Below are 121,896 nucleotides of genomic sequence, written 5' to 3'. Positions count from 1 at the left end.
TGTTTGGTCCATGTAATTTTTAAGAATCTGTGCCAACACCATAACTCAAAGGCAAGTATTTTTGATGAGTCTTGTTTTTTCAGTGTCCAACTTTCACATCCATAAATTGCTATTAGGAATATTAAAGTGTCTATCATTTTGATCTTGGTGCTTAGAAGAATGTGGTTGCTCTTGAGCATATTATTCAGTTTAATCAGCTATGCTCTGGCCATTGTTAATCATATTTTCATATATTTCACTGCCTAGGAACAGAGCGACTGCACTACTTCTTTGTTTTCTTGATCCAACTTGAACTCTCTAATTGTTTCTGTTGTCATTATCTTGTTATTTTTTTTTTTTACATTTGAGTATCGGCGCGCCTTAGCACTTTCATTCTTGATTTGAGCTAACAGCATATCTCAATCACAAGATCAAGGTGGTGTCATCTGTGTATCGTATATATATGTTTGTCAGAAGAACCCCAACCCTTTTGTATTTCTGTTGTTTATTTACATTTTGATGATGATCACTGTTTCTTTGCACACTTCATTTAAACATTACAATTTAACCAACAGAGATTACGTAAAAAAAAAAAAATCTAAAAAAATACAAACACAATGACAAGTTTCTTTGTAATACTTCAAAAAAGTGTTTATTAGGAAAGCAAGTATTTTATATGCAGCACCGAATGCACATTTCCGAACTCCTGAGTGTTATCAAAAAATCCCCAAGTACTCTTAAAAATATTTTGTGACTATAAATTGAAATAAAAATTAATCTGTGAGAAAAAAAAAAAAAAAAAAGAGTATAACTCCTGACAGATGGATGTCACTTCCAATGGCTTAAAGTGACTTCTGTTCTTGAAGGCCTCTTTGGGTCAGCTCCTCTGCTGTGTCCCCGAACCCGTGATAATGTCCATAATTTAGAAAGTCGCTGCAGTCCGCTTCCGACAGGCCGGGCAACATCGGCCGATGGGACACACAGTTGCTGGGACTTCCTGTCCGATGCAGGGAGCCGCACATGTCCTCTGATCTGTGCTGACAGTGTGGACCACCAACCAGCTGCTGGGACAGTGGAGTGGAATCCTCATCCTGGTTGGGAAGCATGGGTTCACCATTCAATTGGTCAAGAGGAGACAATGGCAGCAGTGGATGAGAGCGGTTTGTGATGGTGCTGGAATCTGCAGGTTGGAAGAAAAGTTTGAATCTCTAGGCATGTAAAGAATTTTATCCGGAATTTAATTATGTGTACAGTCACAGAACCCAGTGTCTATGCAGGTTTGAACATGTCAAATTTAAGACTTTTTTTTTTCAAACCATGATGGAAAAAAAAATCTAACAAGTCGATCTCTGTACAGTTGTGCAGGTGTTTGTGCCATTTGACACAGACACAGTTTATATTTTCAACTTTTTGACTCCAAAGGCTGAAGTGAAAATGTGTCAATGGTCCACGTGCCGGACAGAGCATATTTTTCATGTACAACAGCACCATGAGTTTAACAACATACCGACATATAAAAAGGTACTGTAGTGGAGATAGTCACATTTTATAGATGGCAACTAGTTAGCCTTCAAGCGATTTCATCAATGTATGATAAAAATGTGTTAGACTTGGGATGCTCACTTCGGCCACTCCCTGCTCAATACTTTTTCATCTCCGCCTTTAATCACGCATTTATTTGTTTGGGAGTCACAAATGGTTGAACTTGCACTCACTGTATCAAACTTACACAAATGACACAGGTTTATGGGGCTTTGGTAATATCCACTGTCAGCTAAGTGCCACTGTTGTGTTTGATCAATTCTGACTGGACTGGAAGGTACTTAAATCTTCAGTTCTGAGTTTATGAACAGCACCCTCAAAAATCAAAACATTTATAAGCGAGACTGAAGTTTATGTTTTTGTTTTGAACATAACCTTAATATATTTTTAGACCTTTCATAGAGATTTTGATAGAATTTGAGATTTTAGGCCTTAAAATTTTAATTATTGGATTTTAGACCTTTTAAGAACCCGCAGGTCCCCTGTGTACCACACATTTCTTGACCTGTATTATTTTTCAAGTGATCATATTTTTCAAAGCATCACTAGCAACTGTGATAGACAGATTACTACCACTCAGCTGTGTTACCCACCCCCAATGGCCATACAGCAGTAACAAAAATCAAACGTTTAAATCACTTTGTGCGTTATAAATGCCAGTCAAAAACCGAATCATCTGAAAAGTGGAGCATACAAAACCAAGGTAACACTGTATTCTGGAATGTAACACGTATCAAAAAAAGTCCTGCCTGGCAGATCCAAACTCTTCTCATCTCTTTCCTATGTTATCTGATGTACTACACACTTCCTTGACTCGTCCCATTACTGACCATTAAGCACTTTTACGTGGCAGAGGTGTTAGTGCGTCTGCCTCACAATACGAAGGTCCTGAGTAGTCAGGGTTCAATCCCGGGCTTGGGATCATTCTGTGTGGAGTTTGCATGTCCTCCCCCTGAATGCGTGGGTTCCCTCTGGGTACTCCGGCTTCCTCCCACTTCCAAAGACATGCACCTGGGGATAGGTTGATTGGCAACACTAAATTGGCCCTAGTGTGTGAATGTGAGTGCGAATGTTGTCTGTCTATCTGTGTTGGCCCTGCGATGAGGTGGCGACTTGTCCAGGGTGTACGCCGCCTTCCGCTTGATTGTAGCTGAGATAAGCACCAGCGCCCTCCGCTACCCCAAAGGGAATAAGCGGTAGGAAATGGATGGATGGATGGACCCCCATTCCACTGCATTACAAATGAGTCAATAGCTCTACTCTCTATTGACAAGCTTGCACAACAAGGTATTATGCTGCTTGTAGTATTTGGTAGCAGCTGGTTCCAAGCTTGTTGATATGATAAAATATGGGGGGGTATCACTGTTCATTAATCACTCATTGCTTGACCATCATTGTAACCTGTGGATGACAGTAGAAATTACAAAAACAAACTACTCCTCTGCTGTTGTGTTCACACTAATGTGCTTTTGAAGACTCCCATTATGCTATAAAACAGGCAAGTACTCTGCATTGAAAAGAAGCATCAATACTGTGCGTGTTAAACATCTGCAAAATGCATTGCACACGTGTCCGTACCTACAACATGTAATTGCTGATGTGGTCAACTCACCTGAAGGGTTGGAATCCATGCAGTCATCAACTTCAGCATTATTTATCTGCAGAAACTCATCTGCAATACAAGAGACCAGCATCCAGACATTTGAATTATTGATCAAGGAATACTGCTATCAAATATAAATTAATTACCTCTCTTTGCCTTTTTTATGTGACCATTCTCAAAAGCAGAATGCAGCCTTTTCCTACCCAGCAGACCAGGACCACAGATATGGCGGTCCATGGGATTTTCATTGAGCTGCAGAAGGTTGGAGATGAGGCGAAGGCAGTCATCTAAGCCGTGACTGCCTGCCAGGTCAGCCGCAGTCTGCCCGCTGGCGTTCCTTAAACTGCAAGCGAGTGAACACAATTGAGTGGAATGTCACACGGTAACTGAATCTGTATGTGTAATTTTGGAAAACTTCCATTCATCCATCCATCCGTGTTCTTCCGCTTATCCAAGGTCGGGTCAGGGGGTAGCAGCCTAAGCAGGGAAGCCCAGACTTTCCTCTCTACAACCACTTCGTCCAGCTCTTCCCGGGGGATCCCGAGGCGTTCCCAGGCCAGCCGGGAGACATAGTCTACCCAATGTGTCCTGGGTCTTCCCCGTGGCCTCCTACCGGTCGGACGTGCCCTAAACACCTCCCTAGGGAGGTGTTCGGGTGGCATCCTGACCAGATGCCCGAACCACCTTATCTGGCTCCTCTCGAAGTGGAGGAGCAGCGGCTTTACTTTGAGCTCCCCCTGGATGGCAGAGCTTCTCACCTTATCTCTAAGGGAGAGCCCCGCCATCTAGCGGAGGAAACTCATTTCGGCCGCTTGTACCCGTGATCTTGTTCTTTCGGTCATAACCCAAAGCTCATGACCATAGGTGAGGATGGGAATATAAATCAACCGGAAAATTGAGAGCTTTCTGTTCCAGCTCAGTTATGAACAGAATCGGTGACAAAGGGCAGCCTTGGCGGAATCCAAGCCTCACTAGAAAAGTGTCTGACTTACTGCAGGCAATGCGGACCAAGCTCTGAAACTGATCGAACAGGGAGCGGACCGCCACAATCAGACAGTCCGATACCTCATACTCTCTGAGCACTCCCCACAGGACTTCCTGAGGGACACGGTGGAATGCCTTTTCCAAGTCCACAAAACACATGTAGACCTGTTGGGCAAACTCTCTGCCGAGAGTACAGCACTGGTCCACAATTCCACAACCAGGACCAAAACCACACTGTTCCTTATAAATCCCAGATTTGACTATATGGCGTAGCCTCCTCTCCAGTACACCTGAATAGACCTTACCGGGAAGGCTGAGGAATGTGATCCCACGATGGTTGGAACACACCCTCCGGTTCCGCTTCTTAAAGAGAGGAACCACCACCCCAGTACATCCAGAGGTACCACTCCCGATTTCCACACGATGCTGCAGAGTCTTGTCAACCAAGACAGCCCCACAGCATCTACAGCCTTAAGGAACTCCGGGCGGATCTCATCCACACCCGAGGCCTCTCCGCCGAGGAGCATTTTAACTACCTCAGCAACCTCAACCCCAGAAACAGGAGAGCCCATCACAGATTCCCCAGGCACTGCTTCCTTGTACTGTAGGTGGGATTGAGGAGGTCTTCGAAGTATTCCCTCCACCGATCCACAACATATTCCCTCCACCGATCCACAACATCCATAGTCGAGGTCAGCAGAACATCATCCCCACCATTGATAGTGCAGTGCTTCCCCTTCATGAGGCGGCGGTTGGTGATCCAGAATCGCTTTGAACCCATCCGGAAGTCGTTTTCCATGGCTTCCCCGAACTCCTCCCATGTCCAAGTTTTTGCCTCCGCGACCGCTGAAGCCGCAAAACGCTTGGCCTGTCGGTACCTGTCCGCTGCCTCCGCAGTCCTATGAGCCAAAAGAACTCGATAGGCCGCTTTCTTCAGCTTGACGGCATCCCTCACTGCCGGTGTCCACCAACGGGTTCTAGGATTACCGCCACGACAGGCACTAACTACCTTGTGGCCACAGCTCCAATCAGCCGCCCCGACAAAAGATGTGCGGAACATGGTCCATTCGGACTCAACGCCCAGCACCTCCCTTGTGACATGTTCAAAGTTCTTCCGGAAGTGGGAATTGAAACGCTCTCTGACAGGAGAGTCTGCTAGACGTTTCCAGGAGACCCTCACACTGCGTTTGGGCCTGCCACGTCTGATCGGCATCCTCCCCCACCATCACAGCCAACGCACCACCAGGTGGTGATCGGTAGAAAGCTCGGCCCCTCTCTTCACTAGTGTCCAACACATGAGGCTGCAAATCCGATGACACAACTACAAAGTCAATCATGGAACTGCAGCCTAGGATGTCCTGGTGCCAAGTGCACATATGGAAACTCTTATGTTTGCACATGGTGTTTGTTTTGGACAACATACATCCTCGTAAATGTATACAAGTGAGGTAAAAATAAAATAAGAGGTATTAAAAAATATCAGCTGGCGGTCACAGAGGCCCTTTAGGGGATTCAGAAGGCAGATTTGTTGAATTTTTAAGGCGCTTTAGAAAGCATCTCCTTCATAGAAATTTGGTTAATGTTAGGGCTGCGAATCTTTGGGTATCCCACGATTCGATTCAATATCAATTTTTGGGGTCGCGATTCGATTATAAATCGATTTTTTAGATTCAACGCAATTCTCGATTCAAAAACGATATTTTTCTGATTCAAAACAATTCTGTATTCATTCAATACATGGAATTTCAGCAAGATCTACCCCAGTCTGCTGAAATGCTAGCAGAGTAGTAGATTTAAAAAAAACAAAAAAAAACAAAAACTTTTTTAATTGTAAAGGACAATATTTATCAACTGATTGCAATAATGTAAATTTGTTTTAATTATTAAATGAACCAAAAATATGACTTATTTTATCTTTGTGAAAACATTGGACACAGTGTGTTGTCAAGCTTATGAGATGCGATGCAAGTGTAAGCCACTGTGACACTATTGTTCTTTTTTTTATTTTTATAAATGTCTAATGATAATTTCAATGAGGGATTTTTGATCACTGCTATGCTGAAACTATAACTAATATTGATACTGTGTTGATAATATTAATTTTTGTTTCACTACTTTTGGTTTGTTCTGTGTTGTGTTTGTGTCTCCTTTCAATTGCTCTGTTTATTGCAGTTCTGAGTGTTGCTGGGTCAGGTTTGGATTTGGAATTGGATTGCATTGTTATGGTAATGCTGTGTATTGTTTTGTTAGATTGATAAAAAAAACATATAAAAAAAATAAATAAATAAAAATCGATTATTTTAAAAATTACAATCGCACAACGTGAAAATCGCGATTCGTATTTGAATCGATTTTTCCCACAGCCCTAGTTAATATGTATCAAAACTTACCAATGGTTTCTATCTATTACATCAGGGGTTGGCAACCCGCGGCTCCGGAGCCGCATGCTGCTTTTTAATCACTCTGATGTGGCTCAGCTGCTTAATTGCCCCAACGACTATTTCGGGGGGTTTCCAGATTTTAGTGCCTCTCTAAGAAATCACCCAGGGATATCATTCTCCAATTTACACTTGAACTCCATTATTGAGGGTGTGCAGTGATGGCAATGCCTTTAACCTCCTCTACAATGTGTCGTCGCAACCGCTTTTGCACCACGCGATCTGCGTGCCGACTGATCACATAATACATCTAGTCTCAGTTAACACACGAAAGTGACTGCAACGCATACTTAGTCAACAGCCATACAGGTTACACTAAGGGTTGTAATAAACAACTTTTACACTCTTACGAATATGCGCCACACTGCGAACCCACACCAAACAAGAATGACAAACACATTTCGGGAGAACATCGGCAGTGTAACACAACATAAACACAAAAGAACAAATACCCAGAATCCCATGTATCCCTACTCTTCCAGGCTACATCATACACCCCCCCGACCTCAACCGATGCTCGATGCTTTGTCGCGTGAAGAAGCCTACAATTTTTGGTTGTGTTTTCCGCGCCGTATGCTGAATGGCAATATACGATATATATCTCAATATTTTTTCCCTAAAGTAAAAACAAAACACAAAACAGTCCTAGTCATTATTTTGACCTAGTAAATATTGACTTACTAAGACAAAATAATGACTAAGTTAAATTAATGACTTACTGTAAATAAGCGTTTGCAAACAGTGTTTGAAAAAAAGAGTTAAAAGTGGTGCCACATGCTGACATATGCTCAACTCATGAGGCTTAATTTATTACAACATTTGGGAAGCCTGTAGTAGATTTTTGTTATGTAAATGTTATTGTTAATGTTATAATTGAGTTTTATATTGATATCAAAAAGTAAACACCATGTTTTTTTTTTTTCCTAAGTTATTACTTTAAAAACCATTTATGTGTCATTGCATTTTGTTAATGTTTTATTGTGTATAGTTAATTCCGACTTCCGGACGGCTTCGAAGCGATTCTGGACCACCATACGCCGCCTCAGGAAGGGGGAGCAGTGCACTATCAACACCGTGTATGGTGCGGATGGTGTTCTGCTGACTTCGACTGCGGATGTTGTGGATCGGTGGAGGGAATACTTCAAAGACCTCCTCAATCCCACCAACACGTCTTCCTTTGAGGAAGCGGTGCCTGGGGAATCTGTGGTGGACTCTCCTATTTCTGGGGCTGAGGTTGCTGAGGTAGTTAAAAAGCTCCTCGGCGGCAAGGCCCTGGGGGTGGATGAGATCCGCCCGGAGTTCCTTAAGGCTCTGGATGCTGTGGGGCTGTCTTGGTTGACAAGACTCTGCAGCATCGCGTGGACATCGGGGGCGGTACCTCTGGAATGGCAGACCGGGGTGGTGGTCCTTCTCTTTAAGAAGGGGGACCGGAGGGTGTGTTCCAACTATCGTGGGATCACACTCCTCAGTCTTCCCGGTAAGGTTTATTCAGGTGTACTGGAGAGGAGGCTTCGCCGGATAGTCGAACCTCGGATTCAGGAGGAACAGTGTGGTTTTCGTCCTGGTCGTGGAACGGTGGACCAGCTCTATACTCTCGGCAGGGTTTTTGAGGGTGCATGGGAGTTTGCCCAACCAGTCTACATGTGCTTTGTGGACTTGGAGAAGGCATTCGACCGTGTCCCTCGGGAAGTCCTGTGGGGAGTGCTCAGAGAGTATTGTGGCAGTCTGCTCCCTGTATGATCAGTGCCAGAGCTTGGTCCGCATTGCTGGCAGTAAGTCGGACTACGTTTCCAGTGAGGGTTGGACTCCGCCAAGGTTGTCCTTTGTCACCGATTCTGTTCATAACTTTTATGGACAGAATTTCTAGGCGCAGCCAAGGCGTTGAGGGGATCCGGTTTGGTGGCCACGGGATTAGGTCTCTGCTTTTTGCAGATGATGTAGTCCTGATGGCTTCATCTGGCCGGGATCTTCAGCTCTCGCTGGATCGGTTCGCAGCTGAGTGTGAAGCGACCGGAATGAGAATCAGCACCTCCAAGTCCGAGTCCATGGTTCTCGCCCGGAAAAGGGTGGAGTGCCATCTCCGGGTTGGGGAGGAGACCCTGCCCCAAGTGGAGGAGTTCAAGTACCTAGGAATCTTGTTCACGAGTGGGGGAAGAGTGGATCGTGAGATCGACAGGCGGATCGGTGTGGCGTCTTCAGTAATGCGGATTTGTATCGATCCGTTGTGGTGAAGAAGGAGCTGAGCCTGAAGGCAAAGCTCTCAATTTACCGGTCGATCTACGTTCCCATCCTCACCTATGGTCATGAGCTTTGGGTCATGACCGAAAGGATAAGATCACGGGTACAAGCGGCCGAAATGAGTTTCCTCCGCCGGGTGGCGGGGTTCTCCCTTAGAGATAGGGTGAGAAGCTCTGCCATCCGGGATGAGCTCAACGTAAAGCCGCTGCTCCTCCACATCGAGAGGAGCCAGATGAGGTGGTTCGGGCATCTGGTCAGGATGCCACCCGAACGCCTCCCTAGGGATGTGTTTAGGGCACGTCCAGCTGGTAGGAGGCCACGGGGAAGACCCAGGACACGTTGGGAAGACTATGTCTCCCGGCTGGCCTGGGAACGCCTCGGGATCCCCCGGGAAGAGCTAGACGAAGTGGCTGGAGATAGGGAAGTCTGGGCTTCCCTGCTTAGGCTGCTGCCCCCGCGACCCGACCTCGGATAAGCGGAAGATGATGGATCGATGGATAGTTAATTCCTGTTCAAACTCTTAGTGGAGCTGTCCTGATACAGCATCTACATGTACATATAAATGTACATAGTTTAAAAAAATACCTCCTTTTATCAAAATGTAAAAATAGAGATAATGGCATCGTGTAATGAGAAAAAGTTGACCCGTTAATAATATTATTGAACAAAAAACTAACATTTGTCTTTAAATATATGGATAACGTTTATCTATAGCCTATAGAAATTACAAATTACATGATGGTGTCGCCTTCACAACCTGTTTCAGCTAACATAATCAATAATCATGACAAATAATAATCTTCATGATTATTTTGGCTATAATCATGCAATCCTATGTATAAGGGATCTCATACATGAACACTATTATCTATATGGACAAAAAGTGCAGTTACGTCTTATGGCCATCAGGTGCCATCATTCAAAATGTTTACATTTGTTTATATTTTTGTATCTCTTATTTCCATAAAGTGTTATCTTGCACAATTTTAACCATTTATGTTATTATTTTTTCTGCCACATTATAATGCTTTAATTGCTTTCATATACACATTCAATTTCTACTTGAGGTCCATGTTTTTATCTACAATAATGTTTCTTCTAAAAAGGAAATCATCTTCAATGTGTTGTTTGTGTTTTTTTAAATATAACTTGTTGAAAAGATTTCAGTAAAAGTAATATTTGAAAAATTTGAGCACATTTAAAAACAAAACGCGGTAATAATAACCGTGATAATTTTGCTAACAATAACAGTGATAAGAAATGTTTATACCGTGACATCCCTAATAAATATAAATATATGTATATACATTGGGGATGGGCGATTATATGATCTTGATTAATTTGAGTTTGATCATGGTGATCAGCTGGTAGCATATTTCTTTGATCAAATGTGGTGGATTTGTCAGTTAGAAGTTACCACCCCAGTAAACACTAGGGAAGCAATGATGCTTGGTATATTCCTGCACAGAACAATATGCCTTTATTGACCGTGATACTGTGTGTGTCTGTGAATGTGTGTCTTTTTGTACGTTTGTGTGTGCATGTGTGACCTCCCGTTCCACCATTGCGAAAGTGAGACTCAACACGACAAAATTAATGTTCATTCAGCGTTGGGCCTCTTCCCCTTACACACCTGGAAGTGCAACCCAGAAGAACAAAATAAAGAAATATGACTAACACTAGCATATAAGTTGAAATAACATTGAGAAGGACCAGTGACTTTATTCACACACTTGATTTGCACTATCTGCTGCAGCTCACCAGTAATCCTGCCCTGAATGGGGACTTGCAGGCACTCAGAACGTCTATGTGACTGTATTGGTCCCGACAGGGAGAATCAACACACCCACTAATTCAATCAGAAAATGCATTTTTATATCCAAATATTTTTGACATCAGACTTTTTATGTCTGCAAAGATTTCACTTCTCTGACATAACATGTTCGAAAAAAAAACCCCTCTGTTGACAGATACTTTGTGTTCATTTTGATTGTTTGTGGATTAAAACAAAACAATTTGTTCCTGAAATAATCAACTTTATTTTATGTTATATAAAACAACACACTTGCTTAATGTGTTGGTTTTGTATTATTTTACAGTACCTCACATTCAAACAGGACTGTAATGTATTTTCCTCCAACATAAGATACAGCATTTGGGTTTTAAAAACTCCACAATCTGGGTCACCGCTTTTTGTTTACCAAAGCAATGTTGAAAAGCACTAAAGTGTACAAGTTTTTAAAGAGTACAAATAATAATCTACCATTTGAAAGGATTGTTTAGTAAATGTTAAATTGAAATAAAAGTCTTATCGTATTCACTACACGAATTATAATTTGTTTACTGCAGAATGCAAGTGATGATAAGCCAAAAACAAATTAATTTAGAGAGACAAAAAAGTTGTTCTCTTTACCCCCACAAAAAATTACCAAAAAAGAAGAAACACCGGGTCTCTGAGATCAGGTACGGACCGTAGTGATGTCAGCTCACTGTTTGTCGCAGACGTCGAGCAACGGAAGAAAAGGGTTTTTAAATACGAGTACTGTCTCCAATAACACCCAAAAAAGCTGCTGGATTTGTTGAAGGCCTACTGAAATGAGATTTTCATATTTAAACGGGGATAGCAGGTCAATTCCATGTGTCATAGTTGATAATTTCGCGATATTGCCATATTTTTGCTGAAAGGATTTAGTAGAGAACATCCACGATAAAGTTTGCAACTTTCAGTGCTAAGAGAAATACCCTGCCTCTACCGGAAGTCGCAGACGATGACGTCACCCGTGTGATGGCTCCTCACATATTCACATTGTTTTTAATGGGAGCCTCCAACAAAAAGTGCTATTCGGACTGAGAAAACGACAATTTCCCCATTAATTTGAGTGAGGATGAAAGAATTGTGTGAGGATATTGATAGCGACTGACTAGAAAAAAAAAAGTAAAAAAACCAAACAAACCGCGATTGCATTGGGACGCATTCCGATGTTTTTAGACACATTTAGTAGGTTAATTCTGGGAAATCCCTTATCTTTCTATTGTGTTGCTAGTGTTTTAGTGCGTTTAACAGTACCTGATAGTCGGAAGGGTGTCTCCACGGGTGTCTTGACGCGCAGTGTCTCAGGGGAGTCGACGACAGCTATGGACGGCACAAGCTCAGCTTTTCTCCGGTAAGAACTGACTTTTTAACCACAATTTTCTCACCGAAACCTGCTGGTTGACATGTGGTCGGGATCCATGTTGGCTTGACCACGCTCTGATCCATAGGAAAGTTTCACCTCCAGGAATTTTAAACAAGGAATCACCGTGTGTTTGTGTGGCTAAAGGCTAAAGCTTCACAACTCCATCTTTCTACTGTGACTCCTCCAATGTTAATTAAACAAATTGCAAAAGATTCAGCAACACAGATGTCCAAAAAACTGTATAATTGTGCGATTAAAGCAGATGACATTTAGCTGTGTGTGTGCGCAGCGCTCATACTTCCTAAAAACCAGTGACGTCTTGCGTACACGTCATCATTACACGACATTTCGAAGACGAAACTCCCGGGAAATTTAAAATTGTAATTTACTAAACTAAAAAGGCCGCATTGGCATGTGTTGCAATGTTAATATTTCATCATTGATGTATAAACTATCAGGCTGCGTGGTGGGTAGTAGTGGGTTTCAGTAGGCCTTTAATAGACGTTTAAAAAAAAAAAGGCACTAAAATTAATGTCTTTAGAAACTTGAAAAATAACCAAAACAAAGCACATTGTACAATAAGCAGCAACAGTTGAAAAATTGAGCAAAACAATATAATATAAAAAGTTTTTAATACTAATTCATATTTACATTTTTTTATGTATGTATAACTTTTTTTGACCTTTTTAAAGAAAATATGTGCATCATAGAAGATTATGCAAATTATATGATGTCATTTTTGACTACGCCCCCATTGCCACAGGTATGTTGGCACTTTTGGGGGAAACAATGTACTTACTGTGTTTTTGCGCCTGCTATCACAAGCACCTGGATGCACTCCAAGCTTCCGGCCCTGGCAGCCTTGTGAATGGGAGCCTCACCCGTCAAATCCTGAAACCAGAAATGCAAACTCGGGAAATACAATTACTGAACTAACAAGGTAGTAGGTAGTGGTGTCACCATACCCTTTTTATTAGGTGCACACGCACCAGTATAAATGAGCGGTCTCCCACAATCAACAACGACAACAAAAAAATGCCCAATTGTTTATGTGTCATCATCACCTCCTCGTTTTCCATATACTCATTTATTTAAAAGCTGCTGCTCGGAATGAACGGGAAACACCACCTACGACCTCTGTGAATAAGTGAAGGGTATAATATATATATATATATATATATATATATATATATATATATATATATATATATATATATATATATATATAAACGCTTTTTCTCTCGAGACTCAAAGCGCGTGAAACCTATTATCTACATCTTTAAGCTGCATTTGAACCAGTGTGGGGGGCACTGGGAGCAAGGAGGGTGAAGTGTCTTGCTTAAGGACACAATGGCAGTGACTTGGATGGGGGAAGCTGGCATGGAACCTGGAACCTTGCCGCTTTGCCGACCCCCTCCATAATCTTGTTCTTAGATCATCATTGTGTTTCGAGCAGCAATTAAACACAACACATCATGAAATCAAATGACGTTCTGAAACATTATTACATGACTTCTGTAGATGGGTACCAAAAAATGTTTCCTCTGAAACAGAGACTGTGCAGCAGTAAGAGGAGATGAGAAAGAGGGAGATAAAGTCTAGAGCAGGTTAGAGTAGCTCAAAACTTTACGAAGTTATTAACAAGTCTGTTAAGCCAAACTAAAAAATGCCCTTATTACTATACATTTGTGTGATGCATTTTTAATTTTATTGAGGGGCCACAGAGTGAGACTTCTGTATTGAGTTTGAAAGCCAGAAACAAAGAAATAAATGTATGAACATAGCACTTTATCGATGGCGGAAAAGTTCTTAAGTTAATTTGTATTTTCATTCCATGAATTACCTTATTGACTATCAGTCCTGGACGATAATTGTATGATTTTTTTTTTTAAAGCCACTGGACATTGAATTTTAATGCTTTTAATACAGTTTAAGGCCTTAATTTTCGCAAAATCCATTTAATAACTTTTAATGCTTTTTAATGACTTGTGGAAACCCTGATTATCAACTTACTATTTCATAATAATATAGAATTGATAATCATAGATGTATAAATAATTGATTTATAATTAAATTGTAACCTCTAAATCTTAATTGAATTGTGATGTGCCGAAAGATTCCTACCTCTAATTTACACATGTACTGTAATATTGCTGACCTGATGGTTGATGTCTGCACCTGCCCGTGATAACCACAACACACAGTGAGGATGCCCGCCAAATGCCGCTGTGTGTGTTGGGGTCTGGTTGAAGCGACTTGAAACCGTGTTCACATCGCAACCCATCTGCACCAGGCGAATGACACACTCCAACTGTATGCAAAATACATTGTTAGCATTGGATAAAAGGACAGATGGGCGAGCGAACAATCAATTATATACATTCTAAAAAAATTTATTTTTGTAATGTATAAACACAGTAATACAGTATAATGTAAAATCGCAATGTAATTTACAGCATACATTTATTTCCAAAATAATCTCCTGCTGAAACAGATAACTAAAAGTGTAATATTTTCCAATTTGTATGTTAGATTATGTTAATAAAAATTGCAGATTTTAATTTCAATTTCAATTTGTTCATGTACAAATTAACCCAAAAATGTAATTTGCACACTGGTTTGGAAGTTTGTGGGCTCCTCCCAAACACATCAGATCAAAGTAGGTTAGATCTAAATATCGATACCAAGGACAGTGTCAGTATTTGATCAACATGAGATTGGTATTTTACTGTTGTTGTATAATAATAATAATATCCACCAAAATATGTGTTGTTTTGGGTTATTCATATTGTTACACTGCTAGTATTAGAGGTGGGGGAAATCATCCATTTTTAGATACATCGCAATTCGAACATGGACGATTATAGAATCGATTAGTAGTAATCAATAATAGATTTCCATCCATCCATTTTCGACAGCTTGTCCCTTTCGGGTCGTGAAGGGTGCTGGAGCTTATCTCAGCTACATTCGGGCGAAAGGCGGGTTACACCATGGACAAGTCACCACCTCATCGCAGGGCCAACACAGACAGTCAGACAACATTCACACTCACATTCACACAATAGGGCCAATTTAGTGTTGCCAATCAACTAATCCCCAGGTGCATGTCTTTGGAGGTGGGAAGAAGCCGGAGATCCCGGAGGTAACCCACGCAGTCACGGGGAGAACATGCAAACTCCACACAGAAATATCCCCAGCCCGGGATTGAACTCAGGACCTTCGTATTGTGAGGCACATGCACTAACCCCTGACGCACTGCGATGCCTCAATAATAGATGTATTTATTGTAAATAAAGTAATGCAGATAGTTCTAAAATGTGGCTGTTGTGAGCCACCTCAGCGAAAGATCCGGCCACCTCTTTTATTTTATGGTCCAGTTTTGCACACATATTCATTAATTTGATAAATGTGTGAATTCATTTAAATGTTTTTTATTCCAAATGAATTGTTTTGTTTTGTTTAAGATGCAAATGATAAACGCTTAATTAGTGAAACGAAAATAAATAAAACTGCATCAATATACATAAAGATGTATCAATAGTTGATTTTTAATCGAATCGTGGCTCCTGAATCACAATTGTAATCGAATCATGAGGTCCCCAAAAATTACTACCACAAGTTGATATATTTATGAGCCCTTAGACACAGGAACTATGCTAGCCGGTGGTGTTGTTTTAGGTTAAAAAATATATAATTTTAAGTGACATACTTTAGCTTTTATATTTTTAAACATTTCACATATAGTATGATGATATAAATATTGATTGGTTTGCCTAAACTACTGTCTTATGTTCCTGATTATGATCACAATCAATTTATCTGTCAATAATCTTGAACATTCTTAAAGAGAAACTGCACTTTTTTTGGGGGTAATTTTTCCCATCGTTCACAATCATTATTACGATGGATGTTTTTTTTTTTGCATTTTAAATATTAAATAAATGTGATCAAAAGTCTGCTTGCATTGGACCCTATGTGAGCCGCTCTATTCTGCATATAAAGACTAAAAAAACATCCAAACACCTCCACTGAGGTTTTATATACATGACATGAGTATATATATATATATATATATATATATAAAATGTAGTACCGGGCACATTTTTACTAATATTTTTATGTTTACATAGTTTGATCATTTAAGGCATACGCAGTGCAGTAATTTAAAAGAACGCATTACCCTGCGCTGAGGTAGTGACTTGTTCAGGGTGTACACCGCCTTCCGCCCGATTGTAGCTGAGGTAGGCTCAAGCGCCCCCCGCGACCCAGAAGGGAATAAGCGGTAGAAAATGGATGGATGGATAACAACTTTACTTGTTTCCTTCATCATTGATTATTACTCACTGCAGACTTCATGACAGGCAACAAACATAATAAACATCACTTACTGTGCAATGTCTGCAGTTATTAGGATGCCAACTGCTAAGACGTTCATATATTCTCATTTGGATTAAGAATTACCATAATATTTGTGAAGAAACGTGGTGGGGGGACCAAGCATCTTTATGTGTCGTGCTTGCCATTTCTGGATCCTTAATGGCTGTCGAAGTGTACCAACTTGTCGAAATATGTCCTCAGACTTTTTCTGTCCAGGTGAGATGATCACAGCGCCATTATAAATAGTTTGTCTGCATAAGCGTCTATATTTGATTGATTGATTGAAACTTTTATTAGTAGATTGCACAGTATAGTACATATTTCGTAGAATTGACCACTAAAAGGAAACACCCAAATAAGTTTTTTAACTTATCTGGGGTCCACGTTAATCAGTTCATGGTACAAATGTATACTTTCAGCATAATACAGTCATGACAGAAGGTAATCATCAGAATATATACATTGAATTATTTACAATCTGTGGCATGGGATGTGGAGGGGGTTGGGACGGGAGCGGGGGTTAGGTTGGGTTGCTATCAGAATACTTCAGTCATCAACAACTGTATCATCTGAGAAATGGACATTGTAGGTCTCACTTGGTAGAATAGTGAGCTCAGAAAGCATAAGAACAAGTATATACTGTACAATCCGGGGAGGTGGGATGTGGTGGGGGAGGGGTTAGGCTAGGGTTGTAGCTGCCTGGAGGTGTTCTTTTAGTGCGGTTTTGAAGGAGGATCGAGATGCACTTTCTTTTACACCTGTTGGGAGTGCATTCCATATTGATGTGGCATAGAAGGAGAATGAGTTAACACCTTTGTTATATAGAAATCTGGGTTTGACGTATGTTGACAATATCACTAATACTTGGTTAATGTTCAAATCACGAAATGTAAATGTAATATTGTGGGCGGTTTTTAAATGGTTATTTATTGGATTTAGGGGCTAAACCGTAAAAGGGCTTTATTTACGTTTATTTCTGCACTATAATAAATTGAAAAATCAATCTGTCATCATGTCATTCATAATGATTATGAACTTTGGTGAAATAAAAAAAAAACTCAGCTCCAATTTAAGTAAAAATATCAGCATCGACAATTCGGGTCCTGTATATTTGGTATATAATTGATTAAAAAATATGCAGTAAAGTCCATTTTAACAGCACATTATTGGGATGTTTGTCCCACCTTACACATTTATTTTACAAAACTGATTGTTTAAACAATGATGGTTGACGCTCAAATCAGGAAAACTATTCGTTCACAATTTTTCTGTTTCCCTCCAAAAACTACTCCCACAGAAAAGTAGTCGAACCACTAAAGTTGAGCGTAGATTTCAATACTTTTGATCGTATCCAAAACATAGGAAGCTTCCTTTAGGGTTTTTTAAACTTAGTCCGCACCTGTCCAGAGTGAGCTGCCCAGTGAATGGGGGTCCAGCCGTAGCAAGAGTCCTCAGTTGTCAGACGAGTGTGGTCCTGGAGAAATGACAGCAAAGCGCCAACATCTCCATCCCGACAAGCGCGATGAATGGGGAATAGTCTATTAAACACCTCATTGTCGTTAAGAAAGCCTACTTCTTGTTCTATGGACATTGGTAAAGTCTGAATGCCCTGCTTCCTGGTCAAATTGTCCCGTCTGAACTAATTTCAAACACAAAGGAAGAAGAGATAATCTTCGAGTCTCAACCTACCTGGAAATGAGTAAAACCCGGACTGGGATTTTCGTCCAGGTCTGTTTCTGTCAGGCGGTAGGGGAGAAAACGCGGAATTGACTGCTTTCATCTGGTGTTATTGGCGGGTTGCAGACATGACTTGAAAGGTACATACCGCCATCTACTGTATGTAGTAGCACATCGCAGTATCTAACATACAGCTTTTACATCAATCTAAACAAAATACCAGTGACGTGCGGTGAACGAAACAACAGGTGAGGCATAAATACTATTGTAGTTTTTTTTTCTTTCTTTTTTTGTTAACTTAAATTCATTAGAGCAGCTTCAATCATTAATTGTTGATTTAGGTTGCACAATAGAATAACAGGAACAAGAAGGGATTATTCACTTTCATAAAAAACGTTATCATAATGATATTATGATGTGATAAATGGGTCCAAAAAGTAATTGACAACGTTGTTATTGAATACTTTTTGGTCCCATTTGCTTTTAACAAAATAAACCAGGTATTGTGAGTTGATCTTATACCTTTCTGTATTTCTATCTGAAGCAATAGCTACCCTCCATTCAAACGTACTTTGTATGATCACATTCATTTTGTCATAAAATCCAGTTTCGGGAAGCATTTAATCTTGGATACAGGATATAATCTTCCATATTGGCAGACCCATTCATTTAATTCAATTTCATTCCAAGCAATAAAACAATATTTTTGTATCTGAAAAAAAAAACCCACACACGCTGGCTTACTTTAATGAAAATGCCATGTTTGTTATAAATACAGTATAAAAAAAGAACAAGAAAGAAAGGCTGACTTCTGGGGGAGAGACATGTGTCTGCTAGCTTTAGTGGCCCACTTCTTCCAGTGTGGCGAGTCAGAGAGTACTGGGGAGGGAATGAACTGCAAATTGACAATATATTGATTGATTGAATTGATTGGAACTTTTATTAGTAGATTGCACAGTACAGTACATAATCTGTAAAACTGACCACTAAATGGTAACACCCGAATAAGTTTTTGAACTTGTTTAAGTCGGAGTCCACGTAAATCAATTCATGGTATCGCCCCCTACCTTGAGGCAGAGGTACTGGTTGCCACATGGCCTGCCTTTTCCCCACCTCTTCCCGGTGGTAACAAGCCCGCGCCCCCTTGCGCGCACACTTTTCGTGTGTAGTCGGTCACTTCTCGTCTGCCTTGTTCCCGCACAGCAAAAACACTACGCGGCGAATCCGCCGCGGAGGTATCACGCGTTCCGGAATGGACCCAGAAAACGGACCCGTATCGGGGTCCACCTGTTCTCAGTAACTGATCCGCCACGGAGGCGAGTCGCGGACCCGCCGTGGCTCCGAGCTGGATCCGCTCCGCATCCATGATCAAAACCTTACCTCCGCGGCGGGTGCGCTTGGGACACGCACATACCGCACGTACAGCCGCCGCGGACCAGCAACGGACTCTTAACAACCCTGGCTCATCCGGCCCGGGTCCATTTTGGACCCGTATATCTTATATTCAAAATCCCTTCTGTTCTTGCTGTAGGAAATAGGAAAATAACACTATAGTGTTAGTTTTCTATTTTATCCTAGTGATATATCACTAGGCCCTACTACACCAATGTAGGCCTAAGCTTATAAGCTTTGGCAATGCATATTTATAAATATGCATTGCCTTGTATTTTCAAACTAACAATATTGTCAATAGGCAGAAACGGAAAATGGTCAATTCACTCTATAATATAAATATATAATATATAAATATATATATAAACAGTAAATATAGTACATATAAATATTTAATATATTAGGCTACAATTTAAAGCAATGTTGCTCCACATAAAAATATCACATAGAAAGCATAGACCAAAATAGAAATATTCAAACTTGTTTTATTTTGACTTCGTTTTTGAACATTTCATGGTGAAGCCACCTGGTGGTAAGGTGAGGCACTGCGTCACCTGACCTCACTGACAGCACGTCACTAATAAATAAATGTTATTATATATAATCATGTGTCTTTCAGATATTCTATAGATTCTCTAAGTGCACCTTTAAACCCCCACATTTAAAAACTTTCTGCCTTCCTCTGTGCCTTGATATATTTATGTACACTGTAATATTTCATCACGACAATCTCTGTTCAACCTGGTTTACATTTTTTTGTATATATAATTGCTTAACTTATCATTTTTTTAAATGTACATGTATAATACCGGGACGGGGGAACTATCTGTCGGTTGTTATTTTGGCAATTCTGTCTGCTTAGTCAAGAGTCGTTTCCTACGGAAACTAAACCGGAAGAAGATAAATCTCGCATCACCGGTCTAAAATATATCATAAAAGGTCCGTGTATAGTTTTGGTGGTTTGTGCATAGTTTTGGTGGTTTATAAATTGTTTGAACAACAATAATAATCAACCATATTGTTATTTCACTTATGTTGTACTGTATTCATTCAAAGTTAGAATAAACAACCAGCAAACAAATTAACCGAGCAAAACATGTCTGCGTCAGTCGGCGGGACGTCCCGACACTTGTGTCATGGAGCTAAGGTAAAAACACTAAACACTTCTGCTCATCAATCTAAACGGTTTCCCCTTTGTACACATTCATTTTCTCTATCACAATTCTAGGAGTTCTTTTGTTGGTGCTTACATTATATATTTTTTTAATATGATTGGTTTAATATTATGGTTATGGTTTAAGTTTCTTTCGAACGTGCATTTAGTTACAGTTAGGATTTAGCACATATTTCACATTTTTCATTCGTTTTTAGAACGTGTCCGAAGTAGCAAAGCCTTTTTAATCCTTACCCTTTTCTAATTCATAACAATTACTAACATATTGGTTCACTCTCTGTTCTCATACTGAAGTTATCTTAAAGAAAATGGCTAAAGGGGACTGCAAGTCATAAATTATAATTTTTTCATTTAACGCTTGAATCTCGAGATCAACTTCTGGTCTGTCTGTCGTTATAACATTTTTTTAAATTTTGTTTTTTTATGTTTATGGCCTTTATGTCAAAACCCTTATTTATATGGCAAACGCACAAACTATGCAACATTTTCCCCCAAAACATTTCAAAGTGAAATATTTGACGTGAAGTAATTGGAACCCTAAATAGGTCAATAATTCATAACAATAAAAAAAAGAATAAGTGTCATCCATTTCCTACCGCTTGTCCCGTTCGGGATCGCGGGGGGTCGCTGTCGCCTATCTCAACTGCATTCGGGCGGAAGGCGGTGTACACCCTGGACAAGTCACCACCTCATCGCAGGGCCAACAGATAGACAGACAACATTCACACTCACATTCACACACTAGGGCCAATTTAGTGTCGCCAATCAACCAACTCAAATGTATACTTATATTTTTTTACTTTTAACGCTTAAGTCTGTAGATCTCTTGATTATAAGATTTTATCATTTTTTCATACTTTTTTGTTTGTTGATGCCCTTTTTTGTGAAAGAAAACTGTTTCGCACCATCCATCCATCCATTTCCTACCGCTTATTCCCTTTTGGGGTTGCGGGGGGCGCTGGCGCCTATCTCAGCTGCATTCAGGCGGAAGGCGGGGTACACCCTGGACAAGTCGCCACCTCATCGCAGGGCCAACAGATAGACAGACAACATTCACACTCACATTCACACACTAGGACCAATTTAGTGTCGCCAATCAACCAAGTCAAATGTATATTTATATTTTTTTTACTTTTAACGCTCAAGTCTGTAGATCTCTTGATTATAAGATTTTATCATTTTTTTTCATACTTTTTTGTTTGTTTGATGCCCTTTTTGTGAAAAAAAACTTTGTTTTGCACAAAATATGCAATATTATCCCCCTCAAAGTATTTGAAAGTGTAATTGTTCCAGTGAAGTAATTGGAGCCTTCAGCCTCACAATCGTTATGAGAGACAAGGACACACGTCTTTTTTTTCTTTCTTTTTTTTTTAAACATATATACACATACAAGATGCGGCTAATGGGAGTCCCCCTTGTAGCTTTCAAAGTCCCCTAAAACAACTTCAAATCCCGTCATCAACGTTGTACATACAAACAACAAGTCTATATATTGTTTTTATATTTATATTTTTTTATTGTTCTTGTTTCTCACTGTTATATTAGATCCACTATGGATTGGACTTTCACAATATCATGTTAGATTTGCTCGACATCCATTGCTGTCGGTCCCCTAGGGGAGGAGGGGGTTGCCCACGTATGCGGTCCTCTCCAAGGTTTCTCATAGTCATCATTGTCGATGTCCCAATGGGGTGAGTTTTTCCTTGCCCTTATGGGCCCTACCGAGGATGTCGTTGTGGTTTGTGCAGCCCTTTGAGGCACTTGTGATTTAGGGCTAACTAAATAAACATTGATTGTCCGCCCGATTGTAGCTGAGATAGGCGCCAGTGCCCCCCGCGACCCCGAAAGGGAATAAGCGGTAGAAAATGGATGGATGGATGATTGATTGATTGATATAATGTATTAACAGACATGTTCCTAAAAATATGTAATATTTACAATATTTACCGTATTTTGGTCATTTTATGCACAGCCGTAACTAATTCTTCGGCACATTTATTTCCGTTTCCATAGCCGCGCACTTCCGACTTCCTGCAGCAAATGTGTTCCAATTCCCGGAATCAAACGCAAATGTGTTTTCTAGTAATGGCAGACTGGTAATAAACAACAAAGACAACTAGTTTTGGACAAATGAGGATTCACAACCTTATCTTTTCGGAACAAAATATACAGAGGATGAACTACTGTTTATGGAAGCGAGCACAAAAATGAGGCCCAAAAAGTCTAGAAAGTTCGACATGGTCACGCTGCAAATCTGGAATTTTGAGCCACACTATGCCGAATTAATAGACTGCTTTCCAAAATCAACTGGAAACATCCTCAGCCAGCTAGACCAAACAGACAACTGTCCATCGATTAGGTCACAATACTATTGATACATGCAGCACATTACCGTACACTACAGTGGATACACTGTCAAGCTAGCTGTGTACAAACAAAACATGAAATGTGGGCTAATACTCTACATATACTTTGTTATGATTGTTCATGTTTTTCAATGTGTACAATTGGTGTTCTATCGCAGTGTTGTGCATTACAAACTCAAATGTGTTTCGTGCTGACGTAGAAGCTAGCTTATCTCTTGCCGCAGTTAGCTCCTACGGCTAATACTGTAGCACGCAGATGTTAGTACGCTAGAAAAGAGTTCCTGGGTTTTCGCTAACAACGTTCCTACAGCTTGGTTATTATACAGGTTACCGAACTTAAATAAAGTATCGTTGACAATTGTTGAATGCATTTTCAAAGTGATTTAATGGTAGAATTATTTTTTTTCCATTAACTGCATTCCTGGCCACCTACAACAATGTTTATGTTAGAATGCGGAAAAAAAACAAAAACGTTTGTCTCCTTGTTTCTCATAAGGATTTTTAACTATAGGCGCAATTCCAAAAAAAGTGCAGGTCCCCTTTAAGTCAGATATGATTCACATTATAAGATAAATAAGATTATCCAATTTTCAATAAGGTTCAAGATGTTTATCAGAATTATTTTTCTCTGTATTTTTTAAACAGTTTCAGTTTGATAAATTCTTAAACTAGATCACACTAGTGCTTGACATTTTTTTTTTTTGCTTAATCCATCCATCCATCCATTTTCTACCGCTTATTCCCTTTCGGGGTCGCGGGGGGCGCTGGCGCCTATCTCAGCTTAATCCATTTTTATAATTTAATTCCACATACTGATATGATAAAATGTTTTAAGTGGTGTACGGGGGTTAAATCACCAGCAATGATTCCCTGGCGCGGCCACCGCTGCTGCCCACTGCGCCCCTCACCTCCCAGGGGGTGATCAAGGGTGATGGGTCAAATGCAGAGAATAATTTCGCCACACCTAGTGTGTGTGTGACAATCATGGGTACTTTAACTTTAACTTTAACATGCATACACATGTTTTAAGTGTGATTTTCCTCTAAGGTTATGTTTCTTCTCTTTTTTTGAGAATAGTTGTTGTACATACTTGAGCAGCAGGTTATAGTTTGCTTTGTGCATCATTTTAGTTATTTGCAAATACACAAAATCATTGAATGTTAATATTTTGAATTCAATGAATAAAAGGTTTGAATGTTCTCTACGTCCAACATTGTGTATTATTCCAGCTGAAATGCACTTTTGTAGTTATTTTCCCATATTTCTACACAATAACTCAGATATGGTAACACTAGTGAGCAGTAAATGTCATGTTCTGTGGTCATGTTTTGTTTTGTTGTTTTCTGGTTCTTTAAGACTCTTTTAGTTCCGGTTTACACTCCCTTGTTTGTTCACCATGTCAACTTATTAGTTTAATCTGTCTCATGTGTTGGACTCATGCACCTGTTTTTAATCATGAAGAGACTATTTAAGCCTGTCATTTAGAGTTAGTTGTCCTGGCGACATTGACATTATTCATCTCTTGCTCTCCCCATGTTGGATCGCTTGTTCTTGCTCGGTCCATGCCATAGTTCTCGTCACCGTAAGTGTTTTAGTTTATGCCCATTGTTCAGTTTGTGTGTTGACGTTTTTTTTGTTTCCTGCGTTAAGTTTTTTGCCTTTGCTGTGAGCACCTTTTGTTTGTACCCTTTTTGAGTAAAAATTAAATCATCTATTTACCTGAAAGCCTTCTCTGGTCCTGTCCGTTTGCGTCATGGGAAAACATTCCCCGCAGCATGCTGCAAAATCCTCACAGTAAGCTGCATCAAAGTCCATGCTCTGACAGTAAAGAATATGGATTTCCATTTTTTTCTTTATTTATCATTATCGCAAGATTTCTTGCCACATTATATTGTACATTTTTAATATAAGATTTTCCGTTCATTTCATCATCTATTGATGCACCCAAAAATGTAGGTTTTTTTTGACCGTGTCAATGTCAACTATGTATATTTGTATTTGTGGTTGACTTTCCCTTTTAGTGTTACCAAATAGCATTTGTTAAGTTCAACTCAAAGAGTCGGTTTTTGTCAAACCATATTTTTAAATGGTTCATTTCTTCTGTTATTATTTGTATTAGCTTCTGTGTTCTCTCTTGAACTAAATTCAGCTGGGTCATCTGCAAACAATACTAACTTTAAGTCATTTGTAACTTTACATGTTTGATACCTTTTGGCCCCAGTACTGATCTCTGGGCTACAAAATATACATGTATCGACTGCTGTTGATATATGTTCACCTAGCTTCACATATTGCTTCCTGTTGGTTAATTAGTTTCTTAGCCAGTTCAAGACCAACCCTCTGATGCTATACCATTCTATTTTGTTGATTAGAATATCATGCTTAATTGTCTTTTGCATTGGTGAGTTCCTCAGTTATTTAGTTATATTTACTTAAACATTGGACACGTATATCAAGTTGCAATTTCCTTAGATGTGTGTGCATATTTTAAAGTCGCTGAGATTCTACAGTAAAACATTTATTTAGGTCTATTACATTACAGACGACCCCCCTTCCCCCTTTGGCATCACTTTCTCTGTTGTGATGGCTGGAGTGTAGGGTTTTGTCGATCTCTGTCTGGGGGCTTTGCTGGCAAGCATGACCAGTTGTTTTGTTGCATATCTTACATGTGCTCATCGATTGGGCCATTGACCAGTATCCAAAGATTTTTGTGAAAAAAGTATGTGAGACAAATTAATACCAGCTGAGGACCGCATTCAGCAAGTGTGTTGGGAAGATAAAATACATTGCGTTCATCTTGTCTTCTTTGATCATTACAAAGAGATTATTGTGGGCAGACAACATTTTTTAAAGATTAAAAAATACATCTTAGTTTCAACTATCTCCTCAGCTTTCTTGGTGTGATGTCACCTTTCCAAAATCAGCTGGCTGTGGTTTGGCCTCCCACATGTCTTATTACATATGATCCATTTGTGTTGGGAGGATGTTTCGACATGGAGGACATGATTGAGGCTCGTCGGTATGCGCTGCTGTCAGACACGCAGCTTGACTTGTAATTGCGTGACGGTGGCCGGTCGAATCCCACATTCAGTCCCAGTATTGATTGATTGATTGATTGAAACTTTTATTATTAGATTGCACAGTTCAGTACATATTCCGTACAATTGACCACTAAATGGTAACACCGGAATAAGTTTTTCAACTTCATCAGGAAACACTTAGACTCTCGCGCCGTACCTACTGTCAAAAGCTTAAAGACCGACCGCACAGTTCCTGTCTCTTCACAATTAAAGTGCTGCTCCAAAATCCGCTAACACAATAAGAGTCTCACAAAGCTAGCACATATAAGCTAGCAAGCTACGGAGTTTGCAGTTAATGTATTTCTTGTAAAGTGTAAAACAAGAGTATGGAAGCTAGACAAATGCGATGCCAAAAAATAACCATTTTCATGTGGTACTGAACAAAAAGGAGGACCATTTTTCCCCTCCACAATGTAAATTCGAAAATGTGGAAGTTATCAGCATTACTGTGAATCCTGTCTGATTCCAATCAATGCAAGTAATTAGATTTAGAGTTGGGGGAAATAATCAATTTTTAGATTTATCGCAATTTGGACATGGCCGGTTTTAAAATCGATGACTAAATGTCAATAATCGATTCATTCGTTGTCAATTGTCAGAACATGGACTTTGATGCAGCTTACTCCGAGGAATGTTTTCCCATGATTTAATTTTTACTCAAAAAAGGGTACAAACAAAAGGCGCTCACAGCAGAGCCACAAAACTTAACACAGGAACAAAAAACGTCAACAAATAAACTGAACTATGGTCATAAACAAAAACACTTATGGTGACGAGAACAATGGCATGGACCGAGCAAAAACAAGAGGTCCAACATGGGCAGAGCAAGGGATGAATAATGTCAATGTCGCCAGGACGACTAACTAAAAATGACAGGCTTAAATAGTCTCTTCATGATTAAAAAAAGGTGCATGAGTCCAACACATTAGACAGGTGAAACTAATGAGTTGACATGGTGACCAAACAAGGGAGCTTAAACAGGAACTAAAAGAGTCTTAAACAACCAGAAAATAACAAAACTAAACAGTATATAATGTAATGAAGACAGTTTTTCTAAAATTTGGCTGACTGCAGCGAGCCAACTCACTGAGAGATCTGACCAGCTCATTTATTATAGCTTATTTTATGTTCCAGTTTTGCACACATTTAATACAAAATAATACATGTAATGGGAATTCATTTAAATGTTTCTTACTTAAAATTTTAAATGTTGCAAGTGATAAACCCTTATTTAATGAAACAAAAAGAAATGTAAAAATGCATCAATATACATAAATTAATGATGCATGATGCATCAATAATCGATTTGTAATCAAATTGTAGCTCCTGAATAGTAACCATAATCGAATCATGAGGTTCCTAAAGATTCCCACCTCTAATCAGAATCATGTAATATACAAACTCATATTATTGTCTTCATGAAAGAAATCAATCTATTTGTGTTTAAAAAAAAGCCTGTATTTTTATTAAACACCTTTAACAAGTTAACATAAAACGTTACTGAAATAAATAAATTTGAAAAATAAAACATATGAGGTGGCATCTTTTCCAGGGTGTACACCGCCTTCTGCCCAAATGCAGCTGAGATAGGCGCCAGCGACCCCCCTGCGACTATAAAAGGGACAAGCGTTAGAAAATGGATCTATAATAAAATATATGTTTATATATGTATGTATATATATATATATATATATATATATATATATATATATATATGTATGTATATATACATATGGATGCATGCATGAATGGTTTGGAGCCATGCTTGCCAACCCTCCCGAATTTTCCGGTGGACTCCCGAAATTCAGCGCCTCTCCCGAAAACCTCCCGGGACAAATATTCTCCCGAGAATCTCCGATTTTTAGCCAGAGCTGGAGGCCACGCCCCCTTCAGCTCCATGCGGACCTGAATGAGGACAGCCTTTTTTCATGTCCGCTTTCCAACGATATAAACAGCGTGCCTGCCCAATCACGTTATTCCATACGAGGCGTCCGGCATACCGCCAATGAGCATGATGCAGATGGAGAAGATCTTCTTGGCGTCCGTGTTGGCACACACGTTTAAAGCCGACGCTGGTCATTCTGCTGAGGGTGAAGTAGAGGGCGGCGATGTACGAACTGCGCACAGACGGGCCGCCGACCATGTTGTTGACGTAGGGCAGTGGTCCCCAACCACCGGGCCGCGGCCCGGTACTGGTCCGTGGATCGATTGGTACCGAGTCGCACAAGAAAAAAAAAAAAAGTTTAATTTTTAATGTTTTATTAAATCAACATAAAAAACACATGATACACTTACAATTAGTGCACCAACCCAAAACACTTCCCTCATTCACACTCCCTCCCCCATTTACACTCATTCACACAAAAGGGTTGTTTCTTTCTGTTATTAATATTTCTGGCTCCTACAATATATATCAATACAGTCTGCAAGGGATGTATGTCCGTAAGCACACATGATTGTATTTTTTTATTAACCTCCGTCGGACAAAATTTCAAGCGTTGACCGGTCCGCAGTTACAAAAAGGTTGGGCACCACTGACGTAGGGCATCTCCAGGCGTTTGCCCAGCTCATGTAGCCATCCTTGGGGAAGAGACGGGAAGACAACAGGGTGACAAGAACTAAATCATCCAGACTAGAGATACATTGTATTATTATGTTTATCTTACCTAAAAATAAATATATTTATTAATTTAAAAAAAAAACTAAATACATTTTTACTATATTTTGCTAAAAACATCTACATTTATTTTATTTTTTTTGTATTTTTTCTGACTCCTTTTTACATCTAGCCATAGAATTATACATTAAAATAAACATATTTGAAGTAATTAATTTTAAATGATCATAATAATTCATTTAAAATGACCATATTTAATTATTAAAATAATTGCTCGTTTATCAACAACTTTAGCATTTTATTCATTACATTTTGAAGCTCTCAGAAGCCAAGTTATGTTATATTCCTTAAGATTTATTTATGCAAGTTTGAAGTATCAATTATCTAAACACAGTTTTGTTTGCATATTTTCAGGATATATATATATGTATATATATATATATATGTATATATATATATATATATATATATATATATATATATATATATATATATATATATATATATATATATATATATATATATATATATATATATATATATATATATATAACCGGATTGTTATAGGCGCAAATTTCAAAAGCCAGCATCTGTGATGGTATGTGGGTGTATTAGTGGCCAAGGCATGGGTAGTTACACATCTGTGAAGGTACCATTATTGCTGAAAGGTCCATACAGGTTTTAGAGCAACATATGCTGCCATCCAAGCAACGTTATCATGGACGCCCCTGCTTATTTCAGCAAGACAAGTGTTACAATAGTGTGGCTTTGTAAAAAAAAGAATGCGGGTACTTTCCTGCCCCCCCTGCAGTCCAGACCTGTCTCCCATCGAAAATGTGTGGCGCATTATGAAGCGTAAAATATGACAGCGGAGACCCCGGACTGTTGAATGACTGAAGCTCTACATAAAACAAGAATGGTTAAGAATTCCACTTTCAAAGCTTCAACAATCAGTTTGCTCAGTTCCCAAACGTTTATTAAGTGTTGTTAAAAGAAAAGGTGATGTAACACAGTGGTGAAAATGTCCTTTCCCAACTACTTTAGCACGTGTTGCAGCCATGAAATTCTAAGATAATGATTATTTGCACAAAAAAAAATAAAGTTTATGAGTTTGAACAACAAATATCTTGTCTTTGTAGTACATTCAATTGAATATGGGTTGAAAAGGATTTTCAAATCATTGTATTCCGTTTATATTTACATCTAACACAATTTCCCAACTCATATGGAAATGGGGTTTGTATGTATAAAAAATATACATTTAGGCCTCCACTCAGTTATGATCCCCGGGGTCCCCAAAAGGTTTTGGTCCAAAAAAAAATATTAAAAATGTGTCATTATTCAGTATTATAATTTTTATTATTATGCAAGTTTTAAATCTCTAGATCAACATTAGAAAAGAAAAATGGAAAAAACACTGAAATATGTAATATTTTCACCCAATAACTTTTGTAGGTGGAATATTTGGAATTATATAATAATTGGAGCCTTAATTTTGGATTTTGATTAATTGTTATTTTTTGAGCAATGACACTTAAAAACAAATCACACTAAAATAATTGGGGATCCAAAAGTGTCCTACTTATTAAAGTGTAAAAAAATTAATTATACATTTTTTTTACTGTTTATTTTTAGCACAATAATCTCGAGATCAACTTCAGATACATCCGTCAATTTTAAGTTGTATTGTTGTTTATGTTTTGTTTGTTTGTTTTTGGCCCTTCTTTAAAAAACAGCTCAGTTTTTTATATGGCAAAACACAAAATATGCGACAATTTCCCCCCAATATATCTCAAAGTGGAATATTTAATGTGACGTAATCGAAGCCTTGAATAGGTCAATAATTCAAAATGTGTATATATATATATATATATATATATGAGTTGGGAAATTGTGTTAAATGTAAATATAAACGGAATACTATGATTTGCAAATAATTTTCAACCCATATTCAGTTGAATATGCTACAAAAACAACATGCCGTATTTCCTTGAATTGCCGCCGGGGCGCTAATTAATTTAAAACCTCTTCTCACTCTTACACTTACCAAAGGCATGCGGTAAAAGTAAGCATGCGCTAATTATTTTAAAACCTCTTCTCACTCCGGCACTTACCAAAGGTATGCAGTAAAAATTTGAGTGTGATGTAATCTTGGACCTTAAATCCTACTGAATAGCTCTTAATCTTCTTCCCTTTATGCGATTTCAAATTACCGGTATTGAAATCAGCCTCCTCCATTTTGAAAATGATGACAGGGGAAGTGTCACTCGTGACGTCACGAGTTTGACCAGGCGGTACTAAGCATGCGCAAATAATTTTGGGAAGCGTGTTCGACCCGGCAGTAATTCAAGGCAGGCGCATACTATATGCCCTGCGGCAATTCAAGGAAATACGGTATTTGATGTTCAAAGTGATAAACATTTTTTTTTGTGCAAATAATCATTAACTTTAGAATTTGATGCCAGCAACACGTAACAAAGAAGTTGGGAATGGTGGCAATAAATACTGATAAAGTTGAGAAAAACTCATCAAACACTTATTTGGTACATCCCACAGGTGTGCAGGCTAATTGGGAACAGGTGGGTGCCATAATTGGGTATAAAAGCAGCTTCCATGAAATGCTAAGTAATTCACAAACAAGGATGGGGGCGAGGGTCACCAATTTGTAAGAAAATTGTCAAACAGTTTTAGAACATTCCTCAACGAGCTATTGCAATGAATTTTGGGATTTTACCATTTACGGTCCGTAAAATCATCAAAAGGTTCAGAGAATCTGGAGAAATCACTGCACGTAAGCGATGATATTACGGACTTTTGATCCCTCAGGCGGTACTGCATCAAAAACCAACAGTGTGTAAAGGATATCACCACATGGGCTCAGGAACACTTCATAAAACCACTGTCAGTAACTACAGTTGGTTGCTACATCTGTAAGTGCAAGTTAAAACTCTACTTTGCAAAGCAAAACCCATTTATCAACAACCCTAAGAAACACCGCTGGCTTTGCTGGGCCCGAGCTCATCTAAGATGGACCGATGCAAAGTGGAAAAGTTTTCTGTGGTCTGACGAGTCCACATTTCAAATTATATTTGGAAACTGTGGACGTGGTGTCCTCCGGAACAAAGAGGAAAATAACCATCCGGATTGTTATAGGCGCAAAGTTCAAAAGCTTGCATCTGTGATGGTATGGGGGTGTATTAGTGCCCAAGGCACGGGTAACTTACACATCTGTGAAGGCACCATTAATGCTGAATGGTCCATACAGGTTTTGGAGCAACATATGTTGTCATCCAAGCCACGTTATCATGGACGCCCCTGCTTATTTCAGAAAGACAATGCCAAGCCACGTGTTACAACAGCGTGGTTTCATAGTAAAAGAGTGCGGGTACTTTCTTGGCCAGCCTGCAGTCCAGACCTGTCTCCCATCGAAGATGTGTGGCGCATTATGAAGCATAAAATACGACAGCGGACTGTTGAATGACTAAAGCTTTACATAAAACAAGAATGAGAAAGAATTCCACTTTCAAAGCTTCAACAATTAGTTTCCTTAGTTCCCAAACGTTTATTGAGTGTTGTTAAAAGAAAAGGTGATGTAACACAGTGGTGAACATGCCCTCTCCCAACTACTTTGGCACATGTTGCAGCCATGAAATTCTAAGGTAATTATTATTTGGAAAAAAAAATAAAGTTTATGAGTTTGAACATCAAATATCTTGTATTTGTAGTGCATTCAACTGAATATGGGTTGAAAAGGATTTGCAAATCATTGTATTCAGTTTATATATGCATCTAACACAATTTCCCAACTCAGATGGAAACAGGGTTTGTACATACATATATATATATATATATATATATATATATATATATATATATATATATATATATATATATATATACGAAATACTTGACTTGGTGAATTCTGGCTGTAAAAATACTCCTCCCCTCTTAACCACGCCACCCAACAACGCCCCCGCCCCAACCTCGACCACGTCCCCCACCCCCCCCACCTCCCAAAATCGGAGGTTTCAAGGTTGGCAAGTATGTTTGAAGCCCCTGCCTCAAAAGTAAAAATGTTTGCCTTGGTGCCCTAAAATATGAGCCTTCCTTTAAGGCAGGGGTGTCCAAAGTGCGGCCCGTGGGCCATTTGCGGCCTGCGGGTCATTTTTTAACGGCCCCACGGCACATTTTAAGAATACAATTGAAAAAAATTAAAAACATAAAATGTGGTATAAAAGAGCAAACAGGTGAAATGTAACAAGAAATTGTTGCAATGCTTACTCTTATAACACAATGCTGCCATGCAGGCTGTTTCTTTCTTTAAAAAATGATAATGAATCAAAATCAATATCATTTTGAATTATTGACCTATTCAACGCTTCGATTACGTCACATTAAATATTCCACTTTTAAATATTTTGGGAGGGAAATTGTTGCATATTTTGTGTTTTGCCATACAAAAAACTGAGCTGTTTTTTTAAAGAAGGGCCAAAAACAAACAAACAAAACATAAACAACAATACAACTTAAAATTGACGGATGTATCTGAAGTTGATCTCGGGATTATTGTGCTAAAAATAAACAGTAAAAAAAATTTATAATTAATTTTTTTACACTTTAATAAGTAGGACACTTTTGGATCCCCAATTATTTTAGTGTGATTTGTTTTTAAGTGTCATTGCTCAAAAAATAATAATTAATCAAAATCTAAAATTAAGGCTCCAATTATTATATAATTCCAAATATTCCACCTACAAGAGTTATTGGGTGAAAATATTACATATTTCAGTGTTTTTTCCATTTTTCTTTTCTAATGTTGATCTAGAGATTTAAAACTTGCATAATAATAAAAATTATAATACTGAATAATGACACATTTTGAATATTTTTTTTGGGACCAAAACCTTTAGGGGACCCCGGGATCATAACTGATTGGAGGCCTAAATGTATATTTTTTATACATACAAACCCCATTTCCATATGAGTTGGGAAATTGTGTTAGATGTAAATATAAACGGAATACAATGATTTGAAAATCCTTTTCAACCCATATTCAATTGAATGCACTACAAAGACAAGATATTTGTTGTTCAAACTCATAAACTTTATTTTTTTTTTGTGCAAATAATCATTATCTTAGAATTTCATGGCTGCAACACGTGCCAAAGTAGTTGGGAAAGGACATGTTCACCACTGTGTTACATCACCTTTTCTTTTAACAACACTTAATAAACGTTTGGGAACTGAGGAAACTGATTGCTGAAGCTTTGAAAGTGGAATTCTTTACCATTCTTGTTTTATGTAGAGCTTCAGTCATTCAACAGTTCGGGGTCTCCGCTGTCATATTTTACGCTTCATAATGCGCCACACATTTTCGATGGGAGACAGGTCTGGACTGCAGGGGGGCCAAGGAAGTACCCGCATTCTTTTTTTTACGAAGCCACACTGTTGTAACACTTGTCTTGCTGAAATGAGCAGGGGCGTCCATGATAACGTTGCTTGGATGGCAGCATATGTTTGCTCTAAAACCTGTATGGACCTTTCAGTATTAATGGTGCCTTCACAGATGTGTAACTACCCATGCCTTGGCCACTAATACACCCCCATACCATCACAGATGCTGGCTTTTGAAATTTGCGCCTATAACAATCCGGATGGTTATTTCCTCTTTGTACTGGAGGACACCACGTCCTCTGTTTCCAAATATAATTTGAAATGTGGACTCGTCAGACTACAGAACACCTTTCCACTTTGCATCAGTTCATCTTAGGTGAGCTCGGGCCCAGCCAAGCCGGCGGCGTTTCAGGATATTGTTTATAAATGGGTTTGGCTTTGCATAGTAGAGTTTTAACTTGCATTTACAGATCTAGCGACCAACTGTAGTTACTGACAGTGGTTTTATGAAGTGTTCCTGAGCCCATGTGGTGATATCCTTTACACACTGATGTCGGTTTTTGATGCAGTACCGCCTAGGGATCAAAAGTCCATAATATCATGGCTTATGTGAAGTGATTTATCCAGATTTTCTGAACGTTTTGATGATTTTACAGACCGTAGATGGTAAAATCCCTAAATTCCTTGCAAAAGCTCGTTGAGAAATGTTGTTCTTAAACTGTTCGACAATTTCCTTACAAAGTAGTGACCCTCACCCCATCCTTGTTTGTGAATTACTTAGCATTTCATGCAAGCTGCTTTTATACCCAATCATGGCACCCACTTGTTCCCAATTAGCCTGCACACCTGTGGGATGTTCCATATAAGTTTTTGATGTGCATGCTTTAACTTTATCAGTATTTATTGCTTTCCCAACTTCTGTGTCACGTGTTGCTGGCATCAAATTCTAAAGTTAATGATTATTTGCAAAAAAAAAAAAAATGTTTATCAGATTCAACAACAAATATGTTGCCTTTGTAGCATATTCAACTGAATATGAGTTGAAAATGATTTGCAAATCATTGTATTCCGTTTATGTTTACATCTAACACAATTCCCTAACTCATATGGAAACGGGGTTTGTATATTGTATTGGTTTTTCAAATAAAAATTATGAAAATGGCCCCCGCTTGCTCTGAATTTTTTAGTGTGCGGCCCTCAGTGGAAAAAGTTTGGACACCCCTGTTCTAAGACAACACTTGCCTTGACCTCAAAAAGTTAAAATTCGAGACCTGGTGCTGTATAATAATATATCTCAATAATAATAACTTCATTTTATTGTTAGATTACCCGGTATGCTAGCCATGACTCCTGATAGCCAAAGGCTAGGCAGTGAGCTGTATTGCATTTATTTACTGGGTAGATATTGCACTTCCTGTACCGATTGGGAAATATGTACCAAACAGAAAGTTCCGCACCAAAAGATTCTGATAAGATATGTAGGCTTTCTATACTCCCGTAGTAACTTCATATGCCCTCCTGATATTTTTTCTGATTTCCCACTGAGTGTATTTTCTTCTTCTCCACAGGATGGTTTTGTTAAAGTGAGAAAAAGAGACTTAGAAAAGTTAACAACAGAGGTCATGCAGCTGAGGGAGTTCCTGCCCAGAGTTGTGAATGGGAAGATGATTGACATACTTCACAAAACTCAAGCACAAAAAACAGGTCAGCTTTCTGAACTTTAACAATCAACCTTTTGTATAAATTAAGGCCATGTCCACAAGAATACGGATACTTTAAAATGATTTCCATCTATACGAGTGTAGTTTCATAGTTGTTTCTGTCTACGCGCATATGCATACACCTACTGTCATGCACATTTCGTCAGGAAAAGCCTCAAGGGCATAACGACTCTGCCGGGACGTCCGGTCAGGGTAGGCAGGTGAGGCACAGCCTCACTTGTCAAGATAGAAGAAAAAAAAAAAAAAAGCTGAATAATAACCATAAAATAAATATTAGTATTTGTTCATTAAATGCATGTTATAAATGTTTTTATATATGAATACAATCTCTGTTTAACATTGACTTGAGTAAAAATCATTACAATTGTACACAAACCATTAATGGGTCTTCAGCGTGTGTTGCCACTTAACCTCATTACTTGTGCGTGTGGAAGAGAAAGAGGAAGCTGCCATGGCTTACTGCTGGTCTGCTTGCAGAATGTCACCAAAATATTGTTTGCACTATGCTTTTCTAGTTTGGACATTACAGCCTGTTTTAAATGTTTTTAATGTAAGTGTGACATCATTATTCTTGATAATCGGACACTAAAATAGAGAAAAGAGAAGCTGGAGGCTTAGGTCCTCCAATGCCAAAGCATTTCAAATTACAATAGTAAGCAAGCAGTATTCTGACTCGCCACACTGGGGGAAGTGGGGGCGCTCCAGCTAGCAGACGCAATGTAAGTCAGCGTCTTTTTCACACAACTTTTTTTATAACAAACATGGCATTTGTAACGGAGGAAGCCAGCGTTTGTGTTTTTTTGTCAGATCCAAAAGTGTTGTTTTACTGATTTGAATTAAATTAAATTAAATGGAATGAAATGACTGAATGAATGTGTAAATACACAGGATGATATATTTTCAAGTTCAAATACTTTTCTAAATTGGACTTTAAGACAAAATGAATGTGGTCATACCAAGTACGTTTTCATGGTGGATAGATAGTAGGATACACAGAGTGAGACGTCTTTTTCCCGTTTGATCCGAGAGCCGAACAAACGCGAGGCACAACAATTCTGATTAAGGAACATGTCTGACACTTAAATCCCGGTGACAGCGGAGGGAAAAAAATAACTGTTGCGGTTATTTATCGCACTAATTAAAAGCGTGTTGTCAATTCAATGGCGATTAATCATACAGCCCAACTCACAAGGATCAGAGGCATATTAACACACCTCCGTGTGTGCAATTACATCAATGCAAATAAAAGCACAGGCAAAGTAGTGCAAAAACACCTTGAATTATCAGCATGTTAGCCAGGTATATTAAATTACTGTACGAGGCAGCTGAACAAGCGGGAATTAAAGCGCAATTTAAAGCAACAGCCGTTTATCCTAATGTAATCGGAGCTATCAACTGCACATATATTGGTTGCCATCATATTTGAGAAGCTGTTTCTATACCCAATCATGGCACCCACCTGTTCCCAATTAGCCTGCACACCTGTGGGATGTTCCAAATAAGTGTTTGATGAGCATTCCTCAACTTTATCAGTATTTATTGCCACCTTTCCCAACTTCTTTGTCACATGTTGCTGGCATCAAATTCTAAAGTTAATGATTATTTGCAAAAAAAAAAAAAACGTTTATCAGTTTGCACATCAAATATGTTGTCTTTGTAGCATATTCAACTGAATATGGATTGAAAATGATTTGCAAATCATTGTATTCCATTTATATTTACATCCAAAATAATTTCCCATCTCATATGGAAACAGGGTTTGTATTAGTCTTTAAATATATAGATAACGTTTATCTAGACCATTTTTATTAGATATTACAAATTACACTTTCGCGTCGTGTTCACACCCCAACACTGTTTTACCTAACATAGTGAACAATCCTGATTAAGAAACATGATTTCAAATTTGTAAAAAAGTATCTTACAGTAATTGTTATTTTGCCCATAATCATGCAGTCAGATGTGTAAGACTAGACCTCATATATGAACACTATTTTTATCTGTCTGGACATAAGTGCAGTTACATCTTATGTCCATACGGTGCCATCTTGCGAAATGTTCACATTATTTTGTATTTATCTATAGTAATATTTTGTTTCTGCCATATTACTTTGTGTTGCTTTCATATGCACATTCAACGTTCTACCTGAGATACATAAATACATTTTAAATGTGTTGTTTGTGTTTTTATTTTTATTTTAAAAACTTGGTTAAAGGATTTCATTATAAGTAGTTTTCCCCCCCAAAAATAGCAGATTTAAAATTACCTCAATAATGACACCAAAAGGGACAGGCGGTAGACAATGGATGAATGGATAGTTTAAAAAAAAGAAAATGAGCAGATTTAAAATTACCTCGATAATAATGATCTTTCTTTGTGGAGTTTGCATGTTCTCCCCGTGACTGCGTGGGTTCCCTCCAGGTACTCCGGCTTCCTCCCACCTCCACAGACATGCACCTGGGGATAGGTTGATTGGCAACACTAAATTGGCCCTAGTGTGTGAATGTGAGTGTGAATGTTGTCTGTCTATCTGTGTTGGCCCTGCGATGAGATGGCGACTTGTCAAGGGTGTACCCCGCCTTCCGCCAAAATGTAGCTGAGATAGGCCCTACCACCCCCCGCAACCCCAAAAGGGACAAGCGGTAGAAAATGGATGGATGGATAATGATAACTGTGATAATTTTGGTCACAATAACCGTGATAAGAAATTTTCATACCTTGACATCCCTATGTGCAGATCATATGTGATGCACAAATGCAATGAAGCAACATTGTAGCTGTAGTGATAGTTGTTGTACACGATAGAGCCACTGGATGGCACTCTACGATCATGCGTGTTGGCGACTGCTTTTGTGCGTATATAGCGAAGAACAAACCACCAGGTGTATGTCAATAGCTGATGGGCTAACTGACCACATTAAATACGTTATTGTGAATAATCAAGTCGTTGTCATGCATATGTTTTTAAGAGAAACATAACATGGTAACAGAATGTGGCCTGGTTTAACATGTGATTCTTAAATTATAAGTAACAGCATGATTTTGTACTCATATTAAACATGTCTGTATAAAGTGTTAAATACTAAACCACACCTCGCGTGTGCACTCCTGCACTAACGCGCAACAAGAGTGGAATAGAGTAATTGTTTCCGCTCTAGGAAGAAGCACTTCCAACTCATTGTTGGTGAAATTCTTCTATTTTGCTTTCTTGCTCATTATCTTTGTGTTTTTGACTGTGCCTAGTGCGGTATTTCAGGAACATGGTTAATATAAATGAAATGTGCATATTTAAATAGGCAAAGACAGAGAGTGACAAGCTACTCCATCATCTGCGTTCAATTCCACGTTGACTTGAATATACAAAAGAAATGTGCTTGGATTAATATGTGCACGCTTTTATGTATCTGAATAATTTTGTGCGTACAGCAATTTCTGAATTTAAGCGTACAATATCGTATTCAACCACAGCCACCAGGGCAGGTCATTTCCCGTAATGCCTTAAAAAATGACTTGCATTTGCGGTAAGAACAGGCAGTTGTTCTTAATTTATATGAAGGATTTTGTAATTCTCTTAGTGACCTATTTGTTTAACTAGCGACATGTTTGCAACTCTCTTTAACAAACTTAAATCAGTTTTTTCCCCCCGATTTTAAATCTGATTATAAATTTGATATAAGGTCATGACATGTCTGTGTTCAGTTTCCTTGTTCAAGGGCATTTAACTTATTTTAAATATTTTTTATTAAAAATATATTTATTTACTAACTCAGCTTACATATTTTAATATGCTATTGTGCTGTAATTGATGTAAAAAATAAGTAATTATAATAATAAATATTTACAAAAAAATATTTTTGAACTAATTTCATTGTGCCTTTGTACATTTTATTTCCTCGGCATGTGAATGGCACCGATGTGGTGGAATGGCTTATATACAGTAAACTAATGTTGAATTCAACAATATTTTCTCAGTCTTCTTTCATTGTTTCTTTGCATGTGTGTCTGTGTGTAGTGAAAGAGCATCTTACACAGGAACCGGAACTTCTGCGTCAGGAGTGTCTTCATCTTCAGTCCAGACTGGATGTGGTACAAACTGAATATCAAAAGGAGAGACAGGTTTGACTGAGTGACTAATACTTAATATAATTTTTATGACAAATATAGTATATCTAGTCTCAAGATCGTTTTTAGCTGAACTGTAATATATACGTTACAGACACATTAACCACTTAAGTCATATTTAGTTGTGTTTGACACTGATGCATTTTTTTTTTACATGAAATGTGCAGTGGTGTTCAACTTAGTTGCCTAGTTGTGGCCATGTATTTGTGTTGATTTATTAGCTTCACATACATGTATTTTACTGTTTGTCCTAACCACTAACAAACAGAAGTATATTACTTACTCTTATTTTAGTAAAAGCAGATTTCAAACATACCTCTCGTGAAAGATTCTATTGTAAAGAAGTGATAAAGTGTGATGTGAAATATTGTAGAAATATACGATAGATGTGTGAACCTTTACTTGTATTGTATTAATGAAATAATATTATTGGTTAACAAAACTTTTGATAAGTTAAGGTCCCCTGTATTGTCTGTGTCTGTAGGAGAAATGTCTGTTGCGTGATCAGCTGTGGCAGAGCCAAGCCGAGGTGCAGCAGCAGGCCGACTTCTGCTCCAGTCTGGGTTCTGTAGCCTGCAGTCTGCTGTGGAACTGCTCTACAAGGGAGGACACAGTTAGACTGTGGCTGACTGAAGTGAGTATTGCCTGTTGTGTGTTACTGTGATGTGGTATGCATATTGTGTATCCAATGTGTGTGAAATGCTTTTGGTGTAGGGAAACCTGCAGGCCTTTCTGTCGGTAGCGACTCAGACTCTGGAGAGCTTTGTTAGGACTCTGGATGAAGCAGCAAAGAGTTCACCTGAAGACCACAACACCCAGTTTGCTTTGGCGCTAGCTGGTACAATTACTAGTAAGAAAAGCTTGCTTTCTTGTAGTTCAGTCATTCACTATAAGCAATAAACTTTTAACTAATCTTGTGTCTCGCCAATCAGACATTGCGGCAGTAACCTGTGGACGGGAATTCCTTCTCGCACATGATCTGTTGAACACCCTGATAAAGCTGTTAGAACTGATGAAGCCCAATGTCTTCCCAAAACTGAAAGTGTAAGTATGCTAACACTTTAGTATTACATCCATCCATTTTCTACCGCTTATTCCCTTTTGGGGTCGCGGGGGGCACTGGCGCCTCTGTTGTATTACATGTAATAATTAAAAGTATCTGCTCTATATGATTTCCAAACGGTTCAAATTCAGAGTACCGAAACACATTGTGAACGCAGCATTTCAATAAATAAAATAATAAATAAAACATTTTTTTCTTCTTTATGAAATAGGTCATAACCCAAAATGTTCATAGTTGTGTGTGTATCCACAAGAACAAAGACATATTTTTTATTCAATTGCTAAATTGAAAAAAATAAATAAATGACATGTCAAAATTATTAGCCCTCTGATAATTCAATTGAAAATTCATCTAACTCACTGTATTCATCTGTTAAGAACTTTGGGCGTAAAGCAGTGTTAAGTTAGTTTACAGAGCATAAAAAAGGCCCAATATCAAACGTCAATTCCACACACACACGCACGCACAAACACACGCACGCACACACAAACACAAACAGGCTGCATGGCACCAATATGATAGATAACACAAAACAATAAGTCTGTCTAAAAATGGCAAGAATTTGATGTCAATGATACAATGAAATACAATAGGTCTAAATAGCTAAAACACCAGGAGTTAATAATACAAAAAATATCCAATAATTCATAAAAAAAAGAAAGAAAAAGAAAACAAATGCCAAGTATGAATTACTGTTCATGAGTCTAAATGAGGTGGGTACCAAGCTGGACATTGCTTTCTTAGTCATGACTGAAAGAGACCTGTACCTGCGACTGGAGGGGATGGTGAGGTAGTGTGGAATGTATGAGTACTGTCATTGGCTAATTGCAGTCTATTAAAATATTTTCAAGACCATCTAAATTGCTTGGCCTCCGAGCATGCACCCTAACCTTCAGCTCCCTCGACAGATTTTCTGTAGGATTGAGGTATGGGCTTTGAAAATATCAATATAGTTGTTTTTTTTAGAATAGAATAGAAAGTACGTTATGGATCCCTGGGGGAAATTCAGCTTAAATGGTCGCATTCACGCAAACGATGTTTTCTCTACCTGAATAGAACAGAATAAAATAGAATAGTATTCCTTTATTGTCATTGTCATCATAGTTAACAACACAATTAAATGCCATACATTACTGCAATAGAAATACAAATAATTCAAAGTTCAGTATTTGCAAAAAAAAAAAAAAAAAAAAAACATTTGGTAGGGTCCCATTGCAGAATTTCTTAGAATTTATAGATAAATTTGGCAGAATTTAAACGGTTTACTGCGATATAAATAAAAACTGTTTTTCAGTCTGATCGTTTTTATGGCTCTATAACACATATTTGATGTGGTCCGCCAAAACTTTTATGTGGCCTGACGCATTATTTATGTGGCTTGCAAAAAAAGGCTGGGAATAATGAAGCATGTTATGAACAAATGCATGTACTGTTGTTTAAATTTTGACAAAAATGTACTCCTGTACTGTACACTTTAATATTATCTGATTCTGCAACAACACTGTGGTTCAGTTTAAAATCCATTTTACATTAGAATAAGGAACCAGGAAGAGGCCATTTCATTGGATAATGGTTTACTTTAAAGACTGATATAAATATTGTAATACATAAATACAAATATTCAAAAGGTCTTAGGGGGTAACAATTTTAAGCAATGTGATATTATATTACTATTAATTTTGATTAAATTGGAACCCTTAAAATAAGTGTAAGTTTACTACCTTACAAAGATATGAACGGCATACTGTGAAAGTTTTATTCGCAGTCTTCACAATAACACAAATAGAGATACATTTTTTTAAAGTTGTGTTTTTACATTCTGCATGCTAAATGCTGGTGTTTTGTTGCAGGTTGGTTCTAATGGCTCTTTATAATGCCAGCATCAGTGTGACTGGGCTGAAATGCATGAGTAACAACCCAGGACTGCTGCCTCTTATTCACACTCTTCTTGAAGGTAAAGCAGAAAATATGAAACACACCGGACACATGCACCAAAACTAACACTTATACAGACTAGTTTTAAACTAAATGCCGGTATTTATTTTTTTAAATTGATTTATTTTTTATTCATGAATTAAATCTACTTTTAGACTCTAGATCTTGACTCACATAATGTAAAGCCACTGGAGGACGCTGTCACCTCACAAAGTATTGTGTCTTACCATCGCCTCCCAAACTACTTGGTCCACAGACAGATCCTGGGAGGTGTCCCTCCACTCCCTCCGTCTCTTACAGTCGCTGCTGATGGAAGATGGAGTGCACAACCGTCTGGGCGCCGCTGTAATAGAGTCAGACCTTCAGGCCCGTGTTACCCGACTTACCTGCAGTGTCGAGCCGAGTCTGAGACTGATAGCGCAACAGACCTTGGAGGACATCCAGGTACTCAAACATACTTTGGTATGTAATACATTACAAACTATCTTAACAACGTACATTATTGAATAATGATTTGGTTAAAAGATATTTTGATTGCAATTTAGGTGTTCAAAACACAATAACCAGAGTCCCAGAAACCATCAGACCAAAATTCAAATATATATTTTTTATTAATTCAACCTCACCGCAAATCGCACATGTTGAATGGCATGCTTTGTGTGCTTTCAGGGTCGAGGATGTAAACAGAACAACCTGTGACATGCCTCAGTAGCTTTCAATCCTTTGAAATGTGTTAATTGTTCTGGTGTACTTTTACATACTTGAGCAGTTAGATGTTTGACTATTTATGTTTAGTCATAAATGCTGTTTCTGTTTAAAGAACGAGAACTGTTTGACTTATGTGTCAGTTTTATGAAAATAATTGTATTAAAAGTTCTGTACAAATAACATTTGCCCACTTTCAATATGTTTCAATAAAATGTGGTTCTTAGTTCCTGTGTACATAATTCAGTGCAATTGCACTTACATTATTTAGAATTAAAGGTATATACTAATACACAGGTGTCAAACTCAAGGCCAGATTTGGCCCACCATATAATTTAACGCGGCCTGCGAAAGCCTTGAAATAATGAGTCAATAAAGCATTTTATCATTGACTAAATATAATTTTTTTATTGTGACAGACAGAAATACATGTATTGCATGCTATTGAGTATATTTTAAACTTCATTATGTGAATGTTGTCAGTCTATCTATGTTGGCCCTGCGATGAGGTGGTTACTTGTCCAGGGTGTACCCCGCCTTCCGCTCGATTGTAGCTGAGATAGGCGCCAGCGACCCCAAAAGGGAATAAGTGGTAGAAAATGGATGGATGGATTATCTAAAATGCAACAAATATAATACTATCATTAATTTCAAACTTTTTAAAATTAAAACTAAATAAATATCTGCTTGAGTTATATCAAATCAAGTTATTCATCAAATTATATACTGCAGAAATGCCAATAGATTTTTACAGTAAAAAAAACTGTCCGCTCAGTTGTAGTGCCGTTAAAACCATCATACATTTTACGGTGAAGTTGTGGCGACGCAGCAGTTTTTTACAGTGTGTGTAATAAAAATATAACAAAATGAAATGCACAGCAATTAATTTTATAACATCATGAGGTGAATTCTTATACATTTATATTAATCAATTATATATGGTTACAAGCGGCCCTCTTAGGGCAGCCATACCTGCGATGTGGCCCTCAGTGTAATCGTGTTCGACACCCCTGTACTATTAGATACGGTATTACAGTATTTTGCTGTTTCACCTGGAGCACAAAGATCAGATGTCAATGTTTTTGTTCACATACCTTGTTGCCACTGGATTAGTTTTTGGCATATTTAATGCTCAAAATGTGTCAAAGTGGCCACAAGCATCTTTCAGTTTTCTGTGTGTGATCCTCGATGGGAGAAGATTGTACTTTATTGTGTTAATGGTTTTGAGAAAGCACAAAAGAGTAGCATGTTGTTATTTGCAGCTAAGTGCAGCTTTATTTTTTTCCTTGAGCATGGACTTCTCAGTATAAGGGTATCCAGTGAACAAGGCATAGACTATAACACAGAATATATTGGAGACTTGAGAGCGTTTCATGGTGATTGCAGTAATGGAAGCAGTCAGGTTTAGACAATTTTGCAGATGGAAAATCTCTGACAAGGGCAACATTTTACCCTTAATCAGTAGTTAAAATTTGGCCAGCTGACCGAAACATTCTCACAGGGACAAGTTTGTTAAAACTAGTGATGCTCTATGAGATTATGCTAAAACAATCTATGGGGGGCAAGAGTCAAGCAAGGAGGACTCGGGAGTCCTTGTGAGGGGATGGAGAAAGGAGGAGTATGGATGCTGTCATCCATTTTGCTCGACACCCACCACTCAAGCTTTTAGGAGGAGGCAGCAATATTGGGCTTGTCATCACGGGTGACCGGGATGTTGCGCTCACTACGACCAGATTCGCTCCCTCCGCCATGCTTCGGCCCTGTCAGCGTCAGCAGGCCGTCTGCGGACAGCGTGCAGGTAATGGCTGATTGGTCCACACTGGAAAGGAGGCGGTAGCGTCGGTGAAACTCACGGGAAATGTAACCATGGTCATCCTGCAACAGAGACTAGTTAAAACTGCATCATTAGACATTCTACAAAAATGTTTATAGGACTCACCTGTCTCTCTCCATGCTTGCCCTGGATCTCTACATAGTCATCTGTAACCTTCACACTCAGCTCGTCAGGGGAGAAGTGTTTAACATCCAGGTAAACTGTGAACTTATCCTTGTCGGACCTTACCTGGAGGATGTATGAGTCAGGATATAATGAATAATTGCATCCGTGTTACACACTTTAAGCCCAGTTGTTACCTCTGATGTTCCAGAGTTAGAAGAATCCAGAAAGCTCCGGAACAGGGACTGTCTGTAATAAGGGCTTATAGTGGAGGCAGTGTAAGGGAAGAGGTCATAATCAAACATGCCCTCTCCAAAGAACTGATCGAAAAGTCGAGCTGGGTAGACCGAACCCAGAGCGCGTCTGAACCAGGGATGCTGGATGGTAATATCCATAGTGACTGTTGAGAGGTTTTAGCCTGGCACAGCTTGGTTTGACACTGGTATTTAAATGTGGCTGTTCAGCCTAGAGTCCAGCAGGCAAAGAGGTGGCGGTCAGAGCGTTGATGAAAACAGCGAATGGATCAACTTGCTCAACAGCTACCTCTTTATATATCTAAGAACTAGAAAGAGAGGCTTTAGCCACGATCCCTCTGGAATGGCATTATGTCATGGGAAGGTAGCACCGTCAGCAGAAAGCGGGTTGAGGATGCACTGATGGGGTCTGGGATGGTGGGGTTTCAGGGCGGAGTCCAGAGCCTGATGTGACTCAATGTCACCAACACGCCACTCGGGGCTGCCAAAACAAACCACGCTACATGTGGACGGCAGGACAAATGGAATCAGGTCAGGAAGCTGTGAATTGGTGTATTGTTTCATGGTGGATGTCTCTGCCAGGAGTCTGTAGGGACAAGGCCAATGGATAAAGATGATTTGAACTGGTTATGGTTTTAGTTTTTTTCGAACATACTACAAGGTTACAATGTGGCACAACACATATTTACCGTTTCACACTTAAACATTCCGAAATGGAGTAGGAAAATGAAAAGTTAATTATTTTCTACCTATTTTGACTCTCAATATCCACTCGGCATCAATTGCACCGGTCACCCATGGGTGGGTCCCCACATCTGCGGTCCCTTCCAGGGTTTCACAATGTTCTCATTGAGTTGAGTTTTATTTTGCCCTGATGTGGGATCTGAGCCGAGGACGTCGTTGTGGCTTGTTCAGCCCTTGAGACATGTGTGATTAAGGGCTATGTAAGTAAATTTTGATAGGCATGCTTTTACATTTCACAGCGATCACTAATGGGTTTGTTCACTTCCTGTGTTCACGCTATTACAAATAATAATTCATTTTCAAAGTTTATATAAGTAAATAGTTAATAAATGGGAAATGCACTATTTTTTTAAATAATGTCTCATTTACAATCCTTATTTGAGACAAGCATACACGTTTTTCCCTATTTTTATCCATTCAAATTTGTAAATAAACCCTAGCAAAAGTCAGCTAACTGGTCTATTCTACCAATAATGTACTCATATATATATATATATATATATATATATATATATATATATATATATATATATATATATATAGATCTATATATATATAGATCTATATATATATAGATCTATATATAGATATAGATCTATATATATATATATATATATATATAGATATATATCTATATATAGATATATATATACAGTGGGGCAAAAAAGTATTTAGTCAGCCACTGATTGTGCAAGTTCTCCCACTTAAAATGATGACAGAGGTCTGTAATTTTCATCATAGGGACACTTCAACTGTGAGAGACAGAATGTGAAAAAAAAATTGCAGGAATTCACATTGTAGGAATTTTAAAGAATTTATTTGTAAATTATGGTGGAAAATAAGTATTTGGTCAACCATTCAAAGCTCTCACTGATGGAAGGAGGTTTTGGCTCAAAATCTCACGATACATGGCCCCATTCATTCTTTCCTTAACACGGATCAATCGTCCTGTCACCTTAGCAGAAAAACAGCCCCAAAGCATGATGTTCCACCCCAATGCTTCACAGTAGGCATCTGACCACATGACATTCTCCCAATCCTCTGCTGTATCATCCATGTATCCATTTTGGATACATGGATGATATAAAAAAAATGTTTAGGCCATCTCTATGCTTACTTGGTGCACATATGTGTCATACGTCAGCAACCAGAAGGGTGCTTTGTAAGCTGTTTTGTTAAGGTGTTACTATTAAACCAAATAATACATTGCAAAAATCAGTTTGAATTGAGTATCGTATTGAATCGAGTATCGAATATGAATCAAATCCTCCCCCCAAGAATCGGAATGGAATGGCGAGATGCACAAAGATACCTATAACAATTTGTATATATATATCAAAGTTTTTAAAACAGGAAATTTCATGTATTACATAATTTTTTTTCTGACAAACGTAAACAATGAAAACATCTAGTAAGAAAGATGAAGTATCCACATTATTCCCAGGCTTTCGCGGGCCACGTTACATGACGTGTCGAGCCGGATTTGGCCCCCGGGCCTTGAGTTTGACATGTGTGAACTAGAGAAGAGTAGAAAATATTTTTCTCAATTACTGTAGTATTTTTAGCCACCTTTTGTTGTACGTTTTTTAATTTTTTTATTTCAATCTATTAATATGGCAAAAAAAATTTTTTTATTTACCTTGTCAAATGCCTGTCTACTTTCTTTTTATTGTTACCAAATAACAGTAGTTAAGTTTGATCTAAATTCAAGGACAGTCTTTTTTTTACATCAAACTACCTTTTTAAGTTATTCATTTCTTCAGTTACTGTATTTATTGACTTCTGTGTGATCTCTCCTGAACAAAATATGGTTGTGTTGCCGCAAATAATCATTTGGGAATTTATAGGTGTCGTTTGTATAGAGAGAGAATGTTTTGGTTATTTCAATTAGTGCCTTTAATGTTGAAATGTTAGTTTTGTGTCTGTAGTTTGAAAAAAATTATGTAAACATTTCAATGACACAATGTACAGCCACTGGAAAGTACAGCAGTATAGTATAATTCAGGCCTACGCAATTATTTTGACTCAGAGGGCCAAATTTTGAGAAAAAAATGTGTCTGGGGGCCGTTATATATATTTTTAGGAACACTAACACAAAACCTCACGGTAATGTCTGATTGAAAGCTAAAAAATGTTATTACACACCGCCTTTAAAAAACAGAATGGAAGTTTACATTTTTTACTGAATGAGACAAACAGAATATACATGAAAATAAAGAATTAGTGATTTACAATTTTAACTATGAACAATAAAACACTGAATATTGACAACATGTGAACGTCACACCCCCTCTCGATCGACATACAGTATTTCACAATCAAGTGAAACGCAACAAAAATGCAACACAAACAGTGAAATATGAACGTGAAGGGTAAAAAATAAACCCACCATCTAATATATCTGATATATCACTAAGCTATAGAACTTTGTTGTAAAAATCTCTTTCCGCATCTGTCCCTGACACCCGCATTTCAGGCTGGCCGCTCTGGAAACATTGTGGAAACGCTCCCCACCCACACTTCTTGGTGCTTCGTCTGAACTGCTGTGATTTAGATTACCATAGTAACTAGTATATCATGCAAAAGCGCAGATTCCAACCATTGAAATATTTTACAAGACTCATGGTAATTTAAAAACATCTCTGCACATCATAATGGCAGCTTCAGTTTTGATCTTAAAGAACTAAAAAAATTACTTGGGAATGTCCGGCAGGCCAAGTTGAAAAGCTTAACGGGCCAAATGTGGCCCCGATCCTTAATTTGCCAAGATCTGGTATAATTCATCAATAAGACAAGACTTCTGGTTACAGGGACGTGTGGTCGGAGTACAGCAGGCAGGCAAGGCAGAACCTCTCTTGTTTTGATGACAAAACAAATAATTGGTCAAATAAATACTAATATTTGTTTTTTTACTCTGTGCTACAAACATACTGTATGTATTTTCTGGCGAGGATGAGAAACCAATGATTAGTGAAAGAACCACAGCTTATCTCTACAGATCGGTCCCACGCAGGTCTTAGGCTAACAGTTGATATTTATGGTCTAAATCAGGAAAAACTACTTTTCTTCTGCTGGTGTCTAAAGTAATAGTTTTCATCGAGCCCAAAAATTCCTGCCAGCAAGCCAGGTTAAAACTTAACCAGGAGAAATGTTGGGGTTTTTTTTCCCCTCACTGCCTGCTATCCTTTTCCATCCATCTCTTGCTAACTGGAGTGTGAAACAATATGAATGAATGCACACAGGGTGACAACACTCTAAGCTAACTGAGCTCTGGTTGTACAAGCACTAAAGCCAAATGTACGTGCACGGAAGAGGGAGGTATTCAGGAAGCATTCTTGTTTTAACTAGAACTTTTTGAACTGCCACAAATGAATAACCTCTAATTTTGTCTCGTATAGTTTATTAATAGTTGAAAAATTAAACCGTTAGCATGGTTCAGCCTTAACCCAGAAACAAAAGTCCCGCTTGGTGTATATATTTTATCGATTAATGATGATGATAGAAAATAAGACAAATATTGCATTGTAATACATATAATAAAATACAACTTAGATTTTTTTTCTACTTTTAAAACATTTTCTTTGTGGTCTACATCAGTGGTCCCCAACCTTTTTGTAGCTGCGGACCGGTCAATGCTTGATAATTTGTCCCGCAGCCCGGCGGGAGGGGGGGGATTCTTTTTTAGTTTTTGTTTTTTTGTCTTTGTCATGAAAAAGGGAGGTTTTTGTCATGAAAAATGTTTTTTTGGGGCGTTGGTGCACTAATTGTAAGTGTATCTTGTATTTTTTTATGTTGATTTAATAATAAAAAAAAATATTCTGCGGCCCGGTACCAATCAGGCCCTGTGGTTGGGGACCACTGGTCTACATAACATGTAATGGTGGTTCTTTTGTCCACATTTTGCATGGATAATTTTTTCAATCCAATCCAATCCACTTTATTTATATAGCACATTTAAACAACAAAATGTTTCCAAAGTGCTGCACAACAATATTAAAAACAACATTCAAATACTATCCTGAGCTCCAACAATGACTGATTAAAAATAAAAATAAATACATATAAAACCAAATATAAAAACAATATAAAATCAATATGATTAAAAAACGATTTTAAGGGTGAAACCAATTAAAACAGTAAATATAAATCAACATTTTAAAACACAGAGGGCAAGAGAGGACCACACAACTCACGTAGTGTTAAAAGCCAGAGATTAAAAATGGGTCTTAAGACGAGACTTAAAACACTCCTGTGGCGGACTCCCAGCCGTCCTCGTGTGGGTTGCTGTGACACTGGACACAAGACGCATCATAGCAGGTTTGACTTGGATTTATTATTTCAATAAACCTGTCTTCTTCTGGCCACTCGGTCGCGTCACTTTTCAGTGCGCGGGCATTTCCTGCTTGCCATCGCTGCACGCCTTTCGGCGTCCGGCGTTAGCGTCCGCTGAGGGGGTTCGTCATCTTGCTCTTTTCCTCGATCGTCGTGCTCGTTGTCTGGTTGCCGTGGTTTCCTCGCCTACTTCTCCCCGATCGTTCCTCCTTCCCCTCTTTTGTGCTGCAGCAACAGATGAGCAGATTGAGGGCAGGTGTGTGGTGAACGCACCTGACTTGGCTGGCTGGAGCGTCGCTCTGAGTGTGTCCCGCCTCTTCTCTCCGCCGCACGCCCCGCCTCCTGGCCGCCATCTCGGGTTTGTCCGGCCCTGCTGTCGGCTCCTCGGCTCCTCGGCTCCGTCTTTCCACACTCCACTGTGGCAGCAGTTCGAATATGGAGGGGCAGAGTGTTCCAGAGCTTAGGGCCGACCACAGAGAAGGCCCTGTCTCCCTTGGTTTTAAATCTGGTCTTGGGCACCACAAACTTGAGCTGGTTCTCGGACCTCAGAGCGCGCGCATTATTGTATATTTGGATGAGGGCCGAGATATATTGAGGTGCCAGTCCATGTACAGCTTTAAAAACAAAGAGAAAGATTTTAAAATCAATTCTAAAATGAACAGGGAGCCAGTGCAAACTCTGAAGGATTGGGGTTATATGCTGGCGTTTCCTGGCCCCTGTTAAAAGTTGTGCTGCCGCAATCTGGACTAACTGCAACCGGAAGAGAGCTTTTTGGCTAATGCCAGCATAGAGTGCATTGCAGTAGTCCAGGCGACTTGAAATAAAAGCATGCACGACTTGTTCAAAAAGGTTAAAAGATAAAAACGGTTTTACCTTTGCTAAAAGACGAAGACGATAAAAACAAGATTTTAAAACGCCATTGACTTGTTTGTCAAGTTTAAAATCACTGTCTATAGTGACGCCAATTGGGGCCGGTGACCTTGGGGCGCACAACATTTTGCAATGGTCCCAAGTCAGTGAGGGCTGGACAGAAAACTAAAATTTCAGTTTTTCCCTCATTCATTATTAAAAAATTCTGGGCTAACCAAGCCTTGACGTCGCATAGACAGTTGAGAAGGGGTGTCAGGGGCCTTTTGAAATCGGCATATAAATTGGGCAGTCGTCCGCATAAAAGTGATAAGACACTCCATGCCTCCTAAAAATCTCTCTAAGAGGGAGGAGATAAAGCGCGAACAGGATGGGGCCTAGAATAGATCCCCGGGGGACACCACAGTAAAGCGGAGCAGAAGAAAAGGTGGCGTCACCCAGCCTAACAGAGAAGGACCTTTCTGACAGGTAGGATCTGAACCACTCTAACGCAGTCCCCCTAATGCCCACACAGTCTTTCAGGCGCTTTAAAAGAATTGTGTTGTCGACTGTGTCAAAGGCAGCTGTAAGATCTAAAAGCACTAAAATGGCAGAGCTGCCAGAATCAGACATTAAAAGCAAATCATTAAAAACCTTTAAAAGTGCAGATTCAGTAGCAGATTCAAAGCTTTGTATCCAGACTGAAATGGATCTAAAGTGCCATTTTCATCTAAAAAAAGGCTGCTGTTGCACCAAAACACATTTCTCCCAAATTTTTGACAGGAAAGGTAATTTAGAAATGGGCCGTTAATTTGACAAACTTGAAGGATCAAGGCCTGTTTTTTTGATCAAAGGCTCAACAGCTCCTTTACAAAAAGAGGGCACACTGCCAGAAATCAAGCTGCTGTTGATGATGTCCCTAACAGACAAGCCAATAGAGTCCCAGACTTCTTTAAAAAAGTCAGGGGGGACTGGGTCTGTGGGACAGGACGAGGGTTTTAGTTTGTCAACTATTCCTTTAAGCTCAGGCATAGACACAGGCTCAAACTGACAAAACACAGCCGAGCACAGACTGCTCACAATAAAATTCAATGGAGAAGCCGAAAGATTTGCCTGATTAGTAGCAACCTTGTCGTTAAAAAAGGAGAGAAATTTTTCACAAGTTTCACTTGTCATCTCCAGTGAAGTGACTGGATTCGGATTAAGAACAGAACTAATAGATTTAAAAAGAACACGTGGCTTGTTGACACTATTTGAAAGTAAGTCTGACAAATATTTAGTTTTTTCAGCTTTAACCACACTTTGATAATTCCGACAGCTTTCTTTTAGAATTTGATAAGAGACCTCCAAGTGATCCCCTTTCCACTTCCACTTCCACTCCGCTTTTCGCCACTCACGCCGAGCTGTGCGCGTGGTGTCATTGAGCCAAGGCTCCATTTTTGACTTTGGACGTCTAGCTCTGAGGGGCGCTATACTGTCCAGAATCTCAGAATATGTGGAGATGAAAGTACACATCAACTGTTCAGTGTCTGCAGAGTGTGATATACTCTGCACGGCCACATTGAACAAAGGATTAAAGGCGGCTGCAGTGTCAGACATAATAACACGCCTATGACGCACGGCAGGAATTTTTACATCAGGGTCCAAACTTAAATTGAACATAACAGGACTGTGATTGGAAAACACAGCATCACCAACAACGACATTGTCAACATTAAAACCATAAGACAGCACAAGGTCTGAGTGTGTCCATGTACATGTGTTGGGCCAGTAACATGCTGAGCCAAATTAAAACCTTCAATCAAGTCCAAAAACTCTCCGGCCAAGGGTTTAGAAGGACAACAAAGGTGTATATTAAAATCCCCGACGATTAAAATCTTGTCGTAGCACACCAGACTAAAAGCAATGAAGTCCGAAATGTCCTTGATAAATTCTTTGTTGTGTTTTGGTGGTCTGTAGATTACAGCACAAAGTACTGGATCAGTCTGCCGCAGCATGAAACAGCTCAGTTCAAAGGAGGGAAAAGAGCGCTCCAAGATCACCTTGTGATGAACGCTTTCCTTTAAAACAATAGCTAAACCCCCAGACTATCTTCAAATTGCTTTCTGACGTCGTCATCCATGTTGTAGTTTTTAGCGCTTCCATAGCGAGTATACTGTCACTGACATGCAGTACAGCCCAAATGTTTGGACACACCTTCTCATTCAATGGGTTTTCTTTATTTTCATACCTATTTACCTTGGAAATTGTCACTGAAGGCATCAAAACTATGAATGAACACATGTGGAGTTATGTACTTAACAAAAAAAGGTGAAATAACTGAAAACATGTTTATATTCTATAGTTTCTTCAAAATAGCCACCCTTTGCTCTGATGACTTTTTCACACACTGTTTGCATTCTCTTATGAGCTTCAAGAGGTAGTCACCTGAAATGGATTTCATTTCACAGGTGTGCCTGAAGCCCATCAAGAGAATGCCAAGAGTGTGCAAAGCAGTAATCAGAGCAAAGGGTGGCTATTTTGAAGAAACTAGAATATAAAACATGTTTTCAGTTATTTCACATTTTTTTGTTAAGTGCATAACTCCACATGTGTTCATTCATAGTTTTGATGCCTTCAGTAACAATCTACAATGTAAATAGTCATGAAAATAAAGAAAATGCATTGAATGAGGAGAAGGTGTCTCCGAACTTTAGGCCTGTACTTTGTATACGTTAGAACTAAATGCTAATTTGTATTAGAAATGGGAAAAATGGTAGCCAGTCTGGCCTAAAATAAGAGGAAAGAGAAAAATAAGGAGCTTGTTGACTATATTGTCAGTGGCAGACTCACGCAAAGAACTTTGGCTAAATTTTTACCATGTATGGAGATATCCGCTGACGTCATAACTGGGGAAAAATGTCACAAATGAGGCAAATTCCCAAGCGCTTGTTTGGTATGTATGGAAGAAGGCAAGATTATTTTATAAATATCTCTGCAATGCCTCCAAGGTTTGAATACAAGTTTTTGGGACTTATGCTGATCACAATGCAGCAATATACAGAGACACCCTGGATGAAAACCAACACTCCCGATTCAACCTGATGGAGCTTGAGAGGTGCCCCAAAAAGGAATAGACAAAGAGGAATGCGAAACTTTCCAAAAATAGGTGTGCCAAACTTGTGGCATCGTATTCAAAAATACTTGAATTTGTAATTTCTGCCAAAGGTGCATCAAGAAAGTATTGACCAAAGGCTGTGAATACTTACGTACATGTGATTTCTTTTTTTTTCTTTTTTTTATAAATTAGCAAAATTTGTTTAAAAAAAAAGTTTTACATTGTCATTATGGGGTATTGTCTGTATGTTTTTGAGGCCAAAAATGAATGTCTTCCATTTTGCAATAAGGCTCGAACATAATAAAATTTAGAAAAAGTAAAGCGCTGTGAATACTATTGCCAGGAATCTTTGGGCACCACACGATTCAATTTGATTCTTGGGGGTAAAGATTAGTTTCGGAATCTATTCTCGACTGAAAATCTATACTTTTTTAATAACATTGTATACCAGTTCCATTCAGTAAATCAGCTCTGATCAATTTTTATATTACTTAAAAGAAAACGTTTTTTGTCTAATAAAATGCGTTGAAAACATTTAATAAAGTCAAATACAAATAAGGCAACAAGATAAGTGTCCAACACTTCTCTTTTTTTGAAGTAAATCTATACAGCAAATATGGGCATCTACATAAACAATATGGTTTGCCTGAGTGGCTGGACAGGACATATTGAAAAAAAACATTTTTAAATAAATTTTGTATTTTTTATTAATTATTGCTCCAAATAAGAATCGCGATTAAGCTGAAAATCTATTTTTTATTTGTCACCCCTACTGAATAATCTCTGGATACACTAAATATTGACAAGCATACATAAAATGGAGCTACAAGTGAAGTGAACTTTATTTATATAGCGCTTTTTCTCTAGTGACTCAAAGCGCTTTACATAGTGAAACCCAATATCTAATTTTTACATTTAAACCAGTGAGGGTGGCACTGGGAGCAGGTGGGTAAAGTGTCTTGCCCAAGGACACAATGGCAGTGACAAGGATGGTGGAAGCGGGATTCGAACCTGCAACCCTCAAGTTGCTGCCACGGCCGCTCTACCAACCGAGCTATACCACCCCCTACAGCGCAATTGCCTCTTTTCTCACAACCATGTGTGTAACTGTGTCAGTGTGCACATACTTTTCAGAAGTGCTAAATAAAGACGCAAAATAGCACTCACAGTTGAGTTTTAGTTGTGTTTTAATTTTTTTGTCCCAGTAATGTGGCCGTTCTGATAGTCAATATATATTCTGCATATTCATGAAGACAAGCAGGCTTAACGGATTGCGCTACTTTTCTGCTCATTAAAGAGACAAAATCCTGTGTACACAAGTTTAGTGGATCAACTTTGCGTGTGCTACCAAGTTTGCACATATTTTTTTAATAAAGGCAAACCTTTAGTAGATCAGGCCCTTTGCATTTTGTTGAACCTAAAAGTAAATGGAAAAAGATCTAAAATGTAACATTCATTTTTTAACCAAATGTATGAAAACCAAATAAGGGGTTACTTCACATGCTTTTTTTCACCACTCGTGGTATTACTGTAGTCTAATCCTGCAGGGCTTTGGCCTGTTAACACAGGCTTAGTGGTTCTATATACTCTTCGGCCAAGAGCAAATGAGCCGGGCAGTTGTAGGGTAGGCCTGTGAACGTTGTCGAGAATTTGGAGTTGGCTAGCTGCTGCCGACCGGACACAGACGTTGATTAGACTGGCTTCAGTTCACCAGAGTCAGCACTCTGGATTTTTAATCAATGGGACAGACAATTCTTGTGATTTCAAAAAGAGCTGTTTAGGCTCTCAACCTCTGTGTTTATGGCTGTGTGAACATGCATGCAGTTATTCTTTCACTCACTCTGAATTTGTAAATGATGAGATTGATTATTTCGTATGTCTCTCCAAGTTTAAATTTGCCTAGGACATTCTAATGTCATTTTTTTGTTATTGCTACAATGAACCAGAATAACGTTAACATTGCGATTATACTAATTCATGCAAATGAAACCAGTCCCTTCTTATTACACTATTGGCAGCCTTGTAACTTAGCCCAATTACCAAAACTGCTCCTATATTTTGGCCAATCATTGTTCTTGTCTAACCAACTGTCTAACCAATCAAATGTGTTCCTGCAATGGCCTGTGTTGCCCACCGACATCCTTAATTCTTTGTTTACATTGACAGAGATGTCGACGTACAGGGATGGGTACCAAATTAGGTGCTTTTATAGGTAGCGACCAAATTCAAACAGAAAGGCTCCACTTTTATAATTGTTTTAGCTTCATTTTAATTTACCATAGACATGCTACTGATCAGCATTGGTGATTTTCCATTTCCACACCTCCATATTTGACAATGAAAACTACAAAACCCAAAACCGGTGAAGTTGGCACGTTTTGTGAATCATAAATAAAAACATAATACAATGATTTGCAAACCCTTTTCAACTTATTTTCAATTGAATAGACTGGAAAGACAAGCTATTTATTGTTCGCACTGAGAAACATTTTTTTGTTGTTGCAAATAATCATTAACTTACAATTTAATGGCAGCAACACATTGCAAAAAAGTTGGCACAGGGGCATTTCCTTTTAACAACATTCTGTAAACGTTTGGGAACTGAGACCAATTTTGAAGCTTTTCAGGTGGAATTCTTTCCCATTCTTCCTTGATGTACAGCTTAAGTTGTTCAACAGTCTTGGGTCTTCGTTGTCGTATTCAACCCTTCATAATGCGCCACACATTTTCAATGTGGGACTGGTCTGGACTACAGACAGGCCTGTCTAGTACCCGTACTCTTTTACTATGAAGCCACGCTGTTGTAACACGTGCCTAATGTGGCTTGGTATTGTCTTGCTAAAATAAGAAATGGAAAAGATGTTGTTTGGATGGCAACATATGTTGCTCCAAAACCTGTATGTACCTTTCAGCATTAATGGTGCCTTCACAGATGTGTAAGTTACACATGCTTTTGGCACTGATACAGCCCCATACCTTCACAGATGCTGGCTTTAGTACTTTGCGCCTATAACAGTCCGGATGGTTATTTTCCGGAGGACAAGACGGCCACAGTTTCCAAAAACAATTTGAAATGTGGATTTGTCAGACCACAGAACACTTTTCCACTTTGCGTCAATAAATTTTAGGTGAGCTCGGACTCACCGAAGTCAGCGGCGTTCCTGGGTGTTGTTGATAATTGGCTTTTGCTGTGTATAATAGAGTTTTAAATTGCACTTACAGATGTAGCGAAAAAACTGCAGTTACTGACAGTGGTTTTATGAAGTGTTCCTGAGCCCATGTGGTGATATCCTTTACACACTGATGTTGGTTTTTGAAGCAGTACCGCCTGAGGGATCGAAGGTCAAAGGCATTCAATGTTGGTTTTCGGCCTTGTCGCTTACGTGCAGTGATTTCTGCAGATTCCCTTAATTTTTTGATGATATCGCGGACTGTAGATGGTGAAAAACCATTGACATGTTTATTGGTCAACTTCGCGGGAAAAGTAACAAACAACTCCCGATGCAGTTCCTTGACAGCCATGACTCATGATGAAATGTGGATGCTGACACTCAGCGTTGTGAAGCGAAGGGAATTGATGGCAATAGTGTGGTTTCTAACTCCACACCTACCACACTCCTGCTTTATTGTGAAGCTTCAATGAAGACACTTCCTGCTCAAGTCAGAAAAAATGTGAAGAGGTACCGGTAGTTGGCTTATTACGTATGCCAGAGGGATTGTGGAAAGACAACATTATACACCTTGTCAAGTTGTTTCAGAGGTTATATAATCGCAAGGATGAAAAGGAAAAGGCACTGCAGTCCGGGCTTCTCAAAGCACAGGTTGCTGAAGCGCAAAGCCAAATTAAACATAAAAAATCTCAGAATGAGGCAGCCAAACATTTGGTGATGCTGCCCTCAGAAAAATACTAGTTATCACCACAAGTTCAGGTAGTGTCACTGTTGGTTAAGTTGCACAGAGGATCCAAGGCAGATGGACAGACGCAGGAAACACAAACCAGAAAGGAACATAAACCACAATGATGACAAACTTGCTGACGGGCGGTTGCAGCCAGCTGTACAGTGAGTGTAGCATGAGCTCTGACTCCGATGGTAGTGCAGTGTAAATAAAGTATGGCCATACCAAAATGGCAAAGAAGAAGTATTTGTCAAAGGTAAGCAGTGGGAGGGATAGCAGCCATTTCAAGATGAAGCATAAGGCTAAATCAAACAGCCTCGAAGAATAACGGAAAGTGATAGTTACACTTAGCATTGACAAAAGCCATTTTCACCCAGTACATCTGACTAAAACAATAGAAAAAAATGGGAAAAGTGAAATACAAACCCTGTTTCCATTTGGGTTGGGAAATTGTGTCAGATGTAAATATAAACAGAATACAATGATTTGCAAATCTTTTTCAACCCATATTCAATTGAATGCACTACAAAGACAAGATATTTGATGTTCAAACTCATAAACTTAATTGTTTTTTTTTTGCAAATATTTGAATTTCATGAATTTCATAGCTGCAACACATGCCAAAGTAGTTGGGAAAGGGTATGTTACTCACCTTTTCTTTTAACAACACTAGATAAACGTTTGGGAACTGAGGAAACTTATTTTTGAAGCTTTGAAAGTGGAATTCTTTCCCATTCTTGTTTTATGTAGCGCTTCAGTGGTTCAACAGTCGTATTTTACGCTTCATAATGCGCCACACATTTTCGATGGGAGACAGGTCTGGAGGTGGGCCAGGAAAGTACTCACACTCTTTTACTACAAAGCCACGCTGTTGTAACACTTGGCTTGGCATTGTCTTGCTGAAATAAGCAGGGGCGTCCATGAAAAAGACGGCGCTTTGATGGCAGCATATGTTGTTCCAAAACCTGTATGTAACTTTCAGCAATAATGGTGCCTTCACAGATGTGTAAGTTACCCATGCCTTGGGCACTAATGCACCCCCATACCATCACAGATGCTGGCTTTTGAACTTTGCATCGATAACAGTCTGGATGGTTCGCTTCCCCTTTGGTCCGGATGACACCATGTCAAATATTTCCAAAAACAATTTGAAATGTTGACTCGTCAGACCACAGAACACTTTTCCACTTTGCATCAGTCCATCTTAGATGATCTCGGGCCCAGAGAAGCCGGCGACGTTTCTGGATGTTGTTGATAAATGGCTTTCGCTTTGCATTGTAGAGCTTTAACTTGCACTTACAAATGTAACGACGGACTGTATTTAGTGACAGTGGTTTTCTGAAGTGTTCCTGAGCCCATGTGGTGATAGCCTTAAGAGATTGATATCGGTTTTTGATAGAGTGCCGTCTGAGGATCAAAGGTCACGGTCATTCAAAGTTGGTTTCCGGCCATGCCGCTTACGTGGAGTGATTTCTCCTGATTCTCTGAACCTTTTGATGATATTATGGACCGTAGATGTTAAAATCCCTAAATTTCTTGCAATTTCACTTTGAGAAACGTTCTTAAACTGTTTGACTATTTGCTCACGCAGTTGTGGACAAAGGGGTGTACCTCGCCCCATCCTTTCTTGTGAAAGACTTAGCATTTTGTGGGAAGCTGTTTTTGTACCCAATCATGGCACCCACCTGTTCCCAATTAGCCTGCACACCTGTGGGATGGTCCAAATAAGTGTTTGATGAGCATTCCTCAACTTTATCAGTATTTATTGCCACCTTTCCCAACTTCTTTGTCACGTGTTGCTGGCATCAAATTCTAAACTTAATGATTATTTGCAAAAAAAAAAAAAGTTTATCAGTTTGAACATCAAATATGTTGTCTTTGTAGCATATTCAACTTAATATGGGTTGAAAATGATTTGTAAATAATTGTATTCCGTTTATATTTACATCTAACACATTTTCCCAACTCATATGGAAACGGGGTTTGTACACAAAACTGCTAAACAACACAAAAATACTAATATCTGCAGCAGAGTTGGGTAGTAACACGCTACATTTACTCCGTTACATCTACTTGAGTAACTTTTGGGATAAATTGTACTTCTAAGAGTAGTTTTTATGCGACATACTTTTATTTTTACTTGAGTATATTTATAGAGAAGAAACGCTACTTTTACTCCCCTCCATTTATCTACATTCAGCTCGCTACTCGCTACTTTTTTTTTTATCAATCTGTTAATGTTTGTTTTGGTTTGTCAGACCTTCAAAGTAAGATCTCCGCATGCCTGCGTTTCACCAATCACATGCAGTCACTGGTGACGTTGAACCAATCAAACAGAGCCAGACCTTCACATGACCGTCAAACGTGGACCACGACTTAAGCAAGTTGAAAAACTTATTGGAGTGTTACCATTTAGTGGTCAATTGCTTGGAATATGTACTGTACTGTGCAATCTACTAATACAAGTTTAAGTCAATCAATCAAAAGTGTAAAGGAAAAAATATACTTTTTATTTCAACCGTACTTCCCGTCAAAAGCCTAGAGACTGATCGCACAGTTCCTGTTTTCACAATAAAAGTGCCGCTTCATCGCACCTGCGCTAACAAAATAAGAGTCTCCGAAAGCCAGCGCAAATAAGCTAGCAAACTGCGAAGTTTGCTGCCAATGTATTTCTTGTAAAGTGTATAAAAACGAATTTGGAAGATGGACAAATAAGATGCCAAAAAACGACTTTCATGTGGTATTAGACAGAAAGGAGGACTTTTTTTCTCTTCCATTTGAAAACGTGGACGTTATTAGCACATACTGTCTGATTCCAACCAATCAAGTCATCAGAATCAGGTAATACACCAACTTATATTCTTGTCTTCATGAAAGATAGGAATCTATATGTGTTTAACATGCATGTATATTCATTAAAACACCTTTAACATGTAAACAAAAACGGTAAAATAATTAAATATAAATTATATACTGTATATATAAATGAATATATATATATATATATATATTCATTTATATATATATATATATATATATATATATATATATATATATATATATATATATATATATATATATATATATGTATGATATATGTGTGTATGTGTGTATGTATGAGGTAGATCAACTCGACTTGGTCATTTATTAAGTAATTGATTAACGTTGAAAAACTTATTGGGGTGTTACCATTTAGTGTTCAATTGTACGAAATATGTACTGTACTGTGCAATCTACTAATACAAGTTTCAATCAATCAATCAATGAATGCCTACTTAGCCTATGGAGCTGTTATTGTGGCTCAATTTGCCATTTTTGCAATTTTACTGTAAGGTATTATTATTTAATATATATTATTGTTTTAGTTGCTTAAGAGATATTCCTGGCTCTGAATTTGCTCATTGCTTTTTTTATGTTTTTGTGCATTATTTGTTGCCGTAATCATTAAACAAACAGGTTACTCATCAGTTACTCAGTACTTGAGTAGTTTTTTCACAACATACTTTTTACTTTTACTCAAGTAAATATTTGGGTGACTACTCCTTACTTTTACTTGAGTAATAAATCTCTAAAGTAACAGTACTCTTACTTGAGTACAATTTCTGGCTACTCTATCCACCTCTGATCTGCAGCCAAGGTATGAAGGGGATTCATGTGGTCCCTTTTGTCTCAGTTTACCTGACGTGTTAAACGTGACAAATTGGTGGGTTGCATGATCCACTTTAGCCCCCCGGATGACAGTAGGGTGTTGAATATCTTTAAATGTTTTTTGTAGCAGTTCCATCTTTGACCACAGCGTCTGTGGCTATTTTCCATCATTTTGAATCTCTTCCCTACTGTGATAGGAAACAGCAAGAAAATATAATGAAACTGAGTTTTCCAGTTGGCAGACAGATTAAAGGACATAAACCAGGATTATCAGCAGCATTAAGAGGCGTAATTTTGAAAGTACCGCTGGAAGTGTCGATGGACGAGGTGAAAAAAGATTGTGTGTATGTGCATGGTTGAGGGGGGGAGGGGGGTACTGTAACTTTTCTTACTAAATGTATTCTTTCTTTCTATTTTGGGGGAAAAAATATATGTACTCCATGTAGCCGCAAATAATAATGATTTCAAAGCAAGTTATCCATCAAATTATGAAATGTAAAAGTAGCAATAGATTTCATGATAAAATAGTGAAAATTACTGTAGTTTTTCCAGCATTTTTCTCGAATTGAAAAAAACAGTACTTTTTTTTTTTTTACTGTAACAAACTGTGGTGCTGTTATGACATTTACAGTATTACACCGAAAAATCTACAGTTTTTGATTCGTGGTACAAACCCCGTTTCCATTTGAGTTGGGTAATTATGTTGGATGTAAATATAAAAGGAATACAATGATTTGCAAATCATTTTCAGTTGAATGCACGACAAAGACAAGATATTTGATGTTCAAACTGATAAACATTTTATTGTTTGCAAATAATCATTAATTTTAGAATTTGATGCCAGCAACACGTGACAAAGAAATTGGGAAAGGTGGCAATAAATACTGATAAAGTTGAGGAATGCTCATCTAACACTTATTTGAAACATCCCACAGGTGTGCAGGCTAATGGGAAGCAGTTGGGTGCCATGATTGGGTATAAAAGCAGCTTCCATGAAATGCTAAGTAGTTCACAAACAAGGATGGGGCAAGGGTCACCACTTTGTAAGCAAATTGTCGAACAGTTTTAGAACAACAGTTCTCAACAAGCTATTGCAAGGAATTTAGAGATTTTTCTATCTATGGTCCGTAAAATCATCAAAAGTGTCAGAGAATCTGGAGAAATCACTGCACGTAAGCGATGATATTACGGACCTTTGATCCCTCAGGTGGTACTGCATCAAAAACCGACATCAGTCTGTAAAGGATATCACCACATGGGCCAGGAATACTTCAGAAAACCACTGTCAGTAACTACAGTTGGTCGCTACATCTGTAAGTGCAAGTTATAGCTCTACCCTGCAAAGTGAAAGCCATTTATCAACAACATCCAGAAACGCACCCAGCTTTGCTGGGCCCGAGATCATCTATGATGGACTGATGCAAAGTGGAAAAGTGTTCTTTAGTCCGACAAGTCCACATTTCAAATTATATTTGGAAACTGTGGACGTGGTGTCCTCCGGAACAAGGAGGAAAATAACCATCCGGATTGTTATAGGGGCAGAGTTCGAAAGCCAGCATCTGTGATGGTATGGGGGTGTATTAGTGCCCAAGGCATGGGTAACTTACACATCTGTGAAGGCACCATTAATGCTGAATGGTCCACACAGGTTTTGGAGCAACATATGTTGTTGTCCAACCAACGTTATCATGGACGCCCCTGTTTATTTCAGCAAGACAATGCCAAGCCACGTGTTACAACAGCGTGGTTTCATAATAAAAGAGTGCGGGTACTTTCCTGGCCCGCCTGCAGTCCAGACCTGTCTCACTTCGAAAATGTGTGGCGCATTATGAAGCGTAAAATACGACAGAGGAGACCACGGACTGTTGAACGACTGAAGCTCTACATAAAACAAGAATGCGAAAGAATTCCACTTTCAAAGCTTCAAAAATTAGTTTCCTCAGTTCCCAAACGTTTATTGAGTGTTGTTAAAAGAAAAGGTGATGTAAACACAGTGGTGAACATGCCCTTTCCCAACTACTTTGGCATGATTTGCAGCCATGAAATTCTAAGTTAATTATTATTTGCAAAAATAAATAAAGTATATGAGTTTGAACATTAAATATCTTATCGTTTTAGTGCATTTAACTGAATATGGGTTGAAAAAGATTTGCAAATCATTGTATTCTGTTTATATGTGCATATAACACAATTTCCCAACTCATATGAAAACAAGGTTTGTACAAAGAAAAATACAACAAACACAAACTGGCAGCTCAGGTGCCAACATTTACTTTAAAATTGCAGTTTTTTTATTTACAGTAAATAAAACAAATGTGAATTTTAGAGTGAAATTCTGGCAACCATGCTGCCCCCTTTTTTTATTTACCATAAAAACAGCAGTACTGTTTTAATGGTAAAAAAAAAAGTAATATACACTAAATTTTTAGATGTAATTATTGAAACTTGCCATATTTTTTTGACATTTTTGTTTAAAAAAATCTACTAATAAAATGCATTAAAAAAATTGTGGAATAATAGAGCGGCCCTCTGGGGGCCAAACATAACTGCGACGTGGTCATCAGTGAAAATAACTTGGACGCCTCTGCTCTAAAAAAATTCAAACAATATATATATATATATATATATATATATATATATTGATCTAACGCTAGCATCAAGCAAATTAGGTAGCTCCTGTGAGTGAAATGTTATCAGAAAAAAAACCAAGTATTGGAAATGTGAACATACAGTAACTATGCAAGGAAGACCGATACATAAAAAGTGGTGCTTTGAAAAAGCTGATTGGGGAAAATTCCGAGAAGAATGTAAAACATCAGTTAAAATAATCTCCATAGAGGGAGATATTGAGACATGTGCAATAAATATACCTAAGAAAATATTGAATGCAGTACAAAAAAGTATTAATTATATGTCAGTTGAGGGAAGAGAAAATGGCTCCATGGTGGAGTGACAAATGTACAAAAGTTATTAAAGAACGAAACAGTGTGTTAGAGACTAAGAAACAGTTTTAACCAATAAAATCGAATAAATTGTATTTAAAAAAAGTTGTAACTTGAAGATTAACCAAGACTAGTAAATAAAATGCACGGAGGAAGTATAAACTGAATTATATACAATAGTTGAAAGTCTGGGACTACCGTATTTTCCGGACCATAGGGCGTACAGCCGATGAGCGGGTCTAGTCAGGTCTAATTTCATACAAAAGGCGCACCAGATTATAGGGCGCATTACACACATATGGCACGTATGATTATTATTTTTTCTAAATTCAAAACACTTCATTGTTGTCTACATAACATGTAATGGTGGTTCTTTGGTCAAAATGTTGCATTGATTATGTTTTACAGATTATCTGACAGTCGCTTCAGGATGCGCCGTTTTGTGGTCGGTCTTATTTACGTGGCTCACCTTTAATTTAAAACATTTGTATGCACGTACAACACTTAAGAACTTCAGTTTATCTGTATGTGGAATTAAATTATGGAATGGATTAAGCAAAGCAATCAAACAATGTACTAAGATGTTTACAAAGTACAAAGAAGAAGAACCATGATAAACATTCTGAATTTATTTCATCCATCCATTCATTCATTCTCAAAATAATCTTACTCATCTCATCATATGAAATACACCTTACTTCACCAATTATTATTTATTTATTTGTTTTTATTGTGATTACTTGTGGAGTATATTGTGAATAAATTGAGAACAGGAAGTGAACAAAAGTTTTAGCAACTGTTATGTAAAAGAAAAGGGGTAGGATTAAATAAGCTCTTCTTCTTCCTACTCCTTTTCGAACATGTTGAAAAGAGAAACAGGAAATTGTGATGTATCATGTTGTATGCTTGCATGTTCAAAATAAACTCAAACTCAACTCAACTCAACTCAACTGAACTCAACTCACCTTTGGCAGTGTCTTCTACACGTCATCTTTGTTGTAGCGGTGTAGCATGCAAGGACGGGAGTGGAAGAAATATCAAAAGATGGAGCTAACTGTTTTAATGATGTTCAGACTTTACTTAAATCAATAACGGAGCAGTATCTCCTCATACATGGCTCACTAGTGTAACAACAACGCCAGAAATATGTCCCGTGAAAAACCTTCTGACCGGAACTCTAATAATTTTAGTTCCTTGGGTGAATAATGTAAACTCACTACACCGGTATGTTTTAGCGCTTTCTTGGCAACTTTACTGACGGATATAAGTAATAACTTTACACTACTTTATATTAGAAATGGCAACAGCGGAGGACGAATGTCCCATAACAAGAAGATAGAGAAAGAAAAGAAGCTTATCAACTACGGTGTGGACTACAACAGAAGACGCGCACAAATTTTCAGGGCTTATGCAGATCCCAGATACAGATTAGAAAGTACCAGAAGGCAAGAAAAGTTGGTTTTGCATATTATTGCAAAACAAAACGCCAGATAATACATCTTACCTTATACACACACCATAATTATACTTGTATGCTGAAGCACAGTACAATCCATCAGGCGGTGCAGCTTCATAGCTTACCTGTCATGTCTATGTGATCATGTTTTGTTTTAGTCATGTTCTGTTTGTTTTTTGGCCAATCAGTTCCTGTTTTTGCACTTCCTGGTTTGTTTTGTCACCATGACTACCCATTAGTTTTCACATGTCCTCATGTCTCACACCTGTTTTCACTAATCACCACAGTATTATTTAAGCCACAGTTGCAATGTAGTCACCTCCTTCACACCCTCCATCACCTGCTCCGCACCTTGTAATCCATGCCAATGATCCATGTCCTGTTCTCGTTCCGTTCCAAGTAAGTTTTCTCGTTATTTATGCCACAGTGCAAGTTTTTGTTTTATGTTCATAGTTTTGCCTCAGTGCGAGTTTTGTTTTCACAGCCAAGTTTTTGTACCGCCATTGTGTGCGCCTTTTGTTTGCCTTTTTTTGTGCAGTTATAGTGTTAAAATAAAAGATGTCTTTACCTTCATGCCATCTCCGGTTAAGTTCACTTGCATCTCAGGAAAACAACCACCTCATAGTCCATGTATTGACATTACCAAAGTTGTTCTAAAACATTTTGATCTATTTTTGAGCACCGTGTGTAGTAATGTTCTATATTTTCAATGGGACATATAGCATTTTGGTGTTGTTTACTTGCGTCATGTTGTAGTCTACACGTATCTCATATATATGACTGTCATCATATGGCAGTCTACACGTATCTCTTATGTGTGACTGCCATCTACTGGTCACACTTATCATTTCAACATGTACCAAAAAAAATTGCTTCGAAGTTGGTAAGCACAAACAAAATTATTCCGTACATTAGGCACATCGGGTTACAAGGCGCACAGTCAAGTTTTGACAAAAAGGAAAGGATTTTAAGTGCGCTTTATAGTCCGAAAAATACAATACTATCAGTGTGGTATTAGGAAAGGACGATCAACGATAGACGCTGTAGTGAAAGTGAGTGATTAAATAGAGAAGAATCACAGCATGAAGGAAATAATGATTGCTGATTTTTGACATAGAAAAGGCTTATGACTCGATTAGGGGGGAAGGATTATTAATTAATTTTAACAAGATGGAAATTAGAGGTAAGTTTTATAATTGGGTTCTTGAATTTCTTTCCGACAGAAAATTCAAAGTTAAGGTAGGGTCTTAGTGTCTGATGAATATGAGGTTGTAAATGGTATACCACAGAGAAGTGTCATTAGTCCAGTTATGTTTAATGTGACGATTAACAATATGTTTATGAACATGGACAGGATAGTTGGTTCTGCTTTTTATGCTGATGATGGAACTATTCAGGTGGGTGGGTGAGATCATGTAAATGTGCAATAAATATGCAAGATGTAAAATAGAACAGTGGTCAGTTTGGGGATTTAAACTCTCTCCCAGTAAGTCCTGCTATATGATGTTTACCAGGTAGAAAGGAGTTCAGAAAATTAAACTATACGGGCAATATATGGAAAAAGTAGACTATTTTAAATATCTTAGCGTGTGGTTTGACCAAAAATGCACGTGTGAGTTTCATACTGAAAAAGTGGACGATAAATGTCAAAAGATAATAAGCTTAATGAGAGCTATTGCTGGGAAAGATTTAGGCTCAAACCAACAATCATTAATTGTTGGTTTGAGCAACAATTAATGATTCAAACAATATATATATATATATATATATATATATATATATATATATATATATATATATATATATATATATATATATATATATATATATATATATATATATATATATATATATATTGATCTAACGCTAGCATCAAGCAAATTAGGTAGCTCCTGTGAGTGAAATGTTATCAGAAAAAAAAACAAGTATTGGAAATGTGAACATACAGTAACTATGCAAGGAAGACCGATACATAAAAAGTGGTGCTTTGAAAAAGCTGATTGGGGAAAATTCCGAGAAGAATGTAAAACATCAGTTAAAATAATCTCCGTAGAGGGAGATATTGAGACATTGTGCGGCCAAAGATGTCGCCGAGAAGACTTTGGCTGCTCAGGACTGCACGGTGCAAGTGTCTGATCTTTATGCCATGAAGTTTAAAGCCACTGCAACAGCTGAGGACATCAATGGTGAGGTCAAGAATCCTGAGCACTTCTGTTATGCTGAGGAGACTAAAGTGGCCTGGGAGGAAGGAAGACTGTCATATATATATGAAGAGAAGCTATTGATTATGGAAGCTTTATTCATAGGATGGCAGCTAAAACACACTTAATGAAAATAGAGAGGAACATAAACAAAGCATTTTGGATCCGTACAGGAGCAATGAACACAACCGCAGTTAAAGTGCTTCAAAATTGAGTTTGGAGAAGCGCCTTCAGACCGATGCAGAGAGATAAATTAATGCTTATGTATGGGAGTCGATTCAGGAATGTTGGAAATATAAATCATACAAAGACAATAGTTTATGATGAATAGTTAAAGATAAAACAGAAATTTAAGATAAGTAATATCATTGTTAACTCACCTACCCGTATCAGAATTAAAGAGTGAATGGTCAGAGAGTATGATAGGATATCAGGCAAATAAATACATTAAAAATAAATATCATAGTCATTTAGATATATATACAGATAAAAAAATTATCAAGGTAAGGTGACATTAGGAAAGGAGATGTGATGGCAGCTTATAAAAAGAAGTCATGTAGAAATGTCAACAGAGGAGGGATAATGATTGCAAAGGTAAAACATATTCCATCCATCCATTTCCTACCGCTTATTCCCTGTGGGGTCGCTGGTGCCTATTTCAGCTACAATCGGGCGGAAGCCAGGGTACACCCTGGACAGGTCGCCACCTCATCGCAGGGCCAACACAGATAGACAGACAACATTCACATTCATACACTAGAGCAGGGATCTCTATCATGAGGCCCGCGGGCCAATTGCGGCCCCTGAGACGTTATTTTGCGGCCCGCACCGTGACGTGACCGCGAGTTTAATATTAATATGGACACATTAACAGCGCTTGACAGCATCATACTGCATACTTGACAATGTTCCCAATTTATTTGCTCCCAATTTTTTTCTCGGGTGAACCCTGAATTTTGGGGCGTCCATCCTCCAGAACAGGGGTCGGCAACCTTTACCACTCAAAGATCCATTTGATCCGTTTCACAAAATAAAGAAAACTATGGGAGCCACAAGACTCTTTTGAAATTTAAAATGAAATAACACAGCGTACAATTTTTTTTGTTGCTTTGTGCTATGTATTAACCATGGGTCTCAGACACCCTGCCCGCAACTTAATATGAAAATTTAATATTAGCGCGGCCCGCAAGTTTTATTTCAATGCCGCTTGACAATTACACATTTGCCAACAATCTTAATTTTTCCGGGAGACTACCGAGTTTCAGAGCAACCATTCACTCGACTGTCTGCTGGTTTTCACCCATACAACAATAACAAGGGCGTGCTATGATGACAATGCGTTTAGCGCCCTCTACAACTTTAACACTGTTACCACCAACCCCCCCCATCCCCCTCCGTGCGTCGGTTGAGGTGGGCGCGGTTGGGGATGGGGGGCAGCGGGGGTGTGTAATGTAGCCCGGAATAGTTAAGGATGCATGGGATTCTGGGTATTTGTTATGTTGTGTTTATGTTGTGTTACAGTGCGGATGTTCTCCCAAAATGTGTTTGTCGTCTTGTTTGGTGTGGGTTCACAGTGTGGCGCATATTAGTAAGAGTAAAGTTGTTTATATCACAACTCTCAGTGTAACCTGTATGGCTGTTGAACAAGTATGCCTTGCAGTCACTCGCACGTTGAGTCAGCAGCCGCGCACTAGATGTGGCCGCTCAGATAGCATAGTATTAATTCGGATGCGACGACATGGTCGAGAGAACGGCTAAGGCATTGCCATCACGGCACGCCCTCAATATTGTTGTCCGGGTGAAAATCCGAGGATGTTATCCTGGGGAGATTTCTGGGAGAGGCACTGAGGCCTGGAAACCTCCTGGAAAAATGGGGGAGTCGGCAAGTATGCAGCTAAGCTACATAAGAGTGATCCAAGAGCCGCGGGTTGCCGACCCCTGCTCCAGAATATTCAGGGGGTGCCATGATGGCACTGCCCTACGAACCACCTACATCCTGTACATATAGCGTGTAAGCCCAGTCACGTATTGTATCTGAACATGTAAACCACATGTGTGTTATTGCAAGACATATTTGATCAACAGCTACACAGGTCACGCTGAGGGTGGCCTTAAAAAAAAACTTTAACACTGTTACAAATATGCGCCACACTGTGAACCCACACCAGACAAGAATGACAAACACATTTTGGGAGAACAAACGCATCGTAACACAACAGAACAAATACCCAGAAAAAAACAAACACCCTCCACTGCCCCTACTTGCGTCGGTTGAGGTGTTGTATATTGTAGCCCGGGAGAGTTAGGGCTGCAAGGTGTCCTGGGTATTTGTTCTGTTGTGTTTAAGTTGTGTTAGGGTCCAGATGTTCTCCCGAAATGTGTTTGTCATTCTTGTTTGGTGTGGGTTCACAGTGTGGGGCATATTAGTAAAAGTGTTAAAGTTGATTTACGGTCACCCTCAGTGTGATCTGTATGGCTGTTGAACAAGTATGTCTTGCAGTCACCTCCGTAATTCAGCATACGTTTCGTACGACATATTACTGCGCCTGCACGCTGGTTGTTTGTCGCACAGGTGGAAGCGTTGACGTGTTGTAGAGCAATGGATGTCAAATGGGAGTACGCGTGCCCCTGGGGGTATTCGGAGGAATATCAAGTAGTAATTGAAGGTTCACAAAGGGGTACTTGAAGGTAAACCAAGGGATACAGAGATTTTTTTTTTAATAATCTAAAAAATAGCAGCAATTCAAAAACCCTTTATAAACATATTTTTTGGGAGGTGCACTGAAATTCGGGAGTCTCCCGGAAAAATCGTGAGGATTGGCAAGTATGTTGCTAGGGCGGGAAAGCCATTCATAGAAGGTGAATTCATTAAAAAGTGCATGTTGGATTTTTTAAGAAATCTTTTCTTGCGGCCCAGCCTCACCCAGTTTCTGCATCCAGTGGCCCCCAGGTAAATTGAGTTTGAGACCCCTGCACTAGAGCCAATTTAGTGTTGCCAATCAACCTATCCCCAGGTGCATGTCTTTGGAAGTGGGAGGAAGCCGGAGTACTCGGAGGGAACCCACGCAGTCATGGGGAGGACATGCAAACTCTACACAGAAAGATTCCGAGCCCGGGATTGAACCCCAGGACTACTCAGGACCTTCCTATTGTGAGGCAGACGCACTAACTCCTCTGCCACCGTGCTGCCCTTAAAAAACATATTATAACATACAAAACATTAAAACATACAAAAATGTATTATTGCACAGGAGATTACGAGAAGAAATGGAATTGAAGAGGTTGTGTTGAGAAGATTACGATTCGATCATACATGGCTACTAAAAAGAAAGGCAATGGCGCAGTGGGGAGAGTGGCTGTGCGCAACCCGAGCGTCCCTGGTTCAATTCCCACCTAATACCAACCTCGTCACGTCCGTTGTGTCCTGAGCAAGACACTTCACCCTTGCTCCTTATGGGTGCTGGTTGGCGCCTTGCATGGCAGCTCCCTCCATCAGTGTGTGAATGTGTGTGTGAATGGGTAAATGTGGAAGTAGTGTCAAAGCGCTTTGAGTACCTTGAAGGTAGAAAAGCGCTATACAAGTACAACCCATTTATCATTTATTTATTTACTAGGAACATGTCAAACATAAATATTTGCTACATGTAAAACTGTTGAAGATGCAGAGCAAATTACATTGTACTGCAAGAAGTATACGGAAGAGAGATGGAAGTTAAAGAAATAGATCAGTAAGGGAGGGAAGAATTGGAAAATAAAACATATATTAGGAACTGTGGGAAATGGGGGTTGCAGTAAATATAGAGCTGTTATTGAATACCTCAAAGATACAGGACTATATGATTAATATAAATCATAAATTGGATTTTATGGTGTGTGTGTGTGTGTGTATGTGTATTGATGAATGAATATATATTTATTAAATACAGTATTTATATATTAGAGATGCGCGGATAAGCAATTATATCATCCGCATCCGCGTCACCTAAATCATCATCCACCCGAACCAACATTTTATCGGGACCGTACCCGCCCGTCAACCGCCCACTGACTTACATCAGAGATTGTCCACCTTTATCACTCACAGAGCTTTTTAAAACTGTTTCACAAGGAAATGTAGTCAATTGGAGCCGATATCGTTCTCTCAACTATTCGATAGCGCTCATCCTGATTAGAAGAATATGGACGTGCTGTGAAGCCATTGCCTTAGACACCTTCAACAACATGTACCAACCGATTGTTGGTACAGCAACATGTTGTGTGCACCCTCCGCAATAGCACGTATGAGATTGAAAGGCATACTGGGTGACACAGAGTACACTGATGGTTGTGATATAAACAACTTTAACACTTACTAATATGCGCCACGCTATGAAGCCACACAATACAAGATTGACAAACACATTTCGGGAGAACATCTTCACAGTAACACAACATAAACGCAACACAACTAATACCCATAATCCTTTGTATTCATGACACTTCCTGAATATATTTTACACCCCCGCGCCCCCAACCCCGCCCACCTTACCGACGCACGGGGGGGAGGGGGGCGGGGTTTGGGGTGTATAAAATAGTCAGGAAGTGTCATGAATACAAAAGATTATGAGTATTTGTTGTGTTGCATTTATGTTGTGTTACTGTGAGGATGTTCTCCCGAAATGTGTTTGTCGTTCTTAATTGGTGTGGCTTCAAAGCGTGGCGCATATTACTAAGAGTGTTAAAATTGTTTATATCACAACCATTAGTGTACTCTGTGACACCCAGTATGCCTTGCAGTCGTGTGCGTGTTGCCCCAGAAGCCACACACAACATGATGCTGGACTGACAAGCAGATCGTGTATGATGTAGAAGGCGACAAAGCCAATGGCTTCATAGCATGCACTAATATTTGATATCCGGGTGACTGCCGGCAGTCATTCAAGAGAATAATAGTGTCCCCCATTGACTTCTTTGCTTTATGGCACAGGTCTTAAATGGCTCTTTGAATGGCAAAGGATACCGATCCCAGAACCATGTATATCAAATGTCTCCGAATGGTTCAATCGCCACCCGCCCGCATCTAATTAAAATCTATTTTTTCGTCATGTCAAACGCCCGACCCGCGGATGAGACCGCAAACCGAGCAACTCTAATATATATATATGTATATATATACATATATATATATATATATACATATACATATATATATATATATATATATATATATATATACATATATATATATATATATATATATATATATATATACATATATATATATATATATACACAGGTATATATTTATCTAGTATAATTATAAATAGAAGGTATAGAAGATAATGCATAATGAGTCCATGCTACATACTCCGGTACAACAGACGGTGGTATGCCCCCTCTAAGTTACGGCTGCAACCTGCCAGAAAACTAAAAGAAGAAGAAGAAAACAAGTTCTTATGGCTTCCGAATCTATGTGCATTCTTGCATTATGAGCCCAAACTCGTCACTTTAGTGTCAGAAGTGGGATAGAGATGGCAGCTATGCTGGAGGACATTGAAGAATTCATCTCACGTATTCATGCAACTCAAAATGCCAGCGACCTTGCGGCAAGAAGAATTCCTCCCACGGAAGCGCCGGCTGGTTGTCCCAATGTAGACAGTGATTTTTGACCAGTGATGAGTGATTGCCAGCTTGCAGGTCAAGGGAGGAATTACCCTCCAGCCAGCTTCGGCGAGGAAGAACGTGATAGCTGGCAGCGCGCCTAGAACCTCGCTCATGAGCAGCCAGAGTGGAATCAACGGTACTCCACAGCCGGAACTAAGGGGGCCCACCTGCGATGAAATTGCTATGTAATAAGGGAGAAGAGAGACTGAACTGGCCAACTATCGAGAGAGCACCAAAGAATCGTTTTGTTGGCCACATGTACGCTAATGATGCTAGGGACAAGCTAGTCCGACGCCACAGAAAAGAAGAGGAACGTCTGGCGCCTGTGCCACAGATCTGCTGGAAATTTGCTTTTGTCCTTCCTTTGTTAAAGGGAGGAGATCCAGCAGTTCTTACAAATCATTGACCAATATCAAATGTATGTTCCTTATCAAAAAATCTGGGATCTCTTGTTTGTGATCAGTTGAAAGAGTTCCTCTATTCAAATAAAATTATTTCTAATTATCAATCAGGCTTCAAAAAACAGCACAGGGCTATCACTGCTACAATGAAGGTGGTAAATGACATCATTCTAGCGCTTGATAAAAAACAGCACCGTGCCTTGCTTTTTATTGATCTCTCTAAAGTTTTTGACCGTGTTAAAAGCAGAGGTGTAGTCGATGAATAATAGCCTGGCGTAGGTGTCCTTGCCCTCTAAGTGGGTGAGGGTGGTGTGGATGACGGTGTTGACTGCATCCTCAGCGGACCGGTTCTGCCGGTAGGCAAACTGTAGAGGGTCCAGTGTGTCTGGAATGGTCTTCCTGATGTGTGACATGACTATCCTCTCGAAGCACTTCATCACTATTTGGGTAAGTGCAACAGGGCGATAGTCATTCAGACAGGTCACAGTATGGTGGTAGTCTTGAAGCAGGTGGGCACAACAGCTTCTGCTAGTGACAAGTTGTATATGTCAGCAAGTACGTCAGCCAGCTCTGATGAACACACCCTGAGGGCCGGCTGGCTTCCGTGGGTTTGTTTTCCTCAGAACTGTACGTACCTCTGCTGTTGTCACAGTGAGTGGTGGGTCCTGCGTATCGCTCCGTGGTCAGAACCCCTCTGTGTTGGTTGGTGTTGAGGACCTCGAAAAGGGCGTAGAACTCATTCAGCTCATCTGGCAGTGATCGTTGGCTGTTTGTGACCACCCTGCTCCCCTGCTTGTAGTCTGTGATGTGTTGCAGGCCTTGCCACGTGCGCCGGGAATCTTTGGTGGAGTAGAATCCCTCCAGGTTTTGTCTGTATTGTCCCTTGGCCTCGCTGATGGATTTACGCAGGTCATATCTGGCCTTCTTGTAGTCCTCAGCGTTGCCTGAGACAAATGCAGTGGGGCGTGCATGTAGCTTGGACCGGACATCACAGTTAATCCAGGGTTTCTGGTTTGGGTATATCTTGTATTGTTTTGTGGGAACAATGTTTTCCACACATGTGCTGATGTAGCCAGTTACACTGGAAGCATATTCCTCTATGTCCACAGTACCATCATCCCTCTGAGCAGCAGTTTTGAACATATCCCAGTCTGTACTCCCAAAGCAGTCCTGACGCACAAGTTCAGTGTCTTCATTCCACACTTGTACAGTTTTTCTCACTGGGGGGGCTAGCTGAGGCGCTGCCTGTACGCTGGATATAGAAAAGCTGAGATGTGATCAGAAAGTCCAAAGTGTGGTCTGGGTACAGCCTTGTAGGCTCCCCTTACGTTGCAGTATACTTGGTCCAGAGAGTTTTTTTTCCCTCGTAGGAAAGGTCACATATTGATAGTATTTCGGGAGGACACTCTTTAGGTTGCGGTGGTTAAAATCCCCAGCTACCGTGAACGCAGCATCGGGGTGCGCGGTCTCTTGTTTACTGATGACGTCATGCAGCAGCTTCAGCGCTGTTGTGGAGTCCGCCCGTGGCGGGATGTACACATACAGTATAAACACTGCACCGAACTCCCTTGGCAGGTAAAAAGGTCTGCATTTCACCATCAAAAACTCAATGTTGTCCGAGCAGTGTCTTTCAACCACCTGTATGTCCGTGCATCAGCGGTTACTCATGTAAACACAGACGCCGCCGCCTCTCGCCTTTCTTGAAACCTTTGTCTGGTCTCCACGGTAGACAGAGTGCGTTGCTAGCTGGATAGCAGAGTCTGGGATGTTGTCCGAAAGCCAGGTTTTCATGAAAATAAGAGCACAGGAGTCTCTCAGTTCTCGCTGGGATGTAATCCTGGTTCTCAGCTCATCCAGCTTGTTGTCGAGCGAGCGCACGTTAGCTATCAGCAGGCTAGGTAGTGGTGGTCGTGTAGCTCTAGCCTTTAGTCTAGCATGTAGCACCGCTCTCTTGCCTCGCTGCCGTGTTGTTGTTGTTTTTTGGTTAGCTGGCTCTCGTCGTAGAAGAAAGTTGAAGTCCGTCAGACTATAAGTGAGCTCATGGTGAGCTTTTCCGATGTCCTAGAAGTGCATCTCTGTTATATCTCACTGTTGCGTGCAAAAACTTAGCATTTTGATTGCGAATTAGTAGTAAAATAAATACTGCCTTCACTACACCAGTAGGCCTCCATGAGTTCAACCGACTACCCCAGGGCCTGTGTAACAGCCCGGCAAGTTTCATGCGCCTCATGATGAGTGTCTGCGGAGACCAAAACTTCTTGACCCTGCTGTGCTACCTCGACGATGTTTTGGTCTTTGCCCAAAACGAAGAGGAAGCCCTCAAAAGACTCGAAATGGTCTTTAAGCGGTTGAAAGGACATGGGCTCAAGTTGGGCCCGAAGAAGTGTCATTTCCTCCGGCGAAGTGTCAAGTTCTTGGACCATATCATTGATGAGAATGGGGTTTCCACTGATTCTGAAAAGATACAAGTCATCACAGACATGAGTGAAGCAGACTTAATGATGGAAGATGGAGTCACACCTTCAGCCAAAAAGATTAAGTATTTTCTTGGTATGGTAATGCATTACCAGAGATTCATACAAAACTGTTCCAGTATGGCGAAACCCCTGTTCTCTCTGACTACCGCTGTGACTGGAAAGGCAAACGCAAAACCAGCTTCTCACTTTAAAAGGCTCAGCCTAGGTGATTGGGCTCAAGAACAGAGTGACGCATTCAACCAACTAAAGGCTGCTCTGTTGAACTCAGTTGTGTTGGCCCATCCGGACTTTGGTCGCCCTTTCATCCTCTCAACCGACGCTTCATTGGACGGATTGGGCGCTGTCCTCTCTCAAGTCCCTGAAGGACGGAGCAAAGCACGTCCCATCGCCTTTGCAAGCAAAGCCCTGAGTCGCTCACAAACCAAGTATCCAGCCCTTCGTTTGGAGTTCCTCGCTCTCAAGTGGTCAGTGTGTGACAAATTCAGCCATAGGGTGAAGGGACACTCCTTCACTGTTTGGACTTATAATAACCCGCTAACCTACATCCTCACAAAGCCAAAGTTGGATGCTTGTGAACAGCGGTGGGTGTCGAAGTTGGCTCCATACGACTTCAGTATCCAATATATCCCAGGCAGTAAGAACATCGTTGCAGATGCCTTGAGCAGGCAACCCTTCATCAAGCCACGGGTCAGCGAGAGACTTATAGCAGAGCCATACGAGGCTCTGCTCGAGGAAGCGCAACATATCCTGAATGACAGGATACAGGATGTGTTTTGGCTGAGCACCAACTGCCAAAAGGTGAAACTGGGCAGATCTGAAGTGGCATGCAGTTCAATGAGCAGTGAAGAAGTGACGGCAGTCCTGGATGGTCAGATTGGGTGGGGTGAGGGACCCAAAGGGAGAGTGATCTCCTGGCTGGCAAATGATGTACATAAGATTGTTCCACCAGGAGAAAGTGCCTAACCTGTCTTCTCCCTTAAAGAGCTTCAAGACAAGCAACAGAAAGATACTATACTGGCAAGAGTCATCCACTATGTGGCACTTGGCAAGATGCCATCGAGAAGAGAAAGAGATAAAGAGCCTCTCAAAGTCCAGAAGACTCTAAAGCAGTGGGAAAAGCTCAAGATGTTGGATGGCATCCTATGTAGAGTGAGCAAAGATTCACTAACTGGGAGGAGGCGGTACCAGTATGTTGTGGCTGCATCACTGCCCAAGCAGGCTCTGCAGGGTGTCCATGACGAGGCTGGGCATCAGGGACAGCATAGGACTCTATACCTGGCGAGACAGAGGTTCTTCTGGATTGACATGGAACGAGATGTCCGTGAATATGTCAAGTTGTGCAAGCGCTGTGTGGTAAGCAAGACACCCGAACCCGAAGGGAGAGCGCCTCTCGAGAGGATCAAAACAACAAGCCCCCTCGAGATGGCCTGCATTGACTTTTGGTCAGCTGAAATCCCAAATGGAAATACTGTGGATGTCCTGGTCGTCACTGACCACTTCACAAAAATGGCTCACGCTTTTCCATGTCATGATCAGTCAGCAAAGCAGGTTGCTCGTCAACTCTGGGATCGATACTTCTGTGTCAACGGCTTTCCAGACAGAATTCATTCCGACCAGGAGCCAACTTTGAGAGCCAGTTGATCCGAGAGTTGCTGCTGATCTCTGGGGTAAAGAAGGACAACGGCCTATCACCCCATAGGAAACGGTGTGGTTAAACGGTTCAACCGGACATTGGGAAGCATGATCAGAGCTCTCCCTCCAAGAGCCAAGCAAAAATGGCCCCAAATGTTGCAGACATTGACTTTCGCCTACAACTGCACCGCCCATGAGTCGACGGGCTATGCCCCGTTTTATCTAATGTACGGAAGAATTCCTAGACTCCCAGTTGACGTAATGTTCCACAATGTGGAGAGGGACTGTAAATATGTCCTCAAACTGAGGGAAGAGTTAAAAGAGGCCTTATCATCTGCCCAGGCCAATGCTATCTCCAGTCAGCGTCATCAGACTGAACTGTACAACAAAAGGACCAAAGGTCATGACATCGCTGAGGGAGACCAAGTACTCTTGTCAAACAAATGTGAAAGGGCACGCAAGAAGTTGTCGGACAAATGGGAGTCTGTTCCGTATGTGGTTGTCTCAAGAGACCCAAGGTGTCATACCTACCGGATAAGGAACACTTGCAGTGGTCATGAAAAGATCGTCCATCGCAACCGCCTCTTGTGTACAAACGTTCTTCCGCTTAAGTTGGAGAATGAAGAGGATGTTGAATCATCATTCACTGAGTCATCTGAGTCAAGGCATGATGAGACACAAAGTCGGTTTTTGGATGTGGTGACGGGAGATGTCACAGAAGACCGAACAGCCAGTTGGGTTCTGGACAGTGCTTCTGCCAATTTGCCATCAGAATGTCTGGATGCTGATGAGGAGCTTGAAGACCCTGATCTGGATGAAAGTGTCAGCCAGAGGCCAATGAGTGTGTCAAGCGTGATTGATGGGACAGGCCTTGGTGACGACCCCCCTAGCACAGTGATCAGTGCAGTCTCCCGTATAAGAACGAGGCTGGGTAGGCTGGTGAAACCTCTCAGATAGGCTAATTCAGAACATGACCCAAAAGAAAATATCCTTTTGAGTTACAAACCTCTGTAAACCATCAAGTACCATAAGATAGTTGTTTAATCCAATGTTTGGGGTTGAACATGTATTACCATAGCAGTGATAAATATTAGGTACTCCTTGTCTTGTGAAAGGTATATTTTTTTATTACCTTTGTAAAGTAATGTGTAAGGTGGTGTAAAAGGCACCTCTTTTTGCAAGTGTACCCAGGAGGGTTGGGCAGCCCTCCTCTGCCATTTTCTCAGTGATGTGAGTAACAAATAAGTTGCATAACATGAATGTATTAGAGTACTCTGCTTAGTCTTGAAGTATTTTGGTGAAGTTCAGAGGGGAGTATGTAGCCGAGCTGAATTTGATTTGATTTGATTTTTAATTTTTGGTCATTTATTCACATCATTTTCTGTTGTGAACTTCCCCAAAAGTGTCTGTCATTGTAAATAGGTTCCGCTCTATTGTTTTCCATTACATACATTTTTGTTTCCCTCGGGGGTGATTTGCCGTTGCGCCTGTGTGACCAGCTTCAGTGAGCACTGACTCCTGCAGCTGGTAAATCACGTTTATGTCTCTCTCCCTTTGTTTTTCTATAAACTTTTTGCTTGTCACTTTTAAAGTATTTTGTAAAGTGCACACTGTTTTGTGGCATGCTGTTTAGCATGTGGGTTAAATTCCCAAATTTTTGTTTATTGAATTGTTGTAAAAAAAAAACAAAACAGACTTTTATTTGCTAGATGATGTGTGGATTAGCTTAATGCTAGTGGCAGTTGCTGCGGGGTTTCCTGGTCCCGTGAGTTTGTGCACGAGTCAAGGGAACTCCGCTGCGTTTGTGTGGACATCTTGTGTGCTGCTGTGCCATTAATGTGAGTGTTTTTTTCCCCTCTTTCTTTATTTGGTAGTGGAGAGAGATACTGTGGACTGTATGTGACGCCCTTTTCTTTTTGTCCCTATGAAAAAGGTATGTCTGTTAATAATTTTTGGCATTGTTTATTGTAGTAAAAAAAATATAAAATGAGTTGATGTGAGTGGGGGAAAATAGAGGTGATTTGCTACACATAACAAGCACCTTTTTTTCCTAATGTATATTTTTGCAGTCTGCTGATGTGTATACTTTATATACTGTTTTTTTATTTCAATAAATTAGTTTTTCGACTATTTTGTGCTTTGTTTGTCTTTTTATTATTGTTATTATTTTATTATTATTGTTGTTGTTTCCATATGTAAGCATAAGTTGAGTTTGAGCTTGAGTGAACACTGACTCCTGCAGCTGTGGAGAGGGGTACTGTGGACTGTGGACTGTTCTTTTTGTCCCTATGAAAAAGCTGGTGAATAAATCCTCCACAACTCAACTCCTGTGTGTTCATCACGACCGAAAAGACCCAACGCAGAACAGGGACTGTTACATATATATATATACATATATATATATACTTAAGTAACATCACCAGAATGGTTGACAATTAGGACCAATAGTCAACATGATCCACAACATCCTTTAGTATACCTTTAAGTCTTTCATAAATATATATATATATATATATACATATATATATATATATACATATATACATATGAATATATATGTATATATATGTATATATATATATATATATATATATATATATATATATATATGTTAGCCGTTTGTGAAGTTTTGTGCTCGTGAGCTCCGTTCGCTCGCATCCTGTGCATCTCCTGGGGGTCAAGCCCCCCCCTGTCCTTAAAAGTTAGTGAAGCCCCTGTTCTCTACCTATAGTAAAGAACAACATCTATCCATATATTGACAAAATCAATGACTTGTGTGTTGCTTGGGAACAGTTGGTTATGGTTATGTTCAGTAAAACTTTTCATGAACTCAACTCACCTTAATGTGTGTTCCTAAATTTGTGTTGGATGTCTTAGATCAGGGGTGCCCGTTATGTCAATCGCGAGCTACCGGTCGATCGCGGACGATGTGTCAGTCGATCGCCAGCCAAGCATTAGAAATATAGACCTAAAAATTAGCGATCATTTCTTTTGTCACTTGATTGACATTCACGGCACCCGAAGGTCTTGTGAGATGATGCTGGTTGCTGCGAGCTCATTATTAAGAAGAAAAGACGGACAGGTAGGCGAGAAACTCTTTTTTTTTTTCAACAGACTGTTGCGCCGTACCTGCCTTAAAAACTTTAAAGACCGACCGCACAGTTCCTGTCTTCACAATAAAAGCGCACCTTCATCCTGCTTGCTCTAACAAAATGAGAGTCTCAGAAAGCTAGCAAGCTACGGAATTTGCTGCCAATGTATTTCTTGTAAAGTGTATAAAACGAGTAACGAAGCTGGACAAATAAGATGCCAAAAACCAACCACATTTATGTGGTATTGGACAGAAAGGAGGACTTTTTTTCTCCTCCATTTGAAAATGTCGACATTATCATCACTACTGTCTGATTCCAATCAATGCAAGTCATAGAATCAGGTAATACACCACTTATATTCTTGTCTTCATGAAAGAAGGACATATATATGTGTAAAACATGCTTGTATTATCATTAAACACCTTTGACTTGTTAACAAAAATGTCACTTTCATAAATAAAAAAATATCAATTATATATATGAATGAGGGAGATCCCCTAGACTTGTTCAACTGAAAAGTAGCTCGCCTGCAGAACATGTGTGGGCACCCCTGTCTTAGATGAAGAAAGATTTTGGTTTACAGAGTAAACAACTAAAAACTAAGGTTTAACGCATTGTTTTCTCTAATTACATGCATTATTGTGGGTGTCCTGGACGTCTTAGATGAAGAGAGCAGTTAAAACAACTAAAAACTAATGTTTTGGCAATTGTTTTCTCTAAACATTGGCCAACAATCTAAATATGTCCGAGGACACAAATTATTGTGGGTGTCCTGCACGTCTAAAAGAAAAATCTAATCCGAAGGTGAGAATACCTCTGCTATTTTCAACTGTTTTTTTTTTTTGAGTGGTCAACTTGAAGCGTCCCTCTGTCTCTGACTCCCTCGTCGTCATGTGACATGAGTGCATGACTGTTATGATTTTGCTTACTGGTTTCGGTGACCCGCTTTATCTTGCCTCTGATTGGCCAGTCCGTAATGTTTCATGCTACCCTTAGCCAGTTGTGACTCATCATTTTAATACCAATCAAGCATCATGGATTTTTTCTATATTGTAGCGTCTCGGAAGTGTTAGTGCTGCAAGGGGTTCTGGGTATTTGTTCTGTTGTGTTTATGTTGTGTTACGTTGCGGCTGTTCTCCCAAAGTGTGTTTGTCATTCTTGTTTGGTGTGGGTTCACAGTGTGGCGCGTATTTGTAACAGTGTTAAAGTTGTTTATGCGACATGTATGGCTGTTGACCAAGTATGAATTGTATTCACTTGTGTGTGTGTGTGTGTGTGTGCTTAAAATTAACATGATCATTAAACCAGCTAAAAGATCATACAACGTGTCAGCATTTCTTGACATCTTCTATTAAAGACCTTTGTTAACCCGTCCAACGCTACAATACGTATGGATGTTCTCATCATCCAGGTCATTGTATTTTCTCCATATTTTTTGGGCCTGGATTCGGAGTCGATTTTCTCTCTTTGTAGCTTGTAGCTTTAAAGTAAGCTACCTAGCTACATGGGAGTAAAAGTACCTAAGCTACAGGAAAAGCTACTCGTTAAAAAAGTCGCTAAGCTACAGCCAAGCAACTGGAAAATATAGTAAAGCTACATAGCTTAGCTACATGTAGCTTGTTACTGCCCATCACTGTGTATGATTATATCAGCATTTTCTCCCCTCAGTATTGGGCCATTTTGATGATCAGCATATATTTGGCACATTAATGAAGACAGCAAAATGGAAGTCATGCCTTATTCTGCTCACAACAGACACAATCCACTTTGCACACGTTTAGTAGATCCGCTCTTCTTGTGGTATCAGGCTGGCACGTGTTTCAGTGCAGGCAAACCATTAATAAATCAGGCCCTTAGTGTTGGTCCATGAAGCTAATTTGCAGCCCAACAATCTTGTCATTTAGTATAGGGCATCAAACATCTCCCTTTCTTTAGGATTTAAAGGGAAATCGTCACACAATTATGAGGAATTTTCAAGGTACTTTAAGGGAAGAATATTGAGGGGCTTTAACCCTTAATGCAATTGAATTTTGTGCAATCATACTTGGTTTTTCTGTTGCTGGTTTCCTAAAAAGGGGTCGCTCGCCCTCCAAATAAACACAGTTCTCCTAATTACTATCTCTAAATAATTTGGTCTCTATATAGTGATCACCAACTTTTCGAGCCCAAGATCTCTAGTTTCAGCCAAAAACCAAAGCAATATCTGCCACTGTGTGAAATATGTTTTACAATATATATATATGCATATATATATGTATAAGAGAAAGAGTTTGCGGTTGCGTTCAGGGGTTAAGTTTATTTTCTAATTTTACATTTGTGTTTTAAAATCTAAATCAAATAGACAAATATTTAGTTTTTTAATTCTCATACACGGAAAGAAAATTTAATTTCCAAAACATGTATTTTAGACATTGAATTTTCTTTTGGAAAAGTACACATAACAACCATTTTCCCATTCCAGATCCATACTGTAGTCAGTCTGGCTATTTTGGGTGAGCTGGGCTGTGCTACCCTCTACTGGAGAACTATTAGATGACAGGCAAATCATGTGCAGGGTCTCACTGTTTTACAGGTCTTTTTTTCCAAAACTACCACTATTTGGTATTCCAAATATTTCTGTCCCAAAGTTTGACTTTTTCTGCAGTAAGATCAAGGGCAAGATTATGATACGACTCTGTTTCCCATAGTACTGTACTTCACAGTTACACTCTACCTTAGAATTAGATTAGATTAGATAGTATTTTATTTATTCCGTCAGGAGAGTTTCTTCAGGAAAATTAAAATTTTCAGCATAATCCCATTCAAGATCAGACAAACATTACAGGGATACAGAACAGGATATCTGACGGGTCTGCCGGCTTCCAGCGCCCCTTACAAAAAAGGTGAGCTACAGGTAAACGGGGGGGATTGAAGATTACAATTTAAAAAAAAAAGAAAAATTGGTCTATGCCCGGGCCCTGGTGAGGGGGTCCAGACTGAGGCCAAGGGAAAAAAACAACTCATAGCCATAGTACACATCCCTCTTACACATGTGTAAGAGGGAAACATCAAACATCAAAGAACATAAAGGACATGAAAGACATTAAAGTAACGGAGCTGATGCAACCAGCCAATTCTACATACAGCTATGAATAAAAACTAAAAGAAACATATACACTGTGGTGGCCTCTGCGGTGTTCCACACCATCGTCCGCTGGGGTGGAAGGAGCATGGCCAGAGACAGGAGCAGACCCAACAAAGCAACCAAGAGAGCCGACTCCACTCTTTGCCGCCAACCAACTCTCGGCCAGTGTCCAGTCCGCATGGATGAGCGAGGATACGTCCAAGGAGACTGAGGTGTCCGACACCTGCTCACCCAGCCAAGACACTGCGAAGCCTCTCCGTCCCGGCGCTCAGTGCTAGCTCCGCAGCCCTGTCCCCTCATCCGCATCTCCTCCAGTCCCTCCAAACCGACTATGGTTTGGCAGAGACCCAGCAGCTGGTCTCCATGGCCAAAAGGCTCCCGGTAGGCAGATCCAGAAGTCCACAAAAAAGCACCACAGAGGTCACGAAAGTGCCACTCATTGTCACACAGTCCCAAAGGGTCCGGGACCAAAAGGCAAAAAAATATAACAACACATGAAAACAAGAGGAAAACACAAAAGGATGACACTAGAGCACAGAGCTCCAGCCAACAGCAGCCACAACAGCAGCGCCATCTTGGAAAAAAAACAAAAACCTATCTAGGTAAAGATCACCCTTTAATGACAAACAAGAAATGCAAGTTCATTTTATCTTGATTATTTCAGTTTCTTAGTGTCCTCGTGACGTGTTGAGCTATCAACTGTCAACATGAACAAGGAACATTAGCAGTTCAAATTTAAATATGAAAATAAATCTTTTAAGTAACATCTCATTTAATGATTTATTTGAACTAGTTAATAGTGTCTGCTCCTAAGCTTCACTGTAAAGGAGGTTGTTATGTTCTTGTATCAAACATCCATCCATCCATCCATTTTCTACCGCTTGTCCCTTCTACGGTCACGGGGGGTCACTGGAGCCTATGTCAGCTGAATTCGAGCGGAAGGCGGCGTACACCCTGGACAAGTCTTCACCTCATTGCAGGGCCAACACAGATAGACAGACAACATTCACACTCACATTCACACACTAGGGCCAATTTAGTGTTGCCAATCAACTTATCCCCAGGTGCATGTCTTTGGAGGTGGGAGGAAGCCGGAGTACCCGGAGGGAGCCCACGCATTCACGGGGAGAACATGCAAACTCCACACAGAAAGATCCCGAGCCCGGGATTGAACTCTGGACTTCTCAGGACCTTCGTATTGGGAGGCAGATACACTAACCCCTGTGCCACCGTGCTGCCCCTTGTATCAAACACACACACACATATCAAACACACACACACACACACACACACACATATATATATATATATATACAGTATATATATATATATATATATATATATATATATATATATATACATTTGAGCTGTGATTATTTATGATTACTCCAAGGTTATTACTTGTTTGCATATATAAAAATTTACAAATAAAGAAAATACCCCAATATTTGGACGTAAATGCAAATTTGTAGTCAGACTGCAATCAAAGCACCTTTTTAAAAGTATTACTTAACCGCAAGGCATTACATTTCTTAAAACTTGGTGACAGTAAGTGTTTTAAGAATTAAGAGCACATTTTTAAAGTAAAAAACCCAAAACCAGCTCAGTTGGCACGTTGTCTATTTTCCATCCATCCATTTTCTACCGCTTATTCCCTTTCGGGGTCGCGGGGGGCGCTGGCGCCTATCTCAGCTACAATCGGGCGGAAGGCAGGGTACACCCTGGACAAGTCGCCACCTCATCGCAGGGCCAACACAGATAGACAGACAACATTCACACTCACATTCACACACTAGGGCCAATTTAGTGTTGCCACGTTGTGTAAATCGTAAATAAAAACAGAATACAATGATTTGCAAATCCTTTTCAATCTATATTGAATTGAATAGCGGCTCCGCTGTGAACGGGACTCTCGCTGCTGTGTTGGATCCGCTTTGGACTGGACTCTCGCGACTGTGTTGGATCCATTATGGATTGATCTTTCACAGTATCATGTTCTCATATGTTCTCATAGTCATCAGTATCATCAGTATCACAGTATCATGTTCTCATAGTCATCATTGTCACCGACGTCCCACTGGGTCATTATTGTCACCGATGTCCCACTGGGTGTGAGTTTTCCTTGCCCGAGGATGTCGTAGTGGTTTGTGCAGCCCTTTGAGACACTAGTGATTTAGGGCTATATAAGTAAACATTGATTGATTGATTGAATAGACTGCAGAGACAAGATACTTAACGTTCAAACTATAAAACTTTGTTATTTTTTGCAAATATTAGCTCATTTGGAAATTGATGTGCGCAACATGGTTAAAAAAAAGCTGGCACAAGGGGCAAAAAAGACTGAGAAAGTTGAGGAATGCTCATCAAACACGTATTTGGAACATCCCACAGGTGCACAGGCTAATTGGGAATAGGTAGGTGCCATGATTGGGTATAAAAGCAGCTTCAATGAAATGCTTAGTCATTCACAAACAAGGATGGGGCGAGGGTCACCACTTTGTGAACAAATGTGTGAGCAAATTGTAGAATAATTTAAGAACAAAATTTCTCAACAGGCTATTGAATGGAATTTATGGATTTCACCATCTACGGTCCGTAATATCATCAAAAGGTTCAGAGAATCCGGAAAAATCACTGCACGTAAGCGATGATATTACGGATCTTCGATCCCTCAGGCGGTACTGCATTAAAAAGAGACACCAGTTTGTAAAGGATATCACCACACAGGCCCAGGAACACTTTAGAAAACCACTGTCAGTAACTACAGTTGGTCACTATACATCTGTAAGTGCAATTTAAAACTCTACTATGCAAATATAAAGACATTTTAACAGCAACACCCAGAAACGCGGCCAACTTTGGTGGGCCCGAGCTCATCTAAGATAGAATGATGCAAAGTGGAAAAGTGTTCTGTGGCCTGACGAGTCCACATTTCAAATTGTTTTTGGGAACTGCGGATGTTGTGTCCTACGGACCAAAGAGGAAAAGAACCATCCGGATTTTATAGGCGCAAAATTCAAAAGCCAGCATCAGTTATGGTATGGGTGCCCAAGGCATGGGTAACTTAAACATCTGTGAAGGCACCATTAATGCTGAAAAGACCATACAGGTTTTGGAGCAACATATGTTGCCATCCAAGCAACGTTATAATGGACGCCCCTGCATATTTCAACAAGCCACGTGTTACAACAACGTGGGTTCGTAGTAAAAGAGTGTGTGTACTAAATTGGCCTGCCTGTAGTCCAGACCTGTCTCCCATTGAAAATGTGTGGCGCAATACGAAGCCTAAAATATGACAACGGAGACCCGGGACTGTTGAATAACTTAAGCTGTACATCAAGCAAGAATGGTAAAGAATTCCACCTGAAAAGCTTCAAAAATTGGTCTCCTCAGTTCCCAAACGTTTACAGAGTTGTGTTAAAAGGAAAGACCATGTAACGCAGTGGTAAAAATGCCGCCGTGCCAAGTTTTTTGCAATGTTTTTGCTGCCATCCAATTCTAAGTTAATGTTTATTTGAAAAAATAAAAAAATAAGTTTCTCAGTTCAAACATTAAATACCTTGTCTTTGTAGTGTCTTCAATTTAATATAAGTTGAAAAGGATTTGCAAATAATTGTATTCTGGTTTTATTTACGATTTACAAAACGTGCCAACTTCACTGGTTTTGGGTTTTGTAATACATGACATAGATTAATAACATGAAAACTCAAGATATTTAAAGCCTTCTTCTGATGTAATTTGTATTATTATGGCTTGTATTATTATGACTGAACTTCGAATATGAACCTAATATGTGATATAAACTAATTGCATGCAAAGTGAGATATGTCAAACCCCACAATTTCTGAGACTTTAAATTTAATTTAAAGTCTCAGAAATTGTGGGCATTTTAAATTCGATTTAAAGTCTAAGAAATTGTGGGGTTTGACATATCTCACTTTGCATGCAATTAGTTTATGTCACACATTAGGTTCACATTCGAAGAGGAATTGCTGAAATGAGTGGACTTTTACAGGCTATTGTACTTTTGGGAGTTTTACCTTTCTAATGGAAATGGCTGAGTGAAAATATGGTTGGAGGAAAACGTGGAACTTTTTTCTGAGTGCAATTAAACATGCACCTTGGGACGGCGTGGCGCAGTGGGAGAGTGGCCGTGCGCAACCCGAGGGTCACTGGTTCAAATCCCACCTAGAACCAACCTCGTCACGTCCGTTGTGTCCTGAGCAAGACACTTCACCCTTGCTCCTGATGGGTACTGGTTGGCGCCTTGCATGGCAGCTCCCTCCATCAGTGTGTGAATGTGTGTGTGAATGGGTAAATGTGGAAGTAGTGTCAAAGCGCTTTGAGTACCTTGAAGGTAGAAAAGCGCTATACAAGTACAACCCATTTATCATTTACCTTCCACAAACCGGGAACATCTACTATGGCAAATGGGTGCAAACCTAAGTTAGACCACAAACTTAGTCATTGCTCGGTGACATTTTTCTATCCTTATTCACGCCAGATGTATGCTGATGGGATGAGATTGGTGCGATTCAAAAATGCGTCATTCATTTATAGTTATGGTATGCTGTGTGTTCAAATAATTCAGCGTATTTCTTGTATGTCATCCCCTTGATGTAATGGCAACCCTTCAACCATTACAAGTAGCACAGTTACAATATTTTCTTTTGAAATGCAGCCACACTGTGGAGTGTGTCTTCAGCCTGGTCGCCATGTTGCTGTCTGACGTCACTTTGTAGGTTGCTTCATGACATCAATCCCGCTTGTGGGAATCGTAAGGAAATTGTCCAGAGTGTACGCCGCCTTCCGCCCAATTGTAGCTGAGATAGGCTCCAGCGCCCCCCGCGACCCCGAAGGGAATAAACAGTAGAAAATGGATGGATGGATGGAACTGGAAACAAGAACAGGTTTGCGATTCCCATCCCTAGACAAGATGCATTTGTAGCTACATCTGTTCTGAGGTAGACTGACAGGCCTCTCAGATCACCACCAAATGTTCATTCACATTCCTAACCAGTGTGAGCGGCAAACATTTTGTATATTGTCATGACATGTTGGACCTTATTATTAGTTTCTCGTGTTTTGCATTTTTTTCATGTTTTTCGTCATTCCTTCATTCCTTTGGATTATTTCCTGTTTGGAGCGCTCACTCCTGCCCCTGTTTGACAATCAGCTGATAAAACTGTCACTGGTTACCAATCAGGAGGCAAGACATGCCTAGCATTGTCGTTTTTTGCCCTGTGTCGTGATCATGTTGCTCATGTCTTTGTGCCTACTCCAAGTTTTCTGTATTTACTCTTGGTCTGCTGCTCAGCCACGTTGGTACGCCCTTGTTTTCTCCCTTGTCTCTGCATCCTGAGGTCAAGCAAACAGTGGTTAAGTTGCATCATAACAGAGAGGACCAGCCATATATGGACCAGGCAAAGATTAAGGGGGGTTGTTTGGTGGCAACAAATGGCTACTGGAGAAAAAAAATTGTGACGCAAGGTGAACGCACATTCTTCATGATAAAAAAGCTATCACCCTCCACCCAATTCCAGTTGTCTGTTGTGGCATGGTGGCGAGAGTTGGAGAGACATGAAACCCTTGTCACTTGCCTGGTCTCATCGGGGGACGTCTGTCCCTTGATTGGGGAGCCAGTGTATTTCCTTCCTGCTACAGCAAGGTTGCCCGCAACGCCACCACCATTCCGTTCAGCTCCAGTGAAGTCCCCAGCGAAGCCGCCAAAGCTTTTTTATGATTAGTTTATTGTGTTTTTGCAGTTATTGGTGTTTCAGCCCTACTGCCTCCTTGTTTTGGCCAATTCCTGTTTGGAGTGCTAATTCACACTCCTGCCCATTGTTTACTATTAATCAGCTTTATATTCTCTTAATATAGGATGCACATAATCATATCTAGAACAAAAACCATTTATTTAATTATGTTACTTTTGTTGTTTTGCACAAAAAAATATATTTTCAACAAATGGTTTCCTATGTATTTGTATTACTCCAAAACTTGCGCATGTTATATCATTCTGCTAGGAGTCAAAGAGTATAAAAATATGTGTGTGTAAATTAACAAGGGATCGTGTAATCCACATAGAATGGATGGTTGGGGGAGAGAGAGAGAGAGAAAGAGAGAGAGAGAAAGAGAGAGAAAGAGAGAGAGAGAGAGAGAGAGAGAGAGAGAGAGAGAGAGAGAGAGAGAGAGAGAGAGGTGGGATGGGGGGGACACTTCCTGCAACAGAGTGACGTCATAGTGTGAGCTACAGGACAAACGTCAGTTACTTTTAAGTATCTGTCCACACTTTGGAGCGTTGAACCGAGCGATAGGTCGCAAATCATGCGCGCGTAGAGCGAACATAACCAATACTGTTTAAAATCAGCAACAGAAGAGAAAGAAAAACACAGGAAGCCGTTAGGAGACAAGTGTGACGTACTACGTGTCAACACTTTGCGGTGAGATAAACGACTCCGCGGACATGTCGAGCGACTCCCCGGTGGAGCGGCCCACCCTGGATGATGTGACCGAGGAGGACGACATGGTCGGCGGCGAGAATAGGGTCACCTGTCTGCTGCAGTCTAGTAGTTGCCAGGTGAGTAGGTTTGTTTTCCTCTTTTTGTCTGAATCTGAACACTTTAGGAGTTTAGGAGCTTATTCACATCACATCATATGTAAAGTCAGTGGCGCTACAACCCACTTTTTAAAGTGTGTGGCTGCATGCAAACCAGACCCGGCAGCAGAAAAACAATTAAGGAGGGGCATTTAATTTTTAATTTTTTTTCAGTGGGGTCCCTGCCAAACATGTATTCCCACCGCAGGAGCGCGCATCATCACATCAACATATATATATATATATATATATATATATATATATATATATATATATATATATATATATATATATATATATATAAATAAATATGTATATATATATAAATATATATATATATATGTGTGTATATATATATATATATATATATATATATATATATATATATATATATATATATATATATACATATATATATATATACATATACACACACACGTATATATACATACTTCATGGTGTGAGAGGGGTTAGTGCGTCTGCCTCACAATATGAAGGTCCTGAGTAGTCCTGGGTTCAATCCGGGGCTCGGGATCTTTCTGTGTGGAGTTTGCATGTCCTCCCTGTGAACGCGTGGGTTCCCTCTGGGTACTCCGGCTTCCTCCCACTTCCAAAGACATGCACCTGGGGACAGGTTGATTGGCAACACTAAACTGGCCCTAGTGTGTGAATGTGAGTGTGAATGTTGTCTGTCTATCTGTGTTGACCCTGCGATGAAATGGCGACTTGTCCAGGGTGTAGCCCGCCTTCCGCCCGATTGTAGTTGAGATAGGCGCCAGCGACCCTAAAGGGAATAAACAGTAGCTTAGCTACCTCTCTTTGTTTATAATGTATATATTATATATACATATATATATATATATATATATATATATATATATATATATATATATATATATATATATATACATACACAGTGGGGCAAAAAAGTGTTTTGTCAGCCACCGATTGTGCAAGTTCTCCCACTTAAAATTATGACAGAGGTCTGTAATTTTGATCATAGGTACACTTCAACTATGAGAGACAGAATGTGAAAAAAAATCTAGGAATTCACAATAAGTATTTGGTCAATGACAAAAATTCAACTGAATACTTTGTAATATAACCTTTGTTGGCAATAATAGAGGTCAAACGATTACTATATGTCTTTACCAGGTTTGCACACACAGTAGCTGGTATTTTGGCCCATTCCTCTATGCAGATCTTATAGAGAGCAGTGATGTTTTGGGGCTGTTGCCGAGCAACACGGACTTTCAACTCCCTCCAAAGATATTATATGGGGTTGAGGTCTGGAGACTGGCAAGGCCACTCCAGGACTTTCAAATGCTTCTTCCGGAGCCACTCCTTCGTTGCCCGGGCGGTGTGTTTGGGATCATTGTCATGCTGGAAGACCCAGCCAAGTTTCATCTTCAAAGCTCTCACTGATGGAAGGAGGTTTTGGCTCAAAATCTTACGATACATGGCTCCATTTATTCTTTCCTTAACACGGATCAGTCGTCCTGTCCCCATAGTACAAAATAAGCCCCAAAGCATGATGTTTCCACCCCCATGCTTCACAGTAGGTAGGGTGTTCTTGGGATGCAACTCAGTATTCTTCTTCCTCCAAACACGATGAGTTGAGTTTATACCAAAAAGTTCTATTTTGGTTTCATCTGACCACATGACATTCTCCCAATCCTCTGCTGTATCATCCAATCATCCATGTGCTCTCTGGCAAACTTCAGACGGGCCTGGACATGCACTGGTTTAAGCAGGGGGACACGTCTGGCACTGCATGATTTGATTCCCTGTCGGCGTAGTGTGTTACTGAGGGTAACCTTTGTTATTTTGGTCACAGCTCTCTGCAGGTCATTCACCAGGTCCCCCCGTGTGGTTCTGGGATTTTTGCTCACCGTTTTCATGATCATTTTGACCCCACGGGATGAGATCTTGCGTGGAGCCCCAGATTGAGGGAGTTTATCAGTGGTCTTGTATGTCTTCCATTTTCTGATAGTTGATCCCACAGTTGATTTTTTCACACCAAGCTGCTTGCCTATTGTAGATTCACTCTTCCCAGTCTGGTGCAGGTCTACAATTCTTTTTCCCGGTGTCCTTCGACAGCTCTTTGGTCTTGGCCATAGTGGAGTTTGGAGTCTGCCTGTTTGAGGCTGTGGACAGGTGTCTTTTATACAGATAACGAGTTCAAACAGGTTCCGTTAATACAGGTAATGAGTGGAGGAGAGAAGAGCTTCTTAGAGAAAAAGTTACAGGTCTTTGAGAGCCAGATATTTTCCTTGTTTGAAGTGACCAAATACTTATTTTCCACCATAATTTACAAATAAATTATTTAAAATTCCTACAATGTGAATTCCTGGATTTTTTTTTCACATTCTGTCTCTCACAGTTGAAGTGTACCTATGATGAAAATTACAGACTTCTGTCATCATTTTAAGTGGGAGAACTTGCAAAATCGGTGGCTGACTAAATACTTTTTTGCCCCACTATGTGTATATATATATATATATATATATATATATCTATATATATATATATATATATATATATATACATCCATCCATCCATTTTGTACCGCTTATTCCCTTTCGGGGTCGCGGGGGGCGCTGGCGCCTATCTCAGCTACAATCGGGCGGAAGGCGGGCTACACCCTGGACAAGTCGCCACCTCATCGCATGGCCAACACAGATAGACAGACAACATTCACGCTCACATTCACACACTAGGGCCAATTTAGTGTTGCCAATCAACCTATCCCCAGGTGCATGTCTTTGGAAGTGGGAGGAAGCCGGAGTACCCGGACGGAACCCACGCATTCACGGGGAGAACATGCAAACTCCACACAGAAAGATCCCGAGCCTGGAATTGAACCCAGGACTGCAGGACCTTCGTATTGTGAGGCAGACGCACTAACCCCTCCGCCACAATGAAGCCCATATATATACATATATATGTATATATATATGTATGTGTATATATATATATGTATATATGTTTACATATATATATATATTTATACATATATAAATGTATCTATATACATATATAAACATATATACATATATATACATACATATATATATGTATATATATATATATATATATATATATATATACTGTATGTATGTATATATATACATATACATGTCAATGCGATGATGTCACGTTATGGATGGGAAAATGCATTTTTAGACAAAAGGATTTGCCTGAGCGGCTAGGAGACACAGAGAGTAACAAGCGGTAGAAAATGGATTTTAAAGGACAGATTTTTAAAAATAAAAATCTAACGCTGCACTACATGGCGGAACAGGGAGACGATCAGAAGCGCTGAAACAAGCTCGTGAGTTAACATAGCATCTTTTAGCTAGCTTAGGGGAAATGTTTTTGCATGCATATAATAGAATTTTAGAATTTTACTCTACATTTTGAGTGATTTTAATGTTTTACTAAAAAAAACTAAATATTTCTTGCTACATTGCATGGCAAATGTAAGTGTCAAAAAGACAGCCAAAAGAGGTTGGTAGATGAAAATAAATCTAATGTTAAAATATAATGTAGAAATGGACTCAACTGCAGGTAATGTAGTCTTGATTCTCAAAATATTCCGTGCTGAAAGAAATGTTCCTCTTTTTTTCATAAATGTTCCTCTTTTTTTCATCAAAGAGTGCTTACCTGCCTGCATTTAATTCTGTTGCACAAAGTGAAAGCTCTTGTACCTACCCTGTTTGAAACTTAATACATGAAGAAAACAAACGTACAAACATGGCAATTTATCAATGGCAGCAAAATTATCGAGTTAATTTGAATTTATTGTTCAATTAATTGACTTATTATCCGCCCAAGCCTAACCATAATACATGGGAACAACACTTTTTTTTTTAAATTTGACAATTTCTCATAATCATTATGTAAAACAAGAATTCAGATGTGTGTTTTTTTAAATGCTTTCTAACTCGTACATAAACACAAGCAAAAGTGTGCTTACAATGGAGCCTAGGGGATGTCCTCTATTCTGCCCACAAAGTCCTCCAAATAGTCATCCAAAAACTGCCACCAAAACGCCATTTAAATTTTGTGACTTGAATATTAACCAGCTATTAGTGATATTGTTATAAAAAGCGCTAACGCAGAAAGATTATAAGCAGCGCCGCCATGATCACAGAGAGCAAACCAGCTTGTGCGGCTATGTTGACATTATTGGCTGGTGAGCTGCTTTCTTGCCTCGGGAATGTTTATATTAGATCATAAATATTGCCTCTCACCTGTTGATGTAAAATGGGTCTTAAATTCTGTTCTTTATGGTTTTAAAAAAGCTGTAAAAAGTCTTACATTTTACTCGTTGAAACCTGCAGAGACCCTTGTCATTGTGAGTAATAGTTACACTACTACACAAAGATCATACCTAATTATACTCGACCATTTATCAACATATATAAAATCATTTTATATATGATGTTTAATATGTCTTAACAGTAGAATGGTAGTACATAGACTAGTGAGGCCGTTAAAGTAATGAAAGGTGGAGAGACTGAAAAAGCTCAACATGTTATTACTTTTTAAACAAACAATTTTATTTTCACATGAGAATAACTAATAGTTATCTGTCAGAGAAGAGAAAGGAGTGTCAGTAGGCGCTTCAGGGTGTAAGGAAAGATTTCAAATTTATATTATTGATTATGATAAGAAATGAGAAAAGCTGATAACTGATGTTATGTAGATAGAATATGAAGTATTTAATCATTTCTACAGTACTGTAGGGTTTCGGTTATGTTTTTAAGTCAAATGCTGATACAGTACATATTTAATGTTTTCTGTTGTAAAAATGTTGTTTTTTTGTCTGTGAGTGTGAGTGTGTGTTTGTGTTTGTGTTTGTGTGTGTGTGTGCGCGCGCGCATGCGTGCATGTGTGCGTGTGTGTCCCCGATATTGAATTTGCTCCCATGCCCTTGTCAACATCAGATCAATAAAAGTCCTTTAAAAACACATTAATGCCATACAAATGGTATGGTATGGTATCAATTTATTTCCAACATGCATACATTTACATGTGACATAGACACAGACAAACTTTATTGATCCACAAGGGAAATTGTTCCACACAGTAGCGCAGTTACAAACGATGGAAAGGAAAAAGAACGCAAGGTTACAAAAAGAGGGCGAAAACAAAAGGTATAAAGTATACAAAAAATGTACCATAGTGCCAATATAAAATATAACATATATGTAATATTTACATATTATATATACAGTAAATAATATAAACGTATATATAAAACAAATCCCAATTACCATGTACAATATTACAGTAGGGCAGAACGGTGAAACAGGTGTTAGTGCATGTGCCTCACAATACGAAAGTTCAATTCCGGGCTCGGGATCTTTCTGTGTGGAGTTTGCATGTTCTCCCCGTGACTGCGTGGGTTCCCTCTGGATACTCTGGCTTCTTCCCACCTCCAAAGACATGCACCTGGGGATAGGTTGATTGGCAACACTAAATTGGCCCTAGTGTGTGAATGTGAGTGTGAATGTTGTCTGTCTATCTGTGTTGGCCCTGCAATGAGGTGGCAACTTGTCTAGGGTGTACACTGCCTTCCGCCTTATTGTAGCTGAGATAGGTTCCAGCACCCCCCGCGACCCCAAAAGGGACAAGCGGTAGAAAATGGATGGATGGATGGATGGAATATTACAGTATATTAGATCAGATTAGATAGTACTTTATTTATTCCGTCAGGAGAGTTCCTTCAGGAAAATTACAATTTTCAGCACAATCCCATTCAAGATCAGACAAACATTAAAGGGAGACAGAACAGGATCGCTGACGGGTCTGCCGGTTTCCAGCGCCCCTTACAAAAAAAAGATGAGATACAGCTATACAAGGGGGGGGGGGAGAAAAAAATAGAGGATTAAAATAAAATAAAAAAAAATTGGTGTTAGCCTGGGCCCTGGAGAGGGGGTGCAGACTGAGGCCAAGGGAAAAAAACAACAACTCATAGCCATAGTACACATCCCTCTTACATGTGTGTAAGAGGGAAACATCAAACATCAAAGAACACAGAGGACATTAAAGACATTAAAGCAGCGGTGTTCCACGCCATCGTCCGCTGGGATGCAGGGAGCATGGCCAGAGACAGGAGCAGACCCATCAAAGCAACCAAGACAGCCGACTCCACTCTCGGCCAGTGTCCAGTCCGCATGGATGAGCGATGATATGTCCAAGGAGACTGAGGTGTCTGACACCTGCTCACCCAGCCAAGACACCGCGAAGCCTCTTCGTCCCAGCGCTCAGTGCTAGCTCCGCAGCCCTGTCCCCTCATCCGCATCTCCTCCAGCCCGTAGCTGGTCTCCATGGCCAAAAGGCTCCCGGGAGGCAGATCCAGAAATCCACAAAAAAAGCACCACAGAGGTCACGAAAGTGACACCCCTTGTCACACAGTCCCAAAGGGTCCCGGACCAAAAGGCAAAAAAATATAATAACACATGAAAACAAGAGGGAAACACAAAAGGATGATACAAGAGCACAGAGTTCCTGCCTACAGCAGACACTACAGCAGCGCCATCTTGGCAAAGAATATGTATGTATATATATATGTAACAACTGCAGCAAAAAAAAAAGGGCAGCATAAAATAGAGAGTACCATTTTTCCTTGAATTGCCGCCGGGGCACTAATTAATTTAAAACCTCTTCTCACTCCTGCGCTTACCAAAGGCATGCGGTAAAAGTAAGCATGCGCTAATTATTTTAAAACCTCTTTTCACTCTGGCACTTACCAAAAGCATGCAGTAAAATTTTGAGTGTGATGTAAGGATACCATCATGAAAAGCACATTTAATAAAAAAGACATTATTATGGTCTTACCTTTACTTATAAATGAAATCCATGACAGCATCGATAACTTGTTTATAGAAGTCTTCCTTATCTTTCTTCAGTTTTAAAAGTCTCTATGTCTCGATGGACAACTTCCTTTATTACCTCCTGTTTCGATTGAAAGTCCAGTTTAGAAAACTGCTATCAGACCGCTGCTATCAGTTAGCTCGGCTCCTCGAGTGCAGGCGACGACAGAATTATCCTCTGACAACTCCCCCTCCCGTTCTGCTCCGTGGGTGATTTCTTTATCCCACCGCTGCATGAAGTGTTATTGTATAAATAATACACTGGGTATTTAGGACTGGAACATGCTTTATTTCAGCCCGGTTGTTTACATAACCAGCAAAGGTCCGTCGTGCTCCCGCCGCGTCATAGCCGTCCCAGCACAATCACGTCACTCATTTCACTTCTTCTGCAGCCGAATAGTCGCAAGAAGGATCACTAGCGCCCTCTACCACCAGGAGGCCGGAATCATTTAATGATTCATATTTGACAGACGCAGCTACGGTCTCAAGCCGGCGTCTTGCAGGTTCCCAGGACCACCAAAGAAGGACATGGCTTGAGCAGTTTGACTTTGTTTATTTTTCAATAAAACCTAAGTCCAGATCGCTCTTTCGCTCCTCCTCTCTGCTCGCTCGGCGTCTCCTCGCCGCCATCTTGGGCCAGGCTACAGGGTGCCCTGCCTGTCTGTCGGACCGTCGGCTCCACAGGTATATTAAAAAAACATAGCTGCTTACTGTTCTTTTTAGCATACTGGTATTCAATAGCTTGGACCTTTAATCCTACTGAATAGCTCTTAATCTTCTTCCCTTTATGCGATTTCAAATTATTGAAATCAGCCTCCTCCATTTTGAAAATGATGACAGGGGAAGTGTCACTCGTGACGTCACGAGTTTGACCCGGCGGTAATACTAAGCATGCGCTAATTATTTTGCGAAGCGAGTTTGACCCGGCAGTAATTGAAGGCAGGCGCATACTATAGGCCTGGTGGCAATTATAGGAAATACGGTATATCCGGCAGAAAATTTACGTTATGAACAAAGAGAGGTAGCTAACATAAAAGTGGTCAGGTAATAGACAGATATCATCTGTTGCTGTATGGCGAGTTATTTTATAGCTTGTTGGATTGCGGAATGAAGGACTTCTTGAATCGAACACTGTGGGAATGAAGCTGAAGGAGCGTTTTGGAGTATGAGCTCTGCTGTCCCTCAATTGTCAAGTGGAGTGGGTTGGTAGGATTGGCCATGATAGCGAGCAGTTTGTCCGGCTCCCTCCTGTCCCTCACTGACACAAACGCCTTTCCGGATCAGTTTGTCAATCCGGTTTAAGTCCCTTTTGCTGGTGCTGCTCCCCCAACAAAACACTGCAAAGTACAGGGCACCGGCCACAACAGACTGAATAACTCCAACAATCTCCAACAGCTTGCTGCACACATTGAAGGACCTGAGCTTCCTTAGGAAAACGAGTCTGCTCATGCCCTTCTTGTATGCAGCTTTGCTGTTGTCCTTCCAGTCCAGTCTGCTGTTCAAGTGGACTCCCAGGTACTTGTACTGCCCCACTACTGCCATCTCCGGGCCCTGGATGTTGATGGGCTCAACAGGGGTCATTGTCTTCCTGAAGTCACACATCATATACCTTGCAGATTCTAATTTCTCTTTACAAAATGTCCAAAAAGGCCTAGATAGAAGCAAGGCTTATTTAATCGTAACCCTTTCCACTTCTTATAAATTCCGAACACATGTGCACTTCCTGTTGTCATCTTTTTCATTCTATAGAGAAATTCCAAATAGCACAGTTCTCTTAATAAGGGTTCATATCAATTCCAATTCTCATAATGAGATGAGTTATCTAAAATGTTCAAAAAAGTTCAAGATAATAATAAACCTTTTTTTTCTTTGTAATCAGTAACCGCTTTTAGTTTGAACAACCTCTTGAACTGAGTCATTTTAGTGCATCCTTTGATTGCTTTGCTTAATTCATACCATAATTTAAGTTCACATACTGATATGCTAAAAGTCTTAACTGTTGTATGTGCATATAGATATTTAAAATTACATTTTTCTCTAAGATCATATTTCTTATCTTTTGTTGAAAATAATTGTTGTACATCATTGGGTAGCAGGTTATAATTTACTTTGCACATAACGCACACAATCCAGATGGTGTACCAGAATTCTAAATAGTCCTTTCGCTCTACAATATAACAGTTTATTTTTTTTTTTTTTTTTAGAAATACTGTTGTAAATGTTTGTATGTTCAACTGTACTTGTAAATATTAAGTGAAATAACACTTGAAATAACTGACTCCATCCATCCATTTCCTACCGCTTTTCCCCTGCGAGGTCACGGGAACTGAATATTTTCCCCAATTTTTGAATAGTTGCAATTAACTCAGACAATGAATCCCAACAGCGGCATTTTCAACACTTGTGTTTATTAATTTACATGGGTTAAAAAAAAAATGCTTTCAGATGATCAGCCAAACATGCATATGTTATTATATACATTTTGCTTGTTGTTGTGTTGTTCTTTAAATTGTTTTGATAGTTTATTTCCTCCTTTATTTTCCTCCACAAAACAGCAAAGCAAACATGAACACAAGGTCACTTGACGCAATAATTTTAACACATATAGAAGTTCAAAAGGACTATTATAGTCACATTAAAAACACATACATTATAAGACTGTAGTAAAGCTATTTAGGTGTAAAAATTGAAACAAAAAAGATGTAAGATTTTACTTCCAAACATTGAAAAAAGCTCTGGGTAAAGACTAGAGGTGGGAAAAATAATCTATTGTTCCATTTGCACAAAGTAAAATTTGTTCCGTTTTGATGAACAGCTCTGAACTTGATTAATAACAATGTCAGTTATTCTGCAAAATTGTGCAGGTAGGGATGATGTTCGAAACCGGTTCTCCCGATTGTTTGATAAGAAAAGAACCGGTTCTATGGATTCGAATCCCTTTTTGAGAACCGGTTCCCGTTATCGAAGCTACTATACCGTTTTTTCGCGACCATAGGGCGCACCGTATTAAAAGGCGCCGTATCAGTTACGGGTGCTATTTCTGTATTTAACGTATAAATAAGGCGCAGCATATTTTTGGGTGCAGGCATGGTTAAACATACACTAGCTTAAAACATATGCTATCTTAAAACTACGCTATCTTAAAACATACGCTTGCATGCATGGACGCTGTTTTAAAAAGGCAGCAGGGTCAAAGCTGAGTTTTGATGTACTTTATTATTTATCAATGTACTCACATTATTTTTTGATCAATCCTCATCTACGAATCCATCAAAGTCTTCATCTTCTGTGTCCAAAATGAACAGCTGGGCAAGTTCTTCATCAAACACGCCAGATTCCTTCTCCTCATTTTGAAAGTCAGTCTTGTTTGTCCATTAGCATAACAATCTAGCACAACAGTAAAAGCCGACTTCTCTTGCCCTGTTGTGCGTATTGATTCGCTACCGTGCTGGTCCCCTTCTTCTTCACATACTGCTTCACCGGGATGTCGAAAGTGAGCGTCCATGTTGGTGATGTGTTTGTTGGCAATTGCAGGACTATATGCTCACTGGAGGCATGCCTTTAGAGTTCTCTATCACCTGAAACCTTCACCCTATAACGGTCGCATGCTGTTCTCAGTCACGTCCGCTTTTCCAACATATAAAACAGCGTGCCGGCCCAGTCACATAACATCTATGGCTTTTGGATTTGGAGATTCAATAAGGAATCGGTTCGACAAGAGGATTCGATAATGGGCTCTAACTCGATCATTTCTTAACGAACATCATCCCTATGTACTTAATCAAATAGTCATTGCACACTGTAAAAATGTGCCTTTTTTTTAATGCAAAGCACTTTCACACCAAAAGTGCAAAATGAATTACGTATGGATTTAAAACGGCTTTGTTGTTTCAGACAGAGCAGGTGGAGAAGGAAGACAGAATGTATGCCGCTCAAATGGAAGCTGACTTTGTGCAGTTGACCTTTAGGAAGCAGGTGTCTTACAGGTAAGGAAGCGCTTCAAAGCAAAATATGAAGTGGAATGTGTTTAACGCTAACCTGTTCAATATGAACATGACAAGTATTTCTTCCTGTGGACTGTACGCATGTATGTTGGTTTACCACACAAAATAGTGTGTATGTTATAAGCAGCCACCAATCTTACAGAGAGCAAGGAAAGTAGGTCAGCCAGGTTTAAAAAGCGTGTAACTTGAGTGGTCTTACATCAGAGATAGCTCACATCAACCCTCAAGAATGTGTTCTTTCGTTTTCATAGGGACACTTGAAAGGGAAACACGTTAGATAGATACACATATAGATACGCATATATATATATATATATATATATATATATATATATATATATATATATATATATATATATTTGCTTCACGGTGGCAGAGGGGTTAGTGCGTCTGCCTCACAATACGAAGTTCCTGCAGTCCTGGGTTCAAATCCAGGCTCGGGATCTTTCTGTGTGGAGTTTGCATGTTCTTCCCGTGAATGCGTGGGTTCCCTCCGGGTACTCCGGCTTCCTCCCACCTCCAAAGACATGCACCTGGGGATAGGTTGATTGGCAACACTAAATTGGCCCTAGTGTGTGAATGTGAGTGTGAATGTTGTCTGTCTATCTGTGTTGGCCCTGCGATGAGGTGGCGACTTGTCCAGGGTGTACCCTGCCTTCCGCCCGATTGTAGCTGAGATAGGCGCCAGCGCCCCCCGCGACCCCGAAAGGGAATAAGCGGTAGAAAATGGATGGATGGATGTAGAAATATATATATATACATATATATATATATTTCTACATATACATACACATATACATATATGTATATGTAGAAATATATATATATTTCTACATATACATATATGTATATGTGTATGTATATGTAGAAATATATATATATGTATATATATATTTCTACATATACATATACATATACATATATATATATATATATATAGTGTGTGGTAGACTATGACCTCCGCAAGGTGTTCACACACCAATTGCACCCCCCCTTCATCTTTTGTGGTGCAGAGATTTTAAGCATGAATGTTAATCTTAACCTATATTGGAATAATCTGTAATATATTGGATGAATTTGTGGAAAAAGAGGTGGTGTTGACTGTTGGGGGAGGGAGAGTAGGGTTGATGTAGAATTGGATGAGTCATGGCTGGCCAGCTGCTAAGACTGACAGACTCGGTTATGTAAGTGTCAGTGTTGCCTGACGTGCATCCGTATCTGTTTTAAACAGGATAGTTTTAATTTCATTTCATTCTTTCAAAAAACAAACGAAAATGCTGTACTCTCCTTATACACATTTAAAAAAATAGCATCTCTAATACAATATTGGCATTTAAAAAAAAAACAATAGTAACATTAAAATAAAAAAAGAAACACGGTGTGTCCAAAATGGAACAGGATGAAGCAAAAGCTTATAATTTCCTGACCCATCACTCAGATATGATCATCTGATTATTTATCTGCAATACAATGCACATATCATATATAATTACATCCATGAATAAAAACATAATTTTCTCATATTTAGATTATATATATACACAATACACTCTTAAAATATTGTATTTTCTGTCCTTCTCCTTGTTGACCTCTCAAATAATTGTTTTTGTATTTCTTGAATTATGTTATTGCTTAGTTTGATTTTGTACTTCAATTGATTCTACAAACTGACACATACTTTACTTTCAAGATTTGTATTAACATAATGATTTAAATTCTCTTCACACCTCAAATTAGTTTAATTTTCTATCCTCAAACATATTTTGGATATTTGGTGGCAGCAGATTATTTCAACCTTTATATGTATCCCAAAATTGTATTATTTGTGACTTGATAAAGAGGTAATTTGTGTGTCACCGATACAACATTGTGTAAACTTTTGCAAGGTGCTCATGCACACGTTTACTCCAATTTTCACAGATGTACTGTATTTTTCAGATTATAAAGCACACTTAAAACCCTTTTATTTTCTCAAAACTCGACTGTGGCCTTATATCCCGGTCCGTCTAATGTACAGAATGATTTTGGTTGTGCTTCCAACCTCAAAGCTACTTTACTTAGTACATGGTGAAATGCTATTTGTGACCAGTAGATGGCAGTCACACAAGAGAAATGTGTAGACTGCTATATGATGGCAGTAAATAACACCAAAATTGTATATGTTCCATTAAAAATATAGAACATTACACACAGCGCTCAAAAATACATCAAAATGCACCGCTTGATGGATTGTAGTGCTTCACCATACGAGTATCATTATGGTGTGTGTATAAGTTAAGACATATCTGGCATTTTGTTTCGCAATAATATGCAAAAGCAACTTTTCTTACCTTCTAGCAGTTATTTGCTGATCTGTATTTGGAATCTGCATAAGTCCTGAAAATTTGCGTCAGCAACTTGATGGTTCCATGTTCGATTCCTGTTTCTGTCATCCTAGTCACAGCCGTTGTGTCCTTGAGCAAGACAATTTACCCACATGCTCCTAGTGCCAGCCACACTGGTTTAAATGTAGCTTAAAGATGTAGATAATGGGTTTAACTATATAAAAGCGCTTTGAGTCACTAGAGAAAGAGCACAATATAAATATATTTCACTTCACTACACAGTAAAGTACAATAAAGAGGATACAAGGCTGTACAGTTGAGAATGTGTTTTGCTTTACCTTAAGTTTCCAATACTTTACTAATATTTTGCCACACATACATTTTGTGCGAGGTTTTGAGCAGAGCTTGTAGTGACAAGCACAAGTTCACTTTCTTATTCTCTTACAACTCTGTGGTTTTGATTCCCAACTCCACGATTCCCTATCAACATAAATTACTTTTGTCGAACCATTGTTTTTGTCAGAGTTATTTTGTGTCGAACCCCAAGATGCAGAGAAGGAGGGAGGCATTTTGCAGGAAAACAGTTTAATTTAAAATACTAGAACAAACAAAGGGTACAAACAAAAAGTACGCACGTGGGCGGATATAACAAACTAAGGGCTATGAACAAACAAATCGGAAGCAGGGAACAAAAAACAGTAAGCTACAAACATCTACCAAATATAGCTTACCGCTACGCTGCAATCACACGACCAGTAGGAATGACAAGTAGAAAATGACACTGACACGACAATAATCCAGCCCTGACTGGAGGAGAAAACAGGTCTTAAATAGTGGCTGGCTGATTGATCCCATGTGTGGCCAGGTGCCAATCAGCCACAGCTGAGGGTTACACAGCACTCAGGGAGACAAACAGGAAACAGAACCAAAATAAGAGTGCTGACAGGAGCTAAAGACAAATGCAGAGGAAAAACTAAGACATAGACCAAAACTGTCAGGGACAAGCCTGACAGTTTTACTTATTTTATTACTTTAAAGAGCAGAAACAATATTTGTGTCATCAGCAAAAAAACACAAACTTCAATTTGATACCTTACTGATGTAAATTATGTACTGTACATGATAAACAGTAGCGGATACTGATACTCGTTGGACATCACAGATAATAAGTACGTTTTAGACTTCTCTTTACATATTTGTACAAACTGCTGTCAATTTTTTCGCTGACACTCTAGCTTTCCATTTTCCTTATCACAATATCTCGATTAATTCTTCAAAAGGTTTTTTTTTTAAATAAACAAATATACCCACCCCGTATTTCTTTTCTATTCATATATTTTACAAAGCTTGTTATCTTCTCTACTAGCTTAACTACTGAGCCGTTTAACTTTTCAAACGTTTTTCAAGTATTTCAAAGAACTGTGAGATTATGGATATAAGCCTGCAGTTGTTAAAATGCTGTATGACACCAGATTTATGTATTGGGATGACTTTGGCTTTTTTCAGTTTGTGTGGAAATGTATCGGTTTTGAACGATCAATTACACATATATGTAATGGAGTTTTATCAATTACAAAACCCAAAACCAGTAAAGTTGGCAGGTTGTGTAAATCGTAAATAAAAACAGAATACAAGGATTTGCAAATCCTTTTCGACTTATACTCATTTGAATACACCGCAAAGACAAGATACTTGATGTTCGAAATGGTAACCTTTGTTATTTTTTGCAAATATTAGCTCATTTGGAATTTGATGCCTGCAACATGTTTCAAAAAACTGGCAAAAAAAAAAAATTTCAATTGTGGAACATCCCACGCTAATTGGGAACAGGTTTGCCATGAGTGGGTATAAAATCAACTTCCATGAAATGCTCAATCATTCACAACCAAGGATAGGGCAAGGGTCACCACTTTGTGAAAAAATGCGTGAGCAAATTGTAGAACAGTTTAAGAACAACATTTCTCAACGAGCCATTGCAAGGAATTTAAGGATTTCACCATCTCCAGTCGGTAATATCATCAAAAGTTTCAGAGATTGGCAACACTAAATTGGCCCTAGTGTGTGAATGTGAGTGTAAATGTTGTCTGTCTATCTGTGTTAGTCATGTGATAAGGTGGCGAATTGTCCAGGCCTTCCGCCCAATTGTAGCTGAGATAGGCTCCAGTGTCCCCCGCGACCCCGAAGGGAATAAGCGGTAGAAAATGGATGGATGGGTTCAGATACGTTGGATAAATCAGCCCACTACTAAATGGCCAAGTGGTTAGAGTGTCCGCCCTGAGACCGGTAGGTTGTGAGTTCAAACTCCGGCCGAGTCATACCTAAGACTATAAAAAAAATGGGACCCATTGCCTCCCTGCTTGGCACTCAGCATCAAGAGTTGGAATTGGGGGTTAAATGATTCCCAGGCGCGGCACCGCTGCTGCCCACTGCTCCCCTCACTTCCCAGGGGGTGATCAAGGGGATGGGTCAAATGCAGAGGACAAATTTCAACACACCTAGTGTGTGTGAGACAATCATTGCTACTTTAACTTTAACTTAAAACCATCATTGAATGCCCATGACATTCGATCCCTCAGGCAGTACTGCATCAAAAATCGACATCAGTGTGTAAAGGATATCACCCCATAGGCTCAGGAACACTTCAGAAAACCACTGTCAGTAACTACAGTTTGTCGCTACATCTGTAAGTGCAAGTTAAAACTCTACTATGCAAAGCGAGAGCCACTTATCAACAACACCCAGAAACGTTGACTGCTTCGCTGGGCCAGAGCTCATCTAAGATGGACTGATGCAAAATGAAAAAGTGTTCTGTGGTCCGAAAAGTCCACATTTCAAATTGTTTTTGGAGATTGTGTACGTCGTGTCCTCCGGACCAAAGAGGAAAATAACCATCCAGACTTTTATAGGCGCAAAGTTCAAAAGCCAGCATCTGTGATGGTATGGGGGTGTATTAGTGCCCAAGGCATGGGTAACTTACACATCTGTGAAGGCACCATTTATGTTTAAAGGTACATACAGGTTTTGGAGCAACATATGTTGCCGTCCAAGCAACGTTATAATGGTCGCTCCTGCTTATTTCAGCTAGACAATGCCAAGTCACATTCTGCACGTGTTACAACAGCGTGGCTACGTAGTAAAAGAGTGCGAGTACGAGACTGGCCTGCCTGTAGTCCAGACCCGTCTCCCATTGAAAATGTGTGGCACATTATGAAGCGTAAAATACGACAACGGAGACCCCGGACTGTTGAACAACTTAAGCTGTGCATCAAGCAAGAATGGGAAAGAATTCCACCTAAAAAGTTGAAGTTAAAGTACCAATGATTGTCACACACTCTAGGTGTGGTGAAATTTGTCCACTGTATTTGACCCATCCCCTTGTTCACCCCGTGGGAGGTGATGGGAGCAGTGAGCAACAGCGGTGGCTATGCCCGGGAACCGTTTTTGCTGATTTAACTCCCAATTCCAACCCTTGACGCTGAGTGCCAAGCAGGGAGGTAATGGGTCCCATTTTTACAGTCTTTGGTATGACTCGGCCGGGGTTTGAACTCACAACCTACCGATATCAGGGCGGACACTCTAACCACTACGCCACTGAATCTGTCTCCTTTGTTCCCAAACGTTTACTGAGTGTTGTTAAAAGGAAAAACCATGTAACACAGTGGTAAAAATGCCCCTGTGCCTACTTTTTGCAATGTATTGCTGCCATTAAATTCAAAGTTAATGATTATTTGCAAAAAAAAAAAAGTTTCTCAGTTCATACATTAAATATCTTGTCTTTGCAGTGTATTCAATTGAATATAGGTTGAAAAGGATTTGCAAATCATTGTATTCTGTTTTTATTAACGATTTACACAACGTGCCAACTTCACTGGTTTTGGGTTTTGTACGTCTTTACTACAATCATATCAATATCATTCCAATCTGTCGACATTTTACTCTTAATTGTACTATATTTTGTTCATGATATGAACATTGCAGTGTCTTTTCTTATTTCAAGTCGTTGCCTTCTGTCATTCTTCTTTTTCTGCCTCTTTATAGACTTTGGTATTTTGTTTTACCCAGTATTTCAGTTCTGCGTGCCAATCAGTTTATCATCATAACCTCTGTTGTGTTATTAGTAATAATAAACATTGACAAGGCTCCCCCATTAAGTTCTGACTTCCTGGACATAATGTGCTTGATTTTCAATTAGAGCATGGCTTTGAAGGATGCACAAAGGAAATTAAACATATGAGATGAACACGACAGGAACTAGCTAACCAATTAGTTTGTTCAGTACATGCACAGTGTGCATTGCGCTCTCTAACAATAAAAAAACGTACTAAATGTATACACAATGTCATTTCCCTGATTGCAGTTTTACTCTGATCACTTGAATTGTCAAACATCATTTCAGGTCAGAAATTATACATTATTTTCGAAAGGATTTTGAACACTGAATAACTTCCAGGAGGTTGTACAGTTATTTAATTTACTTTTTTTTTTATTTCTGTAGTGGCAGCGTGATAGTAAAGTCATATAACCTCGATTTACAAAGTTAATTGATTCTTGGTTAAATGGTTTGCAAATTAAAAAGTTTGTATAGTAAAGCAAAGTTCCCCATAAGAAACAATGTAAACATTAATAATTGTTTCCGGACCTGACAAAAGTCCCTATTGTCATGTATTGGTTACTCAGGTCACATGATAAAACCGGAACCATTGTGAGGGGAACTCAATGGTGGGGGACACATGATGTTAGGGATGGGTTGATGAGGCGCCATGAATCGTTTCGACACATTGCAAAACTGTATTGATACTCTGTTAATACTGTGTCACTAAATACTGACATCTGCTGGACAATAAAATCCCTACAGGCAACCTATGGACCGACTCAACTGACACTGATTTTATTACCTTGCACAGGAGTCGGGAACCTTTTTGGCTGAGTGACCCATACAAGCCAGATATTTTTTAAAGCATTTCCGTGAGAGCGATATAATTTATTTATTTTTTAACACTGAATACAACTATACGCATGCATTTTTAAGAAAGACCAACATTTTTAGTGTATAATAAGTCTCTTATTATTTTTAATAACAGTGTTATTCTGAGGCTAATCAAAAAGAAATTAAATACTTCTTACCATTAATGCGACTTCTTGAACAGCTGCGGTAGAAACCGGATGGATGGATGGATGAAAATGCTTGAGAATGTTTTATATTTTGAACGTTATTTTTTACACTGTGATTACCAGCGGAATTATTCATTACTTATCGTGTTAAGCAATGTCACCTAAGATTTATCTGAGAGCCCGGTGCAGTCATCAAAAGAGCCACATCTGGCTCTAGAGCAGGGGTCGGCAACCCAAAATGTTGAAAGAGCCATATTGGACCAAGAATACAAAAAACAAATCTTTCTGGAGCTGCACAAAATTAAATTACATAATTACATACAGATAGTGTGTCATGAGATATAAATTGAATTAAGAGGACTTAAAGGAAACCAAATGAGCTCAAATATAGCTACACATGAGGCATAATGATGCAATATGTACATATAGCTAGCCTAAATAGCATGTTAACATCGATTAGCTTGCAGTCATTCAGGGACCAAATATGTTTGATTAGCACTCCACACAAGACAATAACATCAACAAAACTCACCTTTGTGCATTCACGCACAACGTTAAAAGTTCGGTGGACAAAATGAGACGGGAAAAGAAGTGGCATAAAACCGGTCCTAGAAAGTCGGAGAAATTTGTACATGTAAACAAATCACGGTGAGTTCAAGGACCGCCAAAATTAGGACAAAACGGCGCTCGCCAAATACTCGAATCAGTGAAGCATGTTTAATATAAACAGTGTGCTTTATAACAGTTAGAGAGGTTTGTGTCATATTTGTCCTCCTGCAGAAACCATATTTAAAATTTTTTGTTGTTTTCCTTCATTTTTTTCCATTTTTAATACATTTTTTAAAAAAGCTCCAGAGAGCCACTAGGGCGGCGCTAAAGAGCCGCATGTGGCTCTGGAGCTGCGGGTTGCTGAACCCCGCTCTAAAGCCATAGGTTCCCTACCCCTGACCTAGTATATACAATAATATAAACCAAGTCATTGTATTTCATTTAGGATTATTTCAACACTGTATATTTTATGTATATATATATATATATATATATATATATATATATATATATATATATATATATATGTATGTATATGTATATGTGATTGTAGCTGAGATAGGCACCAGCGCCCCCCGCGACCCCAAAGGGGATAAGCGGTAAAAAATGGATAAATATATATATACTGTGGGGCAAAAAAGTATTTAGTCAGCCACCAATTGTGCAAGTTCTCCCACTTAAAATGATGACAGAGGTCTGTAAATTTCATCATAGGTACACTTCAACTGTGAGAGACAGAATGTGAAAAAAAATCCAGGAATTCACATTGTAGGAATGTTAAATAATTTATTTGTAAATTATGGTGGAAAATAAGTATTTGGTCAACCATTCGAAGCTCTCATTGATGGAAGGAGGTCCATCCATCCATCCATCCATCATCTTCCGCTTATCCGAGGTCGGGTCGCGGGGGCAGCAGCCTAAGCAGGGAAGCCCAGACTTCCCTATCTCCAGCCACTTCGTCTAGCTCTTCCCGGGGGATCCCGAGGCGTTCCCAGGCCAGCCGGGAGACATAGTCTTTCCAACGTGTCCTGGGTCTTCCCCGTGGCCTCCTACCAGCTGGACGTGCCCTAAACACATCCCTAGGGAGGCGTTCGGGTGGCATCCTGACCAGATGCCCGAACCACCTCATCTGGCTCCTCTCGATGTGGAGGAGCAGCGGCTTTACGTTGAGCCCCTCCCGGATGGCAGAGCTTCTCACCCTATCTCTAAGGGAGAGCCCCGCCACCCGGCGGAGGAAACTCATTTCGGCCGCTTGTACCCGTGATCTTATCCTTTCGGTCATGACCCAAAGCTCATGACCATAGGTGAGGATGGGAACGTAGATCGACCGGTAAATTGAGAGCTTTGCCTTCCGGCTCAGCTCCTTCTTCACCACAACGGATCGATACAACGTCCGCATTACTGAAGACGCCGCACCGATCCGCCTGTCGATCTCACGATCCACTCTTCCCCCACTCGTGAACAAGACTCCTAGGTACTTGAACTCCTCCACTTGGGGCAGGGTCTCCTCCCCAACCCGGAGATGGCACTCCACCCTTTTCCGGGCGAGAACCATGGACTCGGACTTGGAGGTGCTGATTCTCATTCCGGTCGCTTCACACTCGGCTGCGAACCGATCCAGTGAGAGCTGAAGATCCCGGCCAGATGAAGCCATCAGGACTACATCATCTGCAAAAAGCAGAGACCTAATCCCGTGGCCACCAAACCGGAACCCCTCAACGCCTTGACTGCGCCTAGAAATTCTGTCCATAAAAGTTATGAACAGAATCGGTGACAAAGGACAGCCTTGGCGGAGTCCAACCTTCACTGGAAACGTGTCCGACTTACTGCCAGCAATGCGGACCAAGCTCTGACACTGATCATACAGGGAGCGGACTGCCACAATAAGACATTCCGATACCCCATACTCTCTGAGCACTCCCCACAGGACTTCCCGAGGGACACGGTCGAATGCCTTCTCCAAGTCCACAAAGCACATGTAGACTGGTTGGGCAAACTCCCATGCACCCTCAAGAACCCTGCCGAGAGTATAGAGCTGGTCCACAGTTCCACGACCAGGACGAAAACCACACTGTTCCTCCTGAATCCGAGGTTCGACTATCCGGCGAAGCCTCCTCTCCAGTACACCTGAATAAACCTTACCGGGAAGGCTGAGGAGTGTGATCCCACGATAGTTGGAACACACCCTCCGGTCCCCCTTCTTAAAGAGAGGGACCCCCACCCCGGTCTGCCAATCCAGAGGTACCGCCCCCGATGTCCACGCGATGCTGCAGAGTCTTGTCAACCAAGACAGCCCCACAGCATCCAGAGCCTTAAGGAACTCCGGGCGGAACTCATCCACCCCCGGGGCCTTGCCGCCGAGGAGCTTTTTAACTACCTCAGCGACCTCAGCCCCAGAAATAGGAGAGTCCACTACAGATTCCCCAGGCACCGCTTCCTCAAAGAAAGACGTGTTGGTGGGATTGAGGAGGTCTTCGAAGTATTCCCTCCACCGATCCACAACATCCGCAGTCGAAGTCAGCAGAACACCATCCGCACCATACACGGTGTTGATAGTGCACTGCTTCCCCTTCCTGAGGCGCCGTATGGTGGTCCAGAATCGCTTCGAAGCCGTCCGGAAGTCGTTTTCCATGGCTTCCCCGAACTCTTCCCATGTCCGAGTTTTTGCCTCCGCGACCGCTAAAGCTGCACACCGCTTGGCCCGTTGGTACCCGTCCACTGCCTCCGGAGTCCTATGAGCCAAAAGAACCCGATAGGACTCCTTCTTCAGCTTGACGGCATCCCTCACTGCTGGTGTCCACCAACGGGTTCTGGGATTACCGCCACGACAGGCACCAACAACCTTGCGGCCACAGCTCCAATCAGCCGCCTCGACAATAGAGGTTCGGAACATGGTCCACTCGGACTCAATGTCCCGCACCTCCCTCGTGACATGTTCAAAGTTCTCCCGGAGGTGTGAATTGAAACTCTCTCTGACAGGAGACTCTGCCAGACGTTCCCAGCAGACCCTCACAATGCGCTTGGGCCTGCCAGGTCTGTCCGGCATCCTCCCCCACCATCGCAGCCAACTCACCACCAGGTGGTGATCGGTAGAAAGCTCCGCCCCTCTCTTCACCCGAGTGTCCAAAACATAAGGCCGCAAATCCGATGACACAACTACAAAGTCGATCATGGAACTGCGGCCTAGGGTGTCCTGGTGCCAAGTGCACATATGGACACCCTTATGTTTGAACATGGTGTTTGTTATCGACAAACTGTGACGAGCACAAAAGTACAATAACAAAACACCACTCGGGTTTAGATCCGGGCGACCATTCTTCCCAATCACGCCTCTCCAGGTTTCACTGTCGTTGCCAACATGAGCGTTGAAGTCTCCCAGTAGGACAAGGGAATCACCCGGAGGAGCACTTTCCAGTACTCCCTCGAGTGTACCCAAAAAGGGTGGGTATTCTGAACTGCTGTTTGGTGCGTAAGCACAAACAACAGTCAGGACCCGTCCCCCCACCCGAAGGCGAAGGGAAGCTACCCTCTCGTCCACTGGGTTGAACTCAAACGTACAGGCTTTGAGCCGGGGGGCAACCAGAATTGCCACCCCAGCCCGTCGCCTCTCACTGCCGGCAACGCCAGAGTGGAAGAGGGTCCAGTCCCTCTCGAGAGAACTGGTTCCAGAGCCCTTGCTGTGCGTCGAGGTGAGTCCGACTATATCCAGCCGGAACTTCTCTACCTCGCGCACTAGCTCAGGCTCCTTCCCCCCCAGTGAGGTGACGTTCCACGTCCCAAGAGCTAGCTTCTGTAGCCGAGGATCGGACCGCCAAGTGCCCTGCCTTCGGCTGCCGCCCAGCTCACAATGCACCCGACCTCTATGGCCCCTCCTATGAGTGGTGAGCCCATTGGAGGGATGACCCACGTTGCCTCTTCGGGCTGTGCCCGGCCGGGCCCCATGGGAACAGGCCCGACCACCAGGCGCTCGCCATCGTGCCCCAACTCCGGGCCTGGCTCCAGAGCGGGGCCCCGGTGACCCACGTCCGGGCGAGGGAAATCTGGGTTCATTTCGTTGTAATTCCATAGAAGTCTTTGAGCTGCTCTTTGTCTGATCACTCACCTAGGACCTGTTTGTCTTGGGAGACCCTACCAGGGGGCATGAAAACCCCCAGACAACATAGCTCCTAGGATCATTGGGACACGCAAACTCCTCTACCACGGTAAGGTAGCAGCTCAGAGAGGAGATGGAAGGAGGTTTTGGCCCAAAATCTCACAATACATGGCCCCATTCATTCTTTCCTTAACACGGATCAATCATTACGTCCCCTTAGGAGAAAAAAAGCCCCAAACCATAATGTTTCCACCCCCGTGCTTCACAGTAGGTGTGGTGTTCTTGGGATGCAACTCAGTATTCTTCTTCCTCCAAACACGACGAGTTGAGTTTATACCAAAAAGTTCTATTTTGGTTTCATCTGACCACATGACATTCTCCCAACCCTCTGCTGTATCATCCATGTATCCATTTTGGTATAAACTCAACTCGCCGTGTTTGGCAGAATTTACAAATAAATTCTTTAAAATTCCTGCAATTTAAATTCCTGGATATTTTTTTTTCAAACTCTGTCTCTCACAGTTGAAGTCTACCTATGATGAAAATTACAGACCTCTGTCATCATTTTAAGTGGGAGAACTTGCACAATCGGTGGCTGACTAAATACTTTTTTTCTCCGCTGTGTATATATATATATATATATATATATATATATATATGTGTATATGTATATATATATATATATATATATATATATATATATATATATATATATATATATATATATATATATATATACATACAAACCCCGTTTCCATATGAGTTGGGATATTGTGTTGGATGTAAATATAAACGGAATACAATGATTTGCAAATCCTTTTCATCCCATATTCAAATGATTGCACTACAAAGACAAGACATTTGATGTTCAAACTCATAAACTTGATATTTTTTTGCAAATAATAATTAACTTAGAATTTCATGGCTGCAACACGTGCCAAAGTAGTTGGGAAAGGACATGTTCACCACTGTGTTACATCACCTTTTCTTTTAACAACACTCAATAAACGTTTGGGAACTGAGGAAACTAATTGTTGAAGCTTTAAAAGTGGAATTCTTTTCTATTCTTGTTTTATGTAGAGCTTCAGTCGTTCAACAGTCCGGGGTCTCCGCTGTCGTATTTTACGCTTCATAATGTGCCACACATTGAGGAAGAGACACAGGTCTGGACTGTAGGCGGGCTAGGAAAGTACCTGCACTCTTTTTTTACGCAGCCACGCTGTTGTAACACTTGTCTTGCTTAAGTAAGCAGACGCGTCCATGATAATGTTGCTTGGATGACAACATATGTTGCACCAAAACCTGTATGGACCTTTCAGCTTTAATGGTGCCTTCACAGATGTGTAAGTTACCCATGCCTTGGGCACTAATACAGCCCCATACCATCACATATGCTGGCTTTTGAACTTTGCGCCTATAACAATCCGATTGGTTATTTTCTTCTTTGTTCTGGAGGACACCACATCCTCTGTTTCCAAACATATTTTGAAATGTGGACTCGTCAGACCACAGAACACCTTTCCACTTTGCATCAGTTCATCTTAGGTGAGTTTGGGTCCAGCCAAGTCGGCGGCGTTTCAGGATATTGTTGATAAATGGGTTTGGCTTTGCGTGGTAGAGTTTGAACTTGCACTTACAGATGTAGAGACCAACTGTAGTTACTGACAGTGGTTTTATGAAATGTTCCTGAGCCCATGTGGTGATATCCTTTACACACTGATGTCGATTTTTGATGCAGTACCGCCTGAGGGATCAAAAGTCCGTAATATCATCGCTTACGTACAGTGTTTTGTCCAGATTCTCTGAACTTTTTGATGAATTTACGGACCGTACATGGTAAAATCCCTAAATTCCTTGCAATAGCTTGTTGAGAAATGTTGTTCTAAAACTGTTCGACAGTTTTGCTTACAAAGTGGTGAACCTCACCCCATCCTTGTTTGTGAATTACTTAGCATTTCATGGAAGCTGCTTTTATACCCAATCATGGCACCCAACTGTTCCCAATTAGCCTACACACCTGTGGGAGTTTCCAAACAAGTGTTTGATGAGCATTCCTCAACTTTATCATTATTTACTGCCACCTTTCTCAACTTCTTTGTCACGTGTTGCTGGCATCAAATCCTAAAGTTAATGATTATTTGCGAAAAAAAAAGTTTATCAGTTTAAACATCAAATATGTTGTCTTTGTAGCATATTCAACTGAATATGAGTTTAAAATGATTTGCAAATCATTGTATTCCGTTTAAATTTCCATCTAACACAATTTCCCAACTCATATGGAAACCGCGTTTGTATTATATATATATATATATATTCTTAGTTGGTCAGACAATAATATGTTAATATAGGTTTAGATTGGTGTATGTTGTTTTTAACAGAGAAAGACCGAGTATGTCTCTTGTTTTCATGATAACATTTAGCGAGCTGTCAGCACCAGTCAGTCCACCGTGGGTTTATCAAAGTGCAGTTATCAATCTCAGTTTCTAAGATCATTTTAATTTAAAAGCGTAATACTAACTGTCGGGAGTTTTGCCACCGCCATCATTATTACCGTTTATTATTTGCATGTTCTCCCCATGACTGCGTGGGTCCCCTCCGGGTACTCCGGCTTCTTCCCACCTCCAAACACATGCACCTGGGGATAGGTGGATTGGCAACACTAAATTGGCCCTAGTGTGTGAATGTTGACTGTCTATCTATGTTGGCCCTGCGATGATGTGGCGACTTTTGTAGGGTGTACCCTGCTTTCCGCCTGAAAGCAGCTGAGATAGGCTCCAGCACCCCCCGCGACCCCGAAAGGGACAAGCGGTAGAAAATGGATGGATGGATAGTCCATGTGTGTGGATGTTTTAGAGCAGGGGTGTCCAAACTTTTTCCACTGAGGGCCGCACACTGAAAAACCAAAGCAATGGGGGCCATTTTGATATGATTTTATGTTAAAAACCAATACAATATATGTACAAAAAATATGCATTTGGGCCCCCATTCAGGCTTGATTTTGGTCAAAAAATATAAAAATGTGTCATTATTCAGTATTATTATTTTTATTATTATCCATCCATCCATCTTCTTCCGCTTATCCGAGGTCAGGTCACGGGGGCAACAGCCTAAGCAGGGAAACCCAGACTTCCCTCTCCCCAGCCACTTCGTCCAGCTCTTCCCGGGGGATCCCGAGGTGTTCCAGGGCCAGCCGGGAGACATAGTCTTCCCAACGTGTCCTGGGTCTTCCCCGTGGCCTCCTACCGGTTGGATGTGCACTAAACACTTCCTAGGGAGGCGTTCGGGCGACATCCTGACCAGATGCCCGAACCACCTCATCTGGCTCCTCTCGATGTGAAGGAGCAGCGGCTTTACTTTGAGTTCCTCCCGGATGGCAAAGCTTCTCACCCTATCTCTAAGGGAGAGCCCCGCCACACGGCGGAGGAAACTCATTTCGGCCGCTTGTACCCGTGATCTTATCCTTTCGGTCATGACCCAAAGCTCATGACCATAGGTGAGGATGGGAACGTAGATCGACCGGTAAATTGAGAGCTTTGCCTTCCGGCTCAGCTCTTTCTTCACCACAACGGATCTGTACAACGTCCGCATTACTGAAGACGCCGCACCGATCCGCCTGTCGATCTCACGATCTACTCTTCCCTCACTCGTGAACAAGACTCCTAGGTTCTTGAACTCCTCCACTTGGGGCAGGGTCTCCTCCCCAACCCGGAGATGGCATTCCACCCTTTTCCGGGCGAGAACCATGGACTCGGACTTGGAGGTGCTGATTTTCGTTCCGGTCGCTTCACACTCGGGTGCAAACCGATCCAGTGAGAGCTGAAGATCCCGGTCAGATGAAGCCATCAGAACCACATCATCTGCAAAAAGCAGAGACCTAATCCTGCGGTCACCAAACCGGAACCCCTAAACGCCTTGACTGCGCCTAGAAATTCTGTCCATAAAAGTATGAACAGAATCGGTGACAAAGGACAGCCTTGGCGGAGTCCAACCCTCACTGGAAATGTGTTCGACTTACTGCCGGCAATGCGGACCAAGCTCTGTCACTGATTGTACAGGGAGCGGACCGCCACAATAAGACAGTCCGATACCCAATACTCTCTGAGCACTCCCCACAGGACTTCCCGAATGACACGGTCGAATGCCTTCTCAATGTCCACAAAGCACATGTAGACTGGTTGGGCAAACTCCCATGCACCCTCAAGAACCCTGCCGAGAGTATAGAGCTGGTCCACAGTTCCACGACCAGGAAGAAAACCACACTGTTCCTCCTGAATCCGAGGTTTGACTGTCCGGCGTAGCCTCCTCTCCAGTACACCTGAATAAACCTTACCGGGAAGGCTGAAGAGTGTGATCCCACGATAGTTGGAACACACCCTCCGGTACCCCTTCTTAAAGAGAGGAACCACCACCCCGGTCTGCCAATCCAGAGGTACCCCCCCCGATGTCCACGCGATGCTGCAGAGTCTTGTCAACCAAGACAGCCCCACAGCATCCAGAGCCTTAAGGAACTCCGGGCGGAACTCATCCACCCCCGGGGCCTTGCCGCCGAGGAGCTTTTTAACTACCTCAGCGACCTCAGCCCCAGAAATAGGAGAGTCCACTACAGATTCCCCAGGCACTGCTTCCTCATAGGAAGACGTGTTGGTAGGATTGAGGAGGTCTTCGAAGTATTCCTTCCACCTATCCACAACATCCGCAGTTGAGGTCAGCAGAACACCATACACCATACACAGTGTTGATTGTGCACTGCTTCCCCTTCCTGAGGCGGCGGACGGTGGTCCAGAATCGCTTCGAAGCCGTCCGGAAGTCGTTTTCCATGGCTTCCTCGAACTCCTTCCATGTCCGAGTTTTTGCCTCCGCGACCGCTGAAGCCGCACACCGCTTGGCCTGTCGGTACCTGTCCACTGCCTCCGGAGTCCTATGAGCCAAAAGGACCCGATAGGACTCCTTCTTCAGCTTGACGGCATCCCTCACTTTTGAATCTCTTGATCAACATTAGGTCTATCTGTTAATATAACGCTATTAAAGATTTAAGTTGTATGCTCTTTTTGTTAAAGAAACCCCTGTTTTTTTATGGAAAAAACACAAAATATGTAATATTTATTTTCACCCAATAAGATTTTTAAGTGAAATATTTGAAATTATATAATAATTGGAGCCTTAAAAAGGTCAATAACTCATAACAACATTGATTTTAATTCATTACTATTGTTTTCTTTTTAGCAATGACAATTAAAAAAAAATAACACAACAACTAGTGGGGATCCAAAAGGGTCCTACTCATTAAAGTCTTAAAAGATAAATTATACATTTTATTAACTGTTTACTTTTAACACAATAACCTCCAGATCAACTTCGGATTATAAATTTTATTGTTGTTTATGTTTTTGTTTGTTTGTTTTAGGCCCTTTTTAAAAAACAGAAACAGCGTACTTTTTTACATAGCAAACACAAAATATGCAACATTTTCCCCAAAGAATATCTCAAAGTGGAATATTTAATGTGACGTTATTGGAGCCTTGAATAGGTCAATAATTCATAATGTCATTGATTTTGATTCATTATTATTTTTTAAAGAAAGAAACAGCCTGCATGGCAGCTTTGTGTTATAAGAGTCAAAATTGCAACATTTTCTTGTTACATTTCACCTGTTGGCTCTTTTATAACACTTTTTATGTTTATTATTTTTTTCTTTTTAATAGAATTTTTAAAATGTGACGTGGGGCCGTTAAAAAATTACCTGTGGGCCGCAAATGGCGCCCGGGCCGCACTTTGGACACCCCTGTTTTAAAGCATTGTATAGGCAGAATGGAACGACTCCCATTGGCTCCATTGTAAGCTGACTTTTAATCGCATTTATTTACTATTTAGAATTCATTAAAAAAAAAAAAAATGTGTTCTTACCTAAAGCTTGTGAATGATGGGCAATATTTAAAAACAATTTTTTCCCTTTAAGCCCATATGCCATTTTCCCAAGGTGAAAGGAAAACATTAACCTGACTCTCGCCAGATCATTGTAGTTTGCTGAGCTCCACACAAGGGGGCTCAGCGAACTATAAGGATCTGGCGAGAGTCAGGTTAGGAAAATATTACATTACCTGCCACATCGACCATGTTGTTAAATTACAAACATACAGCTGTTTGTAATTATATATTTGGCCACAAGGTGGTTTATGATACCGAAACACTTTCTTGAACCAATTGGTTGAATTGGCCCTGCGATGAGTTGGCGACTTGTCCAGGGTGTACCCCGCTTTTCCCCCTAATACAGCTGGGATAGGCTCCAGCACCCCCTGCAATCCCTAAAGCAGGGGTCACCAACACGGTGCCCGCGGGCACCAGGTAGCCCGTAAGGACCAGATGAGTCGCCCGCTGGCCTGTTCTAAAGATAACTCAAATAGCAGCACTTACCAGTGAGCTGCCTCTATTTTTTAAATTTAATTTAATTACTAGCAAGCTGGTCTCGCTGTGCTCAACATTTTTAATTCTAAGAGAGACAAAACTCAAACAGAATTTGAAAATCCAATAAAATAGTTTAAAGACTTGGTCTTCATTTGTTTACATAAATTCATTTATTTTTTTACTTTTCTTCTTATAACTTTCAGAAAAACAATTTTAGAGAAAAAATACAACCTTAAAAATGATTTTAGGATTTTAAACACATATACCTTTTTACCTTTTAAATTCCTTCCTCTTATTTCCAAACAATTTAAGTCAATGTTCAAGTATTTTTTTTTTATTGTGAAGTAAAATAAATACATTTTAATTTAATTATTCATTTTAACTTCTGTTTTTTCGACAAAGAATATTTGTAAAATATTTCTTCAAACTTATTATGATTAAAATTCAATTTTTTTTTCTGGCAAATCTATAAAATCTGTAGAATCAAATTTAAATCTTATTTCAAAGTCTTTTGAATTTCTTTTAAAATTTTTGTTCTGGAAAATCTAGAATAAATAATGACTTGTCTTTGTTAGAAATATAGCTTGGTCCAATTTGTTGTATATGATAACAAAGTGCAGATTG

At 40.0% G+C, this 121,896-nt stretch overlaps 4 protein-coding genes across 6 annotated transcripts in view; 2 read left to right on the top strand and 2 right to left on the bottom strand.

Annotated features, from left to right (window-relative positions):
• Positions 1–604: 604 nt before the first annotated feature.
• ankrd10a (ankyrin repeat domain 10a) lies at positions 605–18,086 on the bottom strand. Of its 2 annotated transcripts, XM_061903663.1 has the most exons (6): positions 17,737–18,080; positions 14,119–14,271; positions 12,760–12,851; positions 3,271–3,467; positions 3,134–3,193; positions 605–1,159 (listed from the first exon to the last, which is right to left on the bottom strand). In XM_061903663.1, exons 1-6 carry the CDS (start codon positions 17,926–17,928, stop codon positions 822–824), a joined length of 1,032 nt encoding a protein of 343 aa, XP_061759647.1. In that variant the 5' UTR covers positions 17,929–18,080; the 3' UTR covers positions 605–821. The 2 variants fall into 2 exon arrangements, with proteins under 2 accessions (XP_061759647.1, XP_061759648.1); XM_061903664.1 differs by lacking the exon at positions 14,119–14,271 and having other exon boundaries at positions 17,737–18,086.
• Positions 18,087–20,292: 2,206 nt separating this feature from the next.
• hsf2bp (heat shock transcription factor 2 binding protein) lies at positions 20,293–43,792 on the top strand. Of its 2 annotated transcripts, none has more exons than XM_061902267.1 (9): positions 20,293–20,553; positions 35,606–35,741; positions 39,772–39,875; positions 40,366–40,515; positions 40,596–40,731; positions 40,814–40,925; positions 42,795–42,898; positions 43,136–43,341; positions 43,549–43,792. In XM_061902267.1, exons 1-9 carry the CDS (start codon positions 20,503–20,505, stop codon positions 43,576–43,578), a joined length of 1,029 nt encoding a protein of 342 aa, XP_061758251.1. In that variant the 5' UTR covers positions 20,293–20,502; the 3' UTR covers positions 43,579–43,792. The 2 variants fall into 2 exon arrangements, with proteins under 2 accessions (XP_061758251.1, XP_061758253.1); XM_061902269.1 differs by having other exon boundaries at positions 43,136–43,323; positions 43,549–43,791.
• Positions 43,793–44,833: 1,041 nt separating this feature from the next.
• On the bottom strand, positions 44,834–46,062 carry cryaa (crystallin, alpha A). The gene is made up of 3 exons (XM_061902270.1): positions 45,718–46,062; positions 45,524–45,646; positions 44,834–45,459 (listed from the first exon to the last, which is right to left on the bottom strand). Exons 1-3 carry the CDS (start codon positions 45,913–45,915, stop codon positions 45,250–45,252), a joined length of 531 nt encoding a protein of 176 aa, XP_061758254.1. The 5' UTR covers positions 45,916–46,062; the 3' UTR covers positions 44,834–45,249.
• Positions 46,063–91,539: 45,477 nt separating this feature from the next.
• Positions 91,540–121,896, top strand: part of LOC133554659 (diacylglycerol kinase zeta-like) — a 244,663-nt gene continuing 214,306 nt past the window's right edge. The window contains exons 1-2 of the mRNA XM_061903651.1: positions 91,540–91,886; positions 102,683–102,774. Coding sequence (XP_061759635.1) covers positions 91,773–91,886; positions 102,683–102,774 — 206 coding nt within the window. The 5' untranslated portion in view covers positions 91,540–91,772. The remainder of the gene's footprint in view (positions 91,887–102,682; positions 102,775–121,896) is intronic.

This window comes from Nerophis ophidion, linkage group LG06 (genome assembly GCF_033978795.1).
Source record: "Nerophis ophidion isolate RoL-2023_Sa linkage group LG06, RoL_Noph_v1.0, whole genome shotgun sequence".
Lineage (NCBI taxonomy): Eukaryota > Metazoa > Chordata > Actinopteri > Syngnathiformes > Syngnathidae > Nerophis > Nerophis ophidion.
The sequence above is the reverse complement of the archived record's forward strand: the minus strand, read 5'-3'. Positions and strand labels throughout refer to the sequence as shown.

Excerpts from the sequence above, each read along its gene's own strand:
- cryaa (XM_061902270.1), bottom strand. The coding sequence starts at position 45,915 with ATGGATATTACCATCCAGCATCCCTGGTTCAGACGCGCTCTGGGTTCG. Across the intron at positions 45,647-45,717 it reads CTAACTCTGGAACATCAGAG|GTAAGGTCCGACAAGGATAA; the intron begins GTAACAACTGGG and ends TACATCCTCCAG. Across the intron at positions 45,460-45,523 it reads GCAAGCATGGAGAGAGACAG|GATGACCATGGTTACATTTC; the intron begins GTGAGTCCTATA and ends TCTCTGTTGCAG.
- ankrd10a (XM_061903663.1), bottom strand. The coding sequence starts at position 17,928 with ATGTCCATAGAACAAGAAGTAGGCTTTCTTAACGACAATGAGGTGTTT. Across the intron at positions 12,852-14,118 it reads GTGCAGACATCAACCATCAG|GATTTGACGGGTGAGGCTCC; the intron begins GTCAGCAATATT and ends TTCTGGTTTCAG. Across the intron at positions 3,468-12,759 it reads ATAGCAGGCGCAAAAACACA|TTTAAGGAACGCCAGCGGGC; the intron begins GTAAGTACATTG and ends ACTCGCTTGCAG.
- hsf2bp (XM_061902267.1), top strand. The coding sequence starts at position 20,503 with ATGTCTGCGTCAGTCGGCGGGACGTCCCGACACTTGTGTCATGGAGCT. Across the intron at positions 35,742-39,771 it reads AACTCAAGCACAAAAAACAG|TGAAAGAGCATCTTACACAG; the intron begins GTCAGCTTTCTG and ends GTCTGTGTGTAG. Across the intron at positions 43,342-43,548 it reads AGGTACTCAAACATACTTTG|GGTCGAGGATGTAAACAGAA; the intron begins GTATGTAATACA and ends GTGTGCTTTCAG.